Here is a 144,179-nt window from a genome sequence, read left to right on the forward strand (position 1 = left end):
TTCTGTACTTTATAATTTCTCATCCGTTTATAATTTATTAGCATTCTATTTACAAAATCAATAAAAGTCATTTTTACATCAGTCCAATCACACGATTTAAAATTCGAAATATTTGTAGTACCTTTCAATTTCGGTATTTCAAAATTAAATTTTGTTCTTCCACTTCATCAATAATTTAATGTCTCTTTTTAAAAAATATTAGTAATTCTTTTTCCACTGTTTCACACCATGTTTAAACTAATAAATGATGTTTTTATTTTAAAATAAGCTCTGTACATTTGTTTCCCAGAGTTGTGCAATAAGACTGAATTTTGCATATATCATAACCCTATATATACATATAATAGAATGCTCGTAATTTTTGTTGGTGTAGGTGCTAAAGATCATTGTAGTGACGGATACTTTACCTTTGAGCTTCATCGTACCGGTACGAATTGTGATGTATACAATATAGAAACTTGCAGAACTTCTTGCCATAAGGCAGCTCCAAAGGAATTTAAGGTTATTAAGTACGGCTGTGGTTTTGAGTATACGTTTCCAGGAACATTTTGTTTTTGCACTATCAATCGTCTGTTAAGGACCTAAATACTTAACGTTGATTTCCACACAAAATCAAGAAACGATATGTCGTCGTTGTTGAGCGCCCAACGTTGGGTCGTGACTTGGACGGCAAAAAGGGGCGGTTGAGCGCGAGATCAGCCTCGTCAGCAACCTTAGGAGATGTTTCTTGTTTGCTACTCAATTGAGCCAAAAGAATGATAATTTCATATATTGATTGAATGAATAAAAAAGATAACAGTCTATCATATTTATAATGCTACTGACTTAATGAACAAGAAAACAAAGATATAGAAAAAGATATGCTAAATCCCTATAATATCTAAACTAAATAATAATAATAGAGGTTCGTATCAACTCCCCACGGTTAAAATCCACCTTGTCCTCAAGGTGGGAACCACGAAGCAAAAAGGAGAGTTGAAAGCAGAAGCTTCGGCGAGGCAACTCCTCCTGGATCAAACACACACCGAAAGATGAACGTCTCCCTTTTTCACTTCCATAAAAAATCAACAAAGGAGACCCAACTTTATCCGAAAAATTCCTTGCCAAATCGAAAAGCTTGTCCACGCCTCCCAGAATGCCCAAGCATGGCATGTCATTACTCGGAGGGATCAACCTTGCATCTTTGTCGAGCGATGTTGATCGATGATTCATACTTGGAATATCACCGACATTCAAATCCACATAGACACAAGCAATTACGGGCATTTCGGTGTAAGCACCATCTCCTTTCTTGCCCCAACAATTTCCAACAACATTTTTGGATGACACTTGAACAACATTGAGTGAGGCGATTATCTTCTCCACTTCACCAATAGAACCATCATCCTCTTTATCTTTTAGCAATGTCTCCTCCTTTTCACCAATCTTCTCATCATATACCCCAACGAGCATTTGCGGTGACTCATTGTCGTTCTTGACAATCCCTTTGTTCTTGACGAACTCTCCAGGGGACTCGTTGTTTGGAACATCAAGAGGAGCGCCATCATTGTGAACATCAGTAACGTCATTGGGAACATCATCACCGAATACTATCGTGTGAGTATTATTAGTTTTCTCTTCGGCTAAATTCTCATCTGGAATGTTCTCCTCAAACTCATCCTCATCATCTGCATAACATAGAATGCGTTGTTTACACACATGTCCCCTCACCCATTTCTCGGGACAGTGCCAGCAGAGACCCAACATGGACCGTTCTGACTTCTCCGCTTGGGAGACCCGTATTAGCGGCAGGCGTGGCTGCTCTGGAGTTTGACTAGTCACAAGCGCGGGCTGACTGTACAGGTCCCGCGTTGGCTTTTCGGTGGAGTAGCGGGGCTGGTGGGAGGCGGGCTGGACTCGCGCTCTTACCTCCTCCCGAGGGCGAGGTCGGTCCCAGCACGTCTCTGAGCGTCGGGCCCGGTCAACAGTCGGGTAGCCGCGGTCCTGCTGTTGCGCTGGTGGGTCCCAGCACGTTGGGCGGTGCCGCTGCGTTGCGGTTGTCGGGTAGCGATCAAACCCTAATTGGGTCTGATGAGCTCCGCGATCAGATAGGTGGCCACCCCTCTCGACGTAGCCACCGCGGTGCCGGGGCCAGGCGTCTAGCGCGCGATCGCGGTACCCGATGGGCTGGTATCTCGGCCGTAGGTGACGATTAGGTGGATCCAAGTGGTGTGAGACGTAGGGTGATTCTGGATCAGGCCACGACGGCGGACATAGTACTTCCACCCGGCTGCTCGGAGGGTCCCAACTGGTTACACCGCGAGGTTGGGCCGGCTGGTAGGGACGGAATGGCTGTGTGGCCTGAGGGAAGTCGTATTGACGACGGCGATAGCCGGCGTAGTCGTATGACATGTTGACGGACTGAGGCGTGGCTGTGGTGGATGATGATTGTCGGACTTCGACGCGGCACGCGGGAATCCTTCCCGTCGGCGTTGCAGAAGTAGTGTTGTCCTGCGGCTAGAGCTCGGCGGACAGGCGGGACTCGACAACCAAAGCAGTTGCTGTGCGCGGAATGTTTTCCGTCGGGCAGCGGTGTAGCTTCGGTTCGAGATGGTGGGAGGGTCACCTCTCAATGAAAGCACCAGTTGTTAAGGACCTAAATCCTTAACTTCGATTTCCACACAAAATCAAGAAACGAGATGTCGTCATTGTCGAGTGCCCAACGTTGGGTTGTGACTTGGACGGCAAAAAGGGGCGGTTGAGCGTGAGATCAACCTCATCGGCAACCTTAGGAGATGTTTCTTGTTTGCTACTCAATTGAGCCAAAAGAATGATAATTTCATATATTGATTGAATGAATAAAAAAGATAACAGTCTATCCTATTTATAATGTTATTAACTTAATGAACAAGAAAACAAAGATATAGAAAAAGATATGCTAAATCCCTATAATATCTAAACTAAATAATAATAATAATAGAGGTTTGTATCATCGTCCTTTTCCATGAGATTCATAGATTAATTTTCTTCTGATTAAATGTTTCAATACTAATTGGAGCTTTTATGAAACTATCATTTGCACTTTATATTTACTCATAATTGTGTATGAAATATACTGTATTGTTTATTTTGCCACATGACATAGCTGCAATTTTTATAAATTTAGTTACAGAAATTTGCAAATATAATTAATCCTTAAGGGGTGATAAATTAGTTAGATATATTAAGAATCCTTATCTTGAGAATGTGAGAAATAACCTTTTGGGTGATGGAGAAGATCCTTAATTCATTTCTCACTTAATTTGGTTGGACATACGGCCATTGACACACAATTTTTACATTTGAAATTCATCCTACATCAAATATACACTTATTTTTGGGTTACAAAGACTTGGGCCAGTAGCTGGGTAGTGGATATTGGGCCCGGGACTTTATAACTTGGGCCTCCAGCATAAAAGGGCCACAATTTTACACCTATTTATTAATTAATCAGTAGCAGTTAATCTTATTATTAACATAAATAAACTTAGTATATAATTTACGTAATATCGATGACTAAATTCATATACAAATTGTTGTTTCCCGAGATGCAATGTACTCGAGTTAATAGACAAAAGTAAGAGAAAAAATGAGAAAAAAATAATGAGAAAGTTTCCATAAATAGAATATATGAGTAATTCTGGTGGATGTACTAAAATAAAAAAAAAATGAAATACTCCATGTTTTTAATAAATGAGGAAAGTAATATATTTTGAAATAAATATGTAAAAACTTTTGCATTGGCAAAGATTAATTTTACATCTTAATCCATGAAATAATGGAGGTATTAATTAAACACCTAATTAATTTGTAGTACTACTATCTTAGTTGGATCCATGAAATAATAGAGGCTATTAAACACCTCATTTACAGTACTATCTTACTTGGATCCATCAAATAACAATACATAAGGCCAATTAACTTAGTAATACTACGAAATAAGGCCTTAGATTTAAAAAATTACATAAGCAAAATTAAGAAAGGGTTTCGTCGAATTATGATTTAAACCAGGCCCGTCCCTTGGCCCGTGCGGCCTGTGCGACCGCACAGGGCCCCCAATTTTCAGGTGCCTCTGAAATATTTCAGCCCATATACATGTATTCCTATTTTTTCAGCCCAACAAAGCTATTTCTCTTGTATAGCAACACGGCTGCTTTACCAATGCAACTATTGCATATAGAGTTCTGTTAACTATTCCTGTCACTGTTGCATCGGCAAAACGAAGCTTTTCTAAATTGAAGCTATTGAAGTCATATTTGCGTTCTACAATGACACAAGATAGACTTAATGATTTGGCCATAATCGCACTCGAGAGTGAGATGCTGGAGAAGATTGCATATGAGAACATCGTCGAAGATTTCATTTCAAAGAACACCAAAAGAATGATGTTGTTCAAGTAAAGACTATGCAATCGAGGTTCGAAATTGTATATTTCTTTAATTATCATATAGCTTTAAAATGCATTGTCTTTTTTTCTATAGTGGTAGGCCTCATTTTAGATTTTTGCACAGGGCCTCTGATTTTGTCGGGACTGCCCTGATTTAAACTAACCCGATTGGCAAAATTAAAACCATAAAAATGGGGATATAATATAGAAAAACATGATACTACTTTAAAGACGATATATAAAACCAAACGGATCCATGTGCATTAGTTCCCCACTAAACGAACCAACTTTATTGATCAACCTGTAATCTATTGCCAGATAAACTAACAAGAATTAAAATAGAAAAGGATGGTTGGAAAAGGATGTAAGAGATTAGTTGTAACATCTAATCAATCCAAGGAGAAGTATTTAATTATAATGTTACAGCTGCTTAATAGTATATGTGCCAAGAATTAGTGTTTGCCAGCCTAATCCAAACCATTAACACATTATAACGTAGAACGCCAAGTCACATTTCAACACAACAATTGCATGATAATTTGTGTAAGCCTGTCGGACGGCTTAAATTTCTTTTGTCGGATCTCATATTCTATTTGGGTGAAATGAACATAATTAACTTTTTATTTTTAATTTATTATATTACTAAATAAAATATTTTATCTTTATATTATTATCTCCATCTAATACATAAAGTAAAACTGTATAAAATTTTGTGCCGCCCAAGGAATGAGTCATCTTCCTTGGGACAGAGGGAATATATGTACAATCTTCGTCTCTTAAAAATAGAAACTTTATAAATTTTCTATTTTAAGAAGTGGATTTCACAATCCATTAACTCTATTTCCACTATTTTTCTCTTCTTATCTATTATTTACTCATTTTTCAACCCTTCGATCTCACTTTATCAATTCTCCTATCTTATTTTACCAATTGTTCATTAAAACGAATGTCATTTCAAAAGTTTCTTTTTTTCAAAGACTGGATAGTATATGGGTGGAAATTAATGGAATGGCTTCTGGTTTTTCGATTGGGGAGGCTTTTTTGCCTTTCAATTAATCGTAATCTCTATAAGATATTGATATGACTTGATGATTAGACTTTTTAAATTTTCCCTATAGTCTATATATGATATATCTATATATGGATTGAATTTTAGAAAAGATCACCTTTATAATTCTTATGTTAAAAGTTAAAACTCACCTCTTGTTTTACACATCCCTATAAGCATTGTTTACTTGATTCTCAAAGAGTTGTATTGAGTTCGACAATGTCTAGTAAATTTAAGGTACTATATATGCCCACTGTTAAAATTGTTACTTTAACCAAGTTTGATACTCCTAAGAATTAGATAATATTATTATTTAAATGTGGACATTAACCCCTCGAGGAGTCTCTAATTTTACAGGAAATCAACATTTTAGAGAGAAAATCCGACAGAGAGACCTTAGTCCGGTAAATACGGATTGCATCGCATGTATCATCTGTGGGACACGCTCACATGCCACCATGTGCTTCATTCATCATTTTTCTTTACTTTCCACTAATTATTTATGTACTCATTCATTAATAAATAAAGTATCCCAAAAATCTTTGCCATCACACTCCTTTCCGTTTTCATTCAATGTAAAATCCACAAATTTCGATTACAAATTTATTTTTTTATTAAAAAATCAAATCTGATTTTAATCTTAATAGATAGAGAGTACGGATATCTAAAATATATGCATGATTTGTAATCTTAAGAAAATAAAAAATGGATAATTTTTCCCCCAATATTCATTATACATAGTTGCATACTATTATAATTGAATTGATAACGTAAACTACATAACTGAATACTACCGCGTAAAATATTTACCGGAGTACCTAAAAAATTCATTAAAAAAATCATCTTATGTTTCTAGATTTAGTATATCCACCAAAGTTAATGTCTATCTATTTATTTTCTTATAATGAAATGTATATTATTTTATATTTATATTACTTTAATTATTTTATTTTTTATATCTCTCTTACTTTATAAAAATTGTATTTTAATCAAGGTCATCCATTTCCAAAAGTATTTTTTGGGTGGTACTATATTATACTTAGGACAAATTGTCAAGTAAATTATGTAATTTCATCAAATTTTGGTTAAGTTCATACTTTTAAAAAGCAGAACAACAAACCACCAAATTTTGAAAATTTTGCAATTATTCCATCCAAAATTTTCCGGTAGCCTGTGTGTATTAATTTTAGTGACATGACGTACATTTGTACTAATTTAAAAGATACAAATATATGTACTCACTAACAATACTCCTTCCATCCCACAATAAGAGTCAGACTTTGTCATTTCGGTCCATCCCACAATAAGAGTCATATTTCACTTTTTTACCATAAATAATAAATAGGTGTCACATTTCAATAACTCACTTCACTCACATTTTACTATAAAACTATTATAAAAAAGTTGGCATAACATTCCACTAACTAATTTCCAACCACTATTCTGTACTTTTCTTAAAATTCGTGCCCACAACAAGAGTGGCTCCTATTGTGGGACGGATGGAGTATTTAAAAACGAGTTTGGTATGTCTGGTAAGATTTATAAAATACTCCATCTATCCACCAAAAATAAACAAGATTATGAATGACACGGGTTTTAATATATAATTGATAAAGTAATATAGAGACATGAAAAAGTAAGAGAGAAGGATGAGAAAAGGTAGTGAAATGAGTGTTAGTGGATTGTGAGGTCCATATTTAGAGTGATGTGTATGGTTAGTATTGGTTGAAAACTTTTTATATTTAAACTTAGTCTAATTTGGGTGGACACCCCAAAATGGTAAAACTAATCTATTTTTTATGAACGGAGGGAGTAGAATATTTCGCATACAAAACAACATTTTTTGTCACGCTCAAAATGACATTGTTTTCATTAAAATAAGTATTTTTTTCTTTTTCTTTTTTTATTATTTTAAATAAAATTGGTATTTTTTTCAATTTCTTTTATTCCTTTTATCTCAAAACCAACCAATATTATTGACACAGAACATAAATATGTGATGGTGAGAGATAGATAAACATGTGATATGAATAAAAAGAAGAGAAAATGAAAGGAAAGGAAAGAAAAAGAAAATAAAAGAAAAGAGAAAGCAATAAATATAAACATATTTTAAACTGTCTTGATCCTATAATAGGAGTGATATTTGCTTTGGGCAAGGACTTAAGAAATGTACATAATAGTGACTTAAAATAATTAGTGAAATGTGGGTTTTAAATAAGAGTCATATTTGAAATTATTTTTTAGTGTTATTGAATTGTCGAAAGATAGTTGTTTTGTCTACATAGATATTTTAGGTGACACACCATCCTTGCTGTCGACCAAATTAAGAAAGATAATTTTTAAAACTTGGTGATTTATAGTTCTGTTTTGAAAAGTATGGTATCTAACATAACTTAATCAAACTTGGTGATTAATTTAGCCAACCATTATCAAATAACGTCGTTTTGTCTTTTTGCAGTTTTGTCCACTTAGATATTTTGGTTTACAAATCATCACTGATTTCACACAAATAGAAAGTATAGGATGAAATTGCGATTATTTCAAACTTAGTAATTTACCATTTCTTTTTTAAAAGTATGGTCATACCAAAATTTTAATGATTTTTTAGCTATTTGTCTTATTATTATTATTATTATTATTATTATTATTATTATTATTATTATTATTATTATATAACCCCTTCATCTTTTACAGTACATTATTGTTTTTAGCATATAATTTAATAAAATTATGTTAAGTAAGTTAAGTGGAAAAAATAATATAGATATATAAGAATAATAAACTAAGAGAGGAAATATTTTTTTAAAAAAAAGAATAACTCAACTATAATGAGATAGTTTTAAAAAATATACAACCCAACTACAATTATACTCTTGAAATGAGGGAGAGAAAAAGAAGAAGTAAAGAATAAACATTAATAAAAAAAAATCACTTATTTTGTAATAACAGATCGAAAGATAAAAAAAGTAAAAAAAAATAAATTATATATATAAATATATATATATATATATAGGGGAGTGATCAAGATACAACTAATCTTAAGTGTATAACTAGAGAACAAATCTCAGCCACACATCTTAATGGAACAAATATTATTTATTTTAATAATATAAAATAGGCCAAGGGTATTTTTGGAAATTACATTATCAAATTCAAATTTACGTGATTTCCTTTCTTTCTCCTTCCAAATCTGCGATCAAATCTCCTTCGATTTGGGGCGGCGCTGATGCAGGCACTGGCGACGTGGCAGAGTTGGGGCGGTTGGTTATGATGGGCGTCGCATCGTGTTGATGTTGGTGGTGGTAGCCGTGATTTGGTGACAGCGGGAGCGGAGCTGCGTTGGTGCGCCACGGATTGTGTGCGGCGGTGATGTTAGTTGAGAGAAACTCCGTCCAAGGACACTGTTGTTGAGAGCGATACGGCAGCGACTGCGGTGTGTTAGTGATGGATGATTTCTTGGGCTTGTGTTTTTCGGATGGCATTGTTGGAAGTAAGGTTTGTGGTATCAGAATGTGGTGATGAAAGGGGATGTATCATGTATGTATATTGGTAGGTGGCCCTTGGTCCCAAGCTTGATCAATTATTCATTTTATGAAATGTAAATTGTTTAGTTTGAAGAGATTTTCAAAAAATAAGAGTGGTGTGTTTTGTGAACAAGAGTGAAGCGTTTTGTGAACAAGAGTGAAGTAAAATCAGAATAAGAGTGATGTGTTTTGTGAACAAGAGTGAAGTGAAATCAGAATAAGAGTGATGTGTTTTGTGAACAAGGGTGAAGCGTTTTGTGAACAAGAGTGAAGTAAAATCAGAATAAGAGTGATGTGTTTTGTGAACAAGAGTGAAGTAAAATCAGAATAAGAGTGATGTGTTTTGTGAACAAGGGTGAAGCGTTTTCTGAACAAGAGTGAAGTAAAATCAGAATAAGAGTGATGTGTTTTGTGAACAAGAGTGAAGTAAAATCAAAATAAGAGTGATGTGTTTTGTGAACAAGAGTGGAGTGTTTTCTGAACAAGAGTGAAGTGTTTTGTGAACAAGAGTAAAGTAAAATCAGAATAAGAGTGATGTGTTTTGTGAACAAGAGTGAAGTAAAATCAGAATAAGAGTGATGTGTTTTGTGAACAAGAGTGAAGTAAAATCAGAATAAGAGTGATGTGTTTTGTGAACAAGAGTGAAGCGTTTTGTGAACAAGAGTGAAGTAAATCAGAATAAGAGTGATGTGTTTTGTGAACAAGAGTGAAGTAAAATCAGAATAAGAGTGATGTGTTTTGTGAACAAGAGTGAAGTAAAATCAGAATAAGAGTGATGTGTTTTGTGAACAAGAGTGAAGCGTTTTGTGAACAAGAGTGAAGTAAATCAGAATAAGAGTGATGTGTTTTGTGAACAAGAGTGAAGTAAAATCAGAATAAGAGTGATGTGTTTTGTGAACAAGAGTGAAGTAAAATCAGAATAAGAGTGATGTGTTTTGTGAACAAGAGTGAAGCGTTTTGTGAACAAGAGTGAAGTAAATCAGAATAAGAGTGATGTGTTTTGTGAACAAGAGTGAAGTAAAATCAGAATAAGAGTGATGTGTTTTGTGAACAAGAGTGAAGTAAAATCAGAATAAGAGTGATGTGTTTTGTGAACAAGAGTGAAGCGTTTTCTGAACAAGAGTGAAGTAAAATCAGAATAAGAGTGATGTGTTTTGTGAACAAGAGTGAAGTAAAATCAGAATAAGAGTGATGTGTTTTGTGAACAAGAGTGAAGTGTTTTCTGAACAAGAGTGAAGTGTTTTGTGAACAAGAGTGAAGTAAAATCAGAATAAGAGTGATGTGTTTTGTGAACAAGAGTGAAGTGTTTTCTGAACAAGAGTGAAGTGTTTTGTGAACAAGAGTGAAGTAAAATCAGAATAAGAGTGATGTGTTTTGTGAACAAGAGTGAAGCGTTTTCTAAACAAGAGTGAAGTAAAATCAGATTGATCAAACACCTTCTAGCATCAACATTTACAAATTTCTCTCTGATCAAATAAATAATTAAGAATGAAAATTTAGCCGAATTAGAAGAGGATGAACTTCAATTACTATTATTACAAGAATTTTCGTAGCTCAATTCGCCGTATTTATAGCTGAAACCGATCGCCGCCTTTGCTCGGGCAAATTCTAGCTTTGATGAACAGAGCTCCGAATTCTTCAATAATTCTTGAATTCACATACAACATTCAGCAACCTAAGAGTAATTAAACTCAATTTCGAGCCGGAATTCCCATAGCGGATGATGATTCCAGCGAGCAGCGACTTGTCGATCACCGTCTTCAGCTTCACATTCTTCGGCCCGGTCAGCTTCTGCGCGCGCTTCGCGATCTCCGCCAGATGCTGCGGCTCCAGCTCCATCACCGACGCCACTGTCGCTACCTCCGTCTCCGACAGCCGGTTCGCGATCAGCTCGAACTCCGCCGCGATCTCCTTGATCAGATCCACTCGCTTCATGTCCGTGAAGTTAACCTTCAAATGAAGTAAAAATTTACATAATCTAATTTTTTTGTGCAATGACAATAATACCCCTGACTTGTTATTATGGAGTAAATTTGTGATTGAGGGAGCTAATATCTCATTAAATTCGAAAATTAATATTAGTCCTTGATTTTTTTGATCTTGTGGCTATTATTTGTTCTCTAGTTATATGGTTAAGAGGTGTTTGCCATAGATCACTACTCTATATATATATATATATATATATATATATATATATAGGGGAGCGTTATTCTCCTTTTCACATCTTAGATCCTTTTTCCTTCTTAATATTACGCGTTAGATCTAAGGCATCAACGGATCAGATTGATTCTATAAAACTGGTTCCGTGTTGCATTATAGAAGGTGGTTGTATGCATTACAGGGTTATTATTGACATTTGACGGAAAAGTAACTGCCACATTTTGGTATCTGCGAATAATGCACCACATGGTCACGAGTAATGCATATAATTGACTATATAATGCACAATATGTGAACTGCAATGCATACGAATAAGATGTACAATGTTATGATGTTTGGACACACGTTTCTTGTTTCCCCTAAGGGTTTAATAAGCATAGGGGCTAGGGTATAGTACGTAGACACGTATGTAATCTTTACATGGTAATGAGTAATGGATATAATTGACTATATAATGCACAATTTGTGAACTGCAATGCATACGAACAAGATGTGCTGTGTTATGATGTTTGACACACGTTTCTTGTTTCCCCTAAGGGTTTAATAAGCTTAGGGGCTAGGGTATAGTACGTACGCATTAATAACAAATTATAAAACGATACGAATAATTCATCAAATTGTCACGAGTAATGGATGTTATTAACTATATAATGCACAATATGTGAACTGCAATGCATACGAATAAGATGTACCATGTTATGATGTTTGACACACGTTTCTTGTTTCCCCTAAGGGTTTAATAAGCTTAGGGGCTAGGGTATAGTACGTAGACATTACTAACAAATTGTTGTTATTGGAATATACGTATGTGCATTATTTGGTTTAGGTAGTGCATTATGTAGCTGTTAATTGTCATTATCTCAGTATATTATGCATTATTAGAGGTATTGTGTATATGGGTTAATCAACAGATTGAAGATTACATACGTGCATTTAGTAATGTCTACGTACTATACCCTAGCCCCTAAGCTTATTAAACCCTTAGGGGAAACAAGAAACGTGTGTCAAACATCATAACATGGTACATCTTATTCGTATGCATTGCAGTTCACATATTGTGCATTATATAGTTAATAACATCCATTACTCGTGACAATTTGGTGAATTATTCGTATCGTTTTATAATTTGTTATTAATGCGTACGTACTATACCCTAGCCCCTAAGCTTATCAAACCCTTAGGGGAAACAAGAAACGTGTGTCAAACATCATAACACAGCACATCTTGTTCGTATGCATTGCAGTTCACAAATTGTGCATTATATAGTCAATTATATCCATTACTCGTTACAATGTGAAGATTACATACATGTCTACGTACTATACCCTAGCCCCTAAGCTTATTAAACCCTTAGGGGAAACAAGAAACGTGTGTCAAACATCATAACACAGCACATCTTGTTCGTATGCATTGCAGTTCACATATTGTGCATTATATAGGCAATTATATGCATTACTCGTGACCATGTGGTGCATTATTCGTAGCGGTTTCCAGCCATTATTAGATTACTATTGTACCCTCATAATGCACAAAATAGGACAAATAATGCAACACGGGATTAATTACCCAATGTTGATCTTGACCGTCCATTTCTCTAATCTAATGGCTGATATTAAGAAGGAAAAAGGAGGAAATATAGGAAAAGGAAATGAATACATCCATATATATATATATATATATATATATAGATGAAGTAGTCAGCTTTTGAATAGGCCAATATTCTTCTCGGGATTGGTGGAAAAGACTTCCAATTCTCCTATAAATACTGCTACTCTTTCCCTAAACCTACAGTTTTCACAATTCCTATACCTTTGTCATTTGTTTAGAAACCCTATTTAGGTTTACATCAGATTGTAGAAATGGCCCTCTTCTTATTCTTCCACAGCTTTCTTGAACTGCAGATCACTTTAGTTGATCACTCAATAACCATCTCTGTAGTTCAATAAAGTTGTGGGAAGATACGATGATGGTCAAAAATCAAAATTAACCACAATTCTATAGCTCAATTTATACCCTTCCATGCTATATTTATATGTATACTCACTCACTCACTCTCTCTCCTGTTTTTAGTAGATCTGGTAAGACCCCTTTCGATTCATCAATTTTCTATGTTGAAAGCCAATACAGCTATAAATTTTTTAGATTCGGATCTTGATTTTACACCTATCTGTGTTTTTACAATCAGTTTACTCACCTTTTTGTGATTTATTCCTTTCTGAATCTTTAAGAGAATGGTGTTTCCTAAACCGCACATTATTGGTGGATCAGATTATTTGTGATTTCAGATCTTCAATTATGTTATGCTAATTAATTATGAATGGAAAAGGCTCAGTAACTGAATTTTTTTAATTGATGATTTTTAGTTACTTGTTTTTTCAAAAAATAAAATAAAATTAACCCTTGTTGTTTTCAATAAGATACAGAAAACCTTTGGCACAGGCTGTACTTTCACTCAATATTAATTTATGAAGGAGTAGTTAATGCAATCAATTGATCTCATCAACTAAATTGCAACAACACCCCATAAATTTCTCAATAATTTCTCTTTTAGTATATATGTCTCTTGGACCACGAAGTTTATTCAAGCACCCTCCATTTCCCAGCATTTTTCACTCGCAAAAAAACTTAGATTTTCATATTCCATTGGGAAACTGAAAGATAAGAAATTAAATTTGCATAGGAAAACCAAACAATTCTAGGAAAACTAGGGTTTTTTTTTTAAATTTCCGCCCGATCCTTTTTTCCTTTTTCGAATTAATGAATCTTTTCAGAAATGTAAATGTTATCTGATTAATTACTGTTCATATTTGTACAGATCTTGATTATTACAATTTACATCATTTGTTTCAAGGCATTATCGAGTTATGTGTGTCGATTTTCATTTTTGCAATATTGACCTCTTATTTCATATTAATTTGTGTTTTAATGATTACGAAACGTGACTGTTACTTGGTTCTTTAAGATTTGCAGTGAGTTATGATCTCGTTTGCATTCAATCTTTAATTTCTTGTTCTCATTTCATGGGTTTTAGTAAATTAATTAATCAATATAATGAACAATTATAGGACTATTTATTATTTTACCTCAAAGATTATTCAATTACATATCTTAATTTGTCTGTACTTTATCACCTTTTCTTGGTGCAGAAATGAATTAGGAGTTAGAAGTTGCAGCATACAATAAGTTACTTCCATTTTCCATTATTCATTTACTAGGATTGGTAGTGCGTTTGCTAAGGAGAGAGAGAGATCTTTGCTTTTGGCAGCGTTTTGATTGATTGAACAATGCAATATTGTTGTTGAGTTGCTGCTTTTAATCTAACTAATTGTGTACAATCATTTTTTCTCTTGTGAAGATAATCCCCTTAATTGTTTAATAACAATTACTCCTACATTCTTACATTCTTTTATTGTTTACTAGTGCATTTGTAGTAGTTAGTCTCTAAGAAAAACTGTATATGGTCCACCACAACCAAATAGCATATAGATATAAAACAGATTTGTGGTTGTTATAATTTTTGTGAGGCTAATTTGGTGAATAATTACAAGTTGGATAGATGAGTAGATGTGACAATGACTATGATAACGTTCCAAACACATTGCGACGGAATTGTTGGCTCTCCGTCGGTATTAACCCACGCCGTTTTTCACCGTTATATTTCACGTTTGACATAATAATTGTATATGTAAGAGCATTAGCAATGGTGACCTATCTTCGTAGCCCATCTCAAAGCCTATCTCCATGCAATGAGAGCCCATCACAGAGCCTATCTTAGAGCTCATCTCATTTCCATATCATCATTATTTTTATATATTTCACTTGTAATTGTTGGTGTAAATTAAAGACAACGTAATATACGACAAAAAACAAATTCATTAAAAACAAAATAAAACATCATACATTAAAAAAAGATAAAGATAGAAAGCATAATAAAAAACAACGGAAGCACAAACTCAGAAGCACTCGGGTTCCGGCTCGTCCTCCCCGACACGACCCATTAACCCTATGAATTTGGGGCAATCCTTCAGTTGCAGATATATTTCCTCGTACTTGAACCCTCTCGCATTGCCATCGTAGAAATCATGAAATTTAGCACACTCATATGCCAGCCGTTTCCAATGCTTGCGTAGATCGTCGGGCTGGTGTGTCGGGCCCCTGCGGGCTTTACTTGTTCGTATCTTTTCATGATACGCCTCCAGAAACCGCCCTCGAAATTGTTGGCTACAATTGGGTCCTCAAAGATCTATGTCCAACAATGAGCAAAAGCAATCGACTCCTCTATGGAGTAGGTACTCATCGTCCGCCTAGCTTCAGACGCCTCCCCCGACTGTCTCTTTCTTCTTCCCCTTCATGTCGTACACCTTGTTGCTGAAGTTCATAACACTGTGGAGAGAAGTAATAAAATTGAAATTGAGATTGGAAAGGGATGAATGTGAATTGATGGAGAATGAGGTATATATAATGGATTAAAAATTGAATTAAATTTCTTTTAAAAAAAGTGGATATCGGCTCCATCATCGGCCCGAGCCCCCGCAATAGAGGCCCATCGCAGGCATATGCGGAGCCGATATGCCATCAGCTGGGGCGATCACTCGGCCCAGGGGTGGAGGCATTGGGGGTGAAGATGGGCTCCCTCCCCACAATAGTGACCTATCCGAGCCAATAGAGGGGCCGATCGATTGGCCCTTGAGATCGCCCCCATTACTGGTGCTCTAAAAGTTCTAATTGTCAAAACATTAAAAAGTTGTAGATACGAAAAATTCTTATTTTAGTAACCTAATAAACTAAAATAAAGGATATTACAAATATAATAGTAATAGCCTCATAGCGATATCTGCAATACAATTTCAGGCGCCTTTTCAATTTTCCCTTTATGATTATGAAAATAACTTGTCACACAACAATACACTCCAACTTGTAAGATGGAAACGTTGTAAAAGTAGATTATTAATTACTACTATTTAGAGTACACGCATTTAACAAATATATCTAGTTTTCCTCAAATATGCAGTCTCATATTTGTATATTCTTGAAATTCCTCTCTTTCTAATGTATTTTGACTCTTTCATGTTCCCATTCGCTCTAAAAGTATGCGCCGCTTCTTGTCTGTGTCCATGCACCAATGTTCACTCCTTAAGAGGATCTCTTTGTCCATGCCTATGCATTAGCGATCACTCCCATTTACGTTACATATCATCTTTAAAAATGTCATTATTTGAAAAAGAGATTTTTTGGGGTGGTATTGAAATTAAAAAAGGAGACCCGGTTGGAAATAATTCAAATTCTTTTGGGAATTTGGGACAGTAAATGCAGTTGACCTAGTTTTTCTGGTCAAGCCCTCAAGTTGTTACTGAAACTGTAAACAGTTAATAAGTCAAATGGAAGGGAAATGTGACCTGAGTCTGAGTGGGGCCAACTCATACCCATGAAATTTATTCAATAGATAATAGTAAAAGGGAACTAAAATTGTTTTTTACAGCCCAAATTGTATTTAAAACCAACTTAATTTTAAGAGTGCAATTGGGGGTGCTGAAGCTCCCTCCAGCATCCATTTTGTTGTGTCCGAAATCAAACCAGAAAAAGAAATGCTGCTTGCTTGATTATTATCAAGCTCAATAAATCTTTTTAAAAAATGACAAGGGTAACAAAAATTAAATAAAAGTAGTAATTGAGAGTTGAAAGCCTAAAGTGGTCCAACATATTGTAAATCCCTCCAAAAATAACGGGGAAAGTTCGAACAACAAAAAGGCGATTGCTTTTGCAACAGAACTATTATTAGTATTCCCTCCGTTTCTTCATAGTTGAGTCATTTCCATATATAATAATTATTTTATCTTTCTTACTTTACTCTCTCTTACTTTTTTCTCTCTACTTTATCCACTTTCTACTTTATTCTCTCAACCTTTTTCTCTCTCTTACTTATTTTATCTATTCATTCAACACACTCAACATCCCCTTCTTAAACTCCATACCGAAAAGTTTCGCCTCATCTATGGTGAAATGGAGGGTGTACTATTTATGACCTTTGCAAAATATAAGCCATACCTCTTTGTCCGATCTTCTCAAACTAAATCATTCATTTTCAACTAACCAACTGTCTCATTCGCATGAAAATATACATTCTATTGTAAAATATGATACTCCAACAAAGTTATGACTCACGCATTACCTACAACACACGAATAATTGCCTAAAATCATCTCAAATTAAAGATTATATAAGCATTTATGAAGCAATGTAGTTCAAAAATTCATGCGTATTAATGCTGCAACTATGCAAGGAGTATATAAGAGGGATCATAATTGGGTAGTTTCAGTGACAATTGATGTATATACATATACATGGACGTAATCAAATGCAAACTCTAAATTTTGTACAAACTCCAAACTATGATCTGGAATGTTAGAAAATGTCAACAAATGATAAAATAATAACAACAAAAAAATGTCATCACAATGTCAACGGTTGATGTTGTGTTGACATTTTTTGTTGCTATTATTTTGTTATCTGTTGACATTTTATAACGGTTCAGATCATAGTTTGAAGTTTGTACAATATTTAGAGTTTGCATTTTATCACGACATATATCAACTGTTGATGACAAATTAACCTTCAGTTTTGGGGGGGAGTTGTGATACGTAAATATAGGTTCCAAAAAGTATGTTGGTATATCATGGAATTATAAATCATGCATTATACCTCTCCAAGAATGTGGAATTATTCAAGAATGTGGCTGCATTGGTGGAGATAAAAGTAGCCCAGAATCACCATGTTTTCCCACAACTTTCTTGAACTGAAAACCCCAAATTCTTGATCTTGATCAATTAGCAATTTGTAGTTCAAGAAAGCTGTGGAAAAGCATGAAGTGAGCTTTTTAATTCTTCTTGACTAGCCAGTTAAGTGATAACAGGCAAGAAAAAAAAAAGTGATAACAGAAATGGAGGAAAGAAGAGAGAGAGAGGAAGAAATTAAAAATTGCAAGCCCATACATAGTGAGAAGGACCACTATAGCACAAGGTGTGTGTTATTGTTATGTGTGAGAGGGAGAGAGAAGGCAACTTTATAGAGGAAGGAGATGAAACAAAGTAGGGTTCACTCACAAACAAGGCCAATTTTCCCCACATGTAGCCTGATTTTATTGTGGGGTATATATATATATGTATAATGTATATATACTTACCTCATCATCATATAAGTAACTCCTTTTCAAAACTGTGACCTATCGATATCATAATCTACAGAATGTAAGTTAATTGCGAATGTGATAAGATATGCATGGTTCAATCTTATAGTACTAATTTGGTTAATCTACAAAATGTGTATGAGTTCCAGTCATATCATGACACGTGTACCCTCTGCCTACGTCCCCCGACAGTTGATACTATTGAAGAAATAGGACTAGATTCTTGAGCTAAATAACTTAAATCCCATTGGTTGATTGAATTTGGGGTAATTAGGATATCAATAGCTGTAATCGATACTACACATAGATCACATGTTGTGTTCAATTTCCAGGTCAAAAATGTTAAGACAAGGGAGAAGGTATATAGAAAATGTATATTATATATTTACCTTCTTGAAAATGGAATATACTATTTTATAAAGTAACATATTTCAAAGGGAAAAAAAGGTATATAGAAAGGAAATTTTTTTTAAAAAATAAAATAATGGTACAAAATGCATTAAAAACATAAAGTGTAATACCTTCTCAAATACTTTTCCTCTTGGAGAAAGGTTTTTCATGAAAAGAAGACAAATATGGTAGTTATAAAATTTTACCTCACTATTGGGGAGATACAAAATGTGAAGAGGTATCTTCACCTTTATATAAACAACATTTAAAATAGAGGGCATCTCATGCATCAAACATTTAAAATAGAGGGCATCTCATGCTTTGATGAATTTATTTTGCTATAACGAATAAAGGGAAAATTCTTGTTATCTCGTTTTGTTTATGTGTTGAGAAAATCGCATTGTGTCAAGTCTCTCACCATTGATGATCAACCTATATTCTACTTAAACAAAACTGAAAGCAAAATAGAGGCCACAAATTAAGGCCCATACAATTTAGTTTGGGTTAGCACTTTCTAATCAAATTTTATGTCAAAATTCTGGTTTGGTCTACTTTATCACTAGGTCTCTGGAATTGTCGTAATTTTGCTTTTTTTTTATTACCTAGGGTATCCATCAGCAGGCCCAGTGACTATTCCTCCCGGTGTCCCGATTTTCCCAAAAGATTTGACTTGTATAAGATGTCTCCATTTGATTTAAAAATTAGTATGCCAAGATAATTTGTGGCCTTTTCCCCCTTAGGATTCAAGAAATTAATTAATGTTTAAAGTTTAAAATGAACGAGAAATAAACATGAAAGAGAGTAGGTCTGTTAAATCGGGTACCCGCGGATACCCGATCCGAAATTTACAGGTACCCGATCCCGAAATTCTCAAAATCTAATATCTGATATCCGACCCGAATTTGATTTCGGGTACCCGGATACCCAACTAGGGTATCCAGTCCCGAAAAATCGAGTATCCAGTCCCAATTGTGATTTTGATTTTTTTTTACCTTCACTCATCGTAGCTGACGGCGGTAGCGAAGGCGGCGGCTATGGATGGCGGTTGAGCGGGACGTTAGCAGAGAGGGTGCCATGTCGCTGGCCGCTGGGAGAGGGCCGAGGCGGAGGTGGACGGTGGATGAGAGAGGGGCGAGAGGGAGAGGGAGAGTCAAGAGGGTGATCGGAGACAGAGAGGGAGCGGCGCCCACTTCGTTCTTCAACTGAATAAGAATTCGAATTGGGAATTGGGTTTGGCCGTTTGGGCCCTTGGGTTATTCTAATTTTACTAATAGCACCCACAATGGCGGCGAGCGGACCGGCTAGCCGATTCCCGGCTCTGGCCTGTCTGCTCGCCGAACCACTGCAGCAGGCGAGCGCCAAATCGGCGAGAAAAACAGCGAGCGCACGCCGATTCCTGTTCGCTGGCCGATGCGCTCGCCGATCGGCTGGCTGCCATTGCCGGCTCCCGATCGACGAGCGATCGGCCAGCCGATTTTTTATTTTTTATATTTAATTTTTGAAACACTATATATACGCGATTTGCACGTCATTTTCATTCGCACCACTTGTTTTAACGAGTTTTCTCTCTATCTTAATTTCTGTACAAGAGCAACAACGCGAAATGGAACACAACAACGAGTCTCTCAAACTCCCACGGTACCCGTGGGAAATGGTTGGGGTCCGATGGCCGGGTACTACAACATGTACCCTTGGCAGCAGATGATGCCCGGGATGGCATCCGAGGGTAGTATGTCGGGATGGCAGGGGATGCAGGGCGGACGGGCAGGGGGTACCCGGGATGCAACCCGGGATGCAGATGATTCCGGGGTGGGCACCCAGGATGCAGATGATACCGGGGTGGCAGCCGGGGATGCAGGGAACGCCGGGGGGGACAACGTCTATTGCCCCAGTTTTGATTTTTTGACTGCTTCTTCGCACACATCGACCCCATCGGAGACGCAGTTCACTGGGTGTGATACTTTCTCCTTAGAGGAGTTGGGGATAGATCTCGGGGATGCGGACACTCCCGTTCAAATGGGGGTAGTAGGGCGGAGTCGGGGCGCGCCAAAGAAGAAGAAGGGCAAGGATAAGAGGGTGGTCGGCGAGTCGTCGCAGCCGACTGATGACGAGAGCCCGACACGGAGGAAGTGGACGGATGCGGAGAACGTCGCGCTGTCCAAGGCGTGAGTGAGTATTTGCGATGATCCCCCCGCCTCGAACAATCAGAGGATCGTCAACTTGTGAGCTAAAATAGCAGCAGCCTACAAGGCATTTTGCCCGGAGGGGAGGCCATGTAACGGGGAGGAGTACCGGAAAGGGTGGGACCGAATCTGGGTTGCGGTCTCATGATTTTCGGGCTTGTACACCAATGCCCTCCACATGCAGACCAGTGGCCAAACTGACGAGGACTGCAGGAGGATAGCGGAGAAAGTCTTCCCCGTGCCCGGGCTTTATAAGGAGTTCACCTACTGGAACTGCTATGAGGTGCTGATGGACTCCGAGAAGTTTCAGGCAGGTGTCGATGCTGGCTGGCCGAAGAAGCAGCGACTGAACTATATACCGGTGATTACAGCGGCGGTTCCCACGACCTCCCCGAGGATGTTCAAGAGTTCCCGTCCCCTCCCACGTTTACTCGCCGCACTCGCCCGGTTGGTCAAAGGCGGGCGCAACGGGCTCGCCAGGGGTCCCAGAAGGTCCAGTCGGCATCCCCCCTGTTGGCAGGTCGACAGCCGAGCTCGCCTTCTTCGTGCGTCAACAAAGGCGGGCTCAGATGTACAAGATCTTAGCTGACTGGAAGGCGGCAACTGACCCCGAGGAGAAGAGTTTTCTTCACTCAATGCTCGTGAGTATGCGGGCCGATTTGAATGCCGCCGCGGCACAGTTGGGGGGCTCAAACGCGGGCTCAGATGCCGCAGATTTGGGGGTCCCGGATAGCAGCGACAACGGCGGCGGGGACGGCGACGACGGCGAGGAGTGAGGCGGAGGCGGAGGTGGGGGGCTCGTGTGTGGAGGAGGAGTTTTTTTTTAAATTAATGTAATTTTTTTAATTAATGTACTTTTTTAATTAATGTACTTTTTAAAATTTTAATATTATTATTGAATTTTCCCGTATTTGTGTCGTAAATTTAATTCCGTATTTTGTGTGATTGTTAATTATTTATTTTTTATAATTTTGTTTATTGTGGATAGGCTATGGCTGGCCTATTGCTTGTCCAGTTGCTTGTCCTGATGATGTGGCAGGAGAAGTTTTTAGTGTTGATGATGTGGCAGGTGGAGTTTGTGGCTAGACTATGGCTGGCCTATCTCTATTGGAGATGCTCTAAGTCAGAATTTGTTTTTGACTCATTAGTTAATAATAGTAATTTGTTATTTAACATTAAAATAAACTAGCAATATAGTATAAAATTAAAAAATAATCAGGAAATTCGGGTATGCCAGATCGGGTATCGGGTTACATGTTATCCAAAAATCCAAAAATTGAGTACCCGAACCCGAAACCCAAAAAATCAGATATCGGGTATACAATTACCTGATTTTTCGGGTTTGGATATCAGGTATTGGATACCCGATATCCATTTTGAGAGCCCTGAAAGAGAGAATATAACATGAGAGTAAATGGAGTTTTTTTTGTTAAGTGCTCACTCCGTCCTAAAAAAATAGACTAGTTTTACTATTTTTAGTCGTCCCCCAAAATTAGACCAAGTCAAAATATGAAAAAATTTCGGCAAATAATAATCATACACATCATTTATAATGTGGACTCCACAATCCAATAACACTCATTCCACTACATTTTCTCTTTCTCTCTCTTACTTTATTCATTTACCAGTTTGTTTATTTTTTAAGTACATATGAAGTATATAAATGATTCAACTACCTTATAACGAACCAAAATGAATGCGACCCAACTATCATGAGACGGTGATTATTTATTTTACAGTTGTGATAGTTTGTATGCAATTTGAATGATCATTGAACACCTCCATATTTATTCCTCCTGCACCCCCTCTCCTTGCCCGAAATAGTCCACTTACATTAGAGGATTATGTTTGAAAATTTCTAGTCTCATAAAATTAAAATCCAATTAGTTTGCACTCAATTAATTTCAACTCGAGTAGAGCTGACCCGGAATCCGATAAGTTAACCAAGTGGGTTGATGAACTCAGATGCAACTATTGTCTATTGTTATGTCTTGTTTGATAGCCTAATTTGACCGTTTATTGATTATATTTAATTATTTATGACGTAGATAATTATACAAAAAATTACTCCATATACACAAGTATTGTATTTTTATTGATATAATAATAAATAAATATATTAAAATTTTTAATTGATTATAAGAAATATTTTGTATTCTAAATCACGCTTTAGAATTATTTTAACTACGCTGATGTTTTGTTTTATTCTATTTATACAAATTTGGTATTTAATTATTTTTAGATTTAAGTATATATCTGAGTATCATCATAATTAAAATATGATCCTAATTATTCATTATGTATTAGATATGTCACAGTAATTTTATCAGTAACCATCTGATTAACACATTGGATTAACTCGAAACCCGACCTTTTCGAGTTAGAATTAAATATTTATACACGATAAAAATCATAAGCAATCCGTTAGGCTGACCCGATTGATATTTACTAATTTTTAGAAAAGATTAATGAAAAATGGGCTCCATACCAAAACCCCAATTAAGTAAATGAGTTCAACCAACCAAAAAGACGAAATCTGCATAAGGAAAAGATAATGCACCCAGAAAAGTCAAAGGGTGTAGGAATATAAATGTTTGAGTAGAAAGAATATCATAAAGTGTGAGAAGAGGTATCCAATTCAGCTTTGATACAAGGATAAATTCTCCAAAGAGAAATGCATAAACCATAATGGAAGCGAATTGACAAGAGATGATGCTAACATCAATCAAAAAGAGAATATTCAAGCTCGATGTATGCTGCTTTAATGATAAAGATGCTGTGCATTATTAGGGTGAGGGTGAAGGAGAAGAAATGAAGCCAAAAGGAGCAATTAATTAACTTTAGTAAGTATAACAGGGATTGTTAAGATGTCAGTAGTGACCGGCATCAGAAACCAGCACGTATAGTAATGTGATCTCACTCGTAAAAACTACACATACCAACTAGGACCAGGAATCTAGCTTGATCCTGAATCTAGTATAGCACTCGTAACCGAATAACTAAAACACATCCGGGTAAAAACGTCCAGGGAGTGAACCGCTTTGTTGGGCCTGCTTTAGATGCATTGTAAGGGCATAATTGTTGACCTGGAGAAAACATATGAATGAATCATATACTGAACCTTCTTTCCATAAAATTTCATATTCTATTAAGATGATCCGACGGGCTTCTGAAAATACAGATAACTTAATTATGTTGTGTTTGAAATGAATATTTTGTTCATTTGCATATAGCCTGATCATAGCAAGGAAAACAATAATGTAGTTTCACTAGCCAACCAAACTATCAACATGCTTATGACACTGTAAAACTGACCTCGAGGGTCCGTAGTTGCTCCTGGTATTGAGACACTAGCTGCTTCAGCTGATGCAACTCATGGCCAGTTTCCTCAAATTCCTTCTGTCGTTCATGTTGTATAGAAACTGCTCGCTTCAAAATAGTATTTTCCTGTAGGAGTGCTTCTAGTTGCTGCTTCAGCACTACGTTCTCCTAAAAAGCATTACACTAATGTAAATTCAACTATATAATCATTTTTCATATATTAATTCATGCTGATACTCATTTCAACTACCTTAAGTACTTAGAAGAGATTCCTTAAAAAATAATTTACTTTACGAATGTGTCATATGTCTTCTAGAGGTAGGTATAAGCACACACCTTCAGGAAGCTTTTTGCAGCCTCTGCAGTAGCATTCGCATAAATAGACTTCTCCAATGCCTCAAGTGCTTGGGACAAACGTGCCTTAGCATCCTCTACACTGGCTGCAGTCAAGACTTCTCTAACCAATAGCTCCACCCACTCTGCTCCATTTACAGGAAGATTGTTTACAACAGGTGGTTCCTGTCCTGAAGCGGCCCCTCCATCATTAACCACTGTACATGAATATGAAACAGAATTATTTATGATAAAAGTACACGTTTGGCCAGTCACAAAGCACACAACAGAAAATAGATATAAATGAAGGGACAACTATGAAAAAGAATAGGGTGCTTTCTTTGATGAAGGGTGAGAGAATCAAATGATGGTGGGGGGGGGGACTAAACAAAGGAACACATGCGTTAGTGACATTCATGGCATGTGAAGCTTTGAAGCGCTAAATAAAATAATCATTAAATAGTCTAAGAAAAAAAGAAAAAGAAATTAAATATCACAAAGACTTTTAACCAAAGGATGCAAAAACAACTCAGTCATCCAGCAAGAAGAACAGGGAAAAAGTTAAACACTAAGATGTCGAAAATCATATGCAAGTCCAGTGTTTCTGTTCAGTGAGAAAGGGCCACCAGAACAGATCTAGGGGACTCCAGGAGAAGAAGCTTCAGGCGTAAGCTATAATTAATAAACCAGAACCAGAGTGAATTAAAATGAGGTAGGCCATGCCAAGATTATGTGGCATCATGCTGTACAAAATTCAGAAATGGCAGAAGAACTTAATGGATACATAGAGAACCAAAGATGATTCACTCAGTAGGTTAGAGCCTAAACATCTTCATAAATTTAATATCCACTAATTGGTATACACTAATGATTTTACAAGAATTAGAAAAGTGTTATTTCAGAAAGCATAGAGAAATATACTACGAAGCATAAGTTACCAAACAAAGCACAAAATTTGAGAAAAACACCTCTAGCCAAAAACTGAGTGTCAATATCCTGGGTAAGATCTGATGAACTTGCGGCAACACTCAATCGAAGATCATTTAATCTTTTGATAGCCAGATCCAAATCATCACCAGACTCTTCAAGGGCCTTTTCAACAAACTAGAAGCCGAAACGATTCATAACGAGTTAATAAGTTTAACATTTCAAGCAGAAGAAATAAGAATAATGTATATCAGATTATGGCTAAGCAGTACTTCCATTCACAGAGTAAATCAGAACCTAGTGAGACCCTAATCCACTCACATAGAATGAAAAGCAATTCTCATACAGTCATACCATATTTTGATGATTGTTAAAGTTACTATATTATGATTCAACTAAACATGTAATGGGCATTAAGCAAAGCATTGGCATAAAAAATAAGAAAGCATTACATATATTGGTGAAAGTCTTAAGCTAAAGAAAGAAAAAAAATGAGAAAATATCAACATATATTGGATAAAGTCATTAGCCGAAGAAATAATGATGGATTATATAAGGAAAGTTCCCTGAAAGCCTGGGAAAATTATCAAAATCCAGCACAAAATGGCAAAATCTAATTAATACTAAGAAGAGGCAAAAAATGTGTTTGAAATTCTTTTGGAAGAGTAACCACACGTTTCATATATAGGTTGCTAATATGGAGCACATTTTCACTGTTTTTACTTGTGCAAGTCAAACTTGACGGTAGTAGAGAATCTGACAAGTAAAACAACCATTTCAAAACTACAATCTGACCCTTTCAAACTAGCTCCTTCAAAACATATGAAAATTGCAAGTGTTGTGTGTAGAATAGGAGCAAGTTAATTTGCATATCTACTTAACATTTTGCAAGGTAAGAACGTAACATGAAATATTTCCTAAGGACGCATCCCCCATTTCATAACATCAGATAATCACAATTTGACCATGAAAAGGGAATGAATGGTGCAAGGCCTAGTTTCTCAAACATGACATTAAGAAAACTCAGAAGCAACATATATTATGAACAAGAACGCCGACTCACACGAGGCTTAATAACATTTCATTTTCAATAATTAAAGTAATAAAGCCCATAATATAAATTCAATATGCATATAGAACGCACAAGTCTACTAATTTAATATCCAACAGATACACACAAAAGAATAAAGATCAAAATTTCACCACCACCGCTTTCCCCCAATAATAGAAAAGCTAGAAGAACACGTCTGGCTCCGCGAGCGTGACATCAATTTAAGAAGAAATTGAGAAACAACACTAACCTGTCTGTCCATATCAGGAAAGAGGGAGACAAGATGATCGATGGAGGAGATATGATTAGAAGCGGAGGCGGGGGCCCTCGGCGGAGAAAAAGTACGGCCAGGCGACGACGACGATGAGCAGCGGATCCTTTTGGTGACAGGCGGCGATGACGGCGATTCCTCAAAGATGTTCGATCTCTTTCCGCACACTACGGCAGACATGTTTCGCTACCAAAAAACGAAAATTTCTATCTCTACTATGTCTCCAGTACCTCTACCTCCGATTTTCTCATGCAGAATTTGCAAATTATTTCCAGAAAAAATGAAACGAATCGAATCAGATCAGATCAATCGCGATGATCTGATTCCAGAACCATAAACATAAAGCAATATCCACAGATAGGTTTTCAATTTCTCTCTCCTCTCTCGATCTCTATTTATAATAAACCAACGCTAAATTGGGAATTTTATTATTGTATGGATATGGATTTATACTCATGAATTATGGTAGCTTCAGTTAATCGATTCACAAAATACTAACTTACCAAATTTATAAAATATAAAATTAGTAAAATATATAATCATCTTCTATCATATTTTCTTGTTTTACTAGGACAATGATGTGGTGTTACTAGGACAAATGTAATTAAATAGCATGACTATAACTCAATAAATAATGATAAATGAATATAATAAATCTCTAATGGATTGTTTTATGGACAATTTGCTCCCGAAGGCCCAATTAAAATTGAGGAGAAAAATAAAGCATCAAACAGGCCCAACTAAATAAATTTATGGGCTGCAGAATTCGGACTCAAATGAGTTTGGCAATAAGCAATGACCTGGCTCCGGGTCATTCGGGTGTTTATCCAATTCCAGAATATTAATTTTTTGGATGAACTAAATTGAATTATTTCATTCTTTTTGATAAAAAATGAAACACAAAATACTCTACTCTTATTCAGGGCAAATTCATCCCACTCTGTTATGCGATTCATCATTATCGCCAGTTTTAACCTAGGCCTAGATTTTTGTACCCCATTAAAGGTTATGTATATAATAAAACTAATACAGTATAAAAATGCAACCCCACATTTTACTATTTATTTTATCAACTTTTATTAACATTACATAAACTGTATCGACTTTGAAACTACTATTGTGGAATGGATGGAGTAATAAAAAGTAATAAGGTGGAATTCGTTTTCATATTACATACTTATAATTCTTCCATTGCAAGATTTATGAAACAAATGCAATTATCTAACAGATAAACCAGAAAAACATCAACCGCTCCAATAAATTTCCATCAACAACAACAAATACATTCCTCTCGACCAACACGGTCTACAAATTTTATGCAACTCCAAAAAATACAAAATGATTATATACTTACTTGATTATTCAAGAATGAATTTTGATCTAAACTATTTCACTCGCACAACATATGATACAAACAACCATATCTAGCTCCAATACATATTATAATAATAATAATAATCAAGAGAGCTAAGAGCATCCACAACCGTGCTCTTGCCAGCACGGTTGTGGGCCCGGGCGGTACTATTCATGCATGCTCTCTGGCAAGAGCACAACACCCACAACTGTGCTCTTCCGCAAGGACGAGCACAATTAATTTAAAATTCAATTAAACAATAACATTTCCATAATATTAAAATTCATTAAAAAACCACAATAAATATTACAAATTACAAATAAAATAAAAAAGACATAATTAAAATCCTAAAAATTAAAAATTACATAATTAAAATACTAAAAATTAAAAATTACATAATTAAACTCCTAAAAATTAAAAATTACATAATTAAAATCCTAAAAATTGAGATTGAGAGAGTTGTTTAGTATAGTGTCATTTTTTGTGTTTGAAATGAGAGTATTTATAGATGAAAGTATGAATTTTGGGGTAAAAATAATGAAAAAAATAAATTAAAAGTGTGGAAAAAATGGATATATTTTATTAGGAAGTGAGACAATATTTTTTTTTATTAATTTTAAAATTTTCAGATTTTTTCGATTTTTTTAAAAAAATAAATAAAAAAAATGATAAATCAACGGGCCAATCGGAAGCTGCCACGTCGACGCGCTGTGCTCTTGCCGCTGGCACGGACGTGCTCTATGCATAGAGCAGCGCCCTGCCAGCGGCAAAAGCGCAATGGTGGCGGAGCGCGTCCTTGCCAGCGGCAAGGACGGACGGTGAGCTGCTGCTCACCTTTGGGAATGCTCTAATCATCTTATAACCCTAGCATTTCCAACAAATGAATATGATGAATTTTCTTTCAAATGAGGCCTGAATAAGGATTGTATGCTTGCACCGGCATACCTGTGCCATAAGGGTGGGGCTGGACCCCGGTCACGTACAGGTTCATGGGGTGATGCGGCCCCATCATCATCATCTGCTGCTGTGGCTGGAACATGAACGGATTCGGCTGGTTTGACATCTGTACATTTGTTGGTGCAGCCACTGCATTGGACGCGTAGAATGGATCGTGTGTCATCATGGAGTTCCCCATCGGGCCTTGCTCCCATGGGTTGTAGCTCGCGGCCTGGTGACTCTGGTTGTTTTGTCTGATTGCGTCGTCATATAGACTGTCTAGCGTGAGCATGTCCAGCCCTCCAGCCTTTTCAAAAAAAAGGGTTCATTTGGTCAGTGAAGAATGCTTTAAAAGGTAGATGAAAAATCGATGTGACGAGAAACATACCAGTTTGCTCGTTGCAGAAGCGGTATCATTGGAGCTTGGTGCTGTAACGAGTGCTAGCTCCCATCCGGATGCTCCATTTGAGAGGTGTGGTCCGGTTGAGGCTGGTTGTTCTAAAACACGTGCATTGGCAAGAAAGCGAGCAGTTACAAAGACGGCATTGCAAACCATACCCGAAAACTTAAGGCTAGTCCAGTGTAGGTGACCTAATTTTGGGTTCTGAATGTTTTATAAATTTGTAGCTATAATAAAACCATTGTGATTTGTAGGGCGTATGTCATTCCTTGACTCATATCGTTGTAAACGCTCATGCCACATCACTTTTTCAGTCGTTAGAAAAAAAATTAGCGTGCCTAATACTCAATTTGAAAACTATTGCAACAACTTTTTTTTAAATGTGTCGGAAACTAAAATCAGATCAAAGTTCGTGAATCTTTTAGCGACTAAGCCTTTCAAAAAATTGCACGGTGGTGTTATAGTTGCAAGGTTGTAGAAGTCGTGAAAATTGAAAACTCGACTAAAAATATGTAAACAATAAACCCTTTCCTTCATTAGTTGCAGCAAAGACAAAGCCCGACACAGCTAAACCCGGCTCGAGGAAAACTTACCAGTAGTAACAATGGCCAAAGCCAGAGAGTTTCTCTCATCCAGCTCAGTTGCGGCAGGAGCAGGCTCGTTCAGGCCCTACACAACGAACGATGCATACAGTCACTCACTTAAATGCTGAAAATATTAAGACAGGAAACTGAATGAACCAGTATTTCCATGCATCAAATATACTGAATAATCATCAGCAAATCGGGCGGTGGTTCAGAAGCTGGAGTCTCCACTTTGACAGGTTCAGGTTCTGGTTCGGGTTCAGCTGGAGGTGGCGACTGCAGATGCTCGTCTTTTACCTCTGAACTCGTTTTGTACTCAATAGCCAAAATTGCATTGGGCTTATCGTCACCATGTTTCATGTGAACATATATAATAGTACTATATGTAGAAATGCCTATATATGATTTGGAGAATTCTGAAGATCAGTACCAGATCTTTGCGGGCAGTGGAAGCGCGTGGTGCTTCTCGAACATACTCTTCCATAGTTTGCAGAAATGATGCTGGTGGCTTAATCATTCATCGCCACAATAACGACATGAGACACATATCGACAGCTAATAGAAGTGATGCAGTTGGCAAAATAGCATTCAAAGGCCAAACCTGTTCGATCTTGATAAATCGCTCTCCACGCCCAACATCAAGATTTTTACATATTTCATAGAATTCTGACAATCTCTCCGCCTAGAAAAGTCGCATTGCAACACAGTTAATAATGGGACAAAGTCTTGCTTTTTTTAATGCTGCATGATACATAACTGTTTGAAGGCTGTACCTGATTTCCAGCTCTTCGATATATATCCAAAGCTTTAAGAGCGTCGTGAAGAACTGTCGGAAATGAAGGTCGTAAGTATGTTTCCAACAAAGTAGGAGATATTTGTAGTAAGAACTAAGAAGGATTTTGTTACCTTGTCAACCAAGTTAACTGTACCATCACTTATTGCACTGTAAATTTTTATGCTTTCTGAAGCAACCTACGAGGGCAAGGAAAATATAGGTAGAGGATTATAGACAGTCTGTATAAACCGATTTTTACAGGTGGCAAGAGTATAAATGGTACTCACCATGGAAAGCGCTAATTGAATGATGAAATTATGAAGAGCTGCTCCTTGTGGCTGCATTTTGAAAATGTCGCACTTCAAGTTGTATTAAGGAACGGAAAGGCTAAACGAGGACATCATTAGTTTAATCCACATGCAACGGAACCAATTTGAAAATCGATATGAATAATGTTTACAAGTGATCTACCATCATTGAACTGATTAACTATGCATCTACCTGACAGCCAATCACACGATGAAGAAGTTGCTGCAGAGCTGGTAAATGCTCAAGTAGGTCCGGAGTGTCGAGATCTTTTGTTCTCTGCAATTCGATGAAATATATTAAACTTCTGCAGTTGATGATACAAAACTCAGCACTTAGACCATGACGAAATAGAGTTTCATCAGTATGTGAAGGAAGAAAATAAATTATTTGGATAAAAACAAAATAAATGTATATTTACAAGAGGAACCCACCGGACGGTCTGTTTCTATGTCGTATTTTAACACTCGGTAACATTCCATCCTCTCCTCCAAAAATAGTGCATAACAGCGTACCCAAAAATAAAGAAGCCTATTCTCTTAACTTTTCTATAATGCTAAAAAGAAAATGAAACCATACCATTAGGGCTGGAGTCATCCTTGAAGTGGGCTAAGAGCATCTCCAGTGGGCGGATGTCCCACTCGGACATCCACTAGGACATCCCGAAAACACCTCCCGCCACGTCACTAGGACTTCCCATCCCACTGCCACGTCACTAGGACATCCCCTTCACAATCCGCCCTTCCCATCGCCCTTCCCACTAGGACTTCCCGCAATAAAAAAAATCACAAATTCACAAATAAAACAATTTACATTTACGGAAATAAAATTTCAACACGAATACGAACGGGAAAAATTAATAACTTCATTTAAAAAAACATACATGATTTGAAAAAAAAATTACATAGTAATAAAACAAAAAAAAGTACTAACATCAACGTCAACCCTTCCGCGTCCAAACCTCTTCGATAATATCGTTCTGAAGTCGAACATGGGCATCTGTTTGCCGCATGTCGGCAAATGCACGCATCCGCTCGACCTCTCCATGAGGTACCCCCATATTCACATTCGCGGTGGCCACGCCGTGACTTGGACCTGCATCCATATCATCTTCATTGGTCCACTGAGTCAGTTCCGCACCTTCATTTTCGACAATCATGTTGTGCATTATGATACATGCATACATGACATCGCCGATGTTGGGAATATACCACGGCCGTGCAGGACCCTTGACTACCGCCCATCGACTCTGGAGCACACCAAATGCCCGCTCCACATCCTTGCGCGCTGCTTCCTGACGGCTCGCAAAGTATGACTTCTTTTGTCCGAGCGGATGCTTGATTGTCTTCACAAATACGAGCCAGTTTGGGTATATCCCATCCGCCAAATAGTATCCCATATTGTGCTGGTTGACGTTGGCGACGAAACTGATGGCGGGACCAACGCCCGCGCACTGAGCATTGAACAGGGGCGACGACTGGAGAACGTTGATGTCGTTGTTCGACCCGGCGACTCCAAAATAAGCATGTCATATCCACAGCCGGTAGTCAGCTACAGCTTCTAGGATCATCGTAGGATGCTTGGCTTTGAAGCCAGTAGTGTACATCCCCTTCCAGGCGGCGGGGCAGTTCTTCCACTCCCAATGCATACAATCTATGCCGCCCAACATCCCAGGGAACCCGTGGACAGACCCATGCATATCTACCATACTCTGGCAGTCTTCGGGGCTCGGACTCCGAAGATACCGCTCACCGAATATCGCTCTCACGCCCGCGCAAAATTTCTGCAGACACTCGACGGCTGTCGACGCGCCAATGTAGAGGTACTCGTCGAACATGTTGGCCGCGCCTCCGTACGCCAGTTGTCTGATTGCGACAGTGCACTTCTGCAAGGGCGTGAGTCCGGGTTTGCCAGCTGCATCCTCCCTGATTCTAAAATACAGGTATCTTCTCTCTAAAGCACACACGATGTGCAGAAACAGCGGACGATGCATCCTAAAGCGTCGCCGGAATAAGGCTTCCCCAATACGCGGTTGCGGAGCGAAGTAGTCTGCATACAACCGAATATGTACAACAATGTGGTCACGGGGTACTGTAGTTCGAAGATGGATCGGCCGAGGTACCGCAGCCTGCTGCAGCTGCTGCGCCCTCTGCTGTAGCAGTCTATCTATCGCACCTTCCACAGCGACCTACAATTCATTCTCGCTATCACTGTCACTAGACATTCTAGATATACTTGAAATTAGAGATGTAGAGAGAGAAACTTGTTAACACAAGTGGTGCGAATGAAATAAAATTCAACGAGCCGTATATATAAAGTTTAAAAAAAATGGCGGACGTCCGCCTGCCCGTCGCGCCGACGTCCGAGGACACCCGACGTCCTCACGGGACGTCCGTATCCGACCTCCCCTGTCACAATGGCGGACGTCCCAGTCGCCCGTCGCGCACGTCTGACCGGACGTCCGCCATTGGAGATGATCTAAGTTAAGCATATGACCTCTGCTCCTACCATAATTAATGATTTCTTCCTGGAATGTCGGGTCCACCTCTCTTAACGCACGATGTATAACAATTCGAGTCTTCAAAGCAACCTATGCAGTTTGAAAATAGAAATATACATGTATCAGAACTAGGCAGTACATTTCTTTTTACAAAGACAAGCATCACAATGTTTTCATGATGTAAGCAGCATCTCTAATACCAAGGTATGTATTTAATGCATGAAACTTCACAAAACTAAAGCATCTATTTGCAGTATTTGACGTCACTATATAGGTGGCTTGATATTTGAATCATTCGGAGAACAAAGACAAGTCATTTATGGATTCGATTAGGAGAGGTGTGCAGATCCAGTCTTGAACCAGATGGTGATAGAATCTTTTGACATTTTTAAAAGCAAAAGGGCTGATAAGGAAGCTCAGGAAAGGGATGTAATTAAAAGATACCTACAACCATCCATGAAATCATTATCATGCAATGATCGACATGGTCATGATCACATACCGCCCAATTATGAGTCTTTGCCAGTCTTCTTGCAAGGGCATGTATACAATAGGCGACATCAGCTCGAGGCCTGGTGGCCGATACAGCAGCAAAGATGGCTGGAAGTCAGATTGCAGATACAGTTAAAGACGTCACCTTCAAACTCGGAATCTAATAAAACGCAATAAATGAAAGTATATAAAATTTTTTATGAATAACAACCTTTATGTGCCTCTCTTTTGCAGGGCGTTCAACATGGTTTGTTGCCTTAACAATGGCAATGTCCAACTCCTGTAAAGCAGGAATGAAACAGAATCTTTAGCAATCACAACGGAATGGAACTTTTGATTACATAAGACGACCTAACTAATACCTTGTAATCGCTGTTTATTTTCGCCAAACTAACAGTCGTGGTGTCCTTGAGAGCACCGAGAGTTTTTCTTAGAGCATCCACAATGGCGCCTAGCGCACCGCCTAGTCGAGCCCCGGCGCTAGGCAGTGCGCTCGGCGAACCATTGCAACCGCCTAGCAGTTTTCCGAAAAAAATATCGCCTAGCGCTAGGCGATATACGGGCGCTCGGCGCCATTGCAGGGTCCGGATCGCCGAGCGCATCGCCCAGCGGATTTTTTTTTCTAAAATTAATTTTCGAAACACTATATATACGCGCTTTGCACGTCATTTTCATTCGCACCACTTGTTTTAACGAGTTTTCTCTCTATCTTAATTTCTGTACAAGAGCAACAACGCGAAATGGAGAACAACAACGAAGGTATTCCAGTGACGAGAGGGTCTCAAACTCCCACGGTACCCGTGGGAGGTGGATGGGGTCCGATGCCAGGGTACTACAACATGTACCCGTGGCAGGGGATGATGCCCGGGATGGCAGCCGGGGGGGAATATGCCCGGGATGGCAGCTGGGGGGAGTATGCCGGCGTGGCAGGGGGTACCGGAGATGCAACCCGGTATGCAGATGATGCCGGGGGTGCCCGGGATGCAGATGATGCCGGGGGGACGGCGATGCAGCCCCTGACAGGAGGGGTACCGGTGACGCAGGGGATGTCGGGGGAGGAAAACGTCTATCGCCCCAGTTTTGATTTTTCGACTGCTTCTTCGCACACATCGACCCCAACGGAGGCGCAGTTCACGCAATTTGAGACTTTTTCCTTAGAGGAGTTGGGGTTTGATATTCTCGGAGTTCCGGATACTCCCGTTCAAACGGGGGGAGCAGTGCGGGGTCGTCGCGCCCCAAAGAAGAAGGGCAAGGGGAAGAGGGTCGGCGAGTCCTCGCAGCTGGGTGAGGACGACTACTCGGTACGGAGGAGGTGGACGGATGCGGAGAACGTCGCGCTGTCCAAGGCGTGGGTGAGTTTTTGCGATGATCCCCTCACTTCGAACAATCAGAGGATCGTCAACTTGTGGGCTAAAATAGCAGCAGCCTACGAGACTTTTGCCCGGAGGGGAGGCCACGCACGGGGGAGGATTGCCGGAAGGCGTGGGACCGAATCAAGGCTGCGGTCTTCCAATTTTCGGGCTTGTACACCAACGCCCTCCGCATGCAAAGCAGTGGCCAAACGGAGGATGACTGCAGGAGGATAGCGGAGAAAGCCTTCCCCCAGCCAGGGTTGTATAAGGATTTCACCTACTGGAACTACTTTGTGGTGCTGAACGAATCCGAGAAGTTTCGAGCAGGTGTCGACGCTGGCTGGCCGAAGAAACAACGACTGAACTACACCGGTGATTACAGCGGCAGCAGCGGTGGTCCCCACGACCTCCCCGAGACGGCTCAGGTGATCCCCACTCCTCGTTCGTTCGCTCGCCGACCTCGCCCGGCTGGGCAAAAGCGGGCGCAACGGGAGGCGAGGGGGGTCGTCGGGGGTTCCCAGGAGGTCCAGTCGGCATCCCCCTTGGCCAGTACACAGAGGATCTCAAATTCTTCGCGCGTCAACAAACGCGCGCTCAGATGGTCAAGACGTTAGCCGAATGGCGGGTGGCGACAGACCCCGAGGAGAAGAGTTTTCTTCACACATTGCTCGTGAGCATGCGTGACGATTTGGGTGGAGGCGGCGGCGACGGTGGCAACGGAGGCGGCGACGACGGAGGCGACAGAGACGAGGAGTGAATTGTTTAGATTAATGTATTTTTTTTAATTAATGTACTTTTTTTTATTTTATTGTACTTTTTTTAATTAATGTACTTTTTAAAATTTTAATAGTATTATTAAATTTTCTCGTATCTGTGTCGTAAATTTAATTCCGTATGTTGTGATTGTTAATTATTTGTTTTATATAATTTTGAGTGATGTGGCTAGGCTATGGCTGAGCTATGATTGAGCTATTTGCTTATCTTGATGATGTGGCAGGAGGATTTTTAGGGCTGATGATATGACAGAAGGAGTTTGTGGCTAGGCTATGGCTGGCTGTTGCTGGGTTATTCCTATCGTAGATGCTCTTATAAATGCTATGTGTACCACCTCGTGACATTGTGTCTACAAATTCTACAAACATGGATTAAATGAACTTTTACATTATCACTGCTTACTTCATTTAAGTATATCTCAGCTTTCAATTAATTCTACCATAAATGAATTTATAAGTACAGCTCATTCTACCAAAACCACAATAACGTGCTTTTTCTAAATGTCAAACATCTACAGATAACAAATCTTGAAAGACTCAAACAATTATGGAAGAAAAATAAATGAAAATTTAAGTTACATGTTCCCATTGTATTTCCTCAACAAAATAGACTAATAAACTCAGCAATACTTCAATCAGCCAATAAAAAGTAAACCCTAACCAAAATGAAGAATCGAAATTCGAAATACCATAAACAAAGCTTGTTGATCTTTACACATAAATGCTTGAATCTCAAACAAAATTCCACCACCACAAACGCAGATTACTCACTCAAAACAGTGAAACAGCAAAATTTCTAAAATAGAAAAACCATTACTCTGCCAAGAAGGGACGTTATGGCAAAATGTATCCGCCATTTGGACCCTGAAAAAAAAAGTTTCCAGCCATGGTAAAGACGCGAGAAGCTCTCGCGTCTTTTAACTAAACACGCGTGAAGCTCTCGCGTGTTTTAAAAGTGTAGACGCATCAGCCTAATGCGTGTTTAAAGTAAAACACGCATATTCCTCTGGCGTGTATTAAAAAAGAGACGCGTCTTCCTCTCGCGTGTTTAAAGCAAACACGCGACAAGCTCTCGCGTGTCTCCCTTGCTTCACAAAATCCGTTCAGAAGGCAGAACATACCACAAAACGCTAAGAAGCAGCGAAAATCGGCGAAAATTCTTCCCAACCAGCGAAATTCGAAGCCTAATCCAATATTTAGCTCTCCCATTCCAATTTGAAGTGTTGTTAGGTAACTTTCAACCTTTATTTTCGATTTTTATTGGTTGGGTATAATAGTTAGGGTTCATGGGGTAGGAAGTATTTTGTTGAATTTGGTTGAATTTGGTGTTGAATGATTCAATTTGGTTGATTTTATCTTGAAATTGGTTGTATTTGATGTTGAATTATTCAATTTGGTTGATGTTTTGTTGAAGTGTTGAATACGGTTGAATAAGGTGTTACTTTGTTGAATTTGGTGTTATTTTGTTGCATTTGATGTTAATTTGGTGAATGTGATTGATATTTTGTTGAATTATTGAATTTGGTTTTAAATTATTGAATTTGGTTGAATTATTGTTGAATTATTGAATATGGTTGAATATGGTGTTAATTTGTTGAATTTGGTGTTGATTTGTTGAATGTGGTTGATATTATTATTTTGAATTATTGAATTTGGTTTTGAAAAATCCACCGGCACCAGATCCCTCTAGTTGGTTTCCTACTTGGTCAGACGCGCCACAGTCTAGTTGGGTGACTCCATTAGATAGAGTTGGGCTACCATGGAATCCTACTACACAGGATTCATTCTTTTCGGATGTCCATATCGTGCACTCTCCGACAAATGATGATGATGATGCTGCTGCTGATGAAGCTGATGTTGCTCCTAGGAGTAGTGCCTACATAGAGCGCCCCACGAGGAGAGAGCATATTGACCCTCCTAGGAGTAGTGTTCAACTTGAACGGCCTAGTAGCAGTTCACATACATCCCGTCCCGATAAGGAACGCTCCAGACCAAGTTTGTCTCAGACAATTTTGGGTATGTTCCCACGTAGAAGGTCTAGCCGTGACAACAGAGGAAAAGGCCCGAGTAAATATACACCTTCGTCATTTAAGTAGAATATTATCATTAGATGTATTGACTATTTATTACAGGTGCATGTGATGAGATGTACTGTTGACTTATTATATGTTGATTGATTTGAGATGTAATGTTTGTTCATTACATGTGGATTGATCAATAAATAAAGTAAACTCTGTTGAAAATTTTTTAAGCAATATTACTTAAGAATGTCATTTCAGTCTTAAACTTGGTTCAAACACATAATAATATTCAACCCTCAATCACGAGTCTCAAACATAATATAACTACACAACACGTTCTAAAGTGCACTTTCTTCTATTATGGCCGGTCTCTCCACAAATGCGGCATCGAGGAGGAGCTCTTGGCGCATCATCGTCGCGCTCATCCATTTGGTTGTGTATCCTGCTTCTGTTGTACCGCCCACGTGAACGAGGAAGTAGCCGTGCTGGTGAACATTCCAGTGTCCATTCAGGTTCATACCAATAATCTTGATGTCTCAGTGGACGGAACGCAGCTGCATAAAAGTGCAATTGTAATACATGATAAAAATGTAAGAATAAAAAGTATCTAAACAACATACCTGCGTACTGGTGAATCCAAACATCTGTGTGGTATCATGTATCAACATGACTAAAGATGTCATCACTGCGTTCTCTCAGCACCGCTACAGCGTGAGAGCAAGGCATTCTCCAGGTCTGCCACTTTCCACATGAGCATCTCTTTTTACGGTAATCCACAACATGTATATTATGGCCTCTACCCGGACCTCTGTGATAGGTTAGCACATCATAAGTTCCACGTGCTATGCTTGTAGTCCTAACATGATGACGCCTCCCTCGACGGTCATTCTTCTGAAATAACTCCCTCCCACCCACCATATACAAGCTCAATAGCTTTCTTGTAGCTGATTTTCACGTGAAATTTATCTTTGATATATGTAAGCACTGCAGAAGGCTTGAATTCAGCATCGTTTTCAATTTGACTTCGAATACAGAGAGCAATCATGGATGATGTAAGATTAACATGTTCACTTGGATCGTGATCTCCCATACAGCAATGACGATCAACCCATGAGTTGATCGACCAGCTACCATCATGTTTCTTAAACGTTGCTTTAACCTCCCAATTACATGGGTAGCGTTGCCCAAGGTCCCTGCCTCTTCTTTTCGGACCAAATGGGTCCCTACATACTGCATGCCATCTTCTTGAATGACTATCCATAACCTCATACATCCGACCTGTTCCCACATGCCATAATGTGATAGCAGTTTTCAACTGCAATTTGCTATCAAATTTTGTTCCCACATCTATATGTCTCGGATTATCCTCATCCCAATACCACATATCTTCGTCAACCAATCCATGGTCTTCTGAAAAGTAACATCGGCTGCCTTCACATGGTAATGATCGAAAAATGGTAACCCTTCAGGCACATAGTCGGGAACAGATTGCTCCCCACGAACAGATGGTTGTACATAATTCTCAACCATCATATCAAGTGACTCGTCGTCTGTAGGATCTTCACATGATTCTGCACTATAATCAAGATCACTTGGTTGAGAACCATCGGAACCATCACAATCAGAGCCATCTGCACCATCAACATTATCTACACCATCACAATTATCAGAACCATCTGCACCATCACCATTATCAGAACCATCTGAACCATCACAATTATCAGAACCATCTGAACCATCACAATTATCAGAACCATCTGAACCATCACATGTCATATTTGGTACATCTAATGGTTCATCAACCTCCCTCTCAGATGTGTTGAATTCAAAGCTATGATATTCATCATCCCTCCTAGATATCCCGACATCAAAACTAGGATAACCATCTCTCCTAGACGTTCCAACATCATGATGAGTGATAGGTGGTTCAAATTGCAACGCAGTGGTAACCGGAGTATATTCAATAAAAAGTTCAATTTGACGTGGATTTTCAGCAAACATATACTCCAACAAATTAGCATCCACTGGTGTAGCTATATAATTCACCACTCCACTAAAAACCACATGATGCCTCCATGTTAAATCAATCGTATGTGCATCCAACTCAATTCCAATTTTTTCACATATCATTGAAACAAGCTGATAATAAGATATCTTTTCATTCAATATAATAAATGATTTTGCACGAGGGGGATCATAAGCAACACCCAAACCTGAGAGCTGAATAATTTTCCCATCCCAATATAAACTAACAAACACCATTAAACCTGCAAAATAAGTACGACATAACATCATATACTATAAATTCAACATACTTAAATAAATATTGAACAAAATTAAAACCGAAAATCAATACCAAGTTCAATGCCATAAACCCTAAATCTATACCTAACTAACATATAGCAATGATAATTGAAATTAATAGTCAAAAATTACCTAACACCACTTCAAATAGGAATTAGAGCATCAAAATATCGGATTCACTTCGATTTTCGCTGGCTAGAGACGTTAGCCGTCGCTGAGAGTGAGAGAATGAGCGAGCTGGAACTGAAGTCGCGAGTGGAAAGTGAGGTCTCTGCCGTCTGGGCTGGAATTTGTGTACAACGAAACATGCGAGAGCATGTTGCGTGTTTATCTAAACACGCGATTTCCTGATGCGTGTTACGTATACACGCGATAGCCTGATGCGTGTTTAATTAAACACGCGAGAGCTTCACGCGTGTTTAGTTAAAAGACGCGAGAGCTTCTCGCGTCTTTACCATGGCTGGAAACTTTTTTTTTCAGGGTCCAAATGGCGGATATATTTTGCCATAACGTCCCTTCTTGGAATTTTGCCTACTCTTATCATTATGCCATGGGAAAAAAAGGTGAAATCAGAAGCAAGAAAACTATTCTCCACAAAATAATGTGCAGTTAGACATAGTAGTTAGACATAGTAACACAGAATCTGCATAAATTAAACACTTAAATATAAATCACTAACAAACACTGATTCAAACACGAGAAAAGATCTAAAGCAAGAGCAAATTTCTTCACAAACACTCACTTTTTCCAGCTCAAATCCTTCCTTCACAGCCTCAAACGCAAGAAAGTAAGAAAAAGGCAGAAAACACCTCAATCAGAAGAAGCAATACAGAGATCAGGAGCCGAAAAATGTTGCCACTTTTAGCTTGGAAATGTGGTGGAGAGAGAGAGAGATGGTGGTGTTATTTGTTTGTTGTCTCTACAAAAAGAAAAGACTGTGTCTGTTCTGGTTGGCCGTCGGCGTCAATATTTCATTTTTTTTTATTTCGATCAATAATTATTTATATTTTCATTATGAATAATGCCATGCGGCCACATTATGGCCAGCCATAAATTAAGTAAATAACAAAAAAAATTGATTTTTTTTCAAATTTTTGGTTTAATACTATTTGATTTTACTTTTATATCATCTTCATTATATGTTGCTCAACATGTTAGTGTTGTTCTTTCGTAGTTTTTACTCAACTTATTACTACTGTCATTTCTTGATTGTTGCTCAACGTATACAGTAATTCGTGATATTAATGTGTTTTACGTAATGGAATTCAAAGATAAGTATCAACTCACAAGTCCATTCACACACATATAAGTTTATATCGGTAATTCTAATTTTTTTATACATGTAAATGGACTAAATTAACTTTTATGGCTGGCCACATTATGGCCATTTAGCATCACTCTTTCATTATTAATAACTTATTATATTAATGAATGTTATTCTGTTTGTACAGCTTCTATATTCTGTCCCTGTCTCACAGTAGCTTAATTCGAATATTAGATCGATCGTTTTCTGCCAAAATAATTACCTCATACTCCCTCCGTCCCGCACTACTCGCACTTATTTCCTTTTTGGGCGTCCCAAGTTACTTGCACTCTTTCCATTTTTAGTAAAAAATTTCACCTACAACCGTCATTTTTGACTTTCCTATACACTCATTCCTTAATCCCCGTGCCGAAAAGGAAATGAGCGAGTAGCCCGGGACGGAGGGAGTATAATATTAAAACAAATCTGGACTTCACTTTTAAGATAAACATGTTTTGGATCTGCTTTTCTGATTTTTGACATTTTTCAGATGAGAATTTCTGAGTGGGAAATAGACAAAAGGGTAATAGTATTGTTGAGACTAGACTGATTAGTAGTAAAAATTGTCAAATAGTAGTAACACGAGCATCCACAGTGGTACAGATGTCCGAACACATATCCATGCGGACATCCCAAAAACACTGCACTGCCACGTCATAAGGACTTCCCACTGCACTGCCACGTCATAAGGACATCCCACTGCACAGTGGCAGACATCCCCAAGGACATCCCGACGGACTTCCCACAATAATAAAAATTCACAAATTCACCAAATTAAACAATTTACGGAATTAAAATTTCGACACAAATACGGAGAAATTACAACCACTTTATTTAAAAAAAACATACATAGTACAAAAAAATACATAATTATTATAAAAAAATTACTCCCCTCCGTCCAGCATTAAAAGTCCCATTTCTCCATGGCACGGGTTTTAAGAAAGTTGTTAGAGTGTGTAATAAATGGTGTGTGATAGTGGAATTTGGGACCCACTTCAAGTTTGTTAATTTTTTGGCTCTCAAAATTTCGAAAATTGCTGCCTTCATATATGCATTAAATATGCTTCTTCAATGCAATTCAATTGCATTACTTATGCTTCCAAAATTCGATTTTTGCTCCCAAAGTCACAATTTAAAACTGAATTTAAATCAACATAATAAAAAAACCCTTCAAACTGAATTTAAAATTTACATTCAACATAATAAAAAAACCCTTCAAATCATAATTCATCAAATTAGCTTGAAATATGTTCACCATACACAATTCAGTCACTGCTATTGATTCAAAGTACAAAGAGGGAAAGCTAAAAATCAAATTTCCCTCTACAAAAAAAATGAGGGAAATTTGAACTCCTAAAAGTACAACTTCAAAGCTGCTATTAATACCTCACCTACACTCATTTACTCCACTTCTAACCACCTCAATCTGAAAAACTCCCAAAAAAAGCTCCCAACAGTTTTGTTGATGTAAATCCCTCAGAAAAAATTCATCATAGGGATGGATATTGGGCAGCGGCCAACAAAACACTTGAATAGCAGCATCAAGAACAACATGGTACAGTTTCTACTCAAGCACAGCCATGATGGAGTGCTCGCAAGAGGGGCTGTTATGGAAGCAGCAGATGCATTTGAAGTTAGTAGGAAAACCGTGTACAGGGTATGGAAGGCAGCAAAGGAGCTGGTGCAAAGGGGAGAACCTGCAATTATGCAAGGAAAGATTAAAGGATACCATCATGCTGATCAATTAAAAATTGATGAAGAAAAGGTTAGAAACTTAACTACTCTTGAGAGAGCTTCACTGAGAAAAATGGCTGTCAAATTAAATGTTAGCAAGAGCACATTAGGTCAGTGGGTAAAGCATGGTAAACTAAGGCCACATACAAATGCAATCAAACCTGCACTCACCAATGTCAATAAGATAGCAAGGGTTAGATGGAGTCTTAGTCAACTTCAGCCACAAATTACTCAAGGTAGAGTTCCATATCAAAGCATGCACAATGTAGTGCATATAGATGAAAAATGGTTCTATATGACCAAGGCCTCAGACAGGTACTACCTCTTGCCGGATGAGGATGAGCCATATAGGGCATGCAAATCCAAGAGATTCATAACCAAAGTTATGTTTATGTGTGCTGTCAGTAGACCACATTTTGGTATGGATGGGCAGCCAACATAAGGTGGGAATATTTCCCTTCACTGAAGTAATGCCAGCACAGAGGAGATCAAAGAACAGGGAGGGACCATGGAAACCAAGGCAGTCCATTCAGTAACAAAGGAAGTGATGAGGGACTGCCTGATCAACAAGGTATATCCAACTTTTTCATGCTATCAGATCTTAACAACTCATGAAAGATCATCATTTAGCTAACCATATTGTTCTCCATGACATATTATACCTGCAATAAAGGCCAGGTGGCCTGTTTGGGCAAGTAAAGACATCTACATTCAGCAAGATAATGCAACCCCACACATAACAGCCATGGATCCAGAGTTTCAAGCTGTTGCCAATTCAGATGGATTTAGAATCCAACTGATTTGTCAACCAGCTAATTCCCCTGACACTAACATCTTAGACTTGGGTTTTTTTAGAGCAATTCAGTCACTGCAGTATGAGAAACCATGCAAGATTGTGGATGAACTTGTGGGGAATGTGTGTAGCTCTTTTGCAGAGCTTTCACCACAAACACTCAACAGAGTATTCCTAAGTTTGCAGGCTTGCCTCACTGAAATCCTCAGGTGCAGGGGTGGAAATGGCTACAAAGTTCCACACATCAACAAAGATAGGCTACAAAGAACAGTGGGACTGCCCAATCAGCTTGAGGTGGAGGAGGATGTTGTGAGAGAGGTGCTACAATGGCTACAAATGCCAGAGAACAATTATGGGTCAGTGTATGATATAGGCCACCTGTCAAGTGCATTTGGCATCTAAGTAAGCCAAAGTGATGTTTTTGGAATAGGGTAGTCTGATTTTTTTGGTGTGTTGGTCAGCCCCTATTATTTTTGGGTTAGGGTCTGCTGTTTTTGTTTTTTTGGTGTATAGACATAGTGCAAACCTAATGTAATGCACATAGGATGATGATACAAGACCCTCAGAAATATTTCATCATATGGTATGGACACAAGCCTCCAAACCTATTAAAGGGGTGGCTTTTAACTTAACCATATTGAACACATACAAACCCCATCATCACAGAGACTACAAACAGCATATTCCACCAAGTATAGCCACAATTCCAATCAGATTAGCAACTCAGAATAATTTCATCATATTGCAGCAAGTAAAGCCTCCAAACCTATTAAAGGGGCGGCTTTTAACTTAACCATATTGAACACATACAAACCCCATCATCACAGAGACTACAAACAGCATATTCCACCAAGTATAGCCACAATTCACCATCATATTAGCAACTCAGAATAATTTCATCATAGTTCAGCAAGTAAAGCCTCCAAACCTAACCAAGGGGTGCTTTTCACTCACAATAACCAGCACATACATCATCATAAAAGCAGCAGAGACTAATTTTCGAAATTGCATCACATATCAGTAGATTCAGCCTCCTAACCCAAACTGGGGGTGGCTTAAACAGAATACAATAACCACAGAACAGCCCAATGCACAAATTCCACCAACAAACATTCAATTCCACCAACAAACCTAATTTCAGCACATAGGGCAAGATCAAACCTCCTAACCCAAAATGGGGGTGGCTTAAACAGCAACAACTCAAAATAACCCTACAGAAACCCCCAAAATCAGACCAAACGAGAATCTCCAAACCCTACATAGGGGGTGATTCTTAAAAACTCACAACATTAGAGGAGGTCTTTCATGCCAGGCAAGAGAATCAAGAGGATCTCCTTGAACCACTCCTCTTCCTCAACAGGCCGACGTCGCCTCTTCACCCGCGGTGTTTCAGGCACCACGGTGGAGTCATCAACACCATAACCCGGCGTATCAGGGACGATGAGCTCCGAATCGAGCCAAGCATCGGGCGTATCAGGGACGTATAGCTCCAAATCGAGCATGGTCTCCGGCGTATCAATAACGACTAGCTCCGAATCGAGCTTACATTCCAGATCTGGGGTTTCAACGGACATAGATGGCTTAGAATCGGTCGAATCGACCTTCGATTCCACCATCGGAGTTTCATCAACCACAGTGGACATCGAATCGACCGAATCGAACCCATTGATGGGGGATAGGGTTTCAGAGGGTACATAGTCCATTTAGGCTAGAGTGAAGAGGAGGAGGAGGCGGCGAGTGTGAGGAGGAGGAGGCGGCGAGTAGATCTAGGGTTTTGGAATAGAGAGAGGGTGAGAGACCGAGCGAGCGAGAGAGAGAGAGAGATAAAATGAGGTTGAATGAGAGTGAGAGTGAGAGTGAGAGAGAGTGAGGGAAAAAATTAGATTTTGGGTGGGTGTGTTAATTAATGGCATATAGTGTAATTTGTTGAGAAGGGTGAGGGTAATTAAATTGTCCAAATATGGTAAGTAGAACCGGGACTCCTATTGCCGGACGGACAAAAACGGAAAAACGGGACTTCTATTCGCGGACGGAGGGAGTACATAGTAAAAAAAAACCGCCGTCTCACTCCTTGGATTCCCCGCCGCCAGTACCCTCGTGGTCCCCGCCGGTAGTCCCCTCGTCGCCCCCCTGGCGGTTTGAATTGGGGGTAGTTTTGGCAAATGCGCTACCACATCCTGTCGATATGCTGGTTAGCCCCGATATATGGATCCTCCACTATACTGACCCACGCCTCCGCAAGCGCGATGCACTCCTATGTGCTCCAGACGGTCCTCTTTTTCCCGCTGGATCCCTCTCCCACCTCAGCGGCCACCGCCTCACCATCGTACCCCTACGCAGGCGAGGTAGTGCCCCGTCCCCTGCCCCTCCCTCTCCTTGTCCTCCCCCTCCTCCATGTCGTCGTTGGTGCGTCTGTGGGAGAATCCCAGATCGAAGATAGCCCCAACTCCTCCAACGAGAACGTCTCGATGCCAGTGAACTGAGTCTCGAGAGGAGTACTCGGGGGGTTGTCCGTCGACAGTAAATCCATATAGGGGCGATAGACATTGTCCACCGGTGATTGGAGGACCCCCTGCCTAATCCCCCTGCAGCGACAGGCGAGCCCTGCATCATCCTCGGCATCATCATCCCGGTCATCTGGGGCGGCATCATCCCCGGCATTTCGGGTATCATCCCCTGCATTAGGGTCATTCCGGCACTCACCCCGGGCATTTGGGGCATCATCCCATACCAAGGCGGGTACATGTTGTAGTACCCGGGCATCATCCCCGCCGTCATTTGGGGTTGGAGCATCATCTCCGCCATTCCGGACATCGTGGCGGACATTGGGGTACTTCCGCCAACGGGAAAGATCGGTCTCTGTGACTCGCTCGTGGCGGGGGAATCACTATCGTGGTGCTCCATTTATCTTCGAAAGAAAAGTATTTAGAGAGAGATACTTGTTAATACAAGTGGCGCGAATGAAATGAAGTTCAACGAGCCGTATTTATAGAATTTTCAAAAATAATAATAATAAAATAATCGGGACGTCCGTGCGGACGTCCGTGGAGTCAACGCAATGACGGACGTCCGCAAGGACGTCGCGACGGAAGTCGCGGAACTCCGGTGTCTGCAGCGGACGTCCGTATCCGCGTCACCGTTGCACAATGGCGGACGTCCCGCGTGGAACTCCGGCACGGACGGGCACCATTGTGGATGCTCTAAGAGGAGTTTATAAAAGATTGTATCCGTGAATAATAAATAAGTTGTGTGAACTGTATCGCTCTTGGTATAAGATGTTAACCGATATGCTTCGTATATATGAAATCAAATATCGAATAATTTACACATGCGAAAGATAATAAAACACCGAAAAAAATATACGTATCAGATGAAACTGGATGGATGTAATAGAAACTGTATTAATACGGTTCAGTAAAAATCTCTTCTTAGATATTGCTTTGTTTATTAAGAATTCGACCACCAACTTTTATCTCATCCCAAAATATTGTTTTTTTTGTTAAAGATTTTTAAAAGAGGTATAGCATAATATAGAATGTTAAATATTTTATGCCATTCTGCATCGTTTTTCCTCTCTTTTGGATTCTTTGTTTACGAGTACTTAACTGGAAAATCATGTATGTGTTGATATTTTATTGAAGGAGATATTTTAAGCCTATGACCTTGTTTGTTTAATGCAAAATAAAGTTGGTAGGGAAAGATTCTTAGGAAAATGAATCTTGAGAAATTGATTTTTAACAATTTTACTTTTTCGTATTTGAAAAATAATCAAAATTTTTAATTGTATAGTATTTAATTTAAAAATCAAAATAAATATTAAATTTTCAAAATTAAGAAATTAAATTACTTTTTTCAGATAAAATTCTGACAATCAAATATGACCTACGTTATACTGCTAATTTATTTTTATCAGTTCGGTGGATTTATATTTGATTTGTCAATAATTAGTAAAAAAAAGTACTCTAATACTGTAGTAGTTTTTAAAGGATTTACCCTTTTGTAAATATCATAGTAGTATTAGATCTACTTCAACTAATCGAGAACGCACACAACAAAATAGGCTTCTTGCTTAGAGTAATGTATATAAGAACAATATTTAAAACCTATAAGAACAATATTTAAAACCCATTAGTGTAAGAAGTGGTTGAAGTATATATAAAAAAATCTAGAAGACTGGACTATATATCTATTAAATTTTTTTGTGCATTTCTTAAAAATACTAATCAACGGGCACGTTGACAGTCTTTTGTTAAGTTGGTCTTCAAACCATGTTCCTCAAATTAAATATATACTAGCCTATCAAATATTAAACAACAGTTACAAGTCACCCACCAAATTTAAAAAATTAAATGATTGTAGAATTGTACTTAGCACCTCCATCCTAACTGAAAATGCCAGGTTTATCCAAAAGTAGAAACTGTTCTCTCCGTCCCACTCTAAGTAGAGCATTTCTTTTACAACACGAGATTTTATGTAATGTTGTTTTATGAATTAAGTGAAAAAAAGATAAAATAAGAGTGGGAAAAAGTAGGAGTGGTGTTTCCATTTCAAAAAATACCCCCCGGTGAAATATTCAAAAAAGAAAAATGTATCATTTAAAATGAGACAGGTGGAGTATAAAGTACTCCCTCATGTCCCACAAATTTGTCACATTTTACTATTTTCGTTCGTCCCATAAAGTTTGTCCCAATCAGAATCTTTCCATTAAATACATCACCAATCCCCTCAATGTGAGACTCTTATTTCACTACACACCTCCATTTAGTAAGTCAAACAATTTCTTCAAATCTGTATCGGGTCAAACTTTGTGGGACCAAGGGAGGGTACTAGGTTAATAATGAGTAGTTATTGAACGCTTAAAAGTTCAAATAAAAGACAACATCAGCATCTCTAAATTAATAAATTTTCACTTCTATTGTATTTTAAAGTAACTAGTTACTGATGTTGATCAACCATACTTAAAGCATCCGCAATAGCGGACGTCCAAATTTTTTAATTTAAAAAAAAACACTCTATATATACAGCTCGTTGCAAACTCTATATATACGATTTTTTAAAAAACTCTAACGCATGTATTATCGTCGAAAATAAAGGCCTAAAACAAAAACATATCATACCCCCGTTCGGCTAGCGGCAAACTATACAGATTCAAGACATAACATGTACTTTGTTTGAATCGTTTTTTGGTTTGGGATGTTTTTTTTGGTGAACTATGTATTTTTTTAATTTAAATATGTATGCTTTTTTTAAAAAAATTGTTGCATTTTTTCCTTATTCGTGTCGAAATTTTAATCCCGTAAAATTGTATATTTGTGAATTTTGATTATTGTGAATGTCCGTCAGGATGTCCTTGGGAATGTCCGCTATTGTGGAGTGAGATGTCCTTATGATATGGCAGTGCTGTGGGATGTCCTTATGACGTGGCAGGAGATGTTTTGGGATGTCCATCGGGACATCAGTCCCTATTATGGATGCTCTCAAACTAAAACTTATGATATATCGGGTTATAAAATGTGATTGACCAAATAAGCACCAATTGGTAGATGTTGTAATCTTTATAGGGCCCATTAAGCCCACAACCAAAAAACTAAATCCCTAAGAGCATCCATAACGGTGATTGCTGGGACGGACGGCAGTGGCGTATGCAGCTAAGAACAAGGGGGGACAATTGTACCCCCAAGATAATGTGTTCTTATTGTAATATTTATATTGAATTTTCAAAAATGTTAAGTGTTCTAGTGGTTGCTGAAGCACTTTCGCACAGGTTTCAGCCGAGTTCGATTCCAAATCATGGCGTTATGGTCTTTTCCCTGCCCTTTTGTTAAAGTAGTAGTAGTATAGTTTTTTTTGTTTATTATATAATTTAGTTACAAGTACTTGGTTCTTATGTTTGCAGATTTTAGGTTGGATTTATAAATATTAGGTAGTACTACTATATTTGATTATTTTTTTATCTCTCATTTATATTTTTAATGTATGTGTATGATTATTTTTCTATTTTTTATTTTAGATATTGGTAGTTTCATTTTATTTATTTATAATGAACATTTTACTTCTTTAGTATGAATTTAGAAATTCAGCTAGTTACAATTTTTATTTTTTTGTTCTGTGGTTATATTAACTCTAAGTTTAGTTATGCTATAAAATGACTTTAAAAATTGAATATTATTGTAAGATGCTATTTTAAATAATATTTTATTTTAAATATATTATACTCTCTCTGTTCCATAATAGATGTCATACTTTTATTTTTTGTTTATCCCACAAAAATGTCACATTTCCTTTTTTAAGAAAAGTTCATTCTCACATTAATATAAATATTTTATTTTCTCTCTCTACTTAACACATAAAATAGCATCCCCTAAAAACCCGTACCATTACTTAAGTGTGTCATCTATTATTGGACGGATAGAGTATTTTACATAAAATTCGCACCCCCAATCCAAAAAGTCTACCTACGCCACTGACGGACGGCGTCCGTGCTGACGGCGCGACAGTGCCTCGTCCGCCGCTGCACACTTGCCGACGGCATGACGCTGCTCGATACATCGAGCACGTCCGTGCCGCTGAGCAGGGCGACGTGGCAGCACACAATTGGCCAACGCCTTAGCCCTTGGCATTTTTCATTTTTTTATAAAATCAAATTTTAATTTAAAAATCATTTTTTAAAAAAAATATTTTCCCACTTCCAAATAAATTATATCCATTTTCTCACTACTTTTAATTTATTTTTCAATTTTTTCCCCAAAATTCACATTTTCATCTATAAATACCTCCATTTCCACACAAAAAATTGTACACCACACTATACAATTCTCACCTAAATTCTCTCATCTAAATTCTCTCATCAATTCTCAATCTTTCACTTTACTCTTGCAAAAAAAAATGTCCGGCTCCGGCAATCACCCCTCAGGCTCCCGTGGTTGGAACCACGAATGGTTCCCTAGTCCGGAAATGGAATTCTCACCCTCTCCTCTAACCCAAGGTTCTCAAATTCCGAGTGGCTACCGTCCATACCCGGTGGACGAGCAAGATGCCTCCGACGGGCGATACGGGTGGGCACCCGAACAACGATCGGGAGGGAGGGACAGTTCCCAAACTCCTCCTATTCCTCCTCCTCATAGCACTCATGTCATGGGTCGTGGCGGTGATTCTCACGTCCGCACCCCGTACACTCCGAGGGAGATGGATATGATGTTCAAAGCCTATTTGGAAATCTTCGAAGATCCGGAGGTTGGCACGAACTAAACCGGGGATAGGTTTTGGTTCCGCGTCTCTCGCCGGTATAATGCCACCCGACCGGAGGGAACCATCAAGCGCAATGAGAGTATGGTGCGCAATGTCATCTTCAAAGCCAACGAAGAAATCCAAAAGTTCTAGGGGATTTACCTCCGGAACAAGAGTCGGCGGGGAGCGGCAAGAGCGAGCTCGACATCATCAGTGCATCCATGGCGACCTACCAATCTTGTTTTTACAAAGCATTCAAGTACCTCAGCACTTGGCAGGAGGTGCGTACGCATCCGAAGTATAAGGGAGATTTATCATCCTCCTCCAGCTCCTCCAACAAACGGTTGAGGTCGTTACCCGACGTCGACTCGGATGATGTGGCTAGCCAGCTTGCCGCAACTAACTTGGGTAGCCCCGACGCCAGTCTGAGTAGTTCCCAATGCCGGCCGCAAGGAAGGAAACAGGCGGCGGCCAACCGCCGTCGCGCCACTGCCGCTCTCGCTCCTTCTCCCTTTGTGCCACCTCAACCGCCCACCAACTCGTTGTGGACCCTTTTGGCTCAACTCAATATGGCCAATACGTCGCACATGATCCAAGCCCCCTAGCTCAAGTGGTTGAGGAGGGTGGCAAGGATACCGTGTCATCCTGGAGGTCTCGAGTTCGACTCCTGGATGGCGCAACTTGGGATTAATTCCCCCTGTGGGCCTAAACAAGGCTTGTTGCCTTGGGGCTTTGCAAGCTTACGGGCATGGACCCGTCTGAGGGTGGACAACTTACGGGCATGGACCGTCTGGGGGAGGCTAGTTCGTGCGGCCACGAGGGGCTGGGGAGGCTAGTTCGTGCGGCCACGAGGGGCTGGGGGAGGCTAGTTCGCTTGCCAATGTATCTCGAACTCGAAAAAAAAAATACGTCGCACATGTCTCCCAAGCAACTTGATGTATAGGAGTTTATTTGTAATTTCCTGCCTTATATAAGAGTTAATTTAAAAAAAAACTTGATGCACATTATGCAATGATACAAGGTCTCCGAAAAACATTGAGGATAGAATAGTCTTCCACGAAGGTATTTTAAGTATGTAATTTTTAATTTGTAGGATTTTAATTAAGTAATTTTTATTTTTTTGGATTTTAAGTATGTAATTTTTAATTTGTAGGATTTTAATTAAGTAATTTTTATTTTTTAGGATTTTAATTAAGTAATTTTTATTTTTTAGGATTTAAGTATCTTTTTTTTTTTAAATTTGTAATAGTAGTTCGAGTATTTTTAATGTATTTTTATATTGTAGAAATGCTTTTAATAATTGAAGTATTTAAATTAAATAATGGAATGATGGGACCCTTAAACAAAGAGCATGAATGTGAGTGTTGTGCTCTTGAGGAAGAGCAGAGAGTAAAAAATTAATAAATATAGGACGGCACATCCATGCTCTGTGGAGAACATGGATGGGTTCCATGGGGATGCTCTAAGCATAGCTGTTGTTAATACAATTGATAGATATGCTAATTACTACCTAACATGGCATCATTAATTTATATTGAATGTAAAAGCTTTCATCATTACACACAGAAAAGTCAAACACATGGATATGTTTTTTCATTATTAATTTATCATTGTTTAGGAAAATAGTGACGAGTAGGAGCCAAAACCAATATCACAAAATTGCTAGAAGCTTCTAGACTATAATTGTTGTGTATTCGTTAAATAATCTCTACCTTCTAATAATAGTACAATTCATATTTTCAACTTTCAGGGTGGTCGTCAGACAAATCAATGGTGAAATGAGAAAAACTAATGCCAAAGGAAACAAAGTTTAATGACTCAAAAGGGGGTAGTGATTAAAATCAAAATTTTGAGTCATCAAGACCTCTTCACAGAAGCAGTGGCAAAATGTGGATGGTGAATAAAATCGAAGGAAATTTTGAGCGACGGTTCAAGGCTTCCTAACTGGCAGAGAAGGTTTAGAGCAACGTGGTTATGTTCTGCTACCTGCTCTATCTGGCGAAGCTCCCCCAATCTGTCTGGATCATTTGCAAAACTACCGCGCAGCTCCTTTGCAATCTTTTGTGCGTCTTTGAAGCAGTTATGCATGGATAGAGTCTGAGAAATGATAAGGGTCAAAATTTGTGGAAGAGGATTGTTTGAGGATGTATACAATGACTAATGACTAATACTTACAGAAAAATGAGTATTAGCTACAGTCTCAGTGAAGGAAAAGAAGGATGCATGATCAGGAAGGGAAGCCTTCTGCAGCAGCTCAAAGTGCTGGACAAATCTCTGAAAATTTTGAACATCAAGGAACCATCATTGTTTGTAACTGTTAATATACAAATATAAAAAATGGACAAAAGTAAATTGTGGAATGATGCTGATGCTGACACACCCCTCCTATGCATGCCATTTAATCTCAAAACTAAGGAGTTCAGGGGAGTGGAAGATGAGGTTCTTCCAAGAAGGACTCATACAATGATATATAGTTGCGAAAAATACAAAGATTCTAAAGGTAAGGTATGAGTTTTGGAAAGTTTAACTTAGCGACTTATGGGTATAGTATGATTAAGTGGAGAGGGACTAAAGTAGGAGTGAGAATAGAGAGGTAAAGTAGGAGATAATAAAGTAAGACAGAGATTAAATGTGTTGTTTTTTGCCATAAAGGGAAATGGCTCATGTAACGTGGGACAACCCAAAATAGAATATGACACCGGTAACTTGTGATGAAAGGAGTGTTTTCCAACTAAAGAACTCAAGCACAAACAATGGAACAAGTATTATATAGATACCTCGTGTTCAGTGTTGAAAGGACCCTGACACAAGATGATATTGTTTTCGTTCCGTAAGGAAGCAAGTATCTGTTGAATAAGAATCAGAACAGTTAGTGTGCAATTAATATCATTTTTGTAAAAGATAAGTCATTCAACTTGGACTAACACACCCTAATGATAAGATTGAGGTTTCCTACACCCAAGTTCTCTGGTACATAGCATTGCCATTTAGAGCAGGTTCTAATTGAAGCAAATATTAATCTATACTTTAAAAGTTAAAGAACATAGAGTCCATTGATTAATACATTAGGGGACCATAGCTCCCTGTAACATAATTAAAGATTAGCGACAATCTATTATATATACAGTTGATAATAATAGCATCTAAGCTATCATCTGATTGAACCGACCACTGTTACTCAGTCTCAAATCCATACTCACTCTAATAGATGTCTCACATAATCAGGCATATAAAGAATTAGTTGATCTAATTAACTGGGTTGAGATAACATATAAGACATACTACAAGAGGATAATTACCATCATAAGACCTTGTGAAACATGTATATAGCACTGAAGGAACAGGACCACAGGTGGAACTTGATAGTCTTTGCCAACATCCTTTACAAAACCTTTCTTCTTTTTTGATTTTCGTCGGCCTGCTCATGGAGCAAAGGAGTTGATAAAGCTCATACGAAAAGTGAATATTTGACAATATGATGCGACGTGAAAGAAGATAATCTTTGGATTTACTCACTAGAATCGTTGCTCAGCATTATTTTGAGATGAGTTTTCTCGGCTAGCTTGATCAGGATAATATAAATGTACCAATATACCATGCAATATTCATCAGTTGAATATAGCTCTAATTCAAAGCCAACCATAAGGAAACGTAAAGCTATCCAATATGTTTGCTCCTCTACCCAAATGAGGATATGTTTGCAGACCTTTAACAACAAGTCCTGCAAGAAGGGAATAAAAGATTCAAGGACAATGCAAGCTGACTCTTAAAGTCTTACCAAACTACAACAAAGAACGGGCATGCACTGGTGCAGAAAATAACATGCGACATGATGATCACAAATATGCAGATATCGACCTGTTCAACTGAAGTGCTTGCAGTCTCCCCAAACTCCTTTCTAAAAGCCAACTCAAGCTGTTTAAGAAGAATGCAAACAAAATACTAATCAGCCACAATTATAGGTCAATCAGATAAAGCTGTGAAGAGACTGAAGCAGCATTAACTCTAGTCATCAACCAAATACATTAAAGAGGGGCCAACATTGCTATTTATTAAATTACACATCAAGATGATAGAGACCGCGATTTTGTTCGGGTTGGACACCCCAGGATTGGATAATTTCAACAACAATCGTTGTCAACTTCTTTATCACACCTGCATCTAATCACTTCTGAACTTCAGATACACCTATTCCAACTACCCACTCTTGGAAAGAAATGTCTATCCCTTCTTGGCACTAACCAATTCAAACTAAATAAACCAAAACTTCAGATAAAATGCTTTCATTTTTGAAATACCATAACTTAGCTACAACGTGTAAGTCTAGGAGTTATGAGCCAAAGGTAAGATTCACAATGGAACATGGATGCAAAAACAATAAAAGGAAAAAAAACAACAGGTTCATGGAACCAATACATTGTGATCTATAGTTTTATTGTGAATATCAGCAAACCTGAACATATATTATTCGCCAATCCTGTAAGATCTTCCCTAGTTTACGCCTCTGCCATGCAGTGTTTGTACATAGGACTCGGAACAAAGTGATAAGTAACTGCATCAACAAGGTATGTTTTCATTAAATTATAGAGGAAAGGCTGAGGAGAAAGATATTTATAAAAGCCCATATTATGCCAATATGGGAAGGAGCAAAGTGATAAGTAACTGCATCGACAAGGTATGTTTTCAGCTAAAGTGTTTGTTGTGGGGGGGGGGGGAAATATTTTTAAAAGCCCACACAACACTTTTTGAAGCTTGGTTATATAATGGAAATTCCTAAAATACAATCTAAACTTCAGATCGTAGCAGTATTTTTTAATACACGGGAAAGCTTTATCAGGAAGACAAGTGGCACTCTACCTGCCCTAGTTGTTGAACACTCTCATTCTTTTGGATATCATGATTCTTTGCGCCTTCAGGTAATAGGGCAGCCTTGCATATGACAGCAAATAAAGATTCACGTCCATAAAGCTTCCCATCTTGTACCAGCAGAAGCTGTTCATTAGCTATCCGTGTTAGAAAACATTGCATAAGGCATACGACTTTAATCACTAATCAGTAGAATTGCAGAAGGACAATCTTATAGAAGACTAAACATATATCATGCACGAATGGAAAACAAAGGGGCTGAAACTCATTAAAGTTCACTATTCAAAAACGGGATTCAAAGAAAATGAAATATAAGGCATAAATCATTATTTTGACATTAGTCTCAATAAAATGGCAAAATCATGAATGCACCACATATAAGTAAAACAGATCTCTCTTTATAAGTAGATTATATATTGTCTAAAAGAGCATAAAAAGGAACCAATTCATAAGCCTAAATATAAGTATGTTAAATTAATTTCCTCTTCCACATAGTACAAACAAAATCAATTTGCATCCACAAAGGCATCGTGAACATTTGAGATCATTCGTGTTCAATTGAGGCCCCTTTGCTTAATCCATTGGCTTTTGTTTCTTGGGGCATTTTAAGAAGACAAATCTCACATTCTCACTTGGTTAGTTTAGGCCCTTTTGCTTTATTCCATTGTTTTTTTTTGCTTAGGGAAATTCTAAGTTGTCCATTTGCATCATTGTATAGAGTTGACCACTTTTGTGTACGCTGAGTATGCTCAGTGTATTTCTATACAAATCTGTGACCAATAAATTTACTTTTATGGATCAAGACAGAAAAAGATGGGAGGCAATGACCACCGCCCAAATTAAACCTGGGACCACTGACTAAATTGTAGCTTGGCTCACTTAGTAGCGTTACGTCAGACAGCAGGGTCTGTCATAACATGCAAATTTGTAGATTGGAACCCACACAATACTTGGCATAAATGCTGCACAATATATGTCCCCTTAACCATCTTTTTAAGTAAGATCGTTTCAAGAAGCCTTGGACATTTTTTATTTAGTACCTTATCCAGTAAAAAAAACACCCTCTCAATAAATTAATGATTATTTTTATTTTTATTTTGGAGTGGTACAGCTATAGATAGTGGGATCAAAATATCAATATTTAAACAAAATTATAAAGAAGAGAAGTACCAGACTCAAACCTGGATATGAGCTCGAGCAACCAAATCTGGTTGAAACTTCTGCACATCAACCACAAACCGGAGGGCACCTTCAAAAACAGGATCCAATGAGTAGGAACATATAACATCTAGATCATGCAGAAGCTTCCGGAAATAATCAACTGCCTGACAGAAACAGAAGAGGAAAAGATAGCAAAGTTATTTCCATGTCTGGAATGAATGATTAAAAGGTTAAATAACAGCAACAGAAACTAACCTTTTTCCAGCTTAGTAGTTTAATTGCACGGGGTGGAGTTGGGGCTGCTGACCTGCTGTTTAATGTAGAATCGAAACCAACTGGTTGACAACCTGAGGCAGTTGTTTTCTCATCTTCATTCTCAACAGTTCCACGTGCAGAGTTGTCTCTCAGGAATTCCTCAGTTTTAAGCATGGAATCTAGCTCAGATAAGCAGGAAATAATATGTTTCTTTGCTAACTCCAAGCCTCTTCCTTGGGGTTTCCTCAAGCATGTCAGTACATGGTAAAAGTGCTGAGCACATGAAAGAATCTCTAAATGTTATTGAAGGAAAAATGATGGACATCACATGCAAAAGAAGTCACATTAGGAAAGGAAAGAGCAATAGTTTCAGATGAGACAAAAGGACAACAAATCCAACACTGGAAAAACATAAATGACAAAAGCAAAGAATCCAGGAAAAAAGAACACATTACCACATGTTTCAATGTGGCAACATACTGATGGCATGGAAGAACGGAAAATGGTAGGAAAATAAGTTTCTGTGGTAATTTATAAAGAACATTAGGGGCGTGACAGGCATGTGTATGTGGCCATTCTTCCCCAGGAGCCAGCCACTAAACTGCTATGGCTAGCAAGTAGCACCTAAATCCATCATGGGGCACTTGATGAAGCATTCTAGTGCAAATGTGCAATAAATTCAAAAGCATCTAAATGCATCTCACATTCACAATAAGGAAATACTATGGACTTGGTAATTAAGATAATACAAGATAAGACCTTACGAAAACGTATGCGGCACAAAACAGCTTTGCAAAAGCCTTCTTCAAGATCGAGATGAGTTTGCAGGGGCTCTACATCTGCACAAAGCAACCACATTTACCATGATATTTAGATATACTGTAGTAGTTTGGAAAATGATAAATTATTTCACAACCATTTCGAAAAAGCATATTATGTCATTCTGATTCTTGTATATGTTTCTTATGCCAAAGGTAACTCAAGTGTGCCAATTTGCACATATACAATTATTTCCAGGGAAACTGAGAAGCCAGTACAAAACCATACTGGAAGTCTAGTAATCACTATGAAATGAGGTCCATACCTTCGAGAACTGTTTTTTTTGACACTGGTGCTTTACATGCCTTCAGTTGTCGACAAAGTGTTTCATCCACTGCATGTATCATTGATAAACATTTTTCATCTCCATTGACCTTTAACGGTAGACCATAAGCCATGGTAAAAAGATCTTCTTCCTGTACATCCATACTTTGTTATTGGACAGAATTAACAATATAGACACAGAAAGTCTAATACACTTGAAGACCAGAGCATGATACCCAAAAAAACAGAAAGGGCTGTAATTCAGACTAAAGGAATGATGCATAGGCACACAAAAAATATTGAATTACAGTACCAATATCCTGCGTCTCTTCCTAGTGGGTAGTTTATGACATGAGAGAAGATGATGCCATAAAAAGGGCTAAATGTTTAGCTTCTAAAAAATAAAATAAGAAACAAAGAATTTTTATTACTGAGAATAAAGGCAGCAAAAGGTACGAGTCATCCCTTAAAATATTAATATCATCCTATTTAGATGACAGAACTCCATCTCTAAATCTGATACAAAATAGGCTTGGAGCTCATCATGACTTGACATCAGCCAAGCTAGTAAAAACCTAGCCCCATACCATACCTTCTCTAGGTATTCCCCTTGATACAAAATAGGCTTGGAGCTCATCATGACTTGACATCAGCCAAGCTAGTAAAAACCTAGCCCCATACCATACCTTCTCTAGGTATTCCCCTTGACCCTCAGAAACCCTTCAGCTCACAGTGCTGAAACAATCACCCCCCGATCCCCATACAATTTTACTCTTTTTTTTTTGCTAATGAGGTAGCGAGGTACTTCTGACAATTTAATCTCCTTGAGGAAAAGAGCTGAAGATTCATTTAAGTACTTATGAAACAATAGCTAAATTTATGAAGCACTAGGAGTATCAATCAGTAAATAATGAGCAAAGATTCGTTGAAGTACTTTACTTCATTTGTGCGTGCCTCTGAGACAGCTGAAACAAGGGCACTGCAAGTAGCACGTATAACTCTGCAGAAAGAATGCAGTAGGGCATGAGATGATGTTCTCTCAGGCCTCAAGAGGTAGATGCAAGAAAACACTGTTTGCGCTAACGAACCTCCTTTATGCCATGTAGCCTGCATCAGTAGAAAATAAATTAAGATGGGTATAATTGTAACCATTTATAGACTGCTATCTAGAATGGCTACTGAATTACTGATTCTCCAGAAAGATGTGTCAACAATACCTCACAAGCAAGAAAATGGTCCATTATATCAATAACACATTGAACATCAATTGTTCTATCAAAGCTCAGTGGAATAGGAGCAGCACCATTCTCAATGGCTTCATCAACAGAATAATAGGTTGATACAATACCTGAATCCATCTTCGGGTCCATTATCTAGTAAAAAGAGAAATTTTATCAATAAAACATAACACAATATAGTAGGAACTACAGCCTAATACAGAGATCATTATGATAGTGCTAAATTACATGTGGCATACTATTTAACATGAAAGGAAGCAAAAATGTCCTCTATAAGTATGAGGAACAAGTATTCTTGCTCTTGCATACCAATGACAAGAAGATGCGTTAATAAGCTGTTGGTACTTTTTTTCTCTGTTAGAAAGGTACTTATAAGATAAGGAATCACAAAATAAAGAAGACCGGAATAAACTAAATTACACTGCTATAAGTTTATAGCAAGCTAGTGCTACATTGAAGTCTGAACCCAGCATATTTAGATGTAATGTATTTTAAAATTTGAGGAAAGGAAAAACAGATGAAGCAAGATGAAATTACCATTAGCAAAGAAAATAACTAAAGTTAATGTGCCTTTCTAACCACTTTTGACACGATAACATAATTTTTCTTCACAAATTTATTTGAATTTTGAAAAATAGTTTTAAAACCTTCCCCCAAACTGAAAGGACTTAGGGCAGTAGCCATGACATGAGTAAATCTTATGTACCTATTCTATCCTCCAAAGTATCTTTGAATAGTCCTCATGTGTGGATTTCCATATATTTCTCAACTTATGATGCAAAACATAAAGAAATGGTAAGCATTTCATTCAATTATCAAAAACAACGAGATGGAAGAAATTTGAATATTTCCAAATTTACTTAAATGGGTCTCATTAGCTAGTGATGACTGATGATACAGCATTTTAGACCACTATTCACTGTTCCGTGCTAGCCATATTTAAAAGATATTTTTCATCAACCATAATTAGTAAATGCTAACTTTAGACAAACACTACCAACATATCTATACCTGAAGTTTAAATGAGGCACAAAGATAGCTGAATACAGCTCACGGGCATCAACATCTAAAAGAGGCAAAATAATATTTAGAAAACCTCATGCCTCAACCAATTAATAGGAGTGTGTTCAGGATACACTCTAGCCTCATGTCACATGATAATTGTAAATTCGCTTTCTACAAACAATATTGTCATAACTTCTAATGAGATGAGAAAAAAAATATCACCTTTTTTTAACATTGTTTACATAATATAATAAAAACATTCTTTTTCCTGAAAATATGCTGCATTAACATTCTCTTCTCACCAAATAAAACTGACATCATCGCTGAGATTTCTGATTTTTTTTCCTGAATCACTTGAGCTCTACCTTATCGTACTTGCAATAAACCTTAGGAGTAATTACATAGGTCTTTCAAAAGAAGAGCAGTATTACCTCTAAAGCAGACATGGCGGCAAAGAGATTGAAATTCTCCCCATTGATGAGTTCATCATTTCGAAGATCTATAAAATAAATTACAAGAAAAGAATCATTAAGATGTTGCGGTTCTTATTAATTTTCTAGGGGGTGGGGTGGAATTGAGCGAGAGCATATAAGTAGAAAATTAAATCAATCACACCAAAGAAGGTGCAGAACAGAGTTAAATAAGAAACTAAAATATGTCTCCAAGTTAGTAATTCTTTTTCAAATCAAATCACACCAGCTTCTACTTATATGGAAATGGAAACTCCCGGCTTACTTTCGTTGCATCGGAAAAACATACATATACTTCGAAATATTACCTAATAAAATACACCGTTTACACCGGAAAACGGGAATCCATACAGCAATTGAATAGAATTAACCATATACATTAAGAAATCAGCGAATGTTACCCCCTAGAGTAAGGCTGGGGCAACCCTCTCAGGCCAATTTAAAATTAAAATAAATGCCAGAAAAACATAGTGATCGCAATTGAGAAAGAGATATGGAGAGGAACGGACCGTGGCAGGCGCGATGGAGGAGAGAGGAGACATCAAACCAAACGGTGTCCTTTCCGGAAGGGATGGAAGAGTTTAACGGTGCTTTCGCGTCCCCTCCTCCGTCGGCTTCAGCCATAATCAAACTCGTCGCTTTTCAGTAACCCGTTCCGTGAGTTCGTGTGCGTGTGTGAGAGAGAGTGGACGAGAGATTCCGAGGTTTTTTTTTGTGAGTGAAGACTGTGAGAGTGGAGCGAGTGAGGAGGAATCTGTGTGTTGCTATGGAGTTCGGCAAAATTGCTGGGTCGGATCCGGGTATGGATCCGAATGTATAATTTATATTTTGAATGTTTACTGCCATCCACTATCCATTTTTTTTAATTAAATATTTAAATAACTACAAAAATTGGAAAAAAAACTCCATTTCATTTATAAAAATTAATACATTACAATACGAATTAAAAAAAATACGCAAACTCAGCGACGGCGGTTACGGGCTCACACTTCTTCAATCATGTCGTTCATGAGCTGAGCATGGTCTTGTTGGTTGCGCATTGAGGCCTGTCTAGATAGAATCTCATTGAAGCCCGGCGGTAATCCTCTAGCGGGGGGCTCGGTCGCCGTGTTGGACGAGCTAGATGCACCGTCATCATCGTTCCATTCGGTGATGCTCCCACCTTCATGCTCGACTATCATGTTGTCCATGAGTATGCACGCATACATGACATCGACGATGACTTCCTTGAACCAGAGACGAGCCGGCCCTTTCACAATTGCCCACCGTGCTTGGAGCACATCAAATGCCCGCTCGACATCCTTCCGTGTCGACTCCTGCTTTTGCGCAAATAAAACCCTCTTCTCACCAATTGGGCAGCTGATCGTCTTCACAAAAACAGGTCACCGTGGGTATATGTCATCGGCCAAGTAGTACCCCATGTGGTATTGGCACCTGTTGGCAATGAACTCGATGGCGGGGCCGTTGCCATTGCATTGCTCGGTGAAGATGGTGGATGAGTTGAGGACGTTAATGTCGTTGTTCGACCCGGCTACGCCGAAGTAAGAATGCCAGATCCAGAGCCGATGGTCAGCGACGGCTTCGAGGATCATTGTCGGGTGGCTGCCCTTGTATCCACTAGTGAATTGGCCTCTCCACGCCGTCGGACAATTCTTCCACTGCCAGTGCATACAGTCGATGCTCCCTAGCATCCCAGGAAAGCCGTGCGTCGTCTCGTGCATCTCCATCAAGCCCTGGCAATCAGTGACAGTCGGCTTGCGCAAATATGTGTCGACGTAGGCCTCCACAACTCCCCTACAAAATCTCATCAGGCACTCCCGGCCTGTTGTATCCCCGACGTGGAGGTATTCGTCGAAGATGTCCGTCGTGGTGCCGTAGGCCAACTGACGGATTGCAGCCGTGCACTTTTGCAACGGTGTAAGGTCGGGTCTGCCAATGTCATCTTCCCGATACGTCTTGTATTCATCACGTGACGACAACGTTCGGACAATGCTGAGAAAAAGGTAACGCGGCATTCTAAACCGGCGGCGGAAAACAGTCGGTCCCCACCGTGGTTGATCGGCGAAATAGTCTGCAACTAGACGTTGGTGAGCTGCCGTGTGGTCACGTCGGACAGACGTCCGACGTCGAATAGGCCTGTGGATCTGCTCCGCCGCCGCCGCCTCCTCGTTCTGCATTTCGACTAAGCATTCCGCCATGGCCTCTTCAACGGCTGCATCTAAGGCTTCCGAGGTCGAACTACCTGACTCCGAGGAACTAGAACTAGTGGTGTCGTCGTCGTGGTTCATTTTGGTATGCGAGAGAGGTAGAAATGTGAGAGATGAGCGAAATGAGAGAGGTGAGATGTTCGTATGAACAAGTGATTGAGAAACGAGGTTTAAATAGACAAAATTCAGAAAATAAAAAATAAAAAAGCGTGCCATCGTTCGCGCCCATCGTCCGCCTAGCCCACAATGGAGGCATCGTCTGCGCCCGAGGACGATGACCGCCATCGGGCGCCCCATTGTGGGTGCCCTAATGTTTTTACTGGTACTCCCTATTTTTAATCTTGTATAGTAAAACTAGTACATTTAGGGGTGCTTAACCGGTTCTCCGGTTCTCGGTTAACCGGAATCAAAACCGAAATTGACCGGTTAATTGAAGAATTGGAATCCGAATATTCGGTTCCGGTATCGGTTTCAAATTTTTTGATAAAACCGGTTCAGGTTCTAACCGGTACTGATCGATTCCTAATCGGGAACCGGATTAAATTTTAATTTAATTTTAAATTTATATTTTATAATTTCATATTAATATAATTTATTAAACTATTACCATTATTCAACTTTCTTAACCCTATTTTATAATTTAGGTATTGACTTAACGAATATTTTTAGGTGTTGGACTTTTTTAGGTATTTAATTGTCTAAATTTTTAGTTATTGGATGATGAATATTGTTGCTTTGTTAGTTTTTACTATTTGACTTGTGTTTATTCATACTTTTAGGTATTAAGTTCATGATTTTTTACATTTTTTGATGTTGGATTAATAATTTTTTTGGTATAGAATTATTTAAATTTTTATTCGAGTGAAATTTTGAATTAAAATTAGATGACAAACCGGTTCTTCGGTTCCAAGCCGGAACATACCGATTCTTAACCGACCGTTTCCAAACGGGTGCCAGTCGGTTCCGGTTCTTAAATTTAGAAAATTTTGTAACCGGTCAACCGGAGTTCTAACCGGAACCGGCCGAATAAGCACCCCTAATAACGTGCAATGCATAGTCATATAATTTTTACTTTATAATTACACGTTTATATTAAATAATGAAAAATAGTTACCAAAAATAAATAAATATTTTAATTAATTAAGTGTAAATTTTTTCTAAAAAATAAAAGAAAAAAAGTGATTAAAACCCATTAAGTATCTAATACAAACATAGGAGTTATACTCCAATGGCAAACTAAAATACAATCAATACAAATTAATTAGTGCACAACTTATAATATTCAACTAAACAAAAGTTCAATTTATGAAAAATAATCCAATAAGAGTAAACGATCAATTTTGACTTTTTTGTCAGTGGTAATTACATATGCTGTTAGGATTTGTTTATATTTCCTTGTGATAGATTTATTCTATAGAAGATATTTTCTTATGGAATATGTTTCCTAGTTCGACTAAAATTAGGGCTCTCTATTCTGCTTATAAATAGAGGTGCTCAAAAAATCCCCAAGAAATGAGAAATGATATGAATTTGTCCCAACATTCACTCAAAGTGGTATTGATTCCTACGAAGATTTTTCTGTTCTAAATTGTCATGTCCATGTAACCATGTGTAAAGCTAATCTCTATCACTTGTTGGAGGAAAAAATAACAAACACATTTCATACCAAAGATGATCGATATTGTTAATGTCTAAATTAAATGTCGGTTAATTAAAATTAATCACTCTCGAGAATATTAGCTGCTTTGAGACGCATCTAATTTAATTCCCTCACGTCATATCAAAATTTCATTGTTGCTTCGGAATATACTCCTATAGTCGAATTAGCTTTGGAGATGTGTTGAAGTAAACATTATTCGAGTTTCAAAAGAAAGAGGTCGATTTTCTTAATAAATAATGTGAATGGTTTTCAACTTTGTAGTGCACAGTATTGCATCTACTGCAATTGCCATTCATCATTTTAATTTAAATAAAACGCAATTTGCTACAAATACCGTGCAAATTTCAAGTCATTCTGACAAAGAAGTATTACGCAATATCCGAATAACTTGGAATTCGCACGGATAAGGGGGCGAAAATTTCAAGTCAATGTTACACTGATACGAGTATATACACATAATATCTCTATTATTTAATATATAATTGATTTAACACATCTTTTCTATTTATTGGTCATTAAGTTAGGTTAATTCTATTATAAATATGCGCATTTGTTATCTTTTGGATTATATATTGAAGAAATATAATTTATCTTTTATTGTCTTTTACTTTTCTGCAATTTACATTTCCCGTCTTTGTTCATCGGTTGCTCGACGGAATTCCTTATGCGAACGGACCCCTTTTATCAGGCGATTCCTTGCTATATACGAGTTTACTCGTATCATCGGGTGCTTTCACCTCGTACTCATGACGGTTACTAGCTCTTCCGTGAGTCTCACGGAACCAGTGGGTGTGACATCGCCCTCTTCATCGACGATGGTCGACCCGCCTCAACCGATGGCGGTTATCGCTTCCCAATTGGAGAAATTATCGACTGCCGTATGCGAAATCCAATCCCGTTTGGATTTGCCGGATCATCGCACCAGCGATGCCTCTTTCTTGACCGGGCCTCGACCGACGATGCCGTTCAGTTTCGGGTTTGTGCCGCAGACTAGCGAGCCAGCGGTTTCTTTTCCCACGTCGGGTTTCCAGTTCCGTTCACCGCCTTTATTTGGCGCCGGCTTCACGTCCCTTCCGCTGACCTTGGGGTCTCATTACGCCACCACTGTGACACCAACTTCCGCTTCCGCGATCCAACACCCGCTGTTTGGACAATCGGGGATGATGGATTCGACGGTGAGTGCGATTTGCATGCATTTTCGTCAGCTCAGCCTTGGCAGTACCCGAGCCTGACTGCCCCTCCTCAGGACCGCATCCCCCTGCAGCGGCCTCAAACGGTGAACCCTTTGTCTTGTTGGGGCCCACCGCCTCAACGCCCTCTTTTCAGGGGCTTTTAACCAAGACTTCCAGTCCTCCAGAGTGAAGATGGAGGCACCACGATTCGAAACAACATCATGACATCATGATAAAAAAATGTACTCAATAGAGTAACTGTGTTGTTAAGAGTGATTTTTTTTTCTTCTTTATTGTGGAGACCTATAGACATGCCCAAGGTTTACTGAACCGAACCGGCGGTTGAAACTGTAATCGCCGAACCGAAACCTTCAATTTTTGAATCATGGTTCGGTTCAGGTTCAAAAGTTTTCGAGTTGATTCCGGGCGGTTCCAAACCGGAACCGCGAACAACCGTCGGAAAACCTTGAAACCATGCCGGAACCGCAAAAAACCGACAACAACTCTCGAAAAACCTTGAAACCAAACCGGAACCGCATTCGAAACCGTAAAAAACCGTTGGAAAACCGCCGGTTCGGAACCGAAACCGAAACCGGCGGTTTTGGAACCAGAACGGTAACCACGAAACACCCTAGCGGTTCGGTTCCGGTTCAACAATTTCCAAAACCGAAACCGACGGTTCCGAACTGTAACCGCCGGTTCCGGAATTGTGGGCACCTCTTCAGACCTATATAAATGTTGTAATTAACATCACACACTTTAATACTAAAATACTACTGTATCATACAAATTAATATACAATATTTAATATACAACTACTGTATCATATAAATTAATATACAATATTTAATATACAACTAAAAATATTAGGAGATAATGATCGCAGTAAAAAAATAAAATAATAAACTATACAAAATAAATAAAAAAACACATATATATAAAAACATGACATCTCACATTTCAATTTCAACATTCACGTACGCTCCATGTATTCACAATATTTCAGAACAACCCACCCAGTAAACTCAACTATAATTTGGTAATAGAGGATCTCATTAGGTTAACTTTCCCACCAACAACTATGTTGGTTAATGCTTACTCTGTCATATGTGGTTGCTGACTTCCCTAACCGGTCCTCTCACTTAATTTTTGGGTTTTGTTTCAGACCAAGTATTTCATCTCACTTAATTTTTAGGTTTTGTTTTACACCAAGTATTTTCGTGGCCGAGTTTCAAACCCACCAAAATCATATTTTCATTCGATTCCACCTTAATAGATACGTATCATTTTCTGCACTTGTTTTTAAAAAATAATATAAATAACTAATTAAGGTGGAGAAAAGGTAAATTAAAGAGAGAATAATGTAGAGTAAAGTGAGCGAGAAAATAATGTAGATCATTTATTCTTTCACTTTAGCTATTTATTTATTAGTATTGTTTTTTCTAAACGAGTGCAGAAAATGAAACGCCCCTGTTAACATGAAAGTACTAATCATTAATTCATAATATCATTAAACAGATGATCAGTTTCACTAACATTACATCAAACAGTAGTAATAATCAATTTTATAACCATATGAGATTGTATTATAAGGAGAATGTATATAAATAATTGATAAGAACATGTACATATAACTATTCCCATATTATCTCAATCAAATTACAGGAAATAGCAAAAGAATCACCACAGTGTACACTTAAAATAGCCACGTAATCAATAATTAATCAATCAATCTCACAAATAATCAATCAAGCAAATGCGCCGCAGCCGGTCCTGCCCCGGTAGGTCAGGAAGACCTGGGCTGCGGCGTAGTGGGCCAGGGCCCCCATGACCACAAAGACATGGAAGATCTGGTGGCTGTGGCCGGCCAGGTCAAATAGACCTGGTCGCCATCGCTCAGGGATCCGGGCGACATAGAAAAGCGTCCCAAGTAGATAGGAGGCCGCCATGGCGGACTCGTAGGCCAGGATGAGGTCGCGGTGGGGGTCCCCCCAGTTGATGACGAGGGCATGGAGGGCCGGGAAGAGGCCGAAGAGGCCCATGGAGACGAAGAGGAGGGCTCGGAGGGGGCGGTACCTTGGAGTGGAGAGGGACGGGGAGAGGAGCGCCGCGATGGTGCACAGCCCCATTGCGGAGATCCCTGTGAGGTAGATGAGCTGCCACCGCGGGCTGCATTGGAAGATGTAGTAGATCGGGGGGAAGAAGGAGGTGATGATCATCACCGCGATGCCCACGTAGTCCAGGCGGAGGAGCTGGAGGCTGAGGCGGCGCGAGTGGCACGAGAAGAGGTGGCACACGCTGCTGCACAGGAGGCACATCATTGATCCGCACAGGAACACGTAGAACGGCCACCGCGTCTCCGGTGATGCCCCGCTCGCTTCGAGGAGGCTTGATTCTATTTCTTGGAGAATGAATAATGAGTCATCGCTCACCGCTGACAGCTTCTTCGATGCGTTGGCTTCTGCACTCGATGGAAACTGTCTGCATAAACAAGACAGAACAGTCTGTGTGTGAGTTGGCCTAATGATAGAGTATAATACGTAAGGCAAAGGTCTCAGATTCGAGTTCATTTCCAATTAAAAAAAAGAGGCATAATTAATTATGATCAGTTTTTGAAATCTTACTCAGAAATCATGGCAATGAAATCTGCCACATGAGGCACATGGATTACATTGGCTATTGTCAATCCCATAAATAACAAGAATCCCAGTAAATGCCTGAAAAAAAAGATTCAAAATTAATGCAAATAATAAGGCCATGGAATTATCAATTTATCATCATCAAGAAATTGTGAAATTTGAGAAATCGATTGAGACTTACGTCCAAACATTAAGTGTCTCATTATGCCACCTAAAAAGGCTGAAGAGGGCTTCCTTGAGGGGCCAATTAGCCCTATAATAATCCAAGATATATTCATTATCCTTCATGTAATCCGGGAGCTCGTTGAATGATAAAAGCCTGTATTTCTTCCCATCATCATCGATCCTCTTATTCGTCTTCGCCTTCTTCAATGTCTTTGGCTCTATCACTTCTTTCGATTCACTCAAGAGAAAAATCTTCTGATTCTTGTCGTGATCCATCTGGATTTTCTTCCTCCTCCAAACAGTGATCATGCTGGTTTTATCATGCACGGTGCAATCTTGATGAGTTTAGCACTAAATCTGAAACCCTAGCTTTGATCGATTTTGTGTTTTTGCAATAGTATTTCGGATGTGGGATTGGAAATTTTGGATTGGAGAATATTGGGAGAGAATAGTGTGTGTGTGTGTGTGTGTGTGGAGAAGAGAGTAATGAGCAACTGACTGCACCAACAACCCAAATATATAAAGGGTTGCTTGCTTCAATTATTTGACTGTACCAAGAGTTAGGTTTTCACGTATGGGTAGGTTATCAATAACTTCTCCATGCCTTATTCATTTCATTTTTTGTGGACATACATACATGTATTATCTCAAACGACATTAATTAGACGTATATTGTTATGTAATTATAATATATACTTCAATTCTCTGTATTTTTGGATTGTGTAAATTTATTAGTTTAGTGTAATAGTGTTTGATTTAAATTGGTACCCTTGTATTCCACCCTGGTATATTGGGAGGAAAATTTGTTAAGTGATTGGTTTTCTTTAATCAGGTACAATAACATTTTATATATAGAATGATAATGCATTAATATGTAAAAATAACTGTTGCAGTAAGGAGGCGTTTTTATTGCAGAGTTTGATAAATTTGCAGTCCTCCAAGATTATGTTAATTAATAAAAAAAAGTAATTAATGCCACTATGAAAAAGTCTGTGGTTGATTATATTGGGAGACTTTCGGCCTTAATCCGCAAGCCCGGTCGAGCAGGATTAGTCGGATTCCGTCAAAAGGTGGATTCGATACACCTGTGGTTAAACCAAAAAAGATGTTTATATTTATTAATGAAAGAATGAGAACACTTTTTGTTGTCCTAATTACTACCAAAGATATTATAGGACACCTACCATGTTATTCTTTTTCCTTATAGCACTAGATGATGTACTAGTATTTTACTAATTTTATCGATGAATTGTCATACCTATTAGTGTATATAAAGATTTCTTAGAGAGTTGTCGATGTAAGGCTAGGTGTTGAGCTAGCATATATAGATCTCAATTCTCAACCGGTTAATAATATTAAAAAATATATATACATATGATAGATTAAACATTATAAGTTTAAGGAAAAAATATATAATTATAAGGTATATATTCTCTTAAGATGCCAATCGGAAACACTAAACGGCCCTATTAAACTATTTTTTTACTAGCATAATATTATCGAAATATTGGTTTGTCTTTGAAATATTGGTTTTTGATAAGGGTCACGATGCCGGAGACGATAAACAAGAAGTCCCGGGAGGCGGAATCCCGTCGACAACTCAAGGTTTAAACGAAGTACTAAAATAAAAAAAGAAAGAAGCGTAAATTCATATATTCATTCATTGATGGAAGAGAATCACAATAGCCCTATTTATAATACTAATACTAACTTAATGAGCAAGAAAATAGATATCATAAAGATACGGTAAATCAAAATAACTAATTAATAAAGATATGAGGATCTTCAAATGGATATGCACGTATCAACTCCCCCACGGTTAAAATCCACCTTGTCCTCAAGGTGGAAACCACGACAAATCGAAGAATGTGGCCAACAAAAGCTCTGGCGAGGTATCCCCTCCTGGATCAAATGTATAGTGGTAGGAAACATATAGATCATGCTGCAACCGGTCACCAACGCCATTTTTTTGGAACTTGTGGTTCTCTTTTAAACCACATTTTGCCATTATCACCACCATTATTTTCAGAAGTGGTCTCTTCTGCAATATCAACTTCTCTTCTTCTTCTTGAGCAACCCATCCAGAAACCCGGCGTCCAGAAACCCGGCGGTCTTCCTTGGATCCAGAAAAGAGTTTTTCCTCCTCGTCCATGAGATGCATTACAAAAACATCACAAGACTTCTTTGGTGTTTTGTCAGTTTTGGCGCATGTTTCAACCACCGCCTCTGCATCATCCTGAGACTCACCAATAACCTTTGTAACAAGATATTCTTCTTCTTCTTCTTCTTCTTCATTCAATACAAAGTAGGCTGGTGGCGGAATTGCAGTATCAGCGGCCATCGACACTATGGTTGAGTGGCAAAGACTCGTCGGATGGAGCAGAGGCTGCAGCACAGCAACTGGCTGTCCGTGGCAGTTTTGGCTTTCTGTTGTCGCTTTCGGGGAAATTGTCGAGGCTATAAATGTCGGGGTTGAGCTCGGGACGTTTTGTTGTGGCATATCAAACCAAAAAGAAGATTCACGGAGCTGTGGTTGCTGCGGAACAGCAGCGGGCAACGACACTGCTGAGTGGTGGTTAATCGGTGGAGAAAACACCGTGCAATCAAGCTGCCAAGGTTGTGCGGCGATGTACAGCGCGGCTGCGTCTGGTGGATCAGGTTCGGGCCGGAGTGGAGGGAGCGTGCCTGCTGCCCTACGCTCATGCTCAATCAATCGGGTCTCGAGTCGGGCGAACCTAGTGAGAATATTCTCCAGCATTGCGGCTGTTGAATTTCCCGGGGCGTGCGTCGCTATTGTGGTGCACGGCCTGAACAAGGACTCCATTCTCCCCATTCCGAGATAGACTTCGTCCATGAACGAAGATTGGAGGATGAGAACGAGATGAAAGCATCAGTTGATAAGGGTATTTCCCTTATCACGATGCCGGAGACGATAAACAAGAAGTCCCGGGAGGCGGAATCCCGTCGACAACTCAAGGTTTAAACGAAGTACTAAAATAAAAAAAGAAAGAAGCGTAAATTCATATATTCATTCATTGATGGAAGAGAATCACAATAGCCCTATTTATAATACTAATACTAACTTAATGAGCAAGAAAATAGATATCATAAAGATACGGTAAATCAAAATAACTAATTAATAAAGATATGAGGATCTTCAAATGGATATGCACGTATCAGTTTTACAATGATAAGAAGTGAAAAATTGGTTTACCTTCGAAATATTTTGTCGAAGGAGTAAAAATATGTTGAGTGTTTGTTTTGTAATGGGATTGCTTTGAGGGCCATGGTAGTTAAACTTAAATTATAAAAGAAAAAACTAAAATATATGCATTGCTTATCTTTTTCATCACTCGAACTCGAAGTTTAGCTGAAGAAAGGTTTAGATGTTACATTTTGCAAAAAAATGAGTTTCCCTTACGAAACTCCAAATTAAGCCATGAATCACAATTTCTTGCACACATAAATAACCACATGTATAAAACTTCCAATCCAGTTCCTTCCATCTCGGTAAAATGGAATTTATATTAGTGTTATATACGTAAAGACAATCATATATACATCTATTTTACTAACCGCCAAGGCCCCAACTACTTTTTATTGGTTTCTGCAGAACAGGTAAAATTGAAAACTCATCATTGACAAGTTAAATAAAAACAAAATGCCTAGTGCTAAATCAATTTTGCTAAAGGAATGAGATGGGATCCTCTGCTGTGGTGGGTAGGTAGCACAGCAGGGATTGCTGCTCCTCAAAAAAAAAAATTTATATTAATTTTTTTTTAATAATTCAAATTTATTATTAAAAATTTGTATGTGAGAGGGCAACAGCCCCTGCTGTGCTCCCCATCACAGCACGAGATCCCATCCCCTAAAGGAATAGTGGTAAGCGCTTGACCAATTGTTTGCATTTCTAATTAAAATAACATAAATATTTACATTAATTGTTTGTATTTCTAATTAAAGTAACATAATTATTTACATTAATTGTTTGTATTTCTAATTAAAATAACATATTTAATTCCATTAAATGTTTAACTAATTAAGTAATGAGATTGCAAGAGTGATCCCTCAGCCCCATAATATTTTGAGTCTCGATACATCAAAAATTAAATGTGTCTACAGAATGCGACGTGGCAAAACTGTTGGGAGGTGTTAGTTAACTTAGTTATTGCAACATTAACCTATATTAATGTGAATCATTGACTCTCTGCATCAATATAGTATAATAGTATCCCTTCCGTCTCAGTTTAAGAGTAAAATTTAGTTATGACACGAGTTTTAAGAAATTGATGGAGTGTGTAAGGCCATCCGCAACGTTGTCACTTAACCGTCCCTTAAATTACTATTCATGGGTCCCACTGTACTTTTTTACTCCATCTCTTAACTAAGGGACGGAACCTGCAACCCTCCGTCTCTTAACCGTCCCTTAAATTACTATTCATTCAATTTCATTTTTTATTTTTATTTCCAACCAAATTCAATTAAAAAAAACACATAATTAAAATCCTTAAAAAAATGACATAGTTTAAAACACAATTTTATAGAAAATAAAAAAACTACTCCGCCGGCGAATCATCCCCCAGAGGCGGTGGAGGTGCACTGAAGCCGTGAGGAGGCGGAATGCCAAGTTGTGCCGCCATAAACGCAATTCCGTTAAGATAGGCTTGGTATTGGGGAGGCGTCATGCGGGAAGTGTCCGCCATTGTGGCGGTCATGTACATGGACATAAGGGAGTTCGAGGGTCCCCCCGAGCCCGAGCCCGCCTGGCTTGATTCGGCTCGGCTCCTCCTCCCTCTAGCCGCCTTTGGTTCATTTCTCCCTTGCGGCCGACGGCGCCCACGGGAGGACCCACAGGCATCGTCTGCCGGGGCCTCAACCTCCTGCGAGGCAAACTCTTGTGGCCCACTACACGAATCGCCCTCACCAGACCAGTATTGGCCACCCGCCGTGTGCTTCGTGCGCTTCGAGGTCGAGCCCGAGCTGGACCGGACACCACCGGCCCACCTTTCCTCGTCCTTGACGACCTCCCAAACATCGACATATTTGAATTGTTTGCCGGTGTCGTCGAAGTAGACCCGCAAAGCCGACCTTAGAATGTCGACTGGCTCCGCTTTGGTAATGAGCCGCTTCATTCTTGTGGATGGCGCAGAATCGTTTGACCTCTCTGTCGACTCGGTCAAAGTGAACGCGGAGCATCTTATATGTGCGGCGGCGGGACCCCTTCGGCTTAATCTTGTGGTAGGCCTCGGTGACCTTTTCCCAGAAGCACCTCTGGGGTTGTTGATTCCCGACGATGGGATCATACGAGACGCTGATCCAGGCGTTGTACACCGCCAGCATTTCTTTGGGGCCGTACGGATGCCGGCCTAGATCCTCCACCTCCTCCTCGTCCGCCTCCACCTCCGCCCTGTAGCTTCCACCGCCTCGGCCTCCTCCCCCGCCTCGTCCTTCTTCCGGAGTGGGATCAACGGAATAATCCTCCTGAATCTGGGATAATCCCTGCGAATACCTCGGCGGAGGGATGGGCGTATGCATCCACATCAAAATGGGGTGGCTGGTACCCCCGGCGTCGACGAACCCTGGGTGACCGACGTCGATGAGCCGGAACCACCACCGAGGACATTGTACATGCCCCCCCACTCGCCGAACGCGTTGATGTCGAACCCGCCGGAGCCGCCACCGCCAGAGTTTCCGTCGCCGAATATTTTATGATGAGAGGTTAGATGAAAATTGGAGAGGAAATGAAGATGATTTGGGAAGAATAGATGTGTATTTGTGTGTGAAACGAGGATAAATTAAGAGTATTTATAGAGTAAAAAATATAAAAAAATAAAAAAAAAAATTGAAAAAACGGTAACATAACGGTAATATTACCGTTTTTCATTTTTTATTATTTTATTTAATTCGAAATTTTTAAAAAATGAATTATTGCGTCAGCGTGACGATGCCCACTCGCGGCGTGACGGAACGCGGAACGGGCTGGGGACGAGACGGGAGCTGCAATGCGTCACGCCGTTGTCCCGTCCCTTCGTGACGGAATACGGGCCACCCGCGTGACGCGTTGCGGGTGGCCTAATAAATGAAGTGAGGTAATGGTTGTTAGAGTGTGTAATAAATGAAGTGATGTAGTGGAAAGTGAGACTCTTTTGACTTTTTGTATGTTTAGAATTTTGTTTTATTTTATTTTTATGAAAGTAATGACATTTGAGGGTAAATTTGATGAATAATGGGTTAAATTTTATGTCAAAATATGGTAGATTCTAAATGTGACTCTTAAATTGGGATGGACTTAAATGATAAAATGTGACTCTTAAACTAGGACCGTGGGAGTATTATTTTTTTCAAAATTCATACTATATTAACACGTTGCTTTGTGTCTATGTACAATGTTACATAAGTCAATTCTTGCGCACTACTAGTATTTTAATAAATTACGCGACTTCATAAATGAAATCAGACTGAGGAATTGTTTTTGGATAATGTTTTTGAGAAAAAGGACAAATATATTTGATATTTACACCAAGGTTAGCTAAATTTATAATGTATTTTTAGGTCTAATTAAGCTCATAATATTTATAATTCTTAGTATATATTCACGTCCTTCTTCTTCTACTACTACTACTACTCCAAATTAAGGTTAAATTATATTTTTACTTTTCATCAAATTATTTAAAGCTCTCTGTGATTATTTTATGAAAGATTTCATATAATTTTTTGTAGTATTCACACGGGACCAGCTAAAATTAATTGTTACTATGGTATTTCATCTATATATTGTTTTTTTTGTTTTAATAATTTTGATGTAATTTTTCATTTTATTATTAATTTTCTCTTTTCTCATTTTTTTTCTTCTAATTTTTACTCTCTACACTAATTTTTTTCACTCTTTTTCTCAACCTTGCCTCTAAACTCCTCCTTATTCTGACATACAAAAAAGTGCATTTTTAAATTTTTTACTATTCAACGAAATCTTCCAAATTAAACTTTTATATTGTTTGAGCAGAGTATCCCAAAAACATAAATAAAGTAGTCAATACACACAACATAAATTTATAGCTACGAAAACAAAAAAAACTCGAATGATATTAACGGTACATGTAATTACACTTGAGGATTCCTACTTAGAACACTATCAAAAAGAATTTCATCATAGGAGTAGATTTCTTCTTTGAATGAGCGAAAATATACACGAAGGTTAGATAGATAATCTATATTTGCTAATAAATGATCCATGATATATACTCGTAGCATTAGATTGGATACGGTATACGGTGTGACATTTTTTTACAGGTTATGATAGGGACTCCAACCAACGGACATCTCTATCAGGCAACCCCGAGGGGTCGACCAACGAACGCAGCAGATGCCAAGGAAAGCACGAGGGAAGAAGAACCTAAAGCCAAGAGAGTTGGCAGTGCTAAGGGACAAGCGAGCAGACCACAAGGTTCAGGACGTCCGAAGCGCAACTCGCTAAGGCCCAGCAAGTACCAAGGATTATGTTACGGGCTAGTTAGAGTTTAGTTTTATTATTTTTGGTTATTTCTTTTTGAGCACGTTTTCATTCCTTTTTGGCATAGGATTAGTATTTTATTCTCAAAGGATCGAGCATCCACAATAACGGATATTAGGTAGGACATCAGGTAGGACTAGTTGGATGTCCGTGGAGGTATTCGTCGCAATATAGGACGTCCCGAAGACGGATGAGCGCTTGTCCACGCCTAAACCGGACGTCCGTGCTCTTATCCGCTATTGCGCGGACAAGAGCACGTGAGTCCCGATTTTTATTTTTTATTTTTATTTTTTTATTTATACTCAATATTTACAATTCATTGAACTTCATTTTTTGTATATTTGATAAGCACCAACAATTAAAATGAATTAATTGTATTTTTCAATTTGTTTTATTGGCTAGAGCGTCGGCTAGTCCTAGTGCTAGGCTATTATTGTGCAGTGAGATGTCTTAGTGACGTGGCATAAAGTGTTTTTAGGATGTCCTAGTGCTAGGCTATTGGGACGTCTGCCTATTGTGGATACTCTGAGGTTATAAAAATCATTGAGAAATAAAGAACTTATTTTACTTCTCAAATTCCGTCAAAATCCTAGCACTTCAACTAGGAGATCTTGCCTCTTCTTTACTAACAATCTATGCGTGCTCTACAAATCCATCGATAGAGAACTCAAGCTCTATCAGGTTATCATAGTATCTTCCTCATTCTAATAGACGCATAATAATTAGCATTTTCTTCGTCCCATCGAGTGAAACGATTCTTTTAAGCACTCGTTTTAGGAAATTGATACTCCTTCGGTCCAAAGAAAAGTGAGACGCTTCTTTTTCGCGCTCGTTTTGAAAATTATACTCCCCCAATTTACTAAAAATAAAAACTCATTCCTTTTTAATTCAAGTCTTTTAAAAATAAAAACTTTCCATTTTACGAAACAGACAGTGTGCCCTTATCTCAAATATTGTAGTTGATTCTTTTTGCAAATGCAATAAACGTATACTTAAAAAAACATATGAATATAGAAGTACAAAGATGTATGAAGAGGTAAGATATTTATTTCCCAATCATGTGCAAAAGTTTAGTCAAACTTGGAAATGAAAAGATTGATCTGAAAACTACAGCTCTTATAAGTCTAAAGACCATTTTTTGTTCCTACATTTGGTTCAAAAATCTTTTCGATCCCTTACATCAAATTTGTGACCTTTTGGTTCCAAACAATATATTTTGGTCCCAAGTTAACCTTTTCCGTTAAAATTAACGGTCACACGTGTTTGACCAAATTAATAACTTAATTATAATTTAATTAACTTAATTAATTTTTATTCTAAATTAAATATAAAAAATAGTACTACTTTTACTTTAACTAAAGTAACATTTACTGGCCTTTAAAAATAAAAATAACATTTACGAGACAATACTTTTTTTAACCTTCCCGAAAATTAACCAATATTCCATGTTATTTTTGGGTGAAGTCTTGTAAATGTTATTAGATTATAATTAAGTTAATTTTTAATTTTAAGTAAATTTAGAATACTAATTAATTAAGCTAATTAGATTATAATTAAGTTTATTTTTTATTTTAAGTAAATTTCTTTTAAATTTATTAATTTTTATTTAAATAAAAAATATTTTAACAAATTTTAATATTGAATTAATGTTAATTAGTTTATAATTAAATGATTAATTGTCAAACACGTTTGACCGTTAGTTTTAACGGAAAAGGTAACTTTGGACCAAAACATATTGTTTGAGACAAAAAGTCATAAACTTAAATGTAAGGGACCAAAAAGACATTTAGGACAAATGCATGGGACCAAAAATAGACTTCTTTAGGGCATCCGCAACGGGTGGCGTGGCCGGCCAGCGTTTCGTTCCTCCGCGGAGAAACGCGTTGCAGCCTGCCGTTCCGTCCCCATCCCGTTCCTAGCTCGTCCCGTGGACCGTGACAGCGAGACCGGCACGCGACGTCTCGCCACGCGCCGAGGCGACATGGCGAGCTCCCAGGCCATGCGTGACACCCACTCGCTAGCCCGCGAGTGGGTTTCGTCACGGTGACGCAATAATTCATTTTTAAAAAAAATTGAATTTAAATAAAATAAAAATTAAATTAAATTTTTTTTTTGCAACGGTAATGTTACCGTTTTTTTCCGTTTTAATTTTAATTTTTTTTAAATCCCTAAACTCTATAAATACTCCTATTTCATACTCATTTCACTCACAAACACACATCTATTCATCTCAAATCCTCTCTATTTCCACCCCAATTTTCATCTCAAATAAACTCTGTTTTTCTTTGACCCCGAATCCCCCGGAAGCTCAACCGCAAGTAGTCCATCTCGAAGTGGTGGCGTGGCCGGCCCGCGTTTCGTTCCTCCGCGGAGAAACGCGTTGCAGCCTGCCGTTCCGTCCCCATCCCGTTCCCAGCTCGTCTCGTGGACCGTGACCGCGAGACCGGCACGCGACGTCTCGCCACGCGCCGAGGCGACATGGCGAGCTCCCAGGCCATGCGTGACACCCACTCGCTAGCCCGCGAGTGGGTTTCGTCACGGTGACGCAATAATTCATTTTTAAAAAAAATTGAATTTAAATAAAATAAAAATTAAATTAAAAATTTTTTTTGCAACGGTAATGTTACCGTTTTTTTTCCGTTTTAATTTTAATTTTTTTTAAATCCCTAAACTCTATAAATACTCCTATTTCATACTCATTTCACTCACAAACACATATCTATTCATCTCAAATCCTCTCTATTTCCACCCCAATTTTCATCTCAAATAAACTCTGTTTTTCTTTGACCCCGAATCCCCCGGAAGCTCAACCGCAAGTAGTCCGCCTCGAAGTGGAGCGCATCCATACAAGAACGGTTATCTATTCGTGCAATGACACGCGACTCTAGCGCCCACACCCAACTCCAAGAGGATCTAATTGAGCACATTTGGGCAAACTTTGGGGGATGAAATTATTAAATTGTGTACTTTTATGTTTTAGGAAACTATTAAATTATGTTGTTTTTACGAATTTTATGTTGTAAGTTTATTTTATTTAATGAAGTGTGTTTTTTATTAATTGAATTTGGTTGGAAATAAAATTAAAAAATGAAATTGAATGAATAGTAATTTAAGAGACGAATAAGGAAGGGTTGCAAGTTCCGTTCTTTAGTTAAGAAATGAAGTTAAAAAGTATAGTGAGACTCGCAAATAGTAGTTTAAGGAACGGTTAATGAACGACGTCGTGGATGGCCTTAGTCCTGGGATAAATATTGATTGAACGGCGTCGCCTATTCAATTGACCAAGAATTTCATCTATGAAGAATGAAGAAATTTCAATGCGCACTGTACCCCATCAAACAAGCTTTGAATATTCTACTCCGAATTTCATGAATAAAAAAGAAAAAGAAAAATATACTACTCCTGAATAACGTCCCACCAATTTTCCGGGAATCTTCCGCATTCGGCCGGTTTATCTAAACTCCCATTTGATTCTGCTTTATCATCATCACTCGATATATTCAAATTGGACATAGAGTGATGCATGTTTGTTGGGAGTATATATATCTTCCGTCGCATCTCTGCTATCAGCCGCTTTTTTCAGGTCTGATCATTTGACTTCAATAAATGCTTGTCCCGCTATTTAATTACTATTGGATTTATTTTTTACGATAAAGTTGCAGTCTTTCTTGGGTCCTTCTACGTTGCGTACTGAATCGAGAGAGCACAGTTTCTGTGATTTCAAAGGTTTATGCTCTGGTGTTGTTTGTGGGTTTGACAGCCTTCATTTACTTCTTTTTAAAGATGATCAATACCAACTAAGCTGCACTTCACTGTATTTTGATAGAGCCCTGATTGTTGGTTTGGTAAAATTCATCTATTTTATGATTTATTTTGGCCATTAAAAACTGTGAACCTGTGCTTATTTATCTGGTTTATTGGTTTCTGCAGCACTTTCCGATGATTTTTCACTTTGGACTTTGGTGTATGTTTGAGAAAAGGAATTTCTAAACCTTAAATGGAGATTTAGTTTGCAATTGAATTATGGCTTCATCTAGCTAGGTTGTAGCCAAGCTTGTGAAGATTCATCTGCTCTGCCCTTCCAAACGAAATGGGACTAGTTTTGCTAACATTGTGCTTGCTTGTGGAATCTGCTGCCTCTGGCTTGTTGGAGCATGAAACGGATTGCGGCAAGTACCATGTTACTAACTCAAATGATCCTAGTCGCCAACTCTTCTATATCAACGACAAATTGGTAGAGCGGTATTTATTCTGCAAGGCTATGCGCGATGATCACGGGAGACAATGCTTTGTTCTCAGAAACAAGTATTGCCGGTCATTAGGTACTACTAGTGTATCAACTTGTACAAATCATATTTGTGGCTTTTCAGGAAAAAACTGAGATTTCAGTATTAATCACCTAGATTTTGTTCTTGTACTTGATACTTTTCCAATCATTTATCTTGCAGAGAAGCTGCCTTTGCTGTCTGGCAGAAAATCCCTCCACGCTGTTGCCAGAGACGGGTATAGTGAGATTGATTCTGATAAAACAACTTCGGGTGGAAAGGATAAATATGACAATCCTGTATTAAAACCGAAAATGCTAGCCATGGCAGCGCCTGCTTTCTTTCTTTTGTGTTGTACTTTAGTCTGTCCGTGCTTTCAGGCAAGGAAAAAGGATTCTGGTCATACTCTCTCCAGGGAACCAAATTCAAGTGAGTTATATCCATCACCAATTCTGTTAAGATGTTTGCAGCCATTTATTATGTTTTTTTTGTTTCTTTTGGATGTGGGGCGATGGCGGTTGCTACATGTTTCCTTCTGATAAGCATATGTTGAATCTTGCTACATGTGTTCTTCTGATAAGCATATGTTGAATCTAAGAAATTTTATCGCATACTTTTCTCTTGATTGTTAACTGTGGTTCTTTTCTTTTCTTTGAAGTTAAATTTGTACATTAAGCTCTGAAATTTGATACCCTTGATTTAATGGTCCAATTATTTGTGTTTTATTGAGTTGTTAGCCTGTATTTGGATGATTACTTTCATCTATTTTATACAACAACGTATGCACATGCTGCGATATCACAGTGGCAGAACTCTTTTTGCGTTTATTCATATTTAAGTTGCAAGCAAGGATCCTGCGTTTCTTTATTTGGTTTTGCTGAAATTGCACTGTTCTTGCAGCTGATGCATTTACATCTTTAGAAATGAATCCTATACTTGAAAAGATTGTTGGCAGCCCACAAAGAGTGCCTCCGAGTCCCTTGAGAGTGCCCCCAAGTCCTTCAAGATTTTCAATGTCTCCGAAACTCAATAGGCTCGGATCTGTTCGTTTAAATATGCACCAAGTTTTGAGGGCGACCCAAAATTTTTCTTCTTTATTAGTAATAGGCGAAGGAGGGTATGGAACTGTTTACAGGGGCAAACTACCAGATGGCCAGGTTGTAGCTATCAAACGAGCAAGAAAGGTATTGGATCAATTTATTTTCATTAGATGCGCAGTTCCGAATACACTGCACCTAACTCTATATTGAAAACCGGGATTGAATAGATCAAAGTGGAGTTTTCATGATGTTAATAACATTATGTTTGTAATCATAATGAGTTATCATTAGTAACGATAAATTTCATTATTTTGATCCTATGTCATGCTTATTCTGGTAAATATGTTTCATTTTGTTGTGGGAATGAGTGCAGGAGCATTTTGAAGCCCTGCGGACTGAGTTCCGAAGTGAAGTCGAACTTCTAGCTAAAATCGAGCATCGCAACCTAGTGAAGCTTCTAGGTTATCTTGAAAAAGGAAACGAACGCCTGATCATCACGGAGTATGTTCCCAACTGTACCCTTAGGGAGTATTTAGACGGTAAAACCTCTAGACTTGGGGAAATGTCAATTCTTTGCTTGTTATGTGATGTTAAATACACAATGTTTGTGTGATGTTTCTGGTAGGTAACAAGGGAAAGATATTAGATTTCAATCAGCGACTCGGGATTGCCATCGATGTTGCTCATGGCTTAACGTATCTCCATCTATATGCCGGTAACAGCTCAAATTCTACATACTAGATTTAACAGCTTTGAATATGTAAATTAATTTGGATTTACTTTCTGGTGCTGCTATGTCGTACTCGTATGTGTTAGTTTTGTTTGCTTCGGTATCTAGTTGATTTGATTGTATGGAGGTTTCGATGGCTGATGATGTTAACGATTTTGCAGAGAAGCAGATAATCCACAGGGACGTTAAGTCCTCAAACATTCTTCTGACGGAGAGCTTGAGAGCCAAAGTCGCGGATTTTGGATTTGCCAAGCTGGGAGACGACATGGAGAAAACTCACGTATCGACCAAAGTAAAAGGGACAGTGGGTTACCTCGATCCCGAGTATATGAAGACATATCAACTTACGACAAAGAGCGACGTGTACTCATTCGGGATACTGCTTATAGAGATATTAACCGGGCGCCGGCCCGTGGACCCCAAAGGAGCGCCAGATGAGAGGGTGACGGTGAAATGGGTAAGTTTGTGTCCGGAGTCAGCTTATTTTGGATTGGTGAACCGTAATTGGGACCATACGGTCCGGTTGGTGATGCAGGTTTTTCGCAAGTACAACGAGGGGAGATTCCGGGAGATGGTGGATCCTCTGCTACATGAGAAGATAGGCAAGGAGATATTGGGGAAGATGTTTGGTTTGGCTATCCAATGCGCTGCGCCGACGCGAGCGGATCGGCCGGATATGAAAGCCGTGGGAGAGCAGTTGTGGGGGATTAGAATGGACTACAACAGCAAGCCTAGTCAATTCTAGCTTGATTTATCGAGTCAAGCCTCGAGCTTTTTTTAAAAAAATATTTGGAAATTCTTAACTTCATCAACCCACACTGAGATTTTTAAATTTATTATTTAAAATATTAATTATTAAGCTCATCCAAGTGACCTTCTGTTTTGACGGTTTTAATCTAAATTTATTCAAAATTTCAAATTATATTCATTGCCCAACTGATTATCATTTTTTATCATCTAAAACTTCAAAACCTCATCTAAATATCTCATTCAATCCACAAATTTTTCATATTAAAACCCCCTATCTTTCACTCTTCCGAAACATTTTTTTTCTTTAATTCAAGCATGACCTTTGATGGTAACAATTTATCTGATGAAGAATTGGATTATTTGATTGCCTACGTCAAGAGTTGGGAGTCATCTCATAATTCCATCGCTATGATCAACTCATGGAAGATCTAACCGAAATTAATTGGGCAAAATTCTGCGATCATTATTAGTGTTTCGATTTTAGATTATACTAGTATTTTATTGCTTGCAATAAATTGTAATTTTAGAATTCAATAAAATGTCATTTTTGCGATTTTAATATCATGTTTAATTTAAACTATATTGGTTGAAAATAAAATAAAGTACTGAAACACATGTATAGTAAAGTAGTGGGATGTGGGATGTACTATTTTTTGAGATAAAAAGTGATGTGATACCATGAATAATGTTGTACTAGAATAATGGATTTTATGTAATTAATGGCTTTAAAGTTCTAGTTAGTTAATTAGTTGCAAAAAATATTTATTAGTATTTCCTTATTTACAATAATAAATAATACTAGTAATCCAAGAAAGTTTACTGCAAAGTTCGGCTAGAGATACAATTTTCCACAATTATAAATAATTTAAAAAATTCGGCCGATTGACTGCTAAGGGCGTCATTAACCCCGGGCCGGTTTCAGGCCCCAAGTCCCCTCCACGTCATCATTCCTCTACAGTTGGGGCTTAGGCCACAACTGCTCTAACCCTGCAGGCCACAACCCGGCTAATAATTGTAGAGGAAATACGTTGAATGCAATACGTTGAACAATAAAAACCGGGAAATTGCATTGTTCATTAGAAATTAACATTACAAATCCTAGAGAAAGCAAATTAAAAATACAAGTCATAGAAAACTCGGGCCACAACTACTACTTCTTCATTTGGGCGTGAAGGTAGGCGATCATCTCACGGTGCAACTCGAGATCGAACTCCGATATCGTCGAGGTATCCCTCGATGTCAACTCCGTCAGCTGGCTCATCTGCCATGTAATACTCATCTCCGACAAAGAGTCGGACATCTTATGCAGAGACGGGTTGATCGGCGATGGCACCATAGCGGAGTTGCTCGCAGTTGCCTTCCCCTTTGCTTTCCTCTTTGCTGCCTTTGTTCCCATCGGGCGACTCTGAATGCTAGGAGAGGAGTCGAAGACGTCGTCGTCCGTCACGTTGAGGTCGATCGCCGGACCTCCTTCGCTCGAGGAGTAGTTTCCGGAGGTGGAAACTTTGGTTCTCTTCGCCGCCCCAGTTGCCGTCGGCTCGGCACCAATGGTGTACTTCGGGCTCTTCTCGACGAGCTTCCAAACGTCGAAGTACTTGAAGGCCTTCTTCCCGTCAGCGAAGAACGCCTCCTTCGCCTTCTCGACGAGGTCCGCCTCGCTGTGCCCGCTCGGCCACATCCGGACTACGTTGGCCCACTTTCCATTCCACTTGCTCATATCCACCTGGACCCGACCCCAATGCTTGCGCAACTTCACGTAGCTACGCTCGATCGACCCTTTTGGACGCCCAGCGTTATACTTCTCAGCAATCCGCTCCTAGAAAACCTTGCCGGACTGCTGGTTGCCGATGATAGGATCCTCGGTGACGTCGACGTAGTTCCTCGCAAGCCACATTGTCTCTTGCGGACTGTACTTCTTCAGCCCATCCTCCTCGCCGACCTTGCCCTTGCCACGCCCTTGAGCTGGCTCCATCTCACTGATCTCGAACTCTTCGGTGTTGACCGGCGATGTTATGTTGACGTTGCTATCGACTCCCGGACTAGGCGTCGGCTGCGATGGTGGCGATGCCGATATGTACCAATTGTTCGAGTTGACGAACTCGTCCATCTGACGTTCATCCCTGTTGAACCAATCAATTGACGCCAAAACAAAGGGTATAATAGAGGATTGAAATGGATAATGCACGCAAGAATGATGCACAATAGTCTCGTATTTATAGACACAAAATCGAAAAAAAAATAAATTTTGGGGACTTGCGGCCCGGCCCGAAGAGCATGTAACGCTGGGCCGGGACTAGCGGAACCGTCACCGAGCCGCAAATGCGGCCCCGGGACCGGCCTGGGCCGTGACACTCCTCCATCCAACGCGTGGGACGGGCCGGGACTCGCGTTTTGCGGCCCGGCCTTCCCCGTTAACGATGCTCTAAGTGCTACATAGTTGTGGAATATTTTGATTCATGTTTTGGATTTTAATTTAAAAATGAGAAAATAAGCCCAGAAATTTGAATCTTCAAGATGAAGAGTAGCATTAAAAGTGAACTAGGCATGTGCTAATAAATGATTTGGCTTAGAATTGATTGCAACGGCAGAATTAGAAGCGGAAAGCCAACTGAAAAATCACTAATCCCAGAGTATAATCCGCCATTAAATCACAAAACTGCGAAGACATTCAGAATCAAGTCCCCATCCACACCGCTCACTCTCTCACTACCAGCTTCGAATTCATAAATCAGAAGCCGCAGAGCTAGCTCATTTTCTTCCACATGTCCTTCGTAGCTGGTTTGGTGATCGGATTGGTCGTCGGCTTAGCCCTCATTGTTGCTTTTGTCCGCTCCGAAAATGCCCGATCCAAGCACCGCTCCGATCTCGTAACCTCTTTTTTCCTGTTCCACCTTCAAATTAGAGTTCAATTACTGTTTTCTGCATAGTTGAATTTTACACTTTCATTGATTTATTCATGTTTTTTTTAAATTTTATTTTGAAAGGCTGCTACGGTCACGTCATTTGCGAGAATGACGGTGGAGGACTCGAGGAAGTTGTTATCGCCGGAGTACTATCCTTCCTGGGTCGTGTTTTCGCAGCGCCAGAAGGTTTGCTTCCTGTTCAATTCGTATCTATGCGGATTCGTTGAGACTAATGTATTCTTTTTTTCTGAATGGAAATGGAAATTCAGTTGACTTGGCTTAATGTTCAGCTCGAAAAGATCTGGCCATATGTGAATGAGGTGCAATTTAAGTATTTTTACTTTGATCTATTTCTTATTTTCTAATTCGATGTTGCATTGTGTTAATGTTGGATTTTATGGCGGTTTGAAGGCTGCGTCGGAGCTGATAAAGGCTAATGTGGAGCCAGTCCTCGAGCAATATAGGCCAGTTATATTAGCTTCTTTAACCTTTTCCAAGTTCACGCTTGGAACTGTAGCCCCGCAATTCACAGGTTTGATTCTGTATTTCCCTTTACTTGGTTTTATATCAACTTTATCTGGTCTAGTTCTTTTTCTTTTTTTTTTGTACAAAATCCCCCCTCCTTTTCTCATGTTCTTTTCTGTCTTGAATTTAATGTGCATATACAACAAAACTTGAGGGGGCAGTAACAGTTGATGAATTATTGCTGAAGGTTGGATAAAGAAAATGAAATGTCACAAATTAGGATATTCACTCATGAGCTTATAAATGCTGTCATCTTGCTTGCAAATTGCAATATGATACTTACTAGTTATGATGCTTCAGGAGTTTCAATTGTAGAAGATGGAAGTGATGGAATCACTATGGAATTAGAAATGCAGTGGGATGGTAACCCCAGTATAGTACTTGATATCCAGACTTATCTTGGTGTTGGTCTTCCCGTACAGGTATCTTGTTTACATTTCTCTGTCTTTAGAATTTTATTTGTCCATTGTTGTTGGAATAAGCCCAGCAGTGTGTCTGATGATTTAAAGGCCAAACCTTTAGGATTTTCTGAATCTGAAGTCAATGTGGTTACTGGTTACAGAGACTATGGTCTCAACCAACCGCTGCTTTTTGGTGTGCAAACTGTTCATGAGCTCTCTATCTCTAACTTTCCGTATTTGTTAATGTCAATAAGCATTGCTCTTGCCTTGTATGCTCTTTTTATTGATGTTAGGATATATAAAAGGCTTCAACTGGAAGCCTGATATATTTGCACTATAGGTCATGTTGATACTAATAACAAATTCTTCAATCTAAATGTACAAAAGGAATCAACATGACCTAAAGTGCAAATTTATCAGCTGCGCCGTTTACATTTTGATATCCTGCTATTTCACCAAGTTTTGTGTTCACTTTAATAGTATTTTTTATATTAAAATTCCACAGTCCTTAATTTTGTAATGGTTGTTCTTTGTTTAGGTGAAAAATATTGGGTTCACTGGCGTCTTCAGGTTGATTTTCAGACCGTTAGTGGACGAGATTCCTTGCTTTGGAGCTGTTTGCTTTTCATTACGTCACAAAGTACGGTACTTATCCATCCAGTTTCTGGTTTTTTATGTAAAATTTTGGAATTGTTATTATCATGAAAATAGCACGGTGTAGCAATACTTTCTTTGGGACCTGTCAGTGCTCCATAATGACACCTTAGCGGTCATGTTAATAAAAATTGAAGTTTTTGTACCATGCACTAATTGCACAATCAACAAGATATTATGTTGCCCATTTATATTAAAATCATTTTTTACTTGAAAGCATCTCAATTAAATTCATTTTTTACTTTCAGAAAAAGCTAGATTTCACACTCAAAGTTGTGGGAGGCGACATATCAACGATACCTGGCCTTTCTGATGCCATTGAGGTCTGTATATCTTGTCTTTATTTCACATGTTTTGCTTGATCATTTTATGGTTTGACTGTTTGATATTAAACGGGTTGTGGATGCTCTTAATAGTATATCTATCTATATAAGGCACTAATTTGGCATAAATTTTAAGCCCATTTTAATTCAATATGGCTTGGCTTGATTCAGAATATAAGAACTGCATGTAAGGCTAACTGGGATTAACAGAGATGTAAAAGATTTGGTATGATTACGTATGGGGAAATTTAGGAAAGCCCAAGTACAGAACTTTTGATATGAATTGTTAAATCTTAAAATGCGATTCAGAAGTTGGATCCAATTTATATCAAATTTTGTTTCCTACTTGTAATACCATAGCTATTCAGTCTTCACTACTATGACTTTTCCACTGTTGTTACTCTTTACTTTTTCCAAGTTAATAATCTGCTTCAGCATGTGAAGAATTGTCAATGGTGCCAGCGATCAATAATTTTTTATTTTATGATGCCTATATAATTCTGGGAACATGTATTTATTTTGTGCACATGCAGAATAAATACAGAAAGTGGTGTTTAGATTATCTTTTTCGTAGATTGAGAGGCCATAATGCCGAATATGTTGTACGACTCTGTGTTATTAATAATGAAATAAAGTCACTCTAAGGAAATGCAGTTTTCTTTCATTATATTATCATTGCTTTTATAGCTACTATAGTCTATGGTCTAAAGTCTGGTCTTTTTACTGCCTGATGCTGCTTGATGATTTCCAGATCTAATACCTTCCAAAATATTCATATATAAGCTACCCATTGCAACCTTACTATTTCTTCACAAACTCCTAATTTTGATTTATTTATTAAATGTTCTTTTCACATGGATTATTGAGGAGTGTTTGCTTATACAGAGTACTATAAGAGATGCTGTAGAAGATTCTATTACATGGCCGGTTCGAAAAGTAATCCCTATATTTCCTGGAGATTATAGGTAAGTCTCATGCTCATTAACTTATTCAATTGCTTTTATTTTTACAATATTCACATACCATGGTAACAACTATCGCCCAACATGAGAATCAAGGAGCTTGAAAGAGTTAAGTGGAAAAAAGCAAGAAGAGTTCATTCTTCGCCAGTGCCATTAGTGAGGAGAGCCTGCCTCATATCATCTTTATTAATCCATACATGGATATTTTTCCAATCAAGCAAATTTCTTTACACATTAAAGGTATAATAAGGCTAATATATATGAAAACTGAAAAGTAGATACAAGGTAATTTTAGTAACGCGTATTTGAGATAGTTTCCGTTCAATCTCATTAGGATAAGAGGTTTACTGAGGCATTTTATCATTGGGAGGAGATTCTAATGTTGTCATGATGCATTATTTAGCTAGCAGTAACACCTGTTAGTACGAAAATTTGTTCTTCCAGAATTATTCACAATCCTCATTAACAAGCTTCAGAGGCCATTATGTCCTTTCGGGGACACCCAGGTGGTGGACCTCCTCTGTGTAAAAGCTAGAGGTTTTGGGATTATTACTATATTTGGGGTTTGCTGGTTTTGCCTATATATTGGCTCTGTCATTGTATATCGGAAAATTATATCGTGAAATCCACATTGCCCCAAGATGTAGATACACATTCGTGTTTTATATTCATGATTACTTTTGTTATTATTTCCTAACATGTCACTTAAAGTAGTACTCCATGAAATATGAACTATTAAGTGTATTCGTGCCTCCCATGGGACTCGAACCCACGACTAGATGGTTAGATAAAAACTGCTGAAAGATAATAAATTTGTTGTGGAAATGATGAAGGTAACAAGTTGGAGATCTAAAACAATCGGTCCTTATGATAATAACAATCTAAGGGCTGAAAGTGGTTCATATTTTATAGGTTAAAATGATTTTTATTTGAACCAAACCCTGTATAAATATATATGTGTATGTAGGGGACTTGGGGTGATTAGTAGTTTTGTTACAAACTGCTGCCTCGGTTGATTTTTTTATTTATGATTCTGTGGCATTATTAGTTACACGAATTACTTTTTTATCTGAAATAGGAGTAGCTTTTATTTAAATTCAAGTTCTTGTTCCTCAGTGACCTTGAACTGAAGCCTGTTGGGAAATTGGAGGTGAAGCTCGTGCAGGCAAAGGGGTTAACAAATAAGGACATCATAGGGAAATCTGATCCTTACGCTGTTATATATGTGCGGCCTTTGCGTGATAAAATGAAGAAAAGCAGGACTATTGTAAGACTCTTAATCTGCTTAAAATCTATAGTTCTCCATGATTCTTTCATTACTTCAGAACAGAGAGATGTATCTGTTCAATTGTTTACTTTTTCTGCAGAACAACGAGTTGAGTCCAGTCTGGAATGAACATTTTGAGTTTGTAATTGAAGATCTTGCAACCCAGCATTTGACAGTAAAAATCTATGATGATGAAGGGCTTCAGGCAGCTGAACTAATTGGAGCTGCTCAAGTTCAGCTATCTGAGCTTCAGCCTGGCAAGGTGAAGGATGTGTGGCTCAAATTAGTGAAAGATTTGGAGATTCAGAGAGACACTAAAAATAGGGGGGAGGTAATAGATTTAACTAGTATATTTTTCACCTGCATTTTTTCATGAGTTTTTTTTTAATTCATAAAATTGGCAGATATCTGTGTTGCGTTAGTGATTGTAGTGTGTAGACAAGATGGGGAAGAGGAGAAGAACAGCATGAAACAATAAATCACATGCTTACTTTGTTAATCAAAGAAAGTCTTTTAATGACAAACCTTGATGTTGGTTTAATTCCTTTTAAAATGAAATCCCAATTAATAATTATAAAGCTCCCCTCGTACCAGATGGAGATAGTGATCCCGGAGAAGATTATGAAATAGGGACTGAAATTGACTAGGGGAGTCTAGATATGGGCCACACATATCCATTCTTATATAGAATAGACTGGATCACTGCCAAGTTCTCAACATGCCCTTGCACGTGTGGGCAGGAATAATGATCATTGGACTTCTAAACTTGAAATAAATATTCATCCTGCTCTGATACCCCTTAAAAGGCCTTATAAGAGGGGAGGGTTATTAGAAGTTACTCCGTATATAAAAGAGACAAGATCATTATCAAGTAGATTTGGGACAAGAAACAAGTTTCAACATGATTAATTGAGGAAGTTGATCAACAAGGGGATGAGGAAGTTGATGAGAAAACATCTAACCAATGTACTCTACTAATGGTACTATTCAGTAAATATGTGTACCTCGCACACTTGTTTCTCTTAGCTCTTATTATGTATATTAAATAAGCTAGTGAGTTATATTTATCAATTTTACTGTATGAATTTTACACTTTGGTGCATGCCTGCATCTTAACCCTAGGTGTCATGTTCTTTGTTCTAGGTGCACTTGGAGCTTTTGTATTGCCCTAACGGCATGCAGAATGAGTTAATCAATCCCTTTGCCCAGAAATACTCTATGACTTCACTGGAGAAGGTATTTAAAAATGGATCAGATGGTGGGAATAATATAAATGAAAATGGAGGTGAAGGCAACAATGGAAGGGAGGTGATTGTAAGAGGTGTACTCTCTGTTACGGTCATTTCTGCCGAAGACTTGGAGCCAGCTGACCTGATGGGGAAAGCTGACCCTTATGTGGTTCTCACTATGAAGAAAACAGGATTGAAAAATAAAACCAGGGTATGTTGCTCTTTGGTCAAGTACTTCACCCGAAAACGTCATCAATTGTTTTCTTCTCCTATTTGCACTTTGCTGTCTTTTATAGAATATCTTTCATTAGATGTACCATAGTTGTTCTCACTGTCAATTATTACAATCCATGCTTTGTGTTTCTAGGTTGTGGATGAATGTCTGAATCCCGTCTGGAATCAGACTTTTGATTTTGTTGTTGAGGATGGACTACACGATATGCTTACTCTCGAATTATGGGACCATGATACATTTGGGAAGGTACATTCTTTCCTACGTAATTAATTGGTGCATTATATTTATACGAGTAAATCATAGAAAAAGTATGAAGATATTGGTAGTTCATATAAAATGCTCAAAACAGAAAGCTTATTAGGGGGTGTTTGGTAAGGGTAGATAAGGTAAGATAGTTAAGTTATCAGTATTAAATGGGCGTTTGGTAGCCTAGATAAAATATAAGTGCGGCCCGTATTAAATACTCAGCCCGATCAAAGCAAACACAAAATAGCTATCTCAATCTGATAAATAATCAGTAGAAAAAGGTGCGATTGTGTATCTATCTCTTCAAATTTATGCTCATGAGTTTAATAGCCCTCTTTCTCTCTCTCTACTCTCTCCCCTGCTATAACCCCTCCCCCCCATTACTGCTATCACTCCCCCCCCTCTCTCCCCCCTCAACTGCTATTCAACCCATCCCCCACCACCCAATTGCTGTTCAACCCAGACCCCCCAACCCCCCCCCCCCCCCACCCTCTCTCCCCACTCTTTTATTTAGAGAGTAAAATATATGGAAAATTCAAGTGGTTAATTTTAAAATACAAGTAATAAATTTCGGAATGCAATTTGCATGAAAATTTGGTGCGAAACGGCGGAAATTATGTTGTTAATTAATAATTGAAAGAGAAATCATGTAGTGTATAAATATAAGAAAGGCATACACATCTTTTCACACATATAAACAAATCATCTCATTTCATATGTTAAGCTACCAAACACTATGGTAAAATTGTGTTATCTTACAAAATTAAGATAAATCATCTCACTTTGAGTTATCACATGTTATGACATATAGCCTACCAAACACCCCCTTAATGTCTAGCAACAAAACATAGTAAATCCTAAAGTTGTTACTGAAGCACTATCGCACATTAATGAAGAATGAAGAATGAAGAATGAAGATAGATAGAAATAAACTCCAATCATGTGAAGGAAGTTATGTGGTTTAAGAGGCTGAATCAAGTATCCTTACCTAATACCTACCTAAGTTACATGATACTGATTAAGAGATCGAGTAGCCCATTTTCACTAGACGGGAAACTTGGATTCATCTCAACGAGAATCTGTTTCATTCTGGTTTGACGGATATAGTTCAACTGTGAGAGATTAGTTTGGACCGTGGTTTCCTAAACAAGCATCTGTTATTAGTTTTACAGTTGAATTAACTACTGACACCTGACTTTTCAAGGATCATAAAGCTTGTTTTGTGGCAACATTTGGTTTTAATGCAGAATTACATGGGAAGAATCATCTTAACATTGACGAGGGTTCTAATGGAAGGCGAATACAAAGATTGCATCCCGCTCGATGGAGCTAAGTTTGGGAAACTCAACGTGCATCTCAAGTGGACTCCACAACCGATATACCGGATGTAGTATCATCCAAGCGAGCAATAGAGGTGTGTCCAGCTTATATATTTATATATGTACAGAATGTCCAAGTCTTCCAGGGACATCAACAAATAATCTCTAGTGATGTGATTTTAGAAGTAAAATTTGTATGTATCGTATGTATAAAGATTGGAGGAATGGTACAAATTTGGTGAGAGGTTAAGACAATTTAGACAAAATACATTGTCTTATATACTGTAATATTTCAAATATATAAAAGGGTGTATTTCAATTTGCCAACTCTTATTTGAGATAATGACTTGAAAATGTTTCACCAACGTGTTATTATTAGGTTGAAAATGTAGTATATGCCAAAAATTACACCATAACTTTTCAATATAAAGGATAGTTGGATTATAAATCTTAGAGTGAACTACATAAAACGTCCCTAACCTTTGCATTTGTTTCACTCCAGGCCCCTGACGTTTAAAAATATCGCCACAGGTCTCTGGCGTTTAACATAATCACATATCAGGTATTTTCGGACAAAAATACCCTTCAGCCCTAAAGGGGCATTATGGTCAGACCATATCTGACCTGCAGTGGCGGCCACCATACTCTGGCGTGATTTGATGTGCGGGTGTCAGCCATCAAGTCATGATGGCGCGTCAGTGGCAGTTGGTAACGTGATGGACCACACGCACACGCCACGTACTCAGGACTCTGGGTGTGATTTATGAAATAAGTTTCAAAAATTTCACAAGCCTTAGTTTCGGCCTTCACTCCCACCCCGCCTAAAATTTTTGCAAAAAAGGAGTTATCTCTCCCACCCCGCCAAAAAATTGCAAAACATTGTGCTCACTCTTCAATCTAATCTCTCTCTCTGCCCCATCTGTGAAAAAACTATTTTGCATGAATGGCGCCTAAACGGAAGTGCGCCGGATCATCAGGCGGATCGTCGTCCCAGAAATCGTCTTGCCGTAACAGGGAACCCACACGCCCGCCATCGCCACCACACTGGCGACCATCACCACCACACTGGCGACCATCACCGAGACATGCACCAGTGGTCATAGATGTGGAAGAAGAAACCTGGGATATCCGCGATCCTGATCTTGATTTTTTCGTCCCAGAAGATGAATACAGTAAGTTATAACCCTCGGTTTGTGATTAAGGGTTTACGGAATTTATTTAAACTATGAATATATTTTTGTTTCTCCGGAAAATGATTTTTAATCCTCATTTGGTGAATTAGGGCGCCAGAGTTTGATTTTTTGTTGTGAATTTTGTTTACTGTTTTGGTTTGATTGTTAACGGTCCGATTATTGTTCTCCTTAACAGGGGATGCGCCTGGAAAGTTTTCAGTTGCTTTCCATTATGGCGGTTCATTCTTCAATACCAACGATGACAACAAGTATGTTGGTGAGAAGTTGACATACTTCGACTTCTGCAATATAAACCATTTCGCGCTCATAGACCTATCGAGCATGGTGTTAAAGTTGAAGTACGATAGGAAGATGATATGTGAGTTCTATTATTGCAATCCAAAGTACAGTAATGCGTGCGCGGGGGTTTCAATCGGCGGCTCGTTGTTGCCCATCGTTGAGGATACACATCTGACGGATTTCCTCAAGGTGGCGTCTATGACAACAAAGTTAGTTCACATCTATGTTGTGGAGATAACCCGGGCTAACGCTCTATTGAAGAAAATGAAGGATGAAGCGCAAGAGCTTCTCAGATTCAGGGCGGCTAAACCCCCAGGAGTCATCATTGAAGAGATTGAAGAAACCGAACCTAGTGTGCCAAAGCAAAAGCCTAGACCGATGAGGAGGCAGCGGAATAAGCCTTTAATGATTGGATGGTATGATAGGGATATAGAGTTCGAGGAATATCTTACGAAGAGTTTAGACGATAATCGTGCTAAGAGGAAGAGGGACGCGGAGGTAGCTAGTCAAAATTTGGCGAATGCATTTGAAGCGGTATCAACCGAATCAGTACCAACCGAAGCCCCGACCTCTGAGATTGGAGAAGCATTCGTAGCAGCACCCGACATTGAATGTACAACAGAGGTTGGAGGAGGATGTTTTGAAGAAGTAGGAGATGTTGGAGGTGGAGAATCCCATGCACACGTACCAGAGGTAATAAGTTGTGATTTACACAATTGATTTAGTACCACATTTGTGATTTTGTATACATTTTGTGTATCTCATATGTGTACATTTGGTTCGTCTCATTTGTGATGTAGTCCCTCATTTGTGATGCAGTCCATCTGTGATTTTGTGTATCTCATTTGTGTATTGCAGGATGTCGCTAGACCTTCATCTGTGGACCATTCCATTCCGATTGGTCCAAGTGTGGATGAACCTGCAACTGAGCCGGAAGGATTAGTTCACCAACCAGATTCGGAAAGGGCAGGAGCATCAACAGATGAAGACGTTTACCGACCGGTAATGGACGGTGGTTGTCAGTCACAGCCGGACATTCGGGTTGACAATGATATCTTTCCGATCATTGAGGATATTACCCATGAATTGTTCATGTCCGAAGCTGACACCCAAGTGCATGAGTCAGCTCCAGCTGCAGCCGCATGTGAAGAACCCGTACCAGTGGTAGAAGATGTACCCCATCAGGTGGCGGAAGATGTTTATTGTCCGTCGTTCGATTATGTTCCCGATGGATGTCATCTTCATAACGAGGGAAGTATTGAAGAAGATGGCAGTGATGATGAGGTCGACCATTTTATCTCGTTGGCCAACATGTGTCGTGATGAACAAATGTTTACCTCATATTACGAGTCGTTGTGTCGGCAACAACACTCGAAATAGGAAGCGGGACAACAAGGGGGTGCGGAGCCAGAGATAGGTGAAAGCAGTGGAAGTTCCAAGAAAAAACGCAGGTTCTCCCCTGTTGTTGATAAAAGGAACTCGACAGATACAAACCCTCTGTGCGAGCAAGATACAGTTGATGAGATACAAGATCTCCAAGATCTTGAGGATTTGGAAGGCTTGCGTATGAAGGGTATCAAATACACCCCCTTCAAGCTGACAAATGAGCTGCCAAAGTGGAAACCCGGTGATTTTTTTAAAGATAGAGATTTCTTCTATAAGGTCATTCGCCAGTACGCGATAATGAGCAGACGCTGTATCGATGTATCCAAGAATGATGGCAAGAGACTTCGTGCCATGTGTAAAGGAAAGTCTTGTGAATGGTATGTTTATGCAAGGAAGATTGAAAGCCACAATAATACAGATATTGTGGTAGTGAATATGCACAGAGATCATGCGCACACATGCTCCCAGGTATTGGATAAGAGATGACTTACGTCCCATTGGCTAGCTGAGCGTTACATGGAGAAAATCAAAGCGAGTCCCCACATCCCATTGACGGCTATACGGCAGTGTGTGGATGAGGAATTCAGGCTCAAAGTTGGCAGGATAAAGGCGTACCACGCAAGAGACATTGCCTTAGAAGGTATTTTTGGCAAGGCAGGACTCCAATATCGCAGCCTGTTTGACTACAAAGCTGAATTGGAGCGGACACACGCGGACTCTAGTGTGCATATACACTATGAGAACTTTAGAGATCCTGCGGCTGTGGGTACGCGATTCTTGCGGTTTTATACTTGCCTCGGACCGTTGAAAAAGGGTTGGATGCGTTTTTGCCGACCGATTATCTTCTTGGATGCATGTTTCTTGCGAGGAATGTACAGAGGCCAACTCATGACGGCCATGGGAATTGATTCAAACAACGGCTGGTGGCCTAACGCGTGGGCGGTGACTGAGGCTGAGAGTTATGAGCAGTGGAAATGGTTCCTCGGCTATCTGGCAGAGGACATCCAATTACAGGAGAATGCCCCACGATTTGTCTTCATGTCTGATCAGCAAAAGGTACGTGAAATGTGATTTCAGTAAAACGTGTATACTGTAATCGTGATTATTTAAAGAATACTACTTCAGTTGTGATTTTGCCTATAAGCGTAGTAGTTCGAGTGTGATTATAGATTTTCTGTATGTGTTGAGGCTTATAATACATGTACTACTGTATGTGTTGTGTTACATGAATTTGGCAGGGTCTTGCAAAAGCCATCCTGGAGGATTTCCCACAGAGTGAGCATCGCTTCTATGTGCAGCACATCTACAACAACTTCAAGAAGCGATTCATTGGGGAGAATTTTAAGGAGATGTTGTGGGAGCTTGCGTCAAGTACAACACACGAACAGTATGTTCAGCGGATGGATGCACTGCGGGTTATATATCCTCAAGCACATCAGTACCTACTCGGGGTTGCGCCTAAAGAAAAATGGGTGAAGGCTTATTTCTCTCCGCATATTTGTTGCGATATCCTCAACAATATATGCGAGACATTTAATTCGAAGATAGCAATTGCTCGCGAGCTGGCCATTATAACCATGCTGGAGGAGATCCGGACAAGTCAGATGGAGAGGATACAAATTAAAGGCCAGTGGATCAAGACATACGAGCACCCACTGCCCCCCGTTATCAAAGAGATAGTGGATAAGTTGTTCCTGCGGGCTTCTTCTTGGAGACCAACTTGGAACGAAGAGGATTCGTACCAAGTTTCGGGACCGTCAGGCCAGTACGTAGTGAACATGCTGGACTTTACTTGCTCATGCAGATTATGGCAGCTTACTGGGATCCCCTGCACTCATGCCATCGCTACTATCAACAAGCTTGGGAAGGATGTAGCAGCCTCTGTGTCCCGCTATTATTTGCGGTCGACAATGACGATTATGTACGAGAATGTCCTCTATCCAATCAATGGGATGGATAATTGGCCGAAGACCTCTGCAGTTGGATTTGAATTGGCACCCCCGAGGACGAAGCGACAACGTGGTCGGCCAAAGAAAGTGAGGCGTGAAGAACCCCAGGTTCGTCAGCACGCGGATGGATCTGAGTCTCTAAGACGAACCTTTGTACTCAGATGTCGTCGGTGCGGACAAGATGGGCATAACCGAAGAACATGCACTAATAATCCCCGTGTAGATACTCGAACCGAGGTTGGACAGAGTTCACAGCCCGGTGAGCCCAGTGACAGGATTGAGTCGTCTAACGTGGTGCAAGATGAGGAGGTATTATTCATTACAATTACATGATTTCCGTACCCACTGATTGTGTATGTTAATGGTTTGTTTGTTATAGACAACTATGCCGCGGAGAGAACGACCTAGCAAACGTCGGTCTGCGCGGTCAAGCCAGGAGGTAGTATTCACGACAATCTTTCATTTCTCATTTCCTAAAAATCCAGTCCATCTGACCGGTTTGTTGTTTGTTGTAGACCAATCCCACTGTTCCAGGGCCTAGCACACGTCGGACCAGGACTCGGCCGTAACGCTGTGGTCGTCGACGGGATCAGGATTGAATATGCGTGGTTGTCAATCTTGTTTATGGCTTGTAAACAATCTTGGTTTTTGTTTGTGGCTTGTAAACAATGGTGTCTTGAAGTCTTTCTGTCTAACATTAATCACATTTTGCATACTATGCTTGTTAGGGATCATGATGGAAACGCACTCGTATTTTGTTTTGACTATGATATATGAGAAGGCCCGGGTGCTGCATATCTTAACTTTGTCTGTAGGATGGTATTTCACAAAAAGTTCTGTACGCCAGATGTTATTCAATCAAAAGTTTTGTACGCAGGGTGGTATTTCAACAGAAGATGCGTACTTCAGTCGTGATTATAAAACAAAAACTTCAAAATGCTAGTTTGATGTACCTATGCGGGAAATTCCAGTCCTCAGTGTGAAAGTTCATTCATACACAATATTTACTTGTTCACCCCGTACCTGTATACTACAAATGGGACTTCAAATATTTAGTACCAATAAATCCACCCTTATTGCTTGAAGAGCAAAAGTGTTACCATTACATTAAGAAAAAAATTACAACGCATAAAAACGATATTACAATCTTCAGATTTCGAGCAGTTTTCTTGGTTCTAACAATTCTAAATTAACACGTGCACACTCTTCACTGTTCATGCTCAATTTTAACTTCAGCTTCTCGCACTCGTCACTTTTCATGCGCAATTTATCTTCAAGGACACCTTCCACGATATTCTTGCAACGGAGTTGTTCTTCAAACCTGTCTCGTTCGAGCTTGATTCTTTGAAAGTATGTGTCTTGGCTTGGCGATAGACCTGCATCAAACCAACGAAAGAATCTGCAATCATCTTCCTTCCATATTGGACAACGATAGTAACGACGCCCAGGATTAGCATCCGTCCTAGATGTCACAAGCTCCGCCTCAAGATCATGATTACAGATCACAATCTGTGGACGAGGCCATTCCCAATTGAAGCTTGACCCAAATGATTGAGAACTTGAAGAAGACATTGCACGAACGCGCTGATTGGGAAATTAAAAACTAAACATATTAAAAACCTATACGACATTATTTATGAAATTAAATTCCCCCAAAAAATAGCCTAGTGACAGCAGTATAACACACACATAACACACGTAAACCCTAAATTGCCAGCTACAGCTGCAAAATCCACCCAGATTGAGCTACAAAAACCACCGAAATGGGTCAGAGTGCAAGTTTGCGATCTCAAGCTCAGCTATACAGAATTGAACAATGAGTATACGACGACAGGGACCACACGCAGTAGACGAAAAAAATGGGAGAGTGAATTGAGGTGAGAGAATACAACACACTTTCATATCCTTCAAAATTCAAATGTAGAGGGAAGTACACAGCTTAATTCGACCATCAACAAATAAATGCACAGTACAATCGAAGGACGAATTTCAGCCCAACACACATAAACCCTACATTGAATACGACTACATTCAGCTGCGAATTCCACTCAAAAAAATACCCCACTCGGTAGGGATAAGGCGACAGACAGACAATGAAAGGCTGATTTACATTGCGACAGAAGAAATTACCTAAATTGAGTCAATACGACGAATTATTACAGTTGCCGCTTGAAATACAGTGAGAGGAGGAAGAAAACAATTCAATTTCAAACATTTAGGAATGAATGCACAGTACATTTAAGAAATTAAATTCAAACGTTTGACTTGACATCGATGTAGACCGGTCTGCAAAAGTGCAGCCATCGATGCAGACCGGTCTGCAAAAGTTCAGCCTCGGGCAGAGATGCCTGCAACACGCTCGTAAAATGTCTAAAATACCCTGCAAGCCATAAGGGTATTGTGGACCAAAAATGGCTACAAATACCTGATATGTGATTATGTTAAACGCCAGAGACATGTGACGATATTTTTAAACGCCAGGGGCCTGGAGTGAAACAAATGCAAAGGTGAGAGTCGTTTTATGTAGTTCTTATAAATTCATATTTTGCATAATTTTGATTTATATGATTTCTTTTTGTCTGATTCTCAAAATTTAAAATGATAAAAGAAGTTGAAAATATGTCCTCTCTCAAATCAACTGTCCACGTTCTCTGTATAATCACTATCTTCCTTCCTAGGCATTTCTTCTATTGCATTACATAAATCCAAAAAATCATAACATGGTGTTTATTTGGAAAGCCTTGACTATATCTCCAAAAAAGGTTTTGGGTATAGAAATACGAAATGGTTGTTAGACGTACTATTTAATTCCTTTATGCCACTCATTTTTATTTATTATTATCACATTAACACTAAACTAGTCATTTCCTTTTATTAAAACCATTATTTCATTCGCTTTGACATTTGAGCAGATACTATTTATGTTAAACGAGTATAGTATAATTTAATTGGGAGATCCATGAATTTTGAACTTCTTTTGTTATAAATCTATTCAACATTTGTGTTTGGAATTTCAAACTTCTATGCATAATCCTTGTTGGATTTATCAATTTGATAACTACTTAGTTATCAAGTTGATTAAGTTAGAAGCTTCTTAAGTACTTAGTTGTCAATTTGATAACCAACTTAGTTATCAATTTGATAACTATCTCTTAAGTAGTAAAATCAAAAATGATCACCACTTATCTTTCCTAAGCCTATATATATGTGTGGGGGTTGAAGGAGAGATCAGAACAAGATCAAGATCACAATTCTCTAAACTAGTTCTCTCATTTAGCCATTTAGGAGCATAGTCTCCTCAATTCTCGAAACTCCGAAAGTTCGCCGGTGCCTAGTGAGTTTGAGGTGCTTCTACTCACTTGGACGAAGTCGTTTTATCTTTGGGGACACTACGCCAATCCGTGAGCACTAGCCGGGGCGTAAATTGTCTTGCGGAAAGAGGGCTTTCCTCGACTCGACTTATCATTAGTACTGTAATTTTCTATTTTTGTTGTAATTTCCATTTCACTTGTATCTGTATTGCTCTTCGGTTGTAATAGTTAGAGTACTGCCTGTAAACGGCTCGGGAATTTTCCCAATTTTATCCAACAGTCGCAAGACAATTTAGTCGTACTCTAGGTGATGTCGGCCGAAGTTACGATGGACGGAAACCATGGAGCTGGAGGAAACGAACACCAACAAAATGGATCTACTTTTGCTGCTGCCAAAACATCGGTGTTGACACCTGTTTCGACCTCGAGGGTGATGCCTCAGGCCGATAAGCCAGAGAAATTTAAGGGCTCTGAATTTAAACGTTGGCAACAAAAGATGTTGTTCTACCTAACTACGTTAGGTGTTGCCAACTTCCTCACAGAAGATGCGCCAGTCGTATCTGAGGAAGAGACGGACTTCCATGTCCGGAACGCCTATGATGTTTGGCATCAAGGCGATTTCTTGTGCAAGAATTACGTCCTGAACTGCTTAGAGGATAGTCTTTATTCTATCTTCGCAGGGACTAAGACCTCAAAAGAATTGTGGGAGGCTCTTGACAAGAAGTACCGCGTCGAGGACGCCGGTACAAAAAAGTATGTAGTTGCAAAATTTTTGGACTACAAGATGGTGGACTCTCGTTCAGTGGTGGCGCAAGCCGAAGAGCTGCAAATCATAATCCATGATGTCCACGCTGAAGGAATGGTCTTACCAGATCAGTTCATTGTTGCGGCAATGATTGAGAAACTTCCTCCGTGCTGGACAGATTTTAAAAATTATCTGAAGCACAAACGGAAGGAGATGAAGCCTGAAGACCTGATTGTTCGTCTTCGTGTCGAAGAGGACAACAGGCGCTATCATCAGAAGCCGGGAAGCTCGGAAGACTCAAAGGCAAATCTGATAGAGCGAGGAAGATCCTCAAAACGTCCCCGCCCGAATGAGAAAGATAAAGGGAAAGGGAAGGCTGTTGCCCGAAAGTTTGAAGGCAACTGCTATAACTGTGACAAATCGGGTCATATGGCGAAGGACTGCCGAAAACCCAAGAAAAAGAAAGCCAAGAAAGATTTGAACCTGGTCGAGAAGAACTTCGATGAGGATGACTTGGCGGCCGTGGTCTCTGAAGTGAACCATGTAGATAACCCAAAGTCTTGGTTTATCGACACTGGAGCGACTGTACATGTCTGCTCAGATCGAAATCAATTTTCAACATACAAACAAGTCGAAGGGAAGAAGCTTCACATGGGCAACCAAAACTCATCTGAAGCTATCGGCTTGGGAGAAGTGAAGCTCAAGATGACGTCTGGTCATGAGCTGAAACTGAAGGATGTGCTGCATGTCCCAGACATCCGGAAGAACCTGGTTTCGGGTAGCCTACTTGTTAGTCATGGTTTCAAGTTAGTTTTTATGTCTGACAAGTTTGTATTGACTAAGTTTGGTACTTTCCTTGGAAAAGGTTATCTTTCCAATGGTTTGTTCAAAATAAATGTAACGGTTGTGCGCCGCACTCCGAAATTATCAAGTAATGAAAATGATGCATCTTCTTCTTACTTGCTTGAGTGCTCTGATTTATGGCATTGTAGATTGGGACATGTAAATTTAAATGCTTTAAAAAGATTAGTGAATCTCGATTTACTAAAAGTCAACAAATTCAACTCACTTGAAAGATGTGAGGTGTGTGTTGAAGCTAAAATGACTAAGCTGCCGTTTCACTCGGTAGAGCGGAGCACGAAACCTCTAGAGTTGATCCATACTGATGTATGCGATTTGAAAGTTGTGCAAACTAGAGGTGGTAAAAAATATTTTATCACATTTATTGATGATTGCATAAGGTATTGTTACCTTTATCTGTTAAGAGGTAAAGATAAGTCAATTGAAGCGTTTAAAGACTTCAAAGATGAAGCGGAAAATCAACTTAGTTGTCAAATTAAGTGTGTTCGAAGTGATAGAGGTGGCGAATATGTAGCCCCGTTTGCAGAATTATGTCATGCGAGTGGTATAATTCACCAAACTACGGCTCCTTATTCTCCCCAATCGAACGGCGTTGCTGAACGCAAAAATCGAACATTGAAAGAAATGATGAATGCTCTTTTGATTAATTCAGGGTTACCCCAGAACATGTGGGGGGATGCTGTGTTAACAGCGAATCATATCCTGAATAAAATTCCACTTAAAGGTAGGGATGTGACTCCTTACGAGTTGTGGAAAGGAAAGAAACCATCGTATTCATACCTCAAAGTCTGGGGATGTTTAGCGAAGGTGGAAGTGCCTCTTCCAAAACAAGTTGCAATTGGCCCCAAAACAGTCGATTGTATCTTTATTGGATATGCACTCAACAGCTACGCCTATCGTTTCTTGGTCCATAAGTCAGCTGTGCCTGACATAGCTGAAGGAACGACCATGGAATTAAGGAATGCTATATTCTTTGAGAATGTTTATCCTTGTAAGAAGCAAGAGGACCATTCTAGTGAAAGAATGGTGGATGAAGCTACTAGTTCTCATTCTCTGGAAAGGACGAAGCCAAGTACTGAGAATGAAGAACCAAGACGTAGCAAAAGAGCCAGAGTTGCAAAGACCTTTGGCCCCGACTTTATTACTTTTATGTTGGATGATGAGCCAAAGTCACTAGCAGAAGCTCTGTCTGGCCTAGATGCACCATTTTGGCTAGAAGCGATCAATAGTGAAATTGAATCAATCATGAGAAATAACACATGGGTGTTAGTGGACTTGCCAGAAGGTTGTAAGCCTTTAGGGTGCAAGTGGATCCTGAGAAGGAAATATAAAGCTGATGGTACTATTGATAAGTACAAAGCTCGCTTAGTCGTGAAAGGCTTTAAGCAGAAAGAAGGATATGACTTCTTTGATACCTATTCACCGGTTACGAGAATCACTTCTATTCGGATGCTTCTTGCGATTGCTTCATTGCACAATCTTGAGATTCATCAAATGGATGTGAAAACTGCATTTCTGAACGGTGAATTGGAAGAAGAGATATATATGGAGCAACCTGAAGGGTTTGTTGTACCTGGCCAAGAAAGGAAGGTATGCAAACTAGTGAGGTCTCTATATGGATTAAAGCAAGCGCCATTGCAATGGCACTTGAAGTTTGACAAAGTGATGTTGTCAAATGGATTTACTATCAACGAGTGTGATAAGTGTGTTTACATTAAAAACACAGATAATGGGTTTGTTATTGTGTGTCTTTATGTAGACGATATGTTGATTATGGGCAGTAATAATCGCATTATCAACGAGACGAAAAATCTGTTGAAAAGAAATTTCGACATGAAAGATATGGGTCTAGCTGATGTGATTCTTGGAATCAAGATTGTAAGAGATCACGAGGCAATTACTTTGACACAATCTCACTACGCTGAGAAAGTGCTCAAGAAGTTCCGCTCATTTGATTGTGAGCCAGCTAAGACTCCATTGGACCCAAATGTGCATTTGAGCGTGCACACGAGTGAGCCTATTGCTCAAGAAGAATATGCAAGGATCATAGGGAGTATGATGTTTATCACAAACTGCACCCGACCTGATCTTGCATGCCCAATGAACAAGTTGAGTCGATTTACGAGCAATCCAAGTAACGAACATTGGAAAGCTCTTCGTAGAGTTTTGAGATACTTAAAGTATACTCTCAACTTTGGGCTGCGTTACACCAGATATCCCCAAGTACTTGAAGGGTACTGTGATGCAAATTGGATTTCTGATTCAAAAGACTCATTTTCGACAAGTGGGTATGTGTTCACTGTGGGGGGTGGAGCTGTTTCGTGGAAGTCAACGAAACAAACCTGTATAGCTCGATCCACCATGGAATCTGAATTTATCGCTCTAGATAAAGCAGGGGAAGAAGCCGAGTGGCTTAGAAACTTCCTAGAAGGCATCCCATGTTGGAAGAAGCCAGTGCCCACAGTAGTGATACACTGTGATAGCCAAGCGGCTATAGGGATAGCACATAACAGTTTGTATAACGGAAAGTCTCGACATATACGTCGAAGGCACAATACCGTGAGGCAATTGATCACGAGTGGTGTTATCTCAGTTGATTATGTAAAGTCAAAAGATAACTTAGCGGATCCATTAACCAAAGGGTTATGTCGTGATCAAATGCTTAAGCTGCTAGAAGGAATGGGGTTGAAAACCACATCTAAAAGATGATTATAGTGGTAACCCAACCATACGATTGGAGATCCCATGGGCTTGGTTCAATGGGAAAACGAAGCTATACGAATCTAGTCGTAACACTCAGAAGAACTTAGTCTTCGCCCATTCCTTAGAAAGCATTGAGTGTTGTAACCTGCACGTGGTAAGAGGTTAAGTCTTTGACTTTTAATGATTATTGGAAACCTCTAGGAGGTAGAGTATAGCAGGATACTCGAGAAAGAATCACCTATGTAAGTGAGAAGTGAGGGCCGCTTCAAAATGTGTAAAATCACTTATGAATCCAAAGTGGTGTTCCATGGCCAGAAAAGGACACAAACGTGAGAACTGACGAGTTTGTAAACAATATTGTGTCAATACTATTGTCTCGGTATACACCAAGGAGGAATGGTTCAAGGCATCACGTCCACCAGGCCGCCAGTATGCCCGATCGTATTGACTATGGAAGGTTCAAAGCCCCAAGCTACCATTTCAAATGCAATATTATTTCTTGAGAATTGAGGCTAGCGTCTGCATACATTCATATTCATTCCTCCGATAGAGGTGTGACTAAGATGTTGGTTTGAGCTTGTGAAGCTCTAACCAATGTGGGGGATTGTTGGATTTATCAATTTGATAACTACTTAGTTATCAAGTTGATTAAGTTAGAAGCTTCTTAAGTACTTAGTTGTCAATTTGATAACCAACTTAGTTATCAATTTGATAACTATCTCTTAAGTAGTAAAATCAAAAATGATCACCACTTATCTTTCCTAAGCCTATATATATGTGTGGGGGTTGAAGGAGAGATCAGAACAAGATCAAGATCACAATTCTCTAAACTAGTTCTCTCATTTAGCCATTTAGGAGCATAGTCTCCTCAATTCTCGAAACTCCGAAAGTTCGCCGGTGCCTAGTGAGTTTGAGGTGCTTCTACTCACTTGGACGAAGTCGTTTTATCTTTGGGGACACTACGCCAATCCGTGAGCACTAGCCGGGGCGTAAATTGTCTTGCGGAAAGAGGGCTTTCCTCGACTCGACTTATCATTAGTACTGTAATTTTCTATTTTTGTTGTAATTTCCATTTCACTTGTATCTGTATTGCTCTTCGGTTGTAATAGTTAGAGTACTGCCTGTAAACGGCTCGGGAATTTTCCCAATTTTATCCAACAATCCTAATTTTGAGCTGAACATATTTTAAGTGACTATTGTGAATATGTAATGTAATCAAATGCGCTAACCAAGTTCAGTTTTGGTATTTTATTTCTTAATTTCGAACACAACCTTGCATTTTTTTATTTCTCGATTTCGAACGCAACCTTACATTTTTGTATGGTTATTTTTAATTGTTTCATCATTTTTGGATAAATATCACTTTAAAGCCTGAACTATGTCTATTTTATAAAAAAAAATATTCAGAATTATAAGAAATACGTATTTAATTAAATTCTAAAATATTCTCTTTGCCTTTTTTGGTCTCCGCAATGTAATTTATTTTTTAAATTTTTTAAATCATGACAAAAAAACGTCGCGTTCAGTGATGTAATTACTAGAATGACAAGTTGAGCCAATATTCCAGAGCCCAAAAATGAAAGCATAATGTTTTTGATACAAAGCCGATAATTTATTGTTACGGAATTTCAGCGCTGCAGGAGCGGCTCTCGCGAGGTTTCGACATGAATCTGCAGGATCTCGTGCTGAAATCAGGCGTTTTCTCGCAGCTGCAGGGGATCCTCTGCGATCCTGGCTTCGCGATTAAGGTGCGGGAGAAGGCGGCGGTGACGATGAAGGAGCTGGTGCTGTTCAACAAGGACGTGTTTGTGACAGCGGTTTTAATCGGAGGGAGCGTGAAGGCGATAGTTTCGATGAGGTCGGTGTGCTCTCTGCAAGTCGTATCGGCGTTGATTAGGGCGATTAAGAGCCCGCTGGTGGATGAGATGAGGATCTGCGGCGGAATCGGGGAGATCGTGGCGCATCTGTCGGCGGAGGAGGCGGAAGTGAGGGAGGCGGCGATGGAGTGCGTGATGGAGATCGGCTATTTCGGGAGGAAGGAGGCAGTGGATGCGATGATCGAGGGCGGAGTGATTGGGAAGCTGGTGGAGCTGCAGAGGTCGGAATCGCGGTGCGTGGCGAGGCTGGCGGTGCTGACGGAGGTGGGGGAAGGGCTGCGGCAGAGAGAGAAGAGGGCGATGAAGCAGCGCATATTGGAGAGAGTGCGCCAAGCGTGTGTTTCGCAAGCGGAATGCGCCACCATTGTTGCCGAGGTGCTTTGGGGTTCTTCGCCTTGATTCATTTTTTAATTTACATTTTTTTAATTGGGTGACGTTTGTACATGTGTAAATATTTGATTGTTTGTTTGTTTGTTTGTGTGGAGGAGTTGTTGAAATAATTCTAGTGGCTCTCAAGCTTTGAGCTACAGCATTAATATTAGTATATTCCATTTGTCTCTGAATATATATCACATTAATTTAACCTGGATTTGAAAAAATATAAATAATAATAGGAAATGTAAATAAACAATAGAATGAATGGTAATACTATTAGATATTTAATGGTTAAAATGATGAGGAGTAGTATTTATTTTGAAATAGTCCAATATTTTCCAGCGGCACCACTATATTTTAAATGATTACATTTACATTATACTAGTACTAGTATTTTATTTTTCTTAATAATAATAATTAATCGAATTTTACAGATTCTCCAATTTGTTTCACTGACTTTAGATTTTCCTAACGTAAGAACTAAGAAGGATGATTTATTTGTTGTCAAGTGATTTAGATATTTTCATATCCAACGCGAAGTCAATGTGTTTTCTTGAATATTACTGAAAAGCTATGTTTGAAGCTAAATGAGTTTAGTATAAGAAAGATAATTTGAGAATTATTTTATAGTATTGAAGATAAAAGAAATCTCTTCCTCACACTACGCTAATGCAGTAATTAGCCACACGTGTAGTTTGCATTTGGTGAGAGTTGCAAATCACAGAAAAATGGAGAATTTATGATGTTTATACTGTGAAAAAATCAAAGTTTATTCATAAAAAATGGCTCCAAAGTTCACGCATTTTAGTGCATTTAACTTGTTACATGTAATGAATGAAATTTGAAAAACAAAGATTAATTCAAATCTCGGGTTTCATGTATTACCCGGACCATCCCGATAATATAGGATCTCGGTTATTTAATACCGTAAATTAATACGAGTTTCAGGTACGGAACAAGATGCTAAAATTGATAGGGTTTGGGGTATCAAGTATACTCGATTAGCTTACCCAAATTAATATTTTAGTTATCTTCCATTTTCTACATTTTATATTCCATTTTCTTACATTTTCCATCTGTTTGTTGTCACTTTAGACAATGAATCCTATATATTAGAACTTACTAGTTTGTTGTCACGTTGAGTGCTACATTCCAAATTTGCTTTATTTTGCATTTGATATATTGCATGATAATCTTTAGGCAAATGCATAGAGCCAGATGGAGCCAATTATACTTTGATTTACAATGGGTTTTACGAGTACATGATTGACCATGTACGTCTGCTCATTTGCAGATATTAGATATTAGGGTTTTATTATCAAAATGTTGTGTGATAATGAGATGTATTATAATTTTACCTTGAAAATTCACGCCATGAGGCGTATAATTAAAAGCTACTAATTCGAACTATTAACAACTAAATAATATAAATATATTTTCCATGTTTTAACACCTAAATAAAATAACTATATTTTCCATTTTGATCTTATTTAAATGAGATCATCATTAGGTTTTATTATAATCTAGATTCTAGAGCGAAGATTTTTAATGATTATGCCATGTCTTACCTTTAAAAACTTTGCTTTCATTATCTTTCTGTAGTCTTTCTCATGGAAGAACGAGTGAGATTCTTTGGGATATTTTATTTTATTTTATATTTAACTTATTGGCATGTATTGATATTTTAATTAATATTTATCAAATATGTACTGATATATGCGATGGCAAAATCCAACTGTTGAGAAAGAAAGTATACAGTCTTTTGCTGAACTAGAATATTTTACAAGCATTATTTATTACTTGGCACGTTTCAAACTTTTTTTTTTGGGTAAGAAAAAGCTAGGTACAACCCATAAAATTGAAGAATTTATCATAAATAAGAAAACCTAATCTATCATCTAGCAGCAACACATTCATACTCGGCCAAGGACCATCTTAAGAGCATTCACGACGGTTGAGCGCAGCCGTCCGTCCGTTCGTGCCAGCGGCGCGACACCCGCTGCTCGCCGCTGGCACGGCGATGCTCGATGCATCGAGCACGTCCGTGCCAGCGAGCAGCCCACGTGTCAGCCGTCCATTGGCCAACGGCAATGCCGTTGGCAATTTGAATTTTTTTAAATCGGATTTTAATTAAAAAATCCGATTAAAAAAAAATATTTTCCCACTTCCCAAAAAATTATATCCGTTTTCTACCCACTTTTAATTTATTTTTCAATTTTTCCCCCAAAAATACACATTTTCATCCATAAATACCCCCACTTCCACACCAAAAATTTACACAACACTACACAATTCTCATCTAAATTCTCTCAATTCTATTCTTACAATTCTCAATCTTTCTTTCACTCACAACAAAAAGTGTCCGGCTCCGGCGATCACCCATCCGGCTCCCACAGTTGGAACCCCGATTGGTTCAGTTCACAACCATTTCCTAGTCCGGAAACGGAATATTCGTCCCCTCCTCAAACCCAAGGTTCACAAGTTCCGGGTGGTTACCGGCCTTAACCGATCGACGACCAAGATGCCCCCGAAGGGCAATACCGGTGGACACCCGAACCACTCGTACCTAGAGCGGGAGGGAGCGGCCCCTCTCAAACTCCTCCTCTTCCTACTCGTGGTGTCCGCACCCCGTACACTCCGGGGGAGATGGATCAATTATTCAAAGCGTACTTGTCAATCTCCGAAGGTCAGGAGGTTGGCACGAACCAATCCAGTGACCATTATTGGTGGTGCATCTGTCGCCGGTACAATCAAAACCGGTCGGCTGGAACAATCGAGCGCAACGAGAGTATGGTGCGCAATGCCATATACAGAGCCAACGAAGAAATCCAAAAGTTCCAGGGGTATTACCTCCAGGAAGAGCGGTCGGCGGGGAGTGGCCGCAGCGAGCTTGACATCATCAGTTTCGCCTTGGCGATCTACCAATCCATGAACTACAAGCCGTTCAAGTACCTCAACATTTGGCAGGAGACGCGGGCGCATCCGAAGTATAGGGGAGGCGTATCATCCTCTTCTAGCTCCTCCTCCAAACGGTCGAGGTCGGTATCCCTATACGACCCCGGCTCCGAGGATGAGGCTAGCCAACTTGCCGGAGCTAACTTGGTTAGCCCCGACGCCTGCCCGAGCAGTTCCCAACGCCAGCCGCAAGGAAGGAAGAAGGCGGCGGCCAACCGCCGTCGCGCCGCGACTCCATCCGCCCATGCTCCCGCTCCCTCTCCCTATGTGCCACCTCAACCCCCCACCAACTCGTTGAGGGGGATTTTGGCCTAACTCAATTTGGCCGATAGGTCAACTATGACCCCCGAGTAACTTCGATCGCATATGGCGATGATAGGGGTCTCCAAAGAACATTGGAGGTAGAGCCGGATGAATAGTCATCCACGGGGCTAATTTTTATTTTTAGGTGTTTAATTATGTAATTTTTAATTTTTAGGATTTTAATTATGTAATTTTTAATTTTTAGTATTTTAATTAGGTAATTTTTAATTTTTAGTATTTTAATTATGTAATTTTTATTTTTTTTGTAATTTGTAATATTATTCCGGGTATTTTTAATGCATTTTAATTTTGTGGAAATATTTTTATTTAAATTGAATAATAGAATGGTGGACCCTTGAGCTTGTCCTTACGGAAGAGCACGGATGTGAGTGTTGTGCTCTTGCCTAAAAGTAAGGAGTAAAAGTGGGACTGGGCCAACATCCGTGCTCGTTGGCAAGAGAACGGATGTGGATGCTCTAAGCATGAACTCCTCTATGAAAGCTATACGCATAATGGGAGAGAAAATCTGCAGTATGAAATGACTTTTGTATGGATAATCCAAACAAATAATACCGAGATTTGTCGTTTTAGTAGTAAGCAAAAGAGATGATTATTCTAAAAAGTAATACTCTCTTTATTCCAAGATAGTTGAGTCGTATTCCTTTTGGGTTGTCTTAAGGTAGTTGAGTCATTTCATATTTTGACAAAAAATTTATCTTCTATCATACTTTACTCTCTTCATCTCTCTTACTTGATTTTCTATTATTTTACTATTTCTTAAATTCTGTGAGTAAAAGAAATACCTTAATTACCTACGAATTGTGTATAATTATAGTGAAGAAATACCTCAACTATGTCTATGTCAAGTTGTCAACTGTTAATTGAGCTACAGATAAGTTGGCAATGAATTCATTGTTGTACATAGGCATGCACAAGGGTCACGAACGGCCGGTTCCGGTTCATGAACTGGCGGTTCACGGTTCAGGAAATGCTTGAACCTGAACCGGCCCGCCTAGCTCCCGGCGGTTCCGGTTCCGGTTCAAAAAACCGACGGTTTACGCGGCGGTTCAAAACCGCCTGTTTTCGGTTTGAACCGCCGGTTCCGGGCCGGTTCGACGGTTCGTCGATTTTTTTTTTGCATTTTTCAACTATTCAATTTTTAATCAAATTACATTACACTTTTCAAAGTTGTTTATATATGAAATGTGAGTAAATAAAATTGAAAAAAAATACGACTAAAATTGCAATTTTATTGAAATTGCATGTTTACAAGTTACAACAATTACAAATCGAAAACATATGGCGGTCTTGAAGTCTTAAACAAAATTTAAATACAAATGAGACTACTAGTCAACAACTAATTACAAATGACAAGAACGACGTTGAAGTTCTTAAACGTATAAGTGTATTATATATATACTCTTAACCGGCGAAGAAGATCTTTCTACATAACTAAATTAAGGACACCTTTAGCAATTCAACTTTAAATGTTGAGTTTCGTCTAACAATCAACAATTATAGTAGAATTGTCAAAAGTTTCCCTCATTTAGCCGTATAGAGAAATATACTTCATCGACTAGAGTATATACAAATACAATTATGTAATTGTATTTGCATATTTTTAAAGTAGGAATTAATGGGAAAAAAAAGAAATAAAAGAAAAAAGGATTTGAGCTCAACTTAAATTTAAAATTTAAGTTGAGGTGCCTACGTATCCCAATTGCTCATTTGCATTAGGGAATCAAAGTCCACGTAGTTCTCTTACCTTACTTACCTATTTGGCTTGGCCGGCGGCGGTTGACGGTTGGCCTAAGCTTCTTCCCCGGTGAATTCATCTTGTGATCCCTCTTGACGATCATCTCAATCATTTTCTTGTTTTCGGATGTCAGCTTTGGCCCAATCATCAGATAACATCACGACTTCCATATTTTTCGTCGAGAGCTTACTTCTTGATTCATCCAACACGCGCGAGCCAACACTAAAAGCGGACTCGACGGAGACGGTGGAAGCCGGAACAAAAAAAATCTCCTTGGCCATTGAAGCAAGGATGGAAAATCTTTCTCGTGGGTTCCCCACCAATCGAGGACGTCAATTTGGGCGGGAGGAGTAGGACCTTCATCACCAAAGGAAAAGAGTGAATCAAAATATAAATCTAATTCACTGACCATACCTGAGGACCTTCCGCCGGTGCTGTAGTTGTATAGGTCGGCTAGTTGGGATTGCGCGTCGGGGTCATCATAATCGGCTTGAAATGCAAAGCCATAGTTATGTTGTGGAGGAGGGGGTCTTCTGACTTGGTGGGTGTTGTTATACTTGGTTTCATATTCAGTGTAGAGAGAGCGCAAGTTAAACTCGAGGTTTTGTTGAACAATTGACCGGTCCGAGAGGTTTATTTGAAAGGTTTCTGAGAGGTCGACTCCAAATTCGTGACTGGTATCAGATTGGATTGCTTGAAGGGGACCAAGATCAATTGAACTCAAATTGTTATAATAAAAATCTAAAATTCTAGAGGTACCTACTAATTTCCATTTTGGATCCAATACCTTTGCAATCAAAAACACGTTTGGAATCTCACTGAAATACTTGAGCCATTTTTCAATCATATAATACAAAACGCACATTAACTCGGGAGAAGAGGAAGCATTTTTCATTGCAGTTTTAAAACCAAGGGATATGTACATGCAATGCTCCAAAACACGAACAGCAGTGCAATAATAAACACCCGACAATTCAACAGTAGCATTTTTAAAATATTTGAACAATTTAAATAAAGACATACTATGATCCCAACAACTATGCGAAAGATATAAATCATGCATGGGATTAGTTCTATAAAAATCACATAAAGCATCTTTATGTGTCAAAGTATAATTCAGACAATCATATGTCGAATTCCATCTATGAGACACATCCATAGTAAAATTCGTATACCTGACATTCTTTTGATGGCAATATTTCTTCCATGCTTTGCCAATAGGTGGCTTTTGATGGATTAATCTAACTGCATTTCTAATAGGAGAAACATGCTTTTTCCATAAGTCAAGCGCATCTTGTACACATAAATTTAAAATATGGCAAATGCATCTTTGATGAAAATACTTACGTCCAATTACCGGTGTACAAGCCGCAATCAAATCGGCAATACTTGCGGTGTTGGCAGTTACATTATCAAAACCAATAGAAATATCTTGTTGCATAACTGAAACTCATTCAACACTTGTATAATCAAAGAAGCAATTTCGGGTGCAGTGTGTGGAGTTTCAAAATTCTCTAAAACCTATTAAACGCTTGTTCAAAGTCCAACTATTGTCCACCAAGTGAACCGTAATGCCCATGTATGAATGACAGTTAAAACAATCCATCCACACATCTGAGCAAATGTTCACCCTGTGGCCCAAGTTAACTAAATAACGAGATAATTCTACCTTTTTCTCCAAGCATTGCCGAACGGTAGATCGTTGCACGGTCATTCTACCTATTCTTTTGATTGCTACATTCAAACCACTTTGCATAGTAACCTCAAATTTTTTGTCATAAAAAACGTTAAAGGGCAAATGCTTCATAGCCGCCCATCTAGTCATTGTATCATCAAAATTCTTTTTCTCATATTTAAACAGAGGCGTACCTGACGAACCCGACCAGGCGGGTTGGAAGTTTAGTTGGCTTTGGGTAGAGGTAGTGCCGCATTCTACCGGATGCTTTGCCACCAAATGGCGACGGAGGGTGCCATATCCACCACCGGCGGACCATTTGTACACTTTATTGCAATAGTTGCAGTAAACATGAAAATCCGAAGTCTCTTCTTGAGAGTTCGGATCGTGAGGACTTGGAATCACCACCGGGACCTTCTTGTAGTGTTTGACAAAAATGTCCGATTTCAAAGCTTTTGCCGTGTTAGCGGGTGGAGGGGGAGGCATCTCCTCATTTCCGCCGATGCTAGACGGAATACGAGAATGCGATCTATCCTCGTTGTTGTCCGAGTCCGACGATATAGTAACGTCGAACTCCTCATCTTGTTGGGAACGACCTCCCCTACCCCCCACCTTGTTGCATTTCAGCAAGTAGCATGGCGGTCCTATGATCTTCTTCCATCTACAAATATTATATACGTAGAAGTTAAAAGTATGAACGCAAAAAAAAATTATGAAATTATGAAATATGAATTGGAAAACAAATTTTTCATTACTTACTTGCATGCGTTCGGCTGCCAATCGGGAAACCTCTTCCATAACATCTCGACGACTAGGTCGTCGAGATTTTGAGGGACGCGAAGTACTTTGATCTTGGGCTATTCTCTTGCCCCGATCACCACGTCCCGATCCACCATGAGAAGAAGACATATTGAAAATATTGATAAATGAAAGTAGTATGGACTTGGAATGAAATATGTATGAAGTATAAAAGAAGTGGTAAATTATGAGCACAACAACAAATATAGTAGTGAGTAGAAAGTGTAGAATTGAAACGTAAATTTGCGCAATTAGAGAGAATGAGGAGAGAATAGAGAAATGAAGATTGAGAATGAAATCCTTGTTAACACAAGAATGGGGTAAGGAAATATGAAGGAGAAGTGGGGTATTTATAGGAGTAAAATTGGATTGAAAAAAAAAATATATTGAAATTTTGAATTCGGCTGAACCGCCGGTTTACCGCCGAAACCGGCGGTTCGTCCACGGTTTGTGTCAGAAAACCGGCGGTTTATGACCGGTTTTGCAGGCCTAAACACTGCACCTACGACCTAGCCTCTGAAAAGTCACCGGAACCGGCGGAAACCGGCTTCCAAACCGGCGGTTTCTGACCGAAAACTGGCGGTTTCTGACGAAAACCGCCGGTTTTCCCAGAAAACCGCCGGTTAACCTAAACCCTACCTGAACCCCTACGAACCCCTAGCCTATTGAACATTGTTTGACCCGTTGAACCGGCGGTTCAAACCGCCGAACCTCCGGTTCACGGTTCAATATATTGCCGAACCTGAACCGGCCCTAAAGAACCGGGAAACCACCGGACGGTTCCGGTTCATGAACCGGCGGGCCCGAACCTGCGGTTAACCACCGGTCCGGTTCGGTTTGTGCACACCTAGTTGTACACACTTGAATTCGCCAGAAAAGCTATAGACTCTTCTTATATCAAATCACGTAGGAGTAATAATTTTGTGGAGTAGTAGGAGTATATTTTATGTGTCAAAGTCGAGGACCAATTAGTGAACCACATTTTAAAAAAAATATCACTTTTTTTCGAGTTTTTTCTTTAATGGCCTTGAAAAATATGAACTTTCTAATTTTATTAACTCTTTTCCCTCTAATAAGTTAAGACTCATTATCGACTAAAAATACTGTAATTACTTTTTCTATCTTACTTAACCAATTATGCATTAAGAGAAAAATGATACCCCCTCTATTAAAATAGACCATTTAGAGATAACATGGATTTAACGTGTAACTACTAATTAGTAAAGTAAGAGAGAATGAGAAAACGTAATTCAAATAATATAATGGACTAAAATGCCCATCAATTATAATAATAATGTAAAAGAGGAAAAAAAAAGTTTCCATAAATGGAAAGAAGGGAGTATATTTGATGAATGAATTATTATCAATTTGTCTAATCCCGAATATATGACATGATTTGAAGATGTCCAACAACTAACACAAGCATACAAAAAATTAACCGAATCACAGTTAAATGTTTACTATCTCAAGAGTTAAATCGTTTTATGTTTTCGTAAACCAAATGAATGAGACGAATTTATGAAAATATCAAACGGAAGCATCACAGATAAGGAAATTCAAAACCCATAAACATGCAAAGAAACATTTTTATTTTATATAAACTCCTAAATTTCCTCTATTCATTTTGCGACTGATGCCCACTCCATAAACAAAGGAAGAAAACAAAAGTTAACATCAAAGTTTTCCTATTGGATTTCGTACAACGATTTTGTCCATCAAAATCTTCTCCTCACAGCTAACAAAATTGAGTAACTTCTGCACAGAGATCATCTATCGCCTGTTCAACATCACATTTCTTTTTCTATTTTTTTTCCTTTTCATCTATGCATGGCGAAAGTTAGTTCTCAAAGATGCTTGCCAAAAACATCGATCATCGATGTTAGCTACAAATATTACCCTATTTCCCGAGGTTCTTTACATGATTTTTTCTTCATCAGGCTTCTTAGCACCGAGATAAGAGCAATCAAAGCTATTTCCATATGCTCGGAGCTATTTACCTTCACACTTACCTGACCCATTTTTCGGCTGCTCATATTGGCATTCACCGACATTCTTGTGCCACGGCTCACTCTGAAGTCGGACTGTACATTCCCACCCAGCACCATCTCTTTTCCAGAAGACAGAATTGACATGGATAGAATCACTTTCTCGTCTCTCACAGGGTAGTCCTTCCCCTTCAACGTGGCTTCAATCGTTCCACCATAAGCCACTTGTCCAACATTCGTCATCCCACCAACGTTCATCTTCAAGTTCAGCCTCTTTTTGGTGAAGATGCTGTCTTCAATCTTGGCACCGTAGTAATACTTGTCCCCAAAAGACATCACAGAGACGCCACATTCAGCCACGTTGCAGTTGGAACTCTTTAGCTTTGCGTTGCTTCGAAGTGTATATATCAATTCCTTGTTGGCGGATTGGACATCAAGGCCAATGGCATAGATGGGCCCTCTAGGGTCTAAGAAAGCCGCCGTTGATTCACACTGCACGTTGAAGTCTTGTTTGTCCTTGCTCATCTGTCCTGCAACACAGGTAATCACATTCTTATTTACTTCCGAAACCGTCTCAATGTTGATTCCATCAAAGCCTACATCATGGTCCCATCCATGAGGATCTAGAACCGGCCTTGCCAGCGACTGGTCCCTCGTGACAACACAGCGGAATCGATGCACGGGGGAATCCGAATCAAAACTCAGTGGGATAGCCATTTCTGGTAGCTCAAATGCCTCGGGAGATCCAGGTTGATCGTCGGGGTTATCATCAGAGGCTACAACATCATCTTTCTGCTTTTGTCTGATGCATTCTTCTTTCAGCTGTTTCTTCATGTAAAGGGTCTCCCTGTAATCCAACTCATCAAGATAATCCTTTTTCTGAGAAGGTACTAACTTTTGGAACTGAGCATGAGTCAGAATACGGATAGGAGGTAACTGATCGTACTCATCTTCATCCTCCATGTCGGAGAGAGAGAGTTCATCAAGTTCACACTCTGCTCCATCCAGGCTCAGTTTGAGACGATGTTTAAGTAAAGATGAGAGCAGATGAGGTAAAGAAGGCAATCGGGTATTACCCAACGGTCCCAACTGTATGCTGTCTTCAAATTGCAAAAGAGCATTAACATCACCAAGTATTTTGGTGCATATACACAATAACATGAACTGGGACATCCATGCCTGTCCATTAGGAAGAACCTTTTTCCCACTGTTATCCACTTTACAGTAAGGATGATTCTCCACCAAAATTACAGGATTTTCAAGCTTTGTATCCAATGTTGCCAGATGAATGTGGTGTTGCACCACCTGTTTGCAGTAACTGACGTATGAATCATAGCTTACAGGAAACCCGTTTTGACCTTCAGGAAGTGCTGCACAGGAATGAGTCATAACAATTTGGGTGCTGAACCAAATTGCAGGGCCAAGAATTTCTGTAACAAGCTTCAGTAACGGAAAATCACTATCACCCATGTGAATCAAATCAAACCGTTCAAAGTACAAGATTACATCTGGGCGTGATTTACGAATAAACCGCTTCACAGAGTGCAGGATTTTCCTATTTTTTGTGTCAGAATTTGTTGAAGAAGGCAACAGGCCAGGAGTGTCAATAAAAGATATCTTCATGCCATTTACATGTCCCACAATCTCATGAACTTGATCTGTTGCAGGCTGAAATGCATCCGTGGCTACCTTTGATTCACCAAGTACGGAATTTATTGTGGAACTCTTACCAACACCAGTTTTACCTAAAACAAGAATCTTAAGAGAGAAGTCCAACTCTGGTTGACCTATTTCTTCTTGCTCAGCAGCTATAATTCGAGCTCTGTCACTTTTAAGGTTAGCTCTTTCTAGATCAGATTCCCCAGCACGTATCAAAGTTGCCAGGTGGATCCGATATAAAACTTTTGCCACTGTAAGATTATCTACTGATGGGCCAAGCCGTCGAACAAGACGTAAAAATTTAACTTTCAGAGCTTCAACCTTGGCGACAGGGTTTAAACTCTTCTTCTCCTCACTACTGCTGAGATTAGATCCAGAAGAACTTTCCACTTGTGTGAGCATGTTATTCCGTTCCATCTCAAGATCACTAGATGGCTGAGATGTTTCAGTTGAAACTGAACGTGAAATAAAATTGGCATTGTTTCGAGTAAAACCTGATGCATGAAATAGCAAGCGGCTGCTGTTAGACAACGTTTCTATTAGCTAGCACAAAACCTATAAAAATTATAGTAGTACAAGATAGATGAAAAAGGATATTCACTGTAACTATTTTATTTATCATGTGTGATGCACGCGAAATTTGGAGATTATATAATGAAATGACATGCGGTACCTCGACTAGCAAGCTCTTCATCCTGAGTGTCCTGTGACAATTCGTTCTGCGAGTCCTGTGACAAAAAACTCTCAGATGCCGACAGTGGTCTGGTGGCACCTACTGACTTTGATATCACTTGAGAGAAAACCCAATCCTTAATGCTTGTCATGATGACTGCATGTGAGTACAAATGAGTTCTTTAGATAAAACGTAGTCAAAAATGGCAAAGAGAACCATAAATGAAGGACAGGGTCACATAATGTTCAGAAAGGCTTGATCAACTTATTATTGTAAACTAACAACAAACCAATTTTGAATAAACATTGAATTCAAAATACCAAAGAATGTCAAGGGTTACTGTTATTTACTTGCTGAAGGACACAAATCTAGTAGAAGTTAAAAACATCAAATTTTGGCCTACATGAAGCACAAAACACCATTTGTCATAGAAATAATCTATTGCACATTCCACTGCTAATATCATCTGGACCTCTTTCTGCTTCACAAGCACCTTATCAATCTGTCCACGATTTTTGGTGAGAAAGGATACTTATTAAGCGTCTCTGTATGAATCTCCAACCTCTGCCTCTACTGGATCTTTAAAAAAACCAAATATAATGAAAGCAAAATGTTCTTCATGAACCTTTCATTGAGTGTGGATGCCCAATGGTTAGTATTCTAGCTTATTGGCTTCACATATTAGTGGTTCAATTAGATAACGTAAATATTAGTGACTGGTTCCTATTTTCCTTTCATCAATCACATAGTTATTAGAAATCTAAATACAGTTGTTAGAGAAGCAAAGAAGTAGCTCAAAATAACAAGTTTTAGCAAAATATTGAAACAACTGATTAACAGTAACAATACTAGCAGCAATCAAAATATTCAAAAAAATTTGAAGCAGAATCATTTAGCATAGCGAAGTAGGTAAACTAAGAGCTGAAGAATCTGTTAAGGAAAAAAAAGAGCAAAGAGAAGCAGTGTAAAAGAGATTGAATCTCATGAAATTTACCTTATCGAAACGAGACTTGAGGCCTCCAATAAACGAAGATTCGCAGCTCCAACGAGGTCAAACGGATTTGAGAACGAAACACAAATGCAACATATCCCCTTGCGAGAGATGAAATTAAAATGACAGGCGACCTGGGCGGAGAAAATGGTTAGTGAATTTAGGAGTAATCGAGAAGGATTCAAGGAAAGAAGAAGGGATTTTTGTGGCCAATCGGATAAGCGCAGAGAAGGAAGATGATGATGACGATGTTGTGTTGGTAATTCCAATATAACGATTTTGAGCCATCCAATACCCAAATCTTATGTTGCGTGGACTTTAACTCACTATAATGACGTAAATGCCCTCAAGACTCTTTTTTTACTTCCTTCCTTTCTGTCCTTTTACTTTTACTTTTACTTTTATTTTTATTTATTTATTTTTTGGTGGAATGCAGTCTAAGCCTGTGTTGAAATAAACTAACGATAATATGAAATACCTAATTCACCATGAAAGAGCAAAATATTAAGACCTGGTGGTGATTGATCCTTTCTGTCTTTTTAAATGCTCACTTCGTCCGTGGAATGTTGTTCATATTTGATTCGGTGCAGATTTAAAAAAATGTGAAGAAAATGAGTAAAAAAAGTTAATGGAAAATGTATTCCACATTTATATACATTAGTTTTATAATAATAAAATATGAGTGTACCGAGTTAATGGAAAATGACCTCCAATCTACTAAAAATAAAAAAAAAATTAAAATGGACAATATTTCACGGACATTAGAAGTAATAAGTACTACACTATAGTATGCAATTTATTATGCGTACAAACATCCAATTTTTTGAGGGGTTCTTCCTTTGTTATTTTAGGTTATGTGTATTGACTAACCATCCAACTCAATTCCATCATCCTTTTTTAATATTTAACTAGTTTTAAAAAAGTGAGGAGATAGTCTTCCCATAACTGTTCATTATTGTTTTAAATAGATTCGTAAATTTCATTCTGTTTTTAAACCCCAAACGATTTGACAATAGTATTTGATTGGGCCAGGAATAGTACAAGGTGCTTGCATAAAAAAGAGGAGCCCAAGCTTAAGCCCAATTGATTGAGTTTGTTGTGTCTACCGTCTAGTGAAGATTGAGAATTATGATACTTATGTGTGTGCTCATATAAATCAGTTTTGATAGCTTCAGTTTAATTACCCTTCTTTATATTATTTTTTCTTTTACTTTATTCTTAACCTTATGACACTTCTTTATGTTATTCTCTTTCTTACTTTATCCTCTCACCATTTTTAAGAAAATGATATATTAAATTAAAGTAGACAGAATAAAGTATGAGAGATAAAAAGAGAATAAAATAAGAAAGACAGAATAAAGAGAGGGTTAAAATTTTATTTTTTGTTAAAAAATGAAACTGATCACTTGTGATGGGACAATCCGAAATGAAAAATTGATCACTTGTGGATGGACGAGGGAAATATCATTTTTCTAAATCGAGTGCAAAAAATTAAATGTGACAAATTTTCAGGGATGTAGGGAGTATATATAAGTGAAACCTCTAGTCCACTCACTTTTGTAATCCATTTTTCTTTATACCCGTGCCCACCCCACATAAATCCTATGGTGAGAGTCCGCTAACTTATTCAACCGAATTTTCTTTATACTACTTAAAACCCAGATGTGAATGATATTGTGTGAGGGAGGTACTATATGATAAGGAAAGAGGGTCGTTCACCTGGAATTGACCGTTTTTCCCATTTTGTTTGATGTTTTAGCCAAGACCGAATCCAAAGTTAATTTTCTCTTGTGCTCTATCAAAACATAACGAGATTCATCACAATCTAACCCCCAGATAGGCAACCACATCAACTCGAAGCACTGAGGTAAACAATCTCTGCATTTTTAGTTATCTTTTTGGTTCCAGTTTTGGAGATATACGGACAAATTGCTGATCTTTGATGTTTGTTGGGCCATGTTATCGACATTGTAGAATGAAATCACTTATATATATATATATATATATATATATATAGGGTAGTGTTAATATCCTTCGCAGCTTTTCAGTCCAATGTTATTTTTAATCACATATCTTGGATCCTTGAATTGGATGGTTGTGATGATCTGCATTATTTGACGAAAAATTTGCATTATTAGTCGATGTGTATTATTCAACTGAAAATCTGCATTATTACACTATAATGGTGCATTATTAGTCGGTGTGCATTATTCAACTGAAAATCTGCATTATTAAATGACACGTGGCATCAATCTAACCGTCGGATGATAAAATCGTGGGGCTGAGATTAAAAAGAACAATAAAACAAAAGATACAAAAAGGAAATGAATACATCCACACACACACACACACATATATATATATATATATATATATATATATATATATATATATATATATATATATATATATATATATATATATATATGGTTGTGATCAATGTCGAACCATTCTTAAGGACCGAACTAGAGACCAAATTATGGCTCTCCATCTTCTAGATCTTGTGGTTAGGATTAATTTACCATTATTTTATTATTTTATTTTAAAAAACTTGCTGAGGGTATTTTAGGAAATCAATTTATTAACTCTCCAAAAATACGTGTTTCATCTTTCTCAAATCTTCGATCGCGGATTTCTTCAATCTCCATCGTCTCCATCGCCTTCATCGATTCACTATCTGCATCAATTCATCAATTTCATCGATCGTTTTGCAATTTCATCAATTCAACAATCGTGATCTGCATCAAATTCTGGATCTGCATCAAATTCTTCAATCTCCATCGATCTTCATCGATCTTCTTAATGTAATCTCCTTAAATCTCCATCGTCTCCCTCGCCTTCATCATTTCACTATCTACATCAATTCATCAATTTCATCGATCGTTTTGCAATTTCATCAATTCAACAATCGCGATCTGCATCAAATCGTGATTAATCTCTGAATATAAAGATGGAGATATCTACACAACGAAGCCGAACGTGAAGAATTTCGATTACTTCGTGAGATCAGAATTCCGATTACTTCGTGAGATCAGAATTTTGATTACTTCTCAAGCTTACCTTCAGAATCTCATAGAAGAATTCTGATTATGGATGATCTACAAACACCAATTGGCACTCGTCTTCATACAAACTCAGATTAAAAATATGTATATTTTTTATTTTTTCACGTTTGTAGTAATAAATAGATCAGTATGAAGTAATAGATTATCTGAAGTAATCACCAGATTGAATGAAGTAATATTAGCAGTACTAGGAGGAAGAAGAAGAAGAAGAAGAAGAGGAGGAAGAGCATTAGTAAATTATTTCACCAGTAGGTTTCATTTGATTTTTTCACGCTTTTAGTAATAAACAGATCAATATGAAGTAATTTATTTCCAGTAGGTATTACTTAATTTTAGTAGTTTTTTATTTCATTACAGTAAGTTTATTACTTCAGTTCATTATCTAATAAATTTAAAATGAAAATGTTTTTACTTCATTTTAGTTGGTTTTTACTTCATTCAAGTAAGTTTATTACTTCATTCCAGTACGTAATATATTGAAATGAACAAAATTTACTTCATTCCATATTACTTCATTTAAATGAGTCGTTACTTCATTCAAACAGGTTTTTAGTTCATTGCATGCAGTAGGATTTCAAATGATTTAACACATGTTTCATTCGAATTCATTGAACTAGGTTTTTACTTCATTCCAGTTAGTTTTTACTTCATTTCAGTTGATTTTTACTTCATTCAAGTAAGTTTATTACTTCATTCCAGTACGTAATATATTGAAAATGAACAGATTTTTACTTCATTAAATACTACTTCATTTAAATGAGTCGTTACTTCATTCAAACATGTTTTTAGTTCATTGCATGCAGTAGGTTTTCAAATGATTTAACACATGTTTCATTCGAATTCATTGAACTAGGTTTTTACTTCATTCCAGTTAGTTTTTACTTCATTTTAGTTGATTTTTACTTCATTCAAGTAAGTTTATTACTTCATTCCAGCATGTAATATATTGAGCTAGGTTTTTACTTTATTTAGTGTAAACAATAGTATAATTTATTCCAATTGATTTATTACTTCATTCAAAAACATAATTACTTCATTGAACTAGGTTTTTACTTCATTCCATTCCAGTAGGACTTCAAATGCTTTTATGCATATTTCATTTTTGCAGTGTCCAAATTCTGCGGTTGAAGATGGAGTAGGAAAAACACCGACAAATTCTGTGGTTGAAGATGGATCTTCATCGACCAATAATGAAGAAACTAGTATTGGATCAATTCTGGATGTTGAAGCTGGTTGTTTTATTACTTCATTCGGATATTTATGTTCTTCATTCTCTTACTTCTGTACGTCAGTCTTGTAGTTTCTTACTTCATTTACATTTTGAATTTGAATTTGTTAAAACTTTTTGCAAGCTTAAAGATAATAGAATGAAGTGTTTTTATAATGGCTTATTTTTTTCTTTATTATAATGTTTTTCTTAGTCTTACTTTGATATATTTTCCATTCGTCATTCACTTATCAATAATCAATAGATCTCAAAAATGAACTAAGATCTCTGAAATGATCTAAATATGGTACCCAATGCAGTATTACAGGCTAATATTGAACAACATTTAAAGAGGAAAATCCGATGTTAAGGCTGGTTATTCTATTTAGTTCAAGTAGTTCTGTTCCAAATTTACTTCATTCGGATAATTATGTTCTTCATTCCCTTACTTCTGTACTTCAATCATGTAGTTTCTTACTTCATTTACATTTTGAATTTGAATTTGTTTAGACTTTTTGCAAGCTTAAAGAGAATAGACAAAATATATTGTAGGAGTAGAATATTAATCTTACTTTATATGAAATATTTTCCATTTGTCAATAGATCTTTGAAATGAACTAAGATTTCTGAAATGAACTAAATCTGTTACCAAATGCAGTAGTATAGGCTAATAATGAACAACACTAGAAAGCGTGGTACTTTATTCAACGCTCATAACAGATGTATGTCGAATACAAAATTTGATCTACTAAAATGATCATTTTTTCTTTAAATATGCTGCAATCATTTTCTCAACATCAATTTCAATGTGTTTGCTTTCCTCTTCGTAATACGCTGCTGTAACAATTTTGTTGTTGAAGCTTTCGTGGCTGTTTTCGGCTAACATCAACGCCGAACAATATTTAGCCCTCAAGCTCTGAAGCACACCCGAACTTGATATCTTCAAGCCACAATTCCAACAACCTTCTCGCTCACCCTTGTACGTTTCCATATGCCGCATTAGAAATACTCCACAATCTTCAACGTTATCCTCCATGGCATTTTCAATCTCTGCATTTTGGAGTTGGACACGATCTTACAATATGCATGGAGACCATTCTTGGTGAGGAAGTGACAAAAGTATGATCTCTGCATGTACAAAACAAATACATATCATTTATAGTTGTGTGTATTCATATGTATGTGCTATAAAATTCAATCATAAGAGAAGAATACGAACCAATGTTTCTGGAATGTGACCATAATTTATTGTGAGGTCATTGTCATCCCGTTTGCAGAATTGTCTATTATAGCAATAGATTTCTCTTGAAGCAAAAACAAACAACATAATAATGTTGATTTGCACATATGGGGAACAAGACCTATTGAATGAAGTAACAAGCAACATGAATGAAGTAATAAAGTATACTAATGAAGTACTATGAACAATCTGAAAAATGAAGTAACATGCAACATGATTGAAGTAATATAGTGTACGAATGAAGTAAAATGCAACATGAATGAAGTAATAAAGTGTACGAATGAAGTACTATGAACAATCTGAAAAATGAAGTAACAGGCAACATGATGAAGACATCAATTTCAGGAGCACTACTTGCATTCTTCTTGGGTGCAGAGGAAGTTGTACCTATACATAACAAACACACAAATTAATATACAACATATCATCCACAATCATAGATAGTTCACTTGGAATACTATGTTACTTCATTAAGTGCACATTAAATATAAATTCATTTTTTACTTTTGGTAGCAGGGATTTCAGTAGGGACTTGAGGAGCACTACTTGCATTCTTCTTTGGTGCAGAGGAAGTTTTACCTATACATAACAAACACATAAATTAATGTACAACATATCATCCACTTAGTTCACTTAGAATAATATGTTACTTCATTATTAATTGTTATTACTTCAATTTTAGAGTCACTTACTTCATTATAATGTTTTATTACTTCATTTCAGTCATAAACCCTACTGTTTAAACAGAGTATTTATATTACTTCATCATCATAGTTTATTACTTCATCTTATCAATTTACTACTTCATTAAAAAGAATATGTAGTTCATATTAATGTCGAAAGAACACAACTGTTTAGATTAATCCAAAAATCCTAAAACTATGCAATACAGAAAATATGTAGTTCATAATTAGAGTCTGTTACTTCATTATAATGTTTTATTACTTCATTTTACATATTTATTACTTCACTAAATAGAATATGTAGTTCATTTGAATTCAGTTAATATGCAGTTAACTTTTACCTTTGGTGCCAGGGATTTTAGTAGAGATTTGAGGAGAATTACTAGGATTCTTCCTAGTTTGAGAGGAAGTTTTACCTATACATAACAAACACAGAAATTAATATACAACATATCATCTAATTAGTTCACTTAGAATACTATTTTACTTCATTATTAATTGTTATTACTTCATATTTAGAGTCACTTACTTCATTATAATGTTTTATTACTTCATTTCAATCATAAACCCTATTGTTTAAACAGATCATTTATATTACTTCATCATCATAATTTATTACTTCATCTTATCAATTTACTACTTCATTAAACAGAATATGTAGTTCATATTAATGTCGAAAGAACACAGCAGTTTAGATTAATCCAAAAATCCTAAAACTATGCAATACATGAAATATGTAGTTCATAATTAGAGTCTGTTACTTCATTATAATGTTTTATTACTTCATTTTACAAATTTAAATCCTAGGTTTTACCTTCTAGATCTGGAATTTTTTTTCCAGGATCTGCATCGAGCTTGTAAGTTGCTTGTTTGACCGTCTTTGATTTAGCCGGATGCTTGCGAGTATATTGTTGTGCTATTTTGACAAAAATCAGAATCAAAGTTGGGAATTAGATGAAGTAAATGAAGTAAATTAAGTGTAAGATCTTTGAAAAGCTTCAAAGTTGTATTACCTTCACCAGAAGTTCGGCCGGAACGCAACTGGCGGGCAGAATTTTCCATCGAAGATTTTCGAGTATCAACCATTTTGAAGAGGAAGTTGTGGAGTCGTCGATTTTGGCAGAGAAGCAGCGTTTGAGCGTCGATTTGCAGTAGAAATGAGAGTCGATTTGGAGTAGAAAATGAGCGTCGCTTTGTAGAAGAAGATTCGTCGCTTTGTTGTAGAAAATTCGTCGATTAGTAGAAGAATTCTTCGAAGTGGAGAAGTATTCTTCGATTTGAAGAAGAAAAGAGCGGGAGAGATGAGAAAGAAGAGGAGCGGCGTGAATGAGGAGAAGCAGGGGTGATTTTTTTTACCCTAGATGTAATTTGACTGAAATACCCCTAATTTGAAGTATATTGCTTATATAATGAAGTAGCCAAATTCATGAGACATGATTTAATCTTATCCATTAAAATCTAGATATAAGGGTCCTACTTTAGTCTCTAGTTCGGTCTTTAAGACTGGATTTATGAATAATGGGACTCTATATATATATATATATATAGAGGTGCATTATAATGATAACCCCAATTTGTGTGATAACCCTATAACTAAATCTCCACCACATATTTTTAAAATATGTGGTCTAGATTTAATCTAACAAAACTATCATTTTATCAAATAAAACTATCATATTTCGGTTATATAAGGGAAAAATTGTCATTTCGTTATAAAATTGGCGCGTCGAAAGAAAACGTGAACTAGACGCTGAATTCAAATTTTCTCACACTCAAACCCTCTGAATCACATCCAAACCCTCTGAATCGCATTGAAACCCTTGTTTCTTCAGTTTCAAAGGAAAAACCATCCAAATTCTGGAATATGACGATGGAAAACGCTCAAGCATCATCGAAGAAAGGATGGATAAAGTTTTTTACTTATTTCATTTTTGTTTTTGCTCGATTTTATCATTTTGCCTGCGATTCTCGTTTTTTTTAGATTCTATAGTTTTTTAGTGTAGATTTAGAGTTACATATGATAGCATGATGAATTTAGTTTGAATTTACTTCATACTTGGTTTTGTATCATCAATTCATACCTTATTCCATATCCTAACCTTCTGACCTTTTACACTTGAGAAGCCATGATCTGCTACTATTAAAACGCTTTGGTTTAGAAAATTGTGTGCAGCAGTAATGCAGATTCGAAGCAGTTTATTTGAGTGCTGATTTTGTGAGTAGTGTTTTGTTCTACTTAAGTGACAAGTTATGCTCTCTCTGCTGTTTTGAACTCATTGAAATTTAGTAAATGATAGTTTCAGAAGGTAAAATGATAGTTGCACTTGATAAAATGATGGTTTCAGGGGATAAAATGATATTTTCAGGGGATAAAATGATAGTTTCAGGGGATAAAATGATAGTTGCACTTGATAAAATGATGGTTTCAGGGGATAAAATGATAGTTTCAGGGGATAAAATGATACTTTGACTTTATATAATGACATAAATCGTTTAACACACTGAAATGTTTTGTGTATTAGGAAAGAACATTCGTGATGCTGCTGCTGATGATGATGATAGACTATTAATGATGGTTTCAGAAGGTAAAATGCTAAATCTTTTGTGTATTAATGATAAATCTTTAAATTGAAAATGATAGTTTCAGAAGGTAAAATGATAGTTGCACTTGATAAAATGATGATTTCAGGGGATAAAATGATAGTTTCAGGGTATAAAATGATAGTTTCAGAAGGTAAAATGATAGTTGCACTTGATAAAATGATGGTTTCAGAGGATAAAATGATAGTTTGAGGGGATAAAATGATAGTTTCAGTGGGTAAAATGATAGTTTCAGGGGATAAAATGATAGTTTCAGAAGGTAAAATGATAGTTGCACTTGATAAAATGATAGTTTCAGGGGATAAAATGATAGTTTCAGGGGATAAAATGATACTTTGACTTTATATAATGACATAAACCGTTTAACACACTGAAATCTTTTGTGTATTAGGAAAGAACATTGGTGATGCTGCTGCTGCTGCTGATGATAGACTATTAGCAGATGAAATAGAACGTATAAGAAATAACAAGAAAAGAAAGAATGATGATGCAAGTAATAGTAAGGCAGCTTCAAAGAAGTGCAAGAAAATAGTTGTTCAAGATGATACAACCATTCAGACACCGACTTTGGCAGGAAGAAGAAATACTGACTTCTTCGTTGACATGCTTGAATCTCTAAACAAGAATCAAAGAAGAGCTGTTCGAGAGATTGGGTTTGGCGCACTCCTAAACTTCAATATAAGAAGTTTCCCAAGATCATTGGCATATTATCTGATTTACAACTTTAACCATAAAAGTTCATCAATTAAATTGAACAGCGGGGAATCACTGTTTTTAGATGATGAAGATGTTCACATAACTCTTGGGTTCCCGATGGGATCTTTACCTATGAATAGGATCAAATTTAAGAAAAATATCAACATCAAAATTCAAATTGCTAGATTCTGTAAAGGTGGAGAGAAAAAAATGGTGCCAGCATATGTTGTAGAGCCGATAATGAAAGACGAAGAAGGTGGTGAGTGGTTCAAATGGAATTTTATGGTTCTCGTGAAGTATGCCTTGATTAACACTCCTGCTGATGGAAATTTGAGTCCACAAATTTTAGATTACATAGTTGATGTTGAGAAGATCAAACAATACAATTGGTGTAGCTATGTCATATCTAAACTGCTTGAAACACAAAAGAGATGGAAAAGAAACACAACAAAGATATTTACCGGACCAATTATCTTTGTAGTTGTAAGAATATATTTGTTTTCCATTGTCTATGAATCTATTTACAAAAAAACTAATATTTAGTTTTTGTTAATGTAGGCTTGTTACGTGGACAAAATTGTCTTTGAAAAAAAAATGGTGCCAAGATGTTATCCAACAGTTAAAGGATGGACTATCGAACTGTTGAAAGAAAGACAAAGAGCAGAAATGAATGATTCATATTTTGGTCTTGGTCATAAGTATGACCGATATAAAAAGCAACCACATGAAGAGAATGATGAAGATGATGAATCTGAAGATGAAGATGATGAACCTGAAGATGTAAAAGCTTTGAAGATGAATGATCATGATGAAGAGGGGACAACCAGTGGAAGTCAAGAAAAGAATTTCATAGATGAATGGAAGGAAGCTGCCAGGGATTGTAAAGCCTGAATGTCGAAGATGCTTGATGTCCTTGAAGCAGCGCCGGATAAACTCAGGAACCTTAATAGCTTTAAGATAACCTGTGATACAACAAGAAATGCATTGGGATTGAGAGAGGAAGGTGTGCAGAATGTTATACAAAGTCAGAAAACAATGACACATGCTATGAGCAATGATGAAATTGATGATCCAGAATGGATCGATATCATGATTGAGCTAACTAAAGCAGCTGAGGGGACATTTATATTGAAAAACAGGAATGAGTTCCCTACCTTCACTCTGATACTGGAATATGACCACACTCCTGATGAGAATCAAAATTTTAATCGGGAAAAGGATATGGAGAAGGAAAAAGATGATGAGGTGGAAAACGAGCAAGAGAAACAGAATGAAAGCGAAAAGGAAATGGCTAATAAAGCAGCTCGAGAAGAGAAGGAAAAAGTTCTAGAGAAAGAAGTTGAATTCTTTCTCAATGATGAATATGAGGTAACTTTTAAAAATGATAGTTTAAGTACATAATATGATTGTTTATATGGTTAAGATGATATAGGTTTGATGATGTTTTTTGGTTGTTCTGTTTTATTTGAAAAATGATACTTTTATATCATAAAATGATAGTGTAAGGGGATAAAATGATAGTTTCAAATGATAAAATGATACTTTTGCATAATATGATAGTTTTGGTGAATAAAATGATAGTTTCAGTTGGTAAAATGATAGGTTTAGTGATAAAATGATACTTTTGCATCATAAAATGATAGTTTCAAATGATAAAATGATACTTTTGCATAAAATGATAAAAGGATAGTTTCAGGGAATAAAATGATAGTTTCAGTGGGTAAAATGATAGGTTCAGTGATAAAATGAATTTTTTGGTTCATAATGATAGTTTTAGATTTTTGGCTGATAAAATGATACTTTTGGCTGATAATATGAGTTCCATTGGGTAAAATAATATCCCTTATGTCAATAACAATTTATATTTTTGAATGAAAGCATGACAGAGTATGTACCATAATATCCACTGTCATGGAGGATATATATGGTGAAATAGGAGATGATGAAGTTTTAAAAGAGAGAGAAGAAATTTTGAAAAATGCCAAAGGGAAGAAGATGGTTTCCCAAGAACCTCCAGTTGAAAAGGAGAAAGTTGCCAGAACCACAAAGAAAATTGTTGAAGCACTATGCTCTCCCTACAATGTCAGAGCAGTAAATATAAAAGTATAACACCCCGAGAAATAAAGGAGAGAAAAAAAAATCAAATTAATATAATTAAATCTTTTCCTAGTTGACTTGGGCAAATATATTTCTCCAAACCTCATCACCAATCGATTCCCCCATATCACCATTCCCTAAAATCCCTCCAATAAATCAAATCTCCACATAATTTATTATATATATATATATATATATATATATATATATATATATATATATCAACTACTCCATATCAATTTTAAATCCACAATTTATATATATATACCCAAACCATTCCACATATTTTTTACCTTTCTTCCAAATTTTGAGATAGCAAAAGGAGTAGAGAAAGCCGTGAGTTCCATCCCTTCCTGCAATTGCAAAAATCTTTTTCTCTTCCAAAAAGGTATATCCCTCCCAGCAGCCAATTCTCTTTTCTTTTCATGTGTTTGCATCTCACATAATACCCAACCAAATTTTGAATCGAAGCAATCCGAATCATGAACCCGACATAACTAAATCAAGAACGAACCTTTAATGGGTAAATCGGGGCAACGGAGTGGCGGAGACTGACCGACGGACGCTGCTGACAGCAGCGGCGTCGCGTCATCCCGGTGAGACAGCAGCGGCGTCTGACGGACGACAACCAGCAGCGACGGCGTGCGACGGAGGGACGAATCGGCGGCAGCGACAGCAGCGTTCTCCCGGCGAGACAGCAGCGTCCTCTTCCGGTGGATTGACGGCAGTGTTGTCGGACGTTGAAGACGACCGACGACTCCGGCGAAATCAAGGAAGAAGCCGACGGATTCTGAAATCTTCAACTTGGTCGGAGAGAGAGAGAGAGAGAGAAATAGGGAGAGAGGAGAGATGGCGTGGAGATGGTGGGAGTGAAATTGGGCCTCTCCTTTGTTTTTAGAAAGTGGGCCTATTAAATCAAAATGGAATGTGGTGGTTAGTTGGGCTCTAATTAAATTTTTGTTGGGCTTTAAAATTTTAATTGAAGATATAAGGTGGGGAAATAAGTCTTGGGCCTTCTAATTAAATCCTTGGGCAGATAATTTAATCGTAGGAAATTATTTATTTAATTCTCGGAATAATTCAAAGTACGAAATAAATATAATTGCAAAGGGAAATAGTTGCGATAATTTAGTTATGCGCTTGTATAATTTTTGGGAATTTATTCCGACATCGTGGTGGAAATACGAGGAGCCAACGGAGGAACTTTAGACGGCCGCTGAATAATCAAAAACTGAGAAACGAGATAAACGATTTTAATTAGGGTGCATGCATCTTATTTATTTACTTGATTCATTGTGTTGATTTATGTGTTATTTAAATGCTAAAGGTGATTCCTTGCAAGCGAGACATGATATGAAGGGAAGGGAAATAATTTCGAATTAAGGACTTAAGCGAACGAGGTGAGCTTTCTTTTTAAATAAGGGCAATGCCCTAAGTATATTTTTATGTGAAAATGATATGAATATTTGTCATGCCGTGTTTTGTTTTATTCTATGGAACCTATCTGATGTGGCTTTTGCCATCAATGGATAATCGAATTCGGGTCTGTCTAGGGAGTGAGTCCCTATTCAGGCTAGTGTACACCTATGGAGATCGTGAGCCGTCTTTTGGGTCGGCCGGTCTAGTGACTTGGAATGTGGCCACGTTCATTGTCATCAATGGATCAGATATGAGAGATAGCTATGGGAAAATGGTTGATCAACCGAGTTTTTACAATGGAAATTATTTTAGTGTCTTGGGTGATTTCTAAAGTTAAAACCCCAAGGTCACTCAATGGTGGCAAGATAAATACTTTTTATAAAATATTTTCGGCATGAGTCCATTGAGTACATCAAGTACTCAGCCCTGCATTTTCTTTTTTTAAAATGTGCAGGTTGAGCGTGACGGGTGCGGTGGGTGTTGAGCAAGACCGTTGAAGAAATTGAAGTGTCTAGAATGTGTCATGTCTTCACACGTGGCATATTCCTTCTCTCAAATGCTTCCGCTAAGTAGTTGTTCTTCTTTTGAGTTTTTGTATCGTTGAAATAGTATTCATTTTTTAGTTGTTGATTGTTGAGATACTCTAATTTTATTCGAGCTATTCACATTTGTTTCGAGCTATGGTCTGTTTGTGTTATTTTCCCCTTTCTTCCCCGCTTCTTTAATCCTCCCCTAGTCGCGATCAACCGTGTTTTCTATCCTTAGAAAATGCGGGCGTGACAAAAATGTATACAATATTACTGCAAGGAAATCTGAATGGACTGAAGCCGATGCTCAAGAAAGATTCTGCTCAGCATTAAATGAATTTGTGTCAAAGATTGAAAATTTCAAATCGGAAAATTATGACATGGTAAGTCATAATGGATATACATTACAAAACAACATACCTATATTTTTAAAAATGACATTTGTATATAATGTTTTGAAAATTAGATATTCTTTCCGATCTGGGCGTACGAACATTTTTATATCATGTGCTTCAATCTCAAAATGCAAATGATGGATGTGATTGACAATGCTCTGATTAATGAAGAGTTGATTAAGAAGAAATATGGAGATGCACCAAGTATGCTGGTATGTTTAGTTAAATGCATTCAATATTTATTAGTTAAAATGCATTGAATATCATTTAGTACGGAACATAATATCATTTTTACCAGTAATAAATATCATTTTTAATCAACCTCATGTATGTTTTGTGTTATTTGAATAGAAACATTTCTTCCGAATTTATCTTGGAAATGGAGTTAATCCATCAATGGGGAGAATTGTCAAACTGTTAAAAACCAGACACATGACTATGCCATGGCAGAACGATACAAATAAAGTTGACTGTGAAGTTTATGTGATGCGCCATTTGAAGACTTACATGGGTGGTGTTGTTCGTAACTGGAATTCGGGTTTAACGAAGAAGGGGACATAGGCTTTCACAAAACTCCGTACCAAATATACTGAAGCATTGCTTATTGGAGATACTAACAAGAAGGCTTTTGAGACATTTACAATGATACAACAGAAGTTTCAGAATGATAGCAAAAAAGGGAAAATCGATGTTGAAAAGATGATTGGAGAATTTGAACCCCCTAAAGAGAACTAGTAGTTATAATAGTAACTTGTATGACTTGATACTATTGTTTTGTAATAGTGGTGTCGAATATAATCACCTAAGATTATCAATTTATCAGTCAGAAGTATCATTTTATCGACTGCAAGTATCATTTTGTCATTTTATAGGTCAGAAGTATCATTTTATCTGCTGCGAGTACCATTTTATCAGCTTATATATCACTTTTTCAGGTTAAACTATCATTTTATCAGTTTATATGTCATTTTGTCACGTTAAAGTATCATTTTATCAGCTTATATGCCATTTCATACCAATCATTGGCTTCAACGCATCATCACAAACATGAATGTACATACCTACAAATCAGTAAAAGTATCATTTTATCAACTCAGAATATCATTCTACCCGGCAAAACTATCATTTTATGCAGTAAACCTAACATTTATAAGCCAAAAGTATCATCTTAACTACCAATCATTGGCTTCAAAGCATCATCACAAACAGGAATGTACATACCTTCAAATCAGTAAAAGTATCATTTTATCAACTCAGAGTATCATTCTATCTTGCAAAACTATCATTTTATGCAGTAAACCTAACATTTATAAGCCAAAAGTATCATTTTATCAACTCATAGTATCATTCTATCCGACAAAACTATCATTTTATGTAGTAAACCTAACATTTATAAGCCAAAAGTATCATCTTAACTACCAATCATTGGCTTCAAAGCATCATCACAAACAGGAATGTACATACCTACAAATCAGTAAAAGTATCATTTTATCAACTCAGAGTATCATTCTATTCGGCAAAACTATCATTTTATGCAGTAAACCTAACATTTATAAGACAAAAGTATCATTTTATCAACTCAGAGTATCATTTTATCCGGCAAAAGTATCATTTTATCAGCTTATATGCCATTTCATACCAATCATTGGCTTCAAAGCATCATCACAAACAGGAATGTACATACCTACAAATCAGTAAAAGTATCATTTTATCAACTAGAGTATCATTCTATCTGGCAAAACTCTTATTTTATGCAGTAAACCTAACATTTATAAGCCAAAAGTATCATTTTATCAACTCAGAGTATCATTCTATCCGGCAAAACTATCATTTTATCAGTTTTATGTCATTTTGTCACGTTAAAGTATCATTTTATCAGCTTATATGCCATTTCTTCATCTTATATATCATTTTATAAGGTTACTGTCATTTTATCCGCTTAGATTATCATTTTATCAGGTTAAAGTATCATTTTATGACTAATGTATCATTTTATAAACAAAAGTATCATTTTATGAGCTGAAAGTAACATTTTGTTAACAAAAAGAGTATCATGTTATCAGCCAAAGTGTCATTTTATAAGCCCAATGTATCATTTTATTAAACAAAAATGTCATTTTATACACCAAAAATACCTATCATTTTATCTGCTGAAAGTATCATTTTATCGGCTGAAAGTGTCATTTTATATCAAATGGCTTCAATCTGCCTTCTCATTGAATCTACCACAATTTCTTGAATCATGACGACCCATCTCATGACATTTACCACACCGTCGTAGAGGCTTATTTACTTTCCTTATTGCACTCTCCCTCTTTGATACCCTGCCACTAGTTGATCCTTTGGTTCTAACCACGTCTGGAGGATGTACATCAATTACATCAGTGTCACGACCGCCCATACCAGGGGTATCACAAACGCGGCGATCGTGACCGACATGCATGGACAACAGTTTAAAAGAACAACTTAAGACTTAAAGAAGAAAAACAGCTTAGTTTAAAGAAGTTTAAGGTCATTTTTTTTAAAAGACGTAAAGAAACATACTTTTATAAAGGGCACCGGAAAAATTTGACTTAAGAAATACAACTATATATATATAAAAACTAAGGTAAAACGAACATTTAACTTAAATCTCGGAATACACCATTTTCAGAAAGACAACGTAAACACTCGTTTAAACCTAACGCCGCCATTCATGTTCAAACACAACACGAAAAGATTAAGGTCTTAAGACATAATTTAAAACATAGCAGCGGATAAATAAGGTTCAGGGAGAGTCAAGGATCACGCCTATGTATGACGACATAACGTATCCTAGGGTCTTTATCCAGCTCAACATCCACCGCAACATCCCGCTCAACCTGCACATAAGAAAAAGAATATGCATGGCTGAGTACTTGTTGTACTCAATGGGCTCATGCCGAAAACATTTTAATAAGTTATGTCATCCATACCAGTGATCTCGAGTTTTATATAGTAAGAAATATCACGAGAAGACAAAAAATCCAAGTCTGGCCAGACAATTTATCTCCTTATTTTCCACATCAATCAATCAATCACATCCTCTTACCATAGTTCGACGAAAGTGTGGCCACACTATTCACCCACGAGACCAGCCGACTAGCAAGGACGGCTCACGATCCCCTCTGTGTACACAGCCTGATAGGGTTTGTGGTCCTACTCAGACCCGAATTCGTTTATCATAGCCCTATAGCCTAATGGAGCGAACTCACAAACTAGGCATCAAGCACAATCTCAACATAGCCCTATAGCCTAACGGAGCAAGCTCAAACGAACTAGGCATCAGGCAAAAATCTCAACATCAAAACAATCACGGCATGACATAACACTTTAAACCACCCTTATAACACCACATCATATTTTCGGAAAAATAAAGAGGTTTGAAAAGAAAGCCCACCTCGATCGCTTAGCAATTCACAACCCATAGCAACTCTCGATCCTCGAGTTCACGAATACACAACACCCTTGTCAACGACAACATAAGTCAGCCTCACACTTCAACATATTACTATGCATGTCCTATCGTCTCTCTCTCATCGTCTTTCTCAATCATCCAAACACCAATTCTCATGCTTATAACACACAATCATGCTTGCACGTTCCCAAAGCTGGGTGGTAACGCCAATCGATACGCTACAGGACCTACTTCGTCGATGATCTCGTACGGTCCCACAAAACGCGGTTTCAGCTTGCCTTTCACTCCAAATCTCACAACTCCTCTCGTCGGGGACACTTTCAAGAACACTTTGTCACCAACGTCAAATTTGATTTCCGTTCGACGCACGTCAGCATACGACTTCTGTCTGTCTTGAGCTTCCTTGATCCTTGCACGGATTTGATGCACAATTTCGGTCATCTCCTTTATAGCGTCGGGTCCTAACATCTTCCTCTCGCCGACTTCATCCCAATAAAGTGGAGATTGACACTTTCTACCATACAAGGCTTCGTACGGAGCCATATCGATCGTCGCTTGAAAACTGTTGTTGTAGGCGAATTCAACCAGTGGTAGGACAGTTTCCCAACTTTCCCCTCGATCTAGGACAACGGCTCGCAACATATCCTCGAGCGTCTGAATCGTCCTCTCTGACTGCCCATCCGATTGCGGGTGATAAGCAGTGCTGAAGTGCAATTGTGTGCCCAATTCTCATTGCAAGCTCATCCAAAACTTCGATGTGAACTTCGTATCACGGACGGACACAATAGTCTTTGGCACTCCATGCAAATGCACAATCTCATTCACGTACAGTTTTGCTAACTTGTCCGCGCCATAAGTAATCTTAATCGGTAAGAAGTGCACGCTTTTAGTAAGTCGATCAATGATCACCCAAATCGCAGTGTTGCCCTTCTGTGACTTTGGCAAACCCGTCACGAAATCCATAGCTAGATGCTCCCACTTCCATTCGGGAATTTCAAGCGGTTGTAACTTCCACATATGATGCTACGTCCCCTTTCATTCCATTCCACCAAAACCGTTGCTTCAAATCCCGATACATCTTCGTGCTTCCGGGGTGAGCAGTGTAAGGTGTGTCGTGCGCTTCACTCAAAATCTACTCCTTTAACGTCTCATCGCTCGGTACACACAATCGTCCATCATACGTCAAAGCATTATCCGCCTCCTCGCGGTAATGATCAAGCTTCTCGGCTCTCACCTTCGCACGTAATTCCTCCAACTTTCCATCACGTCGCTGGGCTTCTATGAGCTTGGTCCTCAAATCTGGCTCAATCACTAGCGTCGCCAATCTTGCACCCACTGTCTCGGGCGCTTTCACTATCTCCACTCTCATCTTGTCGAACTCGTGAATCAGCGCTTCCTCTTGCGTTAGGAAATAAGCCAATTGCGGTTGGTTCTTCCTACTCAAAGTATCGGCTACTACGTTCGCCTTGCCCGGGTGATAGTGAATACCACAGTCATAGTCTTTCACAATCTCTAACCAACGTCGCTGTCGCATGTTCAGCTCCTTCTGCTCGAAGAAGTACTTCAGACTCTTGTGGTCCGTATAGATTTCGCATCTCACTCCATAGAGATGGTGTCTCCAAATCTTTAGTGCATGCACCACTGCTGCTAACTCCAAATCATGCGTCGGAAAATTCAACTCATTCGGTCTCAACTGTCGGGAAGCATATGCTATCACCTCCCCATCTTGCATTAACACACATCCTAGTCCTACTTTCGACGCATCCGTATAGACGGCGAAGTCCTTGTCGGGTTCTGGTACCGCTAGGACTGGTGCTGTAGTCAATTTCTCCTTCAATAGTTGGAAACTCGCCTCGCACTCTGGCGTCCAAACCACCTTAATTCCTTTCTTTAGTAGTTGCATCATCGGTCTCGCAATCTTAGAGAATCCCTCGATGAATCGTCGATAATATTCCACCAATCCCAAGAAACTGCGGATTTCACTTGGCGTTTTCGGCGATTTCCAATTCTGTACGGCCTCGACCTTTGCTGGGTCTACTTGAATCCCATTTGCCGTCACAATATGACCAAGGAAGTTCACTCGAGTCAACCAAAACTCACACTTACTAAACCTGGCATAAAGTTTATCCCCTTGCAACGTTTCCAACACTGTTCGTAGGTGCTGTCCATGCTCCTCCTCGTTCTTCGAGTATACCAACACTTCATCGATGAAGACTAACACAAACTTGTCAAGATACTCGAGGAAAACTCGGTTCATCAAGTCCATGAAAACGGCTGGGGCGTTGGTCAGCCCAAATGGCATCACGACGAATTCATAATGGCCATAACGAGTGCGAAAAGCAGTCTTAGGCACATCCTCTCGTCGGACCTTTAGTTGATGATACCCTGATCTCAAATCCATTTTCGAGAATACGCCCGCTCCTCGAAGTTGGTCAAACAAGTCTTCAATCCTTGGCAGTGGGTACTTATTCTTCAAGGTCATCTTGTTAAGCTCTCAGTAGTCGATGCACATCCTCATCGTGCCATCCTTCTTCTTAACGAACAACACTGGCGCTCCCCATGGTGACACACTGGGTCAAATAAAACCCAAGTCTAACAGTCCTTGCAACTGAATCTTCAATTCTGCCAACTCTTTAGGGGGCGATTCGGTATGGTGCCTTCGACACTAGCACAAATCCGGGTTCTAAGTCGATTGTAAACTCCACTTGTCTGTGGGGTGGCGGTCCTGGCAAAGCTTCGGGAAACACATCGGGAAAATCTCACACTACTGTCACGTGTTCCACTTTCAAATCCTTCTTTTCCTCTCCATTCCAGTACACAAGATACGCCAGACGTCCTTTTCTTATCATCATAGTTGCTTGCAAAGCAGGGATTATGGAGGTTCGTCGGTTCAAAGAAATCCCATACAAGATAGTCGGCTCGTCGCCAGGGGCTCGAAAAGAAATTTTCCTCTCCTTGCAATGTTGCATCAAGAACTCAGAATATGTATCAAGAATACAATCTTTAATCAAACAGTCTTAACTTGGATATGAACCGATTTCGAATTGTAACAATTGGTTATGATCATCCCCACGGAGCTTGAAAGAACATAAGATATGTCATGAATATAGGATGAAATCGAATTAATGTCAATTCTCATAGTAGGCTACCAAACAAAATAATTCAGTTGTTCGACTAAATTTGAAAGGTCAACACATCAATGGATGATGACTTAAGGGGTTGAGGGAAAAAAATGTTCAGTTGTATGAGGATTGAGAAATGTAGGCAGTTGTCACAAAGCGCTGATCATGGTTCAAGGAAAATCATAATATGGACTGACAGAATCACATCAATGGGTTCATAAGTTTGTGAAAGGCAATCGAAGTCAAAGGGGCTATTGAAAACAAAAATCAAGTGGATTAAGTTTGTTAAGGCAAGGAACAAAATGTAGGCCTTAAATTCATTTTGTAGAAAGAAAGGTTCTATTATGGAAAGGATACATGAACTGAACCAAAAAGAATTTCACTCTGAAAGAAAGAACTTGACACAGACATGGTGACCAAATGAAAAGTTGAACAAAAGTTCCAAGAGAAATATCCCACAGAAAACATGTCTGCGAAACGTGATCGTATTGAAGGACATAACTGCAAGCAGTCTTAGGAATGAAGCTCAATAGTAAAGGCTCACAGAGTCAAAGTATGGTCCGTATAAATAATAGGTCAAAGAAGACTACAATCAAACCAAGTGTCCAAAGTTATGAAGGCAATACCACTTTCCAAGAACTGAAAGTGAGTTATGACTCACTGGAGGAAAAGAAACAATATGCATCACTTGCAAGCGGCGAACGAAACAAGCTATTCAATAGACAATGGCTCACGGCTATTTGAAAGGTCCTGAAAGATAACTTCTTATAATCCAAGTAAGAACTGTTGATTAGAATAGTTTGTTCCAGCTATTAAAGTCGCACCTCCTTGTTCATCTTTCGCAAGCCAAAACTGGTAACATCGCTCTAAGAACTGTGGATTCCACGCTGAGATTTTTCGTGTCATTGCCACTAATAACGATAGTTGAAAACCATATCTTCATAAAATTCTTTGCCTGTCATAATGACTATCCTCGTAGGACATGGTTCTCATCCTCGTGCTCCTTAGCAGGGTATGGAGATCATCTCCATCGTGCTTCCACTTACGCAAGATTAAACTATACATATTTAAATCGCGAGTAGGATCGCTCGTCGTTGCATGAAAGTACCTCTTAGCATCGGTTCTTCTTGTCTCGCACCTTGACTTAAGAGTTTGCCTAAACTCTCATATTCTCGTACGTTTCATTGCTCGGAAAAGCAATTGTTAAGTTTTCAACTTAGAACTACGATTCGCGCGGTCAACTAGGCTTATATTTTAGGTACTCTAAGTTCACAACACAAATCATCACCTCATAGATCATCATCTACTTCAATTTACGTCATTCATACCTCAAGATAAACACACCACATTTTCACATCCCATAGCAAAACACTTTCGAACTTCACATTATATTCAAAACTTTTGAAACAATTTTCTTTACACTTTTACACTTTCCTAAAAATTTTCCACATCTCGCTTTTAAAAATAACAGTTTTGACTCAAACTAAAACGTACTTTCACATCAACTTTCATCTTCCATATAAAACACTCCATAGAATAACGTATCATACTTCGCACCTCATAACATATATAACATCACACTTCCACAGCTCAATTTTCCAAACGAAGTAAATTTTTTTTTGTCAAAACTCATTTTTTTTGAACAATTCATAAACACAACATTTTTCATTGATCAATTAATTTTCTCAAAGGAAAGAACTAACATATTTTCATTTAAAGTTCAAAGATTTTTTTTTTTTTTCAAAAAGTTCCAACAACTTTCCACAACATAACTATTTTTCCCACTAGAACAACTAGTCATTAATATTGTAAAACATCAATCACAAAATCATTTTCCCATTTTTTTTACATGTCAAACACCATGCATATCTTTCAAAACTCATAACACATTTGCATTCCAAACAAAACACTCATGCACTTCACATATATGTTTGAAACAACATTTTTAGATTACTCATTTTTTTTTCAAAAATTTCAACATTCTCAAAACAACTCGTCAATTTCCACCTTTCATGTAAAACACGCCATCTTCCTATGTTCACATGCTTACGTCATAACAATTTCACACACATAGCACATATTTAAGTCATCATGCCAATCATGCTCATGTCTCCACATAATCATACTATCACAACTCATCCTCATGCATATCGTTCATTCGCATGTATAAACTTGTCAATCGTCATATCATATAGTCATCCATTTCATGCATCTATCTCACATGCTTTCAACAAATAAAACATACCTCACTTTCATTGGTTGAGCGTGATGCTGTGGATGTTGAGCC

The 144,179-nt window shown here is 38.3% G+C and overlaps 10 protein-coding genes, 2 long non-coding RNA genes and 1 pseudogene across 18 annotated transcripts; 6 read left to right on the forward strand and 7 right to left on the reverse strand.

Annotated features, from left to right (window-relative positions):
- Positions 1 to 12,881: 12,881 nt before the first annotated feature.
- LOC121806842 lies at positions 12,882 to 14,491 on the forward strand. The gene is made up of 2 exons (XR_006051710.1): positions 12,882 to 13,215; positions 14,284 to 14,491. It is a non-coding gene; the product is annotated as an uncharacterized LOC121806842 (long non-coding RNA).
- A 501-nt stretch (positions 14,492 to 14,992) lies between these two features.
- Positions 14,993 to 18,238, reverse strand: LOC121806840. Its single transcript, XR_006051709.1, has 2 exons — positions 17,837 to 18,238; positions 14,993 to 15,520 (listed from the first exon to the last, which is right to left on the reverse strand). It is a non-coding gene; the product is annotated as an uncharacterized LOC121806840 (long non-coding RNA).
- A 5,467-nt stretch (positions 18,239 to 23,705) lies between these two features.
- Positions 23,706 to 27,324, reverse strand: LOC121807067. The gene is made up of 5 exons (XM_042207254.1): positions 26,776 to 27,324; positions 25,516 to 25,651; positions 24,551 to 24,765; positions 24,209 to 24,382; positions 23,706 to 23,979 (listed from the first exon to the last, which is right to left on the reverse strand). Exons 1-5 carry the CDS (start codon positions 26,974 to 26,976, stop codon positions 23,893 to 23,895), a joined length of 813 nt encoding a protein of 270 aa, XP_042063188.1. The 5' UTR covers positions 26,977 to 27,324; the 3' UTR covers positions 23,706 to 23,892.
- A 1,727-nt stretch (positions 27,325 to 29,051) lies between these two features.
- Positions 29,052 to 39,550, reverse strand: LOC121808838 (annotated as a pseudogene).
- On the reverse strand, positions 38,512 to 41,467 carry LOC121807406. Of its 3 annotated transcripts, none has more exons than XM_042207629.1 (4): positions 41,336 to 41,467; positions 40,726 to 41,124; positions 38,910 to 40,556; positions 38,512 to 38,843 (listed from the first exon to the last, which is right to left on the reverse strand). In XM_042207629.1, the coding sequence occupies exon 3, from the start codon at positions 40,549 to 40,551 to the stop codon at positions 39,637 to 39,639; it is 915 nt and encodes a 304-aa protein (XP_042063563.1). In that variant the 5' UTR covers positions 40,552 to 40,556; positions 40,726 to 41,124; positions 41,336 to 41,467; the 3' UTR covers positions 38,512 to 38,843; positions 38,910 to 39,636. The 3 variants fall into 3 exon arrangements, with proteins under 3 accessions (XP_042063563.1, XP_042063562.1, XP_042063561.1); XM_042207628.1 differs by having other exon boundaries at positions 40,726 to 41,129; positions 41,336 to 41,462; XM_042207627.1 differs by lacking the exons at positions 40,726 to 41,124; positions 41,336 to 41,467 and having other exon boundaries at positions 38,910 to 40,628.
- A 1,927-nt stretch (positions 41,468 to 43,394) lies between these two features.
- On the forward strand, positions 43,395 to 44,072 carry LOC121808839. Its single transcript, XM_042209412.1, has one exon. It carries the CDS (start codon positions 43,395 to 43,397, stop codon positions 44,070 to 44,072), a length of 678 nt encoding a protein of 225 aa, XP_042065346.1.
- Positions 44,073 to 53,217: 9,145 nt separating this feature from the next.
- Positions 53,218 to 62,504, reverse strand: LOC121806645 (N-alpha-acetyltransferase 35, NatC auxiliary subunit-like). Its single transcript, XM_042206762.1, has 16 exons — positions 62,238 to 62,504; positions 61,690 to 61,757; positions 60,233 to 60,388; positions 59,955 to 60,122; positions 59,017 to 59,167; positions 58,692 to 58,771; positions 57,933 to 58,205; positions 57,698 to 57,841; positions 56,508 to 56,642; positions 56,104 to 56,202; positions 55,509 to 55,565; positions 55,167 to 55,371; positions 54,950 to 55,068; positions 54,428 to 54,496; positions 53,826 to 53,924; positions 53,218 to 53,747 (listed from the first exon to the last, which is right to left on the reverse strand). Exons 1-16 carry the CDS (start codon positions 62,350 to 62,352, stop codon positions 53,508 to 53,510), a joined length of 2,178 nt encoding a protein of 725 aa, XP_042062696.1. The 5' UTR covers positions 62,353 to 62,504; the 3' UTR covers positions 53,218 to 53,507.
- Positions 62,505 to 68,371: 5,867 nt separating this feature from the next.
- Positions 68,372 to 70,035, reverse strand: LOC121807258 (heptahelical transmembrane protein 1-like). Its single transcript, XM_042207476.1, has 3 exons — positions 69,588 to 70,035; positions 69,392 to 69,484; positions 68,372 to 69,248 (listed from the first exon to the last, which is right to left on the reverse strand). The coding sequence occupies exons 1-3, from the start codon at positions 69,878 to 69,880 to the stop codon at positions 68,516 to 68,518; spliced, it is 1,119 nt and encodes a 372-aa protein (XP_042063410.1). The 5' UTR covers positions 69,881 to 70,035; the 3' UTR covers positions 68,372 to 68,515.
- A 10,357-nt stretch (positions 70,036 to 80,392) lies between these two features.
- On the forward strand, positions 80,393 to 83,980 carry LOC121810039 (calmodulin-binding receptor-like cytoplasmic kinase 3). Of its 5 annotated transcripts, none has more exons than XM_042210934.1 (8): positions 80,393 to 80,664; positions 81,123 to 81,403; positions 81,530 to 81,775; positions 82,247 to 82,530; positions 82,760 to 82,925; positions 83,012 to 83,101; positions 83,278 to 83,573; positions 83,652 to 83,980. In XM_042210934.1, the coding sequence occupies exons 2-8, from the start codon at positions 81,172 to 81,174 to the stop codon at positions 83,859 to 83,861; spliced, it is 1,524 nt and encodes a 507-aa protein (XP_042066868.1). In that variant the 5' UTR covers positions 80,393 to 80,664; positions 81,123 to 81,171; the 3' UTR covers positions 83,862 to 83,980. The 5 variants fall into 5 exon arrangements, with proteins under 5 accessions (XP_042066868.1, XP_042066864.1, XP_042066866.1 ...); XM_042210930.1 differs by having other exon boundaries at positions 80,394 to 80,926; positions 81,012 to 81,403; XM_042210932.1 differs by having other exon boundaries at positions 80,394 to 80,664; positions 80,738 to 81,403.
- Positions 83,981 to 86,382: 2,402 nt separating this feature from the next.
- LOC121806664 (synaptotagmin-5-like) lies at positions 86,383 to 94,257 on the forward strand. Its single transcript, XM_042206782.1, has 13 exons — positions 86,383 to 86,733; positions 86,851 to 86,955; positions 87,039 to 87,089; positions 87,181 to 87,301; positions 87,595 to 87,716; positions 88,234 to 88,335; positions 88,598 to 88,672; positions 89,558 to 89,637; positions 90,751 to 90,901; positions 91,002 to 91,232; positions 92,045 to 92,341; positions 92,498 to 92,611; positions 93,859 to 94,257. The coding sequence occupies exons 1-13, from the start codon at positions 86,629 to 86,631 to the stop codon at positions 94,000 to 94,002; spliced, it is 1,698 nt and encodes a 565-aa protein (XP_042062716.1). The 5' UTR covers positions 86,383 to 86,628; the 3' UTR covers positions 94,003 to 94,257.
- Positions 94,258 to 94,443: 186 nt separating this feature from the next.
- Positions 94,444 to 96,784, forward strand: LOC121808064. The gene is made up of 3 exons (XM_042208405.1): positions 94,444 to 95,102; positions 95,299 to 96,095; positions 96,261 to 96,784. Exons 1-3 carry the CDS (start codon positions 94,874 to 94,876, stop codon positions 96,780 to 96,782), a joined length of 1,548 nt encoding a protein of 515 aa, XP_042064339.1. The 5' UTR covers positions 94,444 to 94,873; the 3' UTR covers positions 96,783 to 96,784.
- A 22-nt stretch (positions 96,785 to 96,806) lies between these two features.
- LOC121808063 lies at positions 96,807 to 99,517 on the forward strand. The gene is made up of 4 exons (XM_042208404.1): positions 96,807 to 97,844; positions 98,027 to 99,046; positions 99,117 to 99,176; positions 99,253 to 99,517. Exons 1-4 carry the CDS (start codon positions 97,305 to 97,307, stop codon positions 99,304 to 99,306), a joined length of 1,674 nt encoding a protein of 557 aa, XP_042064338.1. The 5' UTR covers positions 96,807 to 97,304; the 3' UTR covers positions 99,307 to 99,517.
- An 18,145-nt stretch (positions 99,518 to 117,662) lies between these two features.
- Positions 117,663 to 121,682, reverse strand: LOC121809577 (translocase of chloroplast 90, chloroplastic-like). The gene is made up of 3 exons (XM_042210288.1): positions 121,408 to 121,682; positions 120,414 to 120,569; positions 117,663 to 120,234 (listed from the first exon to the last, which is right to left on the reverse strand). Exons 2-3 carry the CDS (start codon positions 120,562 to 120,564, stop codon positions 117,989 to 117,991), a joined length of 2,397 nt encoding a protein of 798 aa, XP_042066222.1. The 5' UTR covers positions 120,565 to 120,569; positions 121,408 to 121,682; the 3' UTR covers positions 117,663 to 117,988.
- Between the last annotated feature and the right edge of the window lie 22,497 nt (positions 121,683 to 144,179).

The sequence above is a fragment of the Salvia splendens genome, chromosome 6 (assembly GCF_004379255.2).
Source record: "Salvia splendens isolate huo1 chromosome 6, SspV2, whole genome shotgun sequence".
NCBI lineage: Eukaryota > Viridiplantae > Streptophyta > Magnoliopsida > Lamiales > Lamiaceae > Salvia > Salvia splendens.

Excerpts from the sequence above, each read along its gene's own strand:
- LOC121807067 (XM_042207254.1), bottom strand. The coding sequence starts at position 26,976 with ATGTCTGCCGTAGTGTGCGGAAAGAGATCGAACATCTTTGAGGAATCG. Across the intron at positions 25,652-26,775 it reads TTCCTGATATGGACAGACAG|TTTGTTGAAAAGGCCCTTGA; the intron begins GTTAGTGTTGTT and ends TTCGGCTTCTAG. Across the intron at positions 23,980-24,208 it reads AGCAACTACGGACCCTCGAG|GTCAACAATTATGCCCTTAC; the intron begins GTCAGTTTTACA and ends TGTTTTCTCCAG.
- LOC121807406 (XM_042207627.1), bottom strand. The coding sequence starts at position 40,584 with ATGATGTTATGTCGTACTTATTTTGCAGGTTTAATGGTGTTTGTTAGT.
- LOC121808839 (XM_042209412.1), top strand. The coding sequence starts at position 43,395 with ATGGATATTGGGCAGCGGCCAACAAAACACTTGAATAGCAGCATCAAG.
- LOC121806645 (XM_042206762.1), bottom strand. The coding sequence starts at position 62,352 with ATGGCTGAAGCCGACGGAGGAGGGGACGCGAAAGCACCGTTAAACTCT. Across the intron at positions 58,206-58,691 it reads GCCGCATACGTTTTCGTAAG|CACTTTTACCATGTACTGAC; the intron begins GTCTTATCTTGT and ends TCATGTGCTCAG. Across the intron at positions 55,069-55,166 it reads AATGCTGAGCAACGATTCTA|GCCGACGAAAATCAAAAAAG; the intron begins GTGAGTAAATCC and ends CTCCATGAGCAG.
- LOC121807258 (XM_042207476.1), bottom strand. The coding sequence starts at position 69,880 with ATGATCACTGTTTGGAGGAGGAAGAAAATCCAGATGGATCACGACAAG. Across the intron at positions 69,485-69,587 it reads GAGACACTTAATGTTTGGAC|GCATTTACTGGGATTCTTGT; the intron begins GTAAGTCTCAAT and ends CTTTTTTTTCAG. Across the intron at positions 69,249-69,391 it reads TTCATTGCCATGATTTCTGA|ACAGTTTCCATCGAGTGCAG; the intron begins GTAAGATTTCAA and ends TTGTTTATGCAG.
- LOC121810039 (XM_042210934.1), top strand. The coding sequence starts at position 81,172 with ATGGGACTAGTTTTGCTAACATTGTGCTTGCTTGTGGAATCTGCTGCC. Across the intron at positions 82,531-82,759 it reads CTATCAAACGAGCAAGAAAG|GAGCATTTTGAAGCCCTGCG; the intron begins GTATTGGATCAA and ends GAATGAGTGCAG. Across the intron at positions 83,102-83,277 it reads GTATCTCCATCTATATGCCG|AGAAGCAGATAATCCACAGG; the intron begins GTAACAGCTCAA and ends ACGATTTTGCAG.
- LOC121806664 (XM_042206782.1), top strand. The coding sequence starts at position 86,629 with ATGTCCTTCGTAGCTGGTTTGGTGATCGGATTGGTCGTCGGCTTAGCC. Across the intron at positions 86,956-87,038 it reads TGTTTTCGCAGCGCCAGAAG|TTGACTTGGCTTAATGTTCA; the intron begins GTTTGCTTCCTG and ends ATGGAAATTCAG. Across the intron at positions 92,612-93,858 it reads ACCATGATACATTTGGGAAG|AATTACATGGGAAGAATCAT; the intron begins GTACATTCTTTC and ends GTTTTAATGCAG.
- LOC121808064 (XM_042208405.1), top strand. The coding sequence starts at position 94,874 with ATGGCGCCTAAACGGAAGTGCGCCGGATCATCAGGCGGATCGTCGTCC. Across the intron at positions 95,103-95,298 it reads CGTCCCAGAAGATGAATACA|GGGATGCGCCTGGAAAGTTT; the intron begins GTAAGTTATAAC and ends TCTCCTTAACAG. Across the intron at positions 96,096-96,260 it reads CCCATGCACACGTACCAGAG|GATGTCGCTAGACCTTCATC; the intron begins GTAATAAGTTGT and ends TGTGTATTGCAG.
- LOC121808063 (XM_042208404.1), top strand. The coding sequence starts at position 97,305 with ATGGAGAAAATCAAAGCGAGTCCCCACATCCCATTGACGGCTATACGG. Across the intron at positions 97,845-98,026 it reads TCATGTCTGATCAGCAAAAG|GGTCTTGCAAAAGCCATCCT; the intron begins GTACGTGAAATG and ends TGAATTTGGCAG. Across the intron at positions 99,177-99,252 it reads CTGCGCGGTCAAGCCAGGAG|ACCAATCCCACTGTTCCAGG; the intron begins GTAGTATTCACG and ends TGTTTGTTGTAG.
- LOC121809577 (XM_042210288.1), bottom strand. The coding sequence starts at position 120,564 with ATGACAAGCATTAAGGATTGGGTTTTCTCTCAAGTGATATCAAAGTCA. Across the intron at positions 120,235-120,413 it reads TGAAGAGCTTGCTAGTCGAG|GTTTTACTCGAAACAATGCC; the intron begins GTACCGCATGTC and ends TTCATGCATCAG.